The sequence below is a fragment of the Channa argus genome, chromosome 22, assembly GCF_033026475.1.
Source record: "Channa argus isolate prfri chromosome 22, Channa argus male v1.0, whole genome shotgun sequence".
Lineage (NCBI taxonomy): Eukaryota > Metazoa > Chordata > Actinopteri > Anabantiformes > Channidae > Channa > Channa argus.
The window spans coordinates 13,572,826-13,710,853 of record NC_090218.1 but is presented as its reverse complement, the minus strand read 5'-3'; the positions used below and the strand labels follow the sequence as shown (position 1 = coordinate 13,710,853).

Sequence of the window (138,028 nt, the reverse complement as noted above, 5' to 3'; positions counted from 1 at the left end):
TATTAATGATGAATAATATGCTGCTCTGGCATCACCGAGAGCTTTTTTGTACGTTTTTAAACTATTTTTCCAGGCTAAATGAGATTCTTCTAACTTTCTGGAACGCCACTTCCTTTCTAACTTTCGTGTTTCCTGTTTTAAGTTGCGTGTTTGTGAACTATACCATGGAGATCGCCTCTGCTGATTTACTGCCTTCTTTTTTAGAGGGGCAACACTATCGAGTATTGTACGTAGTGAGGCTGCAGAATTGTCAACAAGATAATCTACTTGTGCAGGAGTAACATTAAGGAGACTACTTCCCATTGTATTAACATATGGTGAAGCAAATGATGAAGAAATAATTTCTTTAAATTTGTTGACAGCTTTTTCACTTAAGCATCTGCTATAGTGGAATTTTTCCCTAACTGCTATATAGTCCGTTATTGTAAATTCAAATGTTATTAAAAAATGGTCAGACAGAAGAGAGTTGTGAGGACATATTGTTAAATTATCCGTTTCAATTCCATACGTAAGGACAAGGTCTAACGTGTGACTAAAACAGTGAGTGGGTTTATTTACATTTTGGGAAAAACCAATTGAATCTAATAATGAATTAAACGCAGTGCTCAGGCAGTTACTGTCAGCATCTACATGAATGTTAAAGTCACCCACTATAATGACTTTATCTTTACTAAGCACTAAATCAGCTAGAAAATCAGAAAATTCAATCAAAAACTCTGAATAAGGGACTGGAGGACGGTACATGATAACAAATAGTGGTTTTTGAGTTTTCCAGTTTGGGTGTGAAAGGCTAAGAGTAAGGCTCTCAAATGAGTTATAACTATGTTTAGGTCTAGGGTTTATTGATAAGCTACAATGGAAGATTGCTGCAACTCCTCCACCTCGGCCTGTGCTTCTAGGAACATGATAATTAATATGACTTGGGGGGGTTGACTCATTTAGACTGACATATTCTTCCTGCTGCAACCAAGTTTCAGTGAGACAAAATAAATCGAATTGATGATCGCTTATTAAGTCATTTACTAACAGAGATTTAGAAGAGAGAGATCTGATATTTAATAATCCACATTTAATAGTTTTGGGGTTTTGTTCTGTAAGAGGAGTAGTCTTAACTTTTATTAGGTTATTATGATTAACTCCTCTTGTTGTCATATTTACTTTATGTAATTTAGGTCGGGGAACAGACAGTCTCTATAGGTATGTGGGAGTTGTGGGGGGGTGACGGTTGTAAGGACACTGCAGAGAGGTGTGTAGGACTGGATCTCTGCATCCTAGGCTCAACTCTGGATTGTCATACTTTTGGTTGTCTAATAAAACCAGCCATATTTCTGGATAAGAAAGCTGCACCATCTAAAGTAGGATGGATGCCATCTCTCCTAATCAGCCTAGGTTTTCCCCAAAAGCGTTTCCAATTGTCTATGTAGCCCACATCGTTTGCTGGACACCACCTAGACAGCCAGCGGTTGAATGACGACATGCGGGTGTACATGTCGTCACTGGTCAGATTTGGCAGGGGACCAGAGAAAATTACGGAGTCCGACATTGTTTTTGCAAAGTTACACACCGATTCAACATTCATTTTAGTGACCTCCGATTTACGTAATCGGGCGTCATTAACTCCCACGTGAATAATAATATTACTGTATTTACGTTTATCCTTAGCCAGGAGTTTCAAATATGATTCAACGTCGCCCGCTCTGGCCCCAGGAAGACATTTGACTACGGCCGCTGGAGTCTCTAACTTTACGTTTCTGACTATGGAGCTGCCAATTACCAGAGTTGGTTTCTCAGCGGGTGTGTCGCTGAGTGGGGAAAATCGATTAGAAACATGAACCGACTGGTGGTGAACCTCGGGCGTCTGTTTAGCATTAGATCTCTTACGAACCGTCACCCAGCCGGACTGGCTTCCCGGCTGCTCGGGAACTGCCGGGGGACAGCTAGCAGGGGCTACGCTAGGTCGGCCCGCACCAGCTACCGGGGCCTGACTAGCGGAGTTGTTTTCCATGGTGCGGAGCCGTGCTTCCAATTCTGTGAGCCTCGCCTCCAAAGCTGCAAAAACCTTACACTTATTACATATACCATTATCACTAAAGGAGGCAGAGGACAAACTGAACATGAGACACACCGAGCAAGTGAGAGAAGGAGGGACAGAGGGAGACAGAGAAGCCATTGCTAATGTTTAACTGCTAAGCTAGCGAAGCTAATATAAGTGAAATGTGGAATTTGTAAACTTTAGCTGGTTATGTTTGCAAAAGCAGGTGCTTGTGCAATACAAGCGTATGTTACGACTAAGTATTAATTCTTGTGTGAAGAAATCACTTATTTAAGTAAAAATAACAGCTACAATTAATCAGTAAACAGTCTTTCGGTAGAAACCCAAGAGTGTGCAGAAACAGGAAGTAACGCAATACGCTTACCACAAATCTGGATGGCGCACCAAAACCTCACTGTGTTTTATGTGGCGAAGTCACAGAACAGCTTTGGTGGCTGTGGTGCAGGAATGCACTTCAAAGATTGCACTGCAAGATTTATGAATAACATTGATCAGCAATTCAGCACCCCCAATCTGAACCCACCATCACCCCCGGTTTGATGACATATCCATGTCCAAGGAAGGATGGAGGAACCTTCAAGTTTGAGGCCTTGGTTTGTTGTCAGAAAACAGTGGTTTATTTTCTTTGGGTTGGGAGTGAGTCATTGTCCCAGTTGAGGGAGTATCTCTTGCCTTTATTATTTACAGTGAGTGTTAGATAAAAATGGCATAACTGGAGAGAGATTATATGGATATATTTGGCCTAAAAATGACTCAGATTATCCTGCTTTCCCCATAACATGGCACCAAGTACATGGAAGAAAAATAAAAGATTGAAAAAGCAAACTAATTTTCAATCACAAACCAGTCTATCAGGAGGAATTTATTGGACCCAAAAAGGAGCAAGACAAATTGAGTAGGAGGGCAGTAACAGTATTAATAATTATAAGAGTAACAAATTGGACAGATGGAGTTGCGGTCAAAGTTATTGTGCGTAGCTGATGTGGCCGGGAAGGCAATAAGTAACAGTAATAAGTAACAGAATATTTCTAAGGATAATAGACAGCTTACAAATATAGGTGGAACGTAGCAGTGTTGCGGCTGAGCCAGAATGAGCGGGGTGAATTCAGGAAAATGACTGGCAACACCAGGGAGAACACAATAGCAATCCAACAAAGTAACAACTAAAATGGCAAAGTGACAACCGAACAGAAAGAAATCAGTGAAAATACTCCAAAGCAGAAACACAAACTCTGTCTTCAGTCTTGCGCAAAATCCTCTTCTAATATATAATCCATTAGTTTAGCAGTCAATGCAATAGAGTTTAACTGAAAGTAACTTACAGCCAGGAGGTAGTAGGACTCCTCTGGAATCGGCAGGTGGGCAGGCAGGATACAAAAACAAGATACTATCCAAGGGTAACACAGGTAACTCTGAAGGGAATATATAGGAGAGGCAACAGGTGACCTGAGTGAAAGCTGATTAAGCGACACAGAGGAGCGAGAGAAAGGAGACAAGAGGAAATCAAAGAGGGGAGGAGAGACAGTGCTGATCACCAAGGCAATCACAGCTGTGACAGTCAACAATAATTTTAGCCCCAAATATACTGGTGTCAAAGCAATACTTTTGGTTTCCATTTTTCTTGTCTTTTGTTGCCTTTTTGATCTTGTGTGTCACAGTATCACCTTTGTGTGTTTCTGAGTTTGGCCATTATAGCACATGGATATATGGCTCAGGGTCAGAACTCTCTCGGCTGCTTTTCTACTAGTCTGACAATCTCAGCCACAGATAATGTTTGGTCACAATATAAATGTTCATCACTGACTTACAAAGAATTAATTTACTGTACGTGAACTTGTGGCACTGGGTGTGTGCCTGGTAGGTCCAGTTGGAATTTCTTCCAGACTTTGAAGCTGTGTGTCTTCCAGCGTGCAGCTACTGGTCCTACCAATCTGCCCGATGTTTTGTTATTGCTTTTTGTTGCTCTGTTCTTTTCTCTCTCCCCTTTCCACTCACCCCAACCGGTCGAGGCAGATGGCCGTCCACCCTGAGCCTGGTTCTGCTGGAGGTTTCTTCCGTTAAAGGGAGTTTTTCCTCTCCACTGTTGCCTATGGCTTGCTCCAGGGGGAATTGTTGGGTTCTCTTTATATATCTTTATAATCTTGACTTTATTCTGTAAAGTGCCCTGAGATGACTTTGTTGTGAATTGGCGCTATATAAATAAAGTTGAATTGAATTGAATTGAATTGTTTAACTTTTTTTAGTCTCACAGGCTGATTCCACTATTTAATGACTGAAGATGTTTCAGCTAAACCAGTATCATGCAAATTAAAGCATGTTTGTTGTTGACTGTGGCGCAGGAAGGTAGAGCGGTTGTCCACCAATCTCACAGTTGTTGGTTCAATCCCCGGCTCCTCTGGTCACATGTTGAAGTGTCCTTGAGCAAGACACTGAACCCCAACTTAGTTGCTCCCGGTGAGTGTTGGCCAGCTGCATAGCAGCTCCCCCATTGGTGTATGAGTGTGTGTGTGATTGTGAGTGTGAATGGGTAAATAAGAAGCAGTGTAAAGCGCTTTGAGTGCCAATAGGTAGAAAAGCGCTATATAAGTGCAGACCATTTACCATTTACCATTCCATTTATGCTGATGATCTGTAACACTGACAGAAAACAAGTCTGTGAAAATCTCAGTATTTTTTTGTATGAGCAGCCAAATGATGTGTAACCTATTTGTCACTGTCTCTGTTAGAGCTGCTGCTCCACTTTCCACTGAAACAGTCACATTTCTATCAGCACTCTGCTGCATTAACAACTCATTGAAGACATGTCATTTTGTCTCCTTTGACTCCCTCAGCTTCTTGGAACATCTCACTGAAGAAGCAGCTTCCTCCATCTTCTTCAGCAGCTCTTTGCCTTTAGATGGATCCCGGTCTCAACTTGTCTCCATATGTGAACATGACAATAAAATACTGTGCTGCCGCTGTCAGGTTTCCTGGGGTTTCTGCTTCAACAACTGCCCAAACTTGAAAAAGGCATAGGCCATCCACAGGAGATGCAGGAAGAGCTTAGTTTCTTTTCTGATTTTGCCTTGTTTATTGAAGCTTTCATTAGTAGCAAAAAAGCAGGTTCAAAACAGCCTAAGAACAGGTTAATAACTTTAAAAAGAGAAAGTGAAAAGAAAAATACATAGTAACATTATATTATAGCCACCAACATTATGGGCCCTTTAATCCTACATTAATGTTACAGGTTTAACATAAGTTTAAAAGAAATACAGCGTCTTGTAGCTAGACTTTGTTCAAATGACTCAACATGGCTAATTAACACCATGCTAAACATACAATAAAACACTCTTTTCGTTCCACACTACGTCATACAAATACTGATAACACAAACCCAAAACATGTTGTTAACATAATACTACACACCAGTATTTTCTACAATCTTACATACTAGTGACATCCCTATGGTTAACCACACTGATGAAGCCTCCCCTTCTTATTCCAGTTGAAATAATAAAACATTTTGCGTTAACATTACATTGTTCCAAGTTTAATTTTACAGCCTCTTTCTCAAAAAACTCCTGAAGAATTTCAGAGTTTTACTCGTGTCAAACAGACCTGCAGAATCCACAACAGCTGGTCTCTGACCTTCAAACTCTCCTGTTTATTACTGAGGAACACAAAGTGTTAGGCTGAAAAGCTTTTTTTCTTAAGATCCTGTTACCTGCAGCACAACTCCTCCAGTAAGAACAATCCTGAGCTGTGGTTACTTTGACTCTGTTAGAGAATTTCACAAACAGGAACTAATTGGAACTAAGACAGGAACTAAGAATGAAAACAGGACAGATGTCTGCTTAGAGATATGTCCCTGTTACATCAGCGACACACAGAATGATCCTTAATCCACTGTAGTTACCTTTGAACCTCATAGCTGTGACCATCTTTAAAAACTGTCCACCTGAGATGGAGACAGACTTATTTACAGTCGCATTACCTCATAGGTGCTGCAACATAGGACCGACAGTGGTCCGTCCTATGCAAACATTTAACAAATACATCATCCATCATATATTTTAAATTAAAAATATGGTTCACATGGGGAGGGAGCAGGGGAAAAGTGCAGAGCAAGTTGATAGTGTTACTCTCATATCAAAATGTAAGACCACTCTGCTGCCACTGGCTGCTGATATATTTTAAACCATCATATGTTTAAATCAAAATAAAGCTCTAAGGTGGAGAAGGCAACATGAAAACAGCGGGACCCATGAAGATCAAACTTCTGAACTCTGCTGTCATGGCTGCTTTTATCTTTAGTCTTCTTCTTGTAAAATGTGTTGATTTAAGTTAAAGTTAATCTCAAAGGATTAGGAATGTGACATGTGAAGAGATTAAAAATCACATATCAAAGCCACAAAATGCTTAGTGTGAATAAAACAAGAGAATAATTCAGCTACTCCACCCTGTTATCAACAAGCACACACACTGAGACAAAACTGTGAAACTACCATGAACCAAACCCACTGAAGTGGATTAACTGGAAACTCCCTGAGTGGAGCTGTCACTAAAGTAGGAGGAGATAGAACTGTTGTTCTCATTCACTTTTCATGTGGACTTTTTGACGTAAAGTGTCTCTGCAGCTTCCTGTTGCTATGCCACCAGAGATGTCTTATTTTAATTTTTGTTTTCAGTGCAGTTGTAAAATAAAGAAAGTGACACAACCACATTTAATCTGAAAGAAACAGTTTTTACAACATCATCTAATGGTTGCCATAGGAACTGCAGTTTCTTCAACATCAGTACTGAATATATAACAGTGCTAATTAACACTGTGTATTTTCTATATAAATTCATACTGACAATTTGAAGGAGACATGACAGTTGAGTATAAAACACTACAAACAGGATCACCTGTGGATCATTCATGTGTGCACATTGTTCAGCTCCATATTTCCAGAGTATTGCGGACATTTGTTCAGTATCACTGCATCTGAAACTATCTCTGAGGAGCAGGTGGACACTTAAACATGTCCTCAATATGGAAAAATGTTGGACTGTTACTGAAACAAGTGGCTCAGTGGTGCCTAATATTTTATCTAACAAAAGGTTTCATTAATATTAAATATATTTAATATGAAAGAAACACAATAGTAATTCAATATTAAAATTAAAGAATCTTATTGTTAGCATAGCTCTTCTTCAGATGTGAAAACCGTCTTGCAAACACAGCCTCTCTAACTCTGACATGGTAGCAGCACAAGTTATTTTGAAATGGCAAAAGAATAAAAGAAGTTTTCATCAACATAAAATGTATTCCAAATTCTGTTTTATCGGAAAATAATTTATTAAGGGGGATGCAAATGTTTAGTTTCATTAGTTTGCTATAACTTTTTTCTACAGTCTTTGACCATTTTGTTAATTGTAATGATTAACAAACATTTGTAGCAGCTGGTTTTGAATTTTCTTCACTAGGTTTAGGGTTAAGATTGGTAAATACTCGCTTATATAGCACTTTTATCCAAAGCGCTTTACAATGTTGAGTCCCAACTCAAATCAACAAAAAAACTCACAATTGATTGCTCACATTTGCACATTTCAATATGGATTCTTGCTGTTGACAATTTTAAAGTTCAGACACAACAAACAGGTAAATCCAGGTGAGGTGAACTAGCTCAAAAAAATCTTAACTAGCTCGACCGGTTTTTGTGGTTGGACAATGCTGACATGTTAACAGTTAGCTCTGTAGCTGTTTGAACATAAACACAGCTTATTCAGTAATGATGACACAAAGATGTGTATGTGTTTTACACTGCAGCTATGGTGGCTCAGAGCAGTCAAAACTCAATCTCTTGGAGAAGCTTTTGTTTTCTTCACTTTTATTTTTAAGTTCACTCCTCTGCCTGAGAGGTTAGAGGTCAGACAGGAGAAACAAGCTGTGAAGGAAGTGATGACTAATGCACAGAAGAGGAAGTGATGGAACAGGTGAAGGTCATGCAACGGCGAATGGTGGGAACTGTTGGTATGTGCAGACAGGTTGGGAATGGCTGATGCGAAACAGCTGTTTCATTTAAAAATGAACCATATTTTAATGTTCTTCAAGTTAAAGACATTTAAACAAAATTCTGTTGTTTTGTGATGTTTTCACTGGTTCTGTTGTCTGTCCTCTCAACTTTATTTATATAGCGCCAATTCACAACAAAGTCATCTCAAGGCACTTTACAGATTAAAGTCAAGACTATAAAGATGAAAACCCAATGCTCATTAAGAGGTTTTACTCTGTGGTTTAATGTCACCTGTTCAGCAACATGCTGCCAATCCAATCAAACGTCCATTATGATCATATAAATTCATAAATGATTTAGAAATTATCATTGGTCTGTTGGTTAAAACCAAGTCCGACTGTTTCTGAGAGGTTGAAATCAATCTAGATCACTTATCAGCTTTTTCCTGTTTTAAAGACACAACATGTCTCCAGTCTGCATCTCTGCTTTCCATGGTCAAATAAAGACAAAATGCCAAAGTATAAGCACATGGAGAGAGAATAAGGCCTGACATGGAAAGACGATGCAAAATCTGAAAAGGCTGCACAGGAAATCAATGGATGTTACATGTACTGTACACTACATACTGTTAGTACATCTATCAGTACAGACGAGAGTCCCTCTGACAGGCAGGAAGGACCTCCTGTACCATCACAGTGAAGCTGTAGAAGGCTCTTACTGAAGTAGTACTAATTGAACCCCCCAGTGCGGGTTAGACTTTAACATTACTTTTAAAAAGATTTAATTTAAAATGCACATTCGAAGCTTTGTGGTAATTTTGGATTTCATTGCCGACATCTGAATTCCAGCCTGATGCTCTACCCACTGATCCACCAGGCCAATTGATGGGGTGGGGTGAGCTTTTCTCCAGGATTTTCAGCACCCGGTGCAACTTTATGCAGATGGTGGTGAACCTGACCCTCATGAGATGATTTGTGATATTGTTCTTGTTAAAAAGAGTTTGAGATGTTAAAGTACAGCTGTGCACACACACGCACACACACAGGCACACACAGTGTTATCAGTGTGACTCATCACAAACTCACAAAGGAGCACACCTACATTCCTACTGCAGGTTAAACCAGAAAGATTTACTGTAAAACAATCAGGGTTAAAATTGCTGAGACACAAACTTTAACAGATCATCACGTCACCATCTCACCTGTTTGTGTCAAGTCTTTACGTTCTCTCACCAGTGTTTATTTGACCTTCTGAGTATTTTATTTTGGTCTTTTATATGTTGGATGAAGGAAACTAAAACTGAGAAACTTTCTATTGGTGCTGATAAACTCCTTCTGGTTCCAGTTTTAAACCACAAAGAAGAATTTTAACACACCTGAGCAGCCCAACATGTCGTCACACAGACAACGACCAGCAGATTTAACAGGGAGGAGTTTATGAGTGCAGGTAGAGTCAAGGCAGGGCGTCCAACGCGTGAAGAAGAAACTGACACAAAAGTTCCCGATTCAGAAAAACAGCTGATAGTTTCTGACACAGACAGACAGGTGACCTGCAGGTGTATCACAGACCTTCATACCAACACTGAGGAGCTGACCACAAGGTAGGACTGATTCTTCTTTAGTCTGCTAAATGTAACTCTTTCTCTTTCTCTAAACAGCATGAAGCTTGTGTTTGATCTGAAGCTGAAACCTATGTCTCTGTCTATCTCTGTCTGCTGAAGTTTTAAACTTTGAAAATTATCTGATTCATGTCATCTGTCTGCTCGTGTTAATGTCACTTTGTTCCTGGGTTTGAGCCCAGACTTAAGAACGAGTACTTATATATTATTTTCAGATACAGATTTGACTTGACTCCACAGGTCAAAGGGATTATTAGAGTAACAATAAAGTATTATTGTAGATGAAGCAGCTTTCAGGACAGAAAGTGGTAAAACTGATGTTTACACAGTACTGACTCAGTACTCATTCTGCAAAAGTTAATTTACTTTTTGTACTTTATTTTTTAATAGTAATAATTTTAAATAGTTAGTATTTCAAAAAACACACTATCACACTATGGTAATATTATTTTTAGTTCAGTAAAAGATCCGAAAACCCAGCACTGATTTAATCTTTACTTTGTTTTTCATCATTTCCTAAAGAGTCTGATTATTAATCACTCTGATCATTAATCAGATTAAAAATCACTTACTGTGATGTAATTGTTTGACCACAGCTGATTGGTTGCTGCAACATTCATCAGTGATTGGTTGTCTAAAGGATCAGGTCTTCAGGTCTGACAAGACATAAACACTGCAGATAATTCAGGACATGCAAGAGATCAATACATTGGATTTTAGGTTTCACTCTTTCACCTACAGTCTTCAGACCCCCAGTAAGGTGGGTTCACAGTGTTTGGTTGGTAGGAGACAATGATGCTTTGTGTAATATAGCTGATTCACTTAATGTCTCCTCCTGTTCTTTAGATGCCTCCTCCCATCCCGAAGCCTCGGTATCGTTACATGAGGGAAAGCCTGGGCTCCGTCTCATCTCTGGACAGGTCAGGTCACCTTTAAATAATCCTTTATTTCTGCAGGACATTCAAATATCTGACATGTTATAATTATTTCCTGTTTACATTAAAATCACTGAGGCTCTCTGTGGTCTCAGACTTGAGGACCCCACAGTATTTCTACAATACTCTCTCTGACTCTCTGAAGTGCTAAAACTTGATAAAGTATGTCCCTGTATGTGGCAAAACTATGTGAACCTCTACAAATATGTGAAGGGGAAACTAGACTCATGTGTTTGAATCAGTGAAAAGACAGTCAGCTGTGAGTCTGTGAGGTCCTGAAGAGAAACCTGTGTCTTTATTATCAAAGTCTGATTTCGACAACACAGGTCTGTACAAATGTGTCAGAGCTATCAACATTCATCACCACTGTTACCCTCCCCAGGAGGGGGGCAACTAAGATGTGGAATAGTCCAGGAGGTCCCAAGGAACCTGGGTTAACACTCTAACCAAAGTAGATATGTACAAACAAATTCCACAGGAAAATATCAAAGGGTTCATCTGTGAACAGAACCTTAACTGAAATAGATTGTGCAGCAAGACATTGACCCTAAATACAGACTGTCAAGGCAAAATGAATTTAATTTTTGTAATTAACCAAAGTCCTGACCTTAATCCTGGAGAAATGGCTTTAATGAACATGTTCTGAAAGGAGGAATTGGGTAAAATCCCTGCAAGACAACATGCAGGGCTGATATCAAGAAGTTTAATTGAACTTATTGGTCCAAAAAGGGGCTCTTACCAGTGAGTGCGTAGGTTTACGTACCTTTACCTAACATATGATGTAAGATTCAATTTCAATTATTTTCCACAGTAAAAACATGAATGTGAGTGTGAGGTTTTTGTCCCGTTAGTTTAACTTTTATCTTGATTTAGGTCAACACAAAGATTCAAGCCCTATTGTACTGACTTGATCATTTCAATACCTGGATCTAAAGTGAAAATCTACAGAACAAGTTAGTTCTGCTTTAGCATGTTGAAAATAACATTCTAAAAATATCTTGAGTAAAAATATTTTGTGTTTATTTTGCAGAGAAGGGACTGGTGACAACCTGCAGTCACTAACTCCCGGTGGAATTCACCTGAGTACAGGTAACACAGCCACACTCAGTCATGTTTCCATCACTTCACAGGACATTACACTGAACTCATTCTTTTGCGTCATGTGGACCATGTGACCGTGTGAACAGGTGTCATAGCTTATGTTGGCACGAGTAATACAGATACACACACAGGCAGGTGAACATCAGCTGGGTTATTCCACCTGTACCTGCCGATGTCATCCAAAACCTGATGTCACTGAATTACTAGAAATTATTCAACCAAACAAACTGCTCACCTGTCCGTAAAGAGTCCCAATTATCCAGGTCCTGTTTACACAAAAATTCCTGTTCAGTGGAAACTGTAACTGGCTCATCTGAAACTAATTCGTGAACTGAGGAAACAGGTTCAAACATGAATGTGAAAAGTTGTGACAGAGAAACTCTGAAAGTTTAAAATGTCAGAGCTGAGGGAAGTGCTGTGCATGGGCAGAAAATAGCACAGTAATTACAGTAATAGTAACTATTTAAAAAAAACAACAACTTCTATTTCTTCACTCGTGATGTTTAAACTAAGATTGAGAAACCAGGTCTAAAGATATGAAACCTGCAGTCTTCAGAGGTCTGACTTCGTCTTTCTCAGCGTCTGACTCAGTGCTGACATTTCGCAGCGGTTTTCACCGTGAACAGTTAAACCGGTTTCTTGCTGCAGGTTAGAACTTCTGCTGTAGATGAGCTGAATGTCAAAAAACACCAAAATGTGATTATCTGAAACCAGTTTGTATCAGATGATTTTATCTCCTCTAAAATTATAATCCTGAGCATTATGTAACGTGTTTCAGTTCATTTGTACACATAACATAGAGGTGCACAACAAGAATGTGAATCCTGCTGCTGCTCATACATTCACTATAATAGCCACAAACATGAGTGTAATTCTGCACCATGACTAGATTCTGCTGTTTATCACATTTGTCTAAGACTCATTCAGTTTCTTCCACAATAAAACACACACTTTGATGTTGTAAACTCCAACTGGTGCCTTGGCAAAATTAAGTTTAGCAATGACTTCCTGTTTCTCAGTTTCTTGGAAAAAAACATGATTGTTAATTGTCTCATGGAGTTGGCGTCAGCAGCATCGGCACCTATTGTTTGGAAACTAAATGATTTAGTTTCTGACATTTATTTGTTTATGAAACCATTTATGTTCTCATGACACTAATTACACTGAATTTTAAACCTACAGATAATAAACTAATTCCAGTTTCTTAATGAGTAATTAGTTACATTATTTACCACATACATGTTGAACACATCTTTCAAACTGTCACTATGTTTTTACATGGACGTCTATAGTTTCCGTTTATTTTGTGAAAACCAACCTGTGAAGATTTTATCATACTCAGTTTGTTTAGGTGTTAGTGTTATTGTTTTATAGCTTTATGGGAACCACAGTCAGTAGAAAACTAGTGTTTAGTGTGTCCTGTGTACACACAATACAGACTTCAGCACCCGGAAGTCCTTCAGGGAACAGCTTTCTTTTTCGCTCAGTGACCACAACAGGGCTCTTATTCTCAAAGTTCCATTCAGTGATCATAAAATGACTCTTATTCTGAAAGTGTATAAAAGGAGCTAGGTGGCAGAGAATGCATGCTTATTTGATTTACAGGTGTTGCAACCTATATACTAATGTCTACTTATGATCTCACTGTGACCCCCCCCTCAGGAGAAGATGCCTCCACTCATCCTCCCCCAGTTGGCTCTGTCTACCCGAGTCTGTCTGGCGTCACTGACATGATTGCTACCAACATTCCATCATTGGCTGGAATTGCCACTGACATTGGAGGCTCTACCCCCAGCCCTGCCCCCTCAGCCCCTGTGGCTCCACCTTCCATAGACAGCATGGCTAACAACATCACTCTCCACATACCTAGCTTAGCAGGAGCTGGCAGCACTGCCGTTAACTACGGCCCCACCTACACACATGTAGCAAATGCTGCTAATTTAGATAGCATCGTTAGCTCATTGGCTAACATATCCAGGCTAGCAGGTATTGTTAGCAATGCGGCTATCCCTGCTGTTAGCACCACCCCTTCAGCCTTACCCCTGACAGCTGCTAAACCCAGGTACACAGGTATGTCAATCAATCAATCAGTCCGTGGCTTCATGTAACAATGTGATTTTATGAGTAAAATATAAATCAGAATCCGAGCTGAGACCTCATTCTTGTTTTAGTTAATGGTTAATCTGAGGTTAGTAGAAGGAATCCAGTAACCATTTAAACAGTAAAAAGTTAAATATACAGATAAATACCAGTGGGCTGTGAAGACCAACAGGATAAAACTATCTGAGTCTTTTCTTCATCATAAACTCACAACGATGACTAAGGAATGCAGAAGCTTCAGGTCCCTGGGGCTAATTCCTCGTTTGCCTTGTTGGTGATCCAGACTTGTTTGCACCACATCAGAATAAAAACAAAGTTTGAAGCTGTTGTTTTCACTAAAATATCTGTACATTCATAGAATCGTCGTAGATTTTTGGTCTTTTTTCCTGCTCTGTCCGTAAATCATCACTGTTACCTGTACAGTTTAACTTGCAGGTGAACATATTTCAGAGGTCTTGATGAGTTCAGGAATCAATTCCTGTGTTTACAGGAAACAGTCCAATAGGTGTCAATGTCTACATACTTTTACATTTGTAAAACATACGCCCTGATGAAATAGAAATAACAAAACAACATATGTTTGTTTCTATCTCATCAGGGAAGATGTGTTTGCTGGATTATTAATTATTTGTTTTTAGTTATCTGGATTCGTACCATACAGGATCCCATTCTTACCCGACAATAATCCAGTCAAGGTTGCATTAGCAGGGAGACCTACTGCATCACACCAAGTGCTCCCTATATCAGAATACACAGAATCCTCAGTCACACAGGTCATGGTTCTGTTTGATGTCAGCTGGACCTGTTTGAAGTTCCATCCGTTCTAGCTGTATAGTAACTTAACTTCCTGGGACTCCCAAGAGTCAGAATTTCACCATAAGAGGTAGATTGTCTTAAACAAATCCAGCTGTAATTGAACAACACTGAATAGATGATCAGTATTAGTAAGGTGACTTTAGAGGAACATCAAGCAGCAGGAGACAGGTTTGGAAAAACAAAAGTAAAGGTTATGTAAATGCGGGATGTACCTGTACAGTATGTACAAGCCAAATACTTGGACATCTGGTTTAACTTGGTGATTTAAACACTGTTAAATTATTCTATTAAAATAAGAGGAGCAGACCCCCAGTCAGCTCTCAGATCGGGTTTTAACTATTTCAGAGGGTACTCTATAAGACTCTCTCCTAATTGGTGAACATGTGTCTCTGTATTAAACATGTGTCCAGATGTCGGAGCCTTATCACAGCTGGTGATTTCCACCTTAGACCCAACTGCAGGCGTCACATTACCTTCAGTACTTGGAGCAGCAGAGCCCACAGATGAAGGTAAACAGTCTGTTACCAGTCTGTGTTCAGACCCTGCTATTCTTCAACCACCTGTCACCCTGACTCTGTCTCTGTTCTGGATCCAGTTTTACCTTCTCACACCATCACAGAAGAAAACCCATACGTCACAGTGTTGTCTTGTTGGACAAATCAGGAAGAAGCTGAGACTGAATCATCCAATGAGGAGGAAGATACCGGAGTTAACCCTGCCCCTTCAGGAGCCAATGGACCAATGGAAAAAGATCCAGCTCCTACTATAACTACTAATACTAACAGGTGTGCACAGTATAACAACAGTTACTTATACTGTAGTAATATGTGAATGGGGCTGTTGCAATTTAGAATAGGTCTAGCTGAACTAGACGCTGCAAGTTTAAACTGAACCTGATTGCTGGGTCTAAAGAGGTACAGGTTCATCTAAACCACAGGTAAACTGCAACTAAAGAAAGTATGTCTAAAAACCTCATCATCATAATATACTCTAGCTGTCTGATGACAGACCATCATACAATGGGGCTCAGGAAAAAGATTTTGTATGAAACTTTAAATCATCTGTTATTATACTTAACTTTACAGATTAAACCTCACATCACTTTCTAAGCTCCTCCTGCTGCTAACAGTGTGTGTGTGTGTTGTTTTACAGCATTCCAACAAATGCTTCAGGTCGCATTTTACCAGCTCGACCAGCCCCTCCCCCTCCTCGGCCAGTTGGCAAATCAGCGAAGCCTGTGAGACAGAAGACTCCCAGGTAAGACTCCCAGGGAACCTCAGTCATGGCTCAAGTAACCAGAATGTCCTAAGACAGCAGTAAATTCATTGACCCATTTTACCCAGAATGCTTTGAGGGCCTGCAGCTATCAAATCTGGATTTACTGTATTTACAACATTCATGTCTATAAGAACCAGTTGTTTGATCACCCTTGAACAGACACAGGCCTCATGAAGAACAAAACAATCCAAAGAATACATTCAGTCTGCTCCATGGCGATTGAACGACAAGATGCTGTTTATTTGCAGAGCTCAGTGGGGGAAAGGTATTGTAGAACTGGATGAGGATGAGGATGAGGTTCAGGTAGGAAGGTGCTGTTGGGTCGACCCCTTTGTAGGTGAGATTCAGAGCTTTGAATCTGATAAAGTCAGTGCAAAGATCTGTAGTGTGTTGTGTCTGTACTGCTGCATTCTGGATCATCTTGAGGGTTTGATTGTGCTGCTTGTATCTTTGTCATTAGGACAATGTAGTAGTTAAGACAAGATACACAAATCAAGCATAACATTATGACCACCTTTTCAGTCTAATACATTCCAATATAGCAGCTCTGCCGTGAATTCTGCTTTTACAAGATTTTAGGTTGAAACTGTCAGAAAGGTAATAATTCTACTATGTGTTTATTATCATAGTCATAGTGGAATGGGTCATAGTGGAATGCATTATATTTAGAGGTGGTTCTGATGGTTTGGCCACCATATTTAAAATAAATTAGATGGTAAAATTATCACCTTTCTGATTGTTTAAAACCTAAAAGTGAAAGTTTTCTGTGTAGATTATCTTATACTATCATTGTGAATATAATTTTATTGCATTTGCAGTTTGAAATGCTCAAAAACAAGGCTTTTCCCAATTTACGTTTAGAGGATACTATGTGGTATCAGTTTATCCTAGTGGGCACGAGGGTCTGATATTAATAATAATAGTAATAATAATAATATTTTGTCCGAGTGATGGCAAAGTGAAGCTTCAGTTTAAAAAGAGCTGCTCTGCGGAGCTTTGAACCCTGCAGTGTGTGCTGTAATGGTGGATTTGGATTGATTTGCCTTTCAACAGTATATTAATACCACTGAAGCTCAGGGCAGTGAAAAGGGCCGATTGAGTTGATTATTGTGTGACATAACATATGTACACGTCTAACGTCTTCAATTGAACTTGAGCAGTAGATTTTTCCAATAATGCAGGCCATTAAGTTAAAGTATGTTTGTCCTGCAGAGCCGCTACCATTCGAGTATCAAGGAAGAAGGGGGGCAGTGGGACTCCAGCTCCACAGAGCGCTGTGGTTCGATCAAGCTGGCTCGATGTCTGGAAGGGCTTCAGGTAACAACAGCAGATTTCCATTCAGAGGCAAATGTGCTGAGCTCCCACAAAAACTATAGTCTGTGACAAGGAGGCTAATCATTTAATGTTTGCTGAAATTCTACTGAAGAAAAGTGTCATTTGTTAAGGGGTTTCTCCCATAGTTTTGTCTTACAACTGTAGGCAGATTTAACAGGCTCACTGGTAACACAAACAAGGAAATTGACATTAATGAGTAGACAGGTATCACAAAGAAACAAGTAAAAGATAAAAGAAGCAAAGTAAAAAAAAAAAATAGCAGGAAGCTGGAAACAGGTAAATTAGATTTCATATGATTTAATTTACCTTCAGAGAACCTGAAGATCTTTATGATCTAAAGCAGCTGGTATACGGTGTATATACTGGGAAAGGAAGTGGGGAATGAGAAGCAGGAGTGCAAGGAAGAGTCAGGTGGATGGAAAGAGAGTCCACAGACTGTCTTTTGGTGAATGTTGTGAAAAAAAGGATCATTTCAATGAAAAACAACAGGAGAAGCAGATTTGGTCCATGAGGAACACCAGAGCTCCCAATCAGAGATACAGTATGACAAACAACAGGTTTTTTTTTAAATATTGTGAAAATGATTGGACAGACAGATGCCATGTTTTCTCTCTAACAGACACAATGTTTTATGGGCAACATTTGATGGAAAGCTGATGTCACTGTGGAAAAAACGCACAGTAAGTCAACATGTCACTTTCTATATTTGCCTGTCTCTGTCTTTAAACTTTCTGTCAGTTCACTGTGGTTGTTTTTGTTTTGTTCACTAGGACCAGTTCAGTGAGGTTCTGTTCCATGTCTCCAGTATAACCAATGTGAAAAAGCAAGACAAACGACGATTCTCAGTTTACTTCAGGAAGAAACATTATGACTTCATGGCTCATAATGATGGTAAGAATACTGCACAGCAGTCAACTACTCACTACACATCCAGATATGTACAAGATGAGAGAATTTCAGTTGCTGTCTATGAATGAACATGGGTTAGGGTACCGTTATCCTTTGTGAATTGTGAAGGCTGCAAAAATTCAAAGAGGCTAATGTTAGCTTGTTTAGGCTAATGAGGCTGCCAACATTGCACCATTGCGATGTGTTAGCTCACTGTGTGTGCTACACTCCTTTGTAGGTGTGATAGAAATTTTTCCTCGTGGAAGAATTGTAGACAAAAATCAGTGTGATGAACCATCTCAGTTTAATACATGCCGGCATGGAGAAGAACACATGGATGTTGAGTGTTGTTTCTGACTTGTATCTCTCAAACCCCTTCTATTTATACTTAAACCCAAGAAAGGAACCACCCTCACAAAACATAAATGAAGAAACCAGGTGCATGCAGTTGACAGTCATCACTCTTGTCCCTTTCTAGATTATCTGAAGATATCAGTAACGAAGTCAATAAAACCCTTTTATTACCCTCTTTTAGATCTTGCAACCCCAGGACTCACTATCTGCTACATTGCTTTGGGCCTTGCAACAACAAAGTGCCTGCTGTGATCTCAAACATTCCTCCAAACACGACCCATCCTATGATCTCTTGTCCTCTTTGTGACCTCTTCAATAGCTCATCTTGGTTGATTGTTTGCTAGTTATCTAACCATATGACTAAATTTACTCTATTCCCTCACATTGGTTTCTTTAATACATAACATTAATTATTATTAATTATCTTTTTATTACTTAAAGGCTGCAGTCCACCCTTGTTGCTGAAATTGAAAAGTTTATGGTGAAATATATTCAATTCATTGGTTTATATTTTGGCCAAGGTATCGAAATTGGTATTGGTAATGCAACAACCCTAATTCAGACTCTACCGTACTTTATTGTCTCCATATTGAGTACAACAGCCCATTGAAGTTTTGTAATCATCTCTACTTGAATATAAAGTTGTGTTAAGATCAAACACATATAAATTTTATCAAACACAAAGCAGATTCATAAAGACCCTAGATATGTTTCATGTTTATTATGTATGTGATCGTGTTATCTCTGACCTCTCCTGAACACACATTAAATTTATTATTTTACTGTTCCCTTATTGATTATACTTGACTCCACTCTGTACAACTTCCCAGTTTGTTCCTCTGAACAGCCTTTGGTCAGTACATGGCTCTCCACATTAGTTGCGATACATTAGGGTCTATTACAGGTCCACAGAGACAGATGCTCAAATTCAAAGGGACCAGCATCAGGCCAGATTCTACTGTTTCTGATTTTTGTTCTTGTTTTTTCTTTGCTCAGAGGTTTATGAAGGTTGGGTCACATCTCTGCAGGCATCCCGAGGTCAGTCAAGTCCACCTTACCCAGACCTCCATGGACAAATCACCATGAAGGATACGCGGAGCCGTGCCTATGCTGCCGTTTGGGGTCACGACCTCTGGATTTACCCTAACAAGGAGGGCTTTCAGCTGGGCATTGCCTCCTTCTCTGTCCCCCTGAATGTGGCCTCAGTCAAACCTGCAGGAAAACACTCATTTACTCTCATCACACCTTTCAAGACCTTCAAGTAAAACACCTGTCTATCTAACTACCCGTCACTGATTGTTGTAGTTAATTTGTTAACTGAAATTACTATGAACTTTGTCTTAATGACCCCCTCCTCCGACCTGCAGCCTGTCTGTTGATTCTTCGAGGGATCTGTCCCTCTGGTTGGACAATCTGTCCTCCTCTATCTGCAGTGCTCTCTCCTCCAGCCAGGTGGCGCTGCGTCTCTGGGAAAACCCTTACAACAAGGTCTGCGGTGACTGTGGTGCAGCCAACCCTGAGTGGGCGTCAGTCAACCTCCTGCTGGTGATTTGTCAGGCCTGTGCAGGTACAAGCTAATAGAGGATAACGGCAGCTATCACTGCGTTCCTGTTGAATGTCCTGCACCACAGAAATCACGTTAACTATATAAATATTACTAATTTGTTGCAAGGTCTCCCTGTGTTTGTGTGGGTTTCCTCCAGTTTCCGCCCACAGTCCAAAGACATGCAGGTTAGGTTAATTGGTGAATCGAAATTGCCTGTAGGTGTTTATCTTTATATTTCTCTCTGTGTTGGCCCTGAGACAGACTGGAGACCTGTCCAGGGTGGACCCCACCACTTGCGCAGTGATGCTTATTCTGAACAGGATTTAAAGATAATGAATGGATGTTTTGTCTGTGATAACAACTTAATGCTGTTCTCAGGTCAGCATCGAGGTCTTGGCAGCAAGCTCTCAAAAGTCCGAAGTCTGAAGATGGACAACAAGATCTGGACGGAGCCACTTATACAGGTGAGGACTGAACCAATTATACAGGGAAAAAGGATATCTTAAGTTTAACCGTGTCTCATATTGATATGTAACCCTTTGTCCCCTAGCTATTTGTTATCTACGGTAACCGGTTAGCCAATCAGGTGTGGGCGCCAGCAGTGCCTGCAGCTGAGCAGCTACGTCCTGATTCATCTGATCAGGAGAGGTCAAAGTTCATCCAGGATAAATACAGCAGGGGGCGCTACAGACGAGTCCACCCTCTGACAACATACGAGTCCTTGATGGAGCAGGTCTGACTCAGTTCTGTTCAGTTAAACTGTAATATTCAATGATAAACTCTGACCGATTACAAACATTTATGCTGAAAAAACATAAAAAGACAGCTCGGTGGTTGCGGGTTCACATCCTGGCCAGTCTTGGCCTTTCTGTGTGGAGTTTGCATGTTCCCCCTGTGCTTGCATGGGTTTCCTCTAGTTACTCCGCTTTCCTCCCATAGCTCAAAAACATGCATGTTAGGTTAATTGGTGAATCAAAAATTGCCCATAGGTGTAAATTTGAGTGTGAATGGTTGTCTGTCTATGGCGACCTGGCGACCTGTCCAGGATGGAACCCGCTTCTCACCTGATGACAGCTGCGATTGACTGTCCAGATGGATGGTTAAATACAGAACTTCAATTTCATTGAAAATTTTGAAAATTTGCTCAGTGATGAAATGAAGCTTCTATTCCGTTGTCTCAAATGCTGCCACAGACAGAAGTGCCCTTACATTAGAACCTAGTACAGACAGTCAGGATAGCATCTCATTTATCCACCGGTGTGGTGGATATCTGAATGATTCTGGATATGCTAAAGATAATGGAAGACAGACCTGTTTTTCAATTTTTCATGCACACACTATTTACTTAAAAACATTTTAGTTTCTTTTCTATCCTACCCAGAAACATTTTTTGTCACAGCAGTTTGCCAAACAAATTCCAATTATCCATTATAAAGCTTTATAAAGCATTATAAACAAGTCTTTAAAAACACTGTGAGAGGCAGCTGATCATAAAAATATGCGCAGAAAATCTCATGCCACAATTATATTTGTCAGACAAATTGAACCAATAATATCACCTGTACATGATGATCAAGATGATGATGATGATGATTATTGATGCACGTTTGTATGTTTGTGTTACAGAGGCTGCGTGAGGTGGTGTGTACTATTGACATTGAAGAAACGATGTCTCTGATCTGCTCAGGAGCAAAGGTCAGATCTGATGGTTGTAAACGTGTTTACGATAAGTCGTTTATGACTCAAATGGCCTGTAGCTCAACAATAATTAATGAAACAACGCACGCATCTGTAGAAGTGTTGGTGTGAAGTGAATAATCAAAACCTTAACAAGTGTTTATTTTACACAACTTCTTAACGGGGATGTCAAAAAAATCTGACTGGCTACTGCTGCTGAGTTGTTGTTAAGCTCTGAATATCTGCTGCATGGATGAGCAGTGAGCAGAGCAGCACCAGTTTATTGCACTCTGTACCTGAATGAATGTTCTGACTGTTACCTGTGTATAGGTGTGTCAGTCTGACCCTCACAACCCCTCCCCCACCCTGCTGGCTGAGACAGCAGGTCAGGCACTACAGACGGAACTACTCCGGCTCAACGAGTACACAGGTAACACACACAGAGAACATAGTAACAGTAATGCATGATCTTTACTCTTCTACTTTAATCTACTTTAATCTTTTCTGTTTTCTTTCAGAGGTCCCGCCCCACCTGCCCCATTCAGCCAATAGGGTACCTGACTCCGCCCGCTCAGGTAGGAATACTGGACATTTTTTATAAAGACAGCAGATATTGAAATAATGACAAACAAAAATGTTAAACTTCATAAACCAATTTATTAAATCCTTAAATCATAATAATCATATTAAATCATTCTGTTTGGAAACAATTATATCTGCAGAACATGATTCATTTTTATTCATTCATTAATTAGAAACCTTTTCTAATCTGCAGGATGAAAACTCTTCTTACTTAATAAAAACACAAAATTATTTTTCTGTTTACTTTATGCTTGATTATTTAAGAAAATCTGTTAATGTTATAAAATGTTGTGTGTTACCTGTGTGTTCAGGTGAGGAAGACGAGGAGCTTCATGGCAAACTGGAGGACGATCGATTTCTCTTCTCATTAGAAAACGATGCCGCAGCCTGTGACGTCCTCGACCTGCGAGAAGTTCTGTCCGTCTTTCTCAAAGATGGGTAAATACACTGTTATTACTAATACTACTGCTGATACTTATGCTAGAAATAGATGCTAATGGACAGACTTTGTTAATAGACAGAGTCACTTTTTGGAGACACACATGTAAAATAAAAACATAACAGTGTTGCTCTATAGAACGGGTTTTTTTTTCTTTAGACACAACAGCCCCCTCTAGTGGACACTCAATCAATAAACAGCTCCCTCTATACAACAAAGAGTTTAAATACCAATACATTGACTAATGACTAAAAATAAAAAGTGAGAAGATGCTGCTTTTTCCCTGAATCCCTGTGGTGAGACAAAGTATGAAGTGATGAGCTTTTTTACTTGAATGATTATATCGTGGACAGTTTTACTGCTTCTGCACTGCATTTCTCCTAAATAGCTCTAATACTTGGTCCTGTTTTTTCAGCCCAAGGAACCAGTTTGAGATGGTGACCCTGAGCGATCAGCTGGTCTGTAACGCTGACGATAAAGACGGTCTGCTGAGTCACCTGGTTCATATACTGAAGGTAAACCTGATTAAGTTAATTTAAGTATCAACATAACCAGACTTCTGCTTATTAAGCTTGCCTGTGTTCTCTCCAGGTGATCCTCCCGGGGGGTGTGTCTTATGCAGAGGTGGTTGGAGCTTCAGCTGTCAGCAGAGTGTGTGTGGTTGAAGTGGCTGGAGCCTCGAGCGACTCGGATGCCTGGTTGTTGCTCTGGGGGGATGGAGTCAGTGTTCACCCCATCCAAAAACAGACACAGCCGGCTCTGAAGATGAACCTCAGCGGTATCACACACCACGGTAACATTCATCACACCTTTACTAACGGGAGTTGATTACCTTTATAAAGTTCTGTTGTTCTTTGTTCTAATAATGCTTTGTTCTTGAGTTTATCTCTTTTACGTTAAACATTCAATCCTCATTAGACTCACCTGTTGTTTCCACTGTGCAGAGTGAATTCTAAATTTCCATGCAAAATAAAACCAGAAAATCTCATTGAAATCAAGCAGCTCCAGTCAATACATCAGAAGAGGACAGATAAGCAGCAAACTCCGACTTTGTTAAGAGTTTGAAATAATCTGCAATCACCTCAAACAATGAGCAGATAACTTGATAGGACATGAGAATGGGATGCTAAATGTTATGTGCTTATTTTAAACTAATGAAACATTTGAACAGATTTAATATCTTATATCAAATTTAATATAAGCTGAACAATGGGCCCTGTATAGGATCCCAAAAAGCATTGATAGTCTCACTGAGCTCAGCTCGTGCCCCTAAAGTTCAGTGTTTGTGTAAATTCAGCAGATTGTTTATTTCTATGCAGAAGACACACAGCTATATGCAGCTGTTGATACAGATGATCTGAATCTGTTGACTGCTCTGAAAATGTCTGAAATCAGTGTGAGAATATGAGAACATCGTCCAGCTAAGTGATGTTTTCATTTGTCTAAGAGAAACTAAGCTCAAAGTGTCTTAACACTGTTCTTTGTTACACATCAGGTGAGAGGTTTTATCTGAATTTCGACTAAGAACAGATAAGAAAGCTGTGTAAAAACAGTTTGAACTCTCAACAATTCTAAATATTTAAGTGATGAATAAAACTGTGATGTGTCATTTTATTTTATCTTTCAGAAATGGATCAATCTGAGAACATTATCACCATGGTAACCTCAGACAGGTGTGTACCAATGTGAAAACACATTCAATTTCAATTCAATTGAATTCAACTTTATATACATATAGTGCCAATTCTCAACAAAGTAATTTCAAGGCATTTTACAGAATAAATTTAAGACTATAAAGATGTATAGAGAGAACCCACAATTACCCCTTGTGCAAGCACTAGGCAACAGTGGGGAGGAGAAACTCCCTTTAACGGAAGAAATCTCCAGCATAACCAGGCTCATGGTGGGAGGCAATCTGCTTTGACCGGTTGGGGTGAGTTGAAAGTGAAGAGAGAAAATAAAAGCGCAACAAAAGCAACAACAAAACATCGGGCAGGTTGGTAGGACCAGTAGGTGCACTCTGGAAAACACGTAGCTCAAAAGGCGGGGACACCAACAGAAAGGGACAGAGAGAGGGAGACAGACAAGGACAAAGACAACTATGGAAAAAAACACACAGAGTTAATGTTGTAATGTAATACAGTGGTGACCATTGTTGGGTGAGCGGAGAGGACAAGATGAGGAAAGGAGCTCAGTGCATCAGGTCCCCTAGCAGTCTAAGCCTATAGCAGCATGTCTATAACTAACTATAAGCTTTATCAAAGAGGAAGGTTTTAAGCCTAGACTTAAAAGTAGAGAGGGTGTCTGTTTCCTGAATCTGAACTGGGAGCTGGTTCCACAGGAGATGAGCTTGATAGCTAAAGGCTCTGCCTCCCATTCTACCTTTGGAAATTCTGGGAACCACAAGTAGGCCTGCATTCTGAGATTGAAGTAGTCTACTGGGATGATATGGTACTATGAGGTCTTCTATATATGATGGAGCCTGACCATTCAGAGGTTTCTATGTAAGAAGCAGGGTTTTAAATTCTATTCTAGATTTAATGGGACGCCAATGAAGAGAAGCTAGTGAAGGTGAAATATGATCTCTCTTGCTAGTTCCAGTCAGCACTCTTGCACGAGCATTTTGAATTAAATGCACGCTCTTTAGGGAGTTATTGGGGCATCCTGGAAGTAGGGATTTAAAGTAATCCAACCTAGAAGTAACAAATGCATGGACTAGTTTTTCAGCGTCACTTTGAGACAAGATGCTCCTAATTTTGGCAATGTTCCGTAGGTGGAAGAACGCTGTTCTAGAGGTAAAGAACAAATCCTGGTCAAAAATAACTCCAAGGTTCCTTGCAGTAGTACTGGAGGCCAGACATATGCCATCTAGTGTAACAATATGGTTGGACATCATATTTCTGAGATTTTTGGGCCCAAATACTGTGACTTCAGTTTTGTCTGAGTTTAGAAGTAAAAAATGGTGGGACATCCAAGCCTTAATGTCTTGTAGGCATGCTTGAAGCTTAATTAAGTGAGTTTTTTTTCATCTGGTTCCAAAGATAGATATAGCTGGGTATCATCAGCATAGCAATGGAAATTTATGGAGTGTTTTCTAATAATGTTGCCTAAAGGAGACATTTATAAAGTAAAAAGTATTGGTCCTAACACAGAGCCTTGTGGAACTCCATAGTTAACCTTTGTGTGCATGGAGGATTCATCATTAAGATGAACAAATTGAAATCTGTCTGATAGATAAGATTTAAACCAACCTAGTGCAGTTCTTTTAATCTTTTCATTTCATGTTGCAGTCTCTCTCAATAAAATGTTGTGATCAATGCTATCAAATGCCGTATAGGCCTGTTGTCCATAACCTGTTTCTAAAGATAGATTGATGATATATAATACGAACATATCTATTAAGGGTTAACTTTCTTGGAGCAGTGTAGTTGGAATAGGGTCTAGCAGACAGGTTGTTAGTTTAGATGAGGTAATAATTGAAGTTAGCTCAGCGAGATCTATGGGTAAGCGGCAGTCAGACCCAAGAGGGATTGGATCCTTATTGATGATTCTAGCACTGTTGTCATGTCCTAGCTGTAATATTTGGGGGGAGGATCTGGTGAATTCTTTCTTTAATAGATACAGTTTTATTCATAAAGAAAGTCATGAAGTCATTGCTGCTCAGAGATAAGGGAATACTAAGTTCAACTGAACTATGACTCCTAGTCAGCCTGGCTACTGTGCTGAAAAGAAACTGGGTTTTTTTTTTTTTTTTGTCTTCCTCTGTCAATGATGAATAATATGCTGTTCTGGCATCACGGAGAGCTTTTTTGTACATTTTCATCTGTTTTTCGAGGCTACATGAAATTCTTCTAAATTTCTAGAATGCCACTTCCTCTCTAACTTTAGTGTTGCCTATTTTGAGTTGCGTGTTTCAGGGTTACAGTAATAACCAAAAGAGAAACCAAATGTTTAAATTTGAAGCATTTTATGATTCCTGGTTTTTGATTGGGTGAACTGTTTCTCTTTTCAGGAGTGTGTCGCTGCGTTTTGAGGAGCAGCACAGCTGTCAGTCCTGGTACCAGCACCTGCACAGAGCTCTGGCCAATCAGAGCTCAGCTGCAGTGCGTCCTCCTGCAACTAATTGCAGCACATCTCCTCAGTCTCTTTACCCGGTGATCGATCTGGGGTCCAGAGGTTCAGTACCCCCAGTCATCGAGCGCTGCATCTCCCACATTACAGCCCATGGTCAGAACCGATTTGAAAATATACATAAAGACAAATTCAGTTTTATTGTTGGGTTATTGTCCTCCACATTTTGAAATGTCTTCAGACTGATGAAGGTCATTCATACAGAAAATACTGATGTCACATCTGGACTTTACCCTTTTCATCTGTTTTGGTGGAAATATATATATAAAAAAACTGCACATATTGTTATAAGGGGCAGATCCGGTGAACTAAGAAGCAATATGAAAAGGTGCAAATACAACTGGGGGGTAAGTGAACAAGTAAACTAGGGAGGTGAAAACAAGGTTACTGGGTGTGAGTAGGCTGGACTAGTGACACAAAATAAGTTGAACAAGAATACACATGCACATATATACAAGAGCTGGGAACTTAGGGTGAACTGAGATGAATGATTCTAGATAAACTGAAGAAGACAAAGGGGGAAGCACAAGCACAAGAACTGAGTAGAGAAAACTAAATCATCATGAATACCAACACCTATGGTAGGAAATAAATGTGAACCAGAACTGTCAAAATTGTTCAGTTATTAGCTTATGTGACAAACCAGGCCAAACACTTAGTGTAACATGCAGTTGTAATGATTCAAAAACTTTAGCTCCCATTATTTAGAAGTGTTGATGAGCAGGTACTGATATCGTCATAATTTGGTCTTGTCCACAGCCATAAAACTCACTGTTTTCTTCTTAGTTATTGTTTCAAAGTACTGGCTGTAATCTGTATTCATTCTGAAAACTCCTGGGGCTCATGGGAAATAATTACTAATTAATTGTTATTTGTTATATTTAATTTTCTAAAAGCAATTGTGCTTATTTAATCTCATTACAGGAGACACACAACCTCACTTTCTCTCTGTACAATTATAACTATATCAGTTCTGACAAAGAACTGACGTAGTTCTTAAAAATGATTTCTTTCCCTCAGGTCTGCAGGTAGAGGGCATTTATCGCCGCTGTGGCCTTGCTACCAAAGTCAACCAATTACTGGAGGCTCTGGTGACATCACCCAACTCTGCCCCCCTAGACAGTGATGAACAGGGCGTATTGGATGTTTGCGCCACCCTCAAACGATATGTTCGCCAGCAGGAGAATCTGATACCTGATGGCCAGTCTTGGCTGCAGGCTGCAGGTTAGTATCTGTAGTACTAAGTGGTACTACTGCTGTGGACCAAAGGGTTGGTGGTATGACTTCCTCTCCCTCCTGAAGTTAAAGTCTCTTTGGTTGCTCCTCGTGGGTCGGGTGAGCACCTCATTAGTGAGTGAACGAGAAGCATCAGACCATTTACACTCGTACTTAGTCTTCGGTTGTTGGATTGTAAGAGAATAGAAATCTATCTGTACCTGTTACTGTGCAGTCTTTGTAGATTTCAGGTTGTCTTCGGGTATGTCCCTGCAAAAAGAGTAGTAAGAGCAGTACTGATACTGCAGTAGTACTCAGTCTAACAGTACATTTTGTTTCTCAGGAATTTCAGATGAACGCTCCAGGTTTAAAGCTTACCGACAATTACTGCGGCAACTTCCTGATGACAACAGAGCAACACTGAATGCTCTGTTTGGACATTTCTACATGTAATACATGTGCACACACACACACACACACACACACACACACACACACACACACAATGTGCTGTTTTACATATTCAGTCTGTGTCCACTATGTGTTGTGACTGACGTGAGCAGAAAACATGCTGCACTGAACAACTTGAGCTTGTTGAGTTACACACATTTTCAGTTTGATTCTAATATATATATATTTAGATTTTATGTGTTACAGTGTATTACAGTTTTTGAACAGAGACTTTATGCTTTTCAGCAGTTACATGTCAAGCAGTGAGGAACAACAATGTTTAGTAAAATGTCAGTGCAAACTCTGACTAATTTAAATATAATAATATTAGCACCACTCAAATATCGACATGTCAAGAGAGCAGGTGATGAAGTGAAAAAGCTATGACAGGAAGTCACCTGATGGGTTTATTTAAATAAAGTCAGCTAAAGTTTTTATTAGAACAAAAATAAACCAACAGCTGTTTCACCTGTTCACTGAACCCCCCTCCTCCCCCCTCTCTATCTCCAGAGTTCAAATGTTCTCTCAGGTGAACAAGATGTCGGCTCACAATCTGGCTGTGGTTCTGGTCCCGGCTCTGTTCCAGACCGTGAACCAGAATCTGCTCAGACTCACCAGAGAATTCGTCATCCATCACTCTCTGCTCTTCCTGGTAAATACTCTGCTGTGCACCACACACACTCACTGAGACAAGTTAGTCCACATCGGTAGGAGTATTTTGGATCACTAAATCCTGAAGGTTTGGATGAAGACAGTAGGAGAAGGTGGTCAGTTAGGTTTTGGTAGCTTAGCCTCCATCTTTTACAATGTTTAACCTTAGTGCAGCCCAGCCTGTTACATCCAGCTACTGCTGAGCCACATGTGAAGCATCTCCCAGTTGCTGCTCCAACACACCACCGATGGTACACATCTAAACCTTACTTATCGTTTTAACATGTTTCATACGATAGACAATAACTTTGTGATTCAGAGTCTGAGTCATGTTGTGAATATGCAAGATGGTTTTTTGCCAGAGAGAGACAGGCCTGTAATAAAATTTTTTTTTACTCTTAAACTTTTGTTACATTTTCTATTTTACTATGTGAAAGTAACATGAAACATGAAATGTTTAATGTTTGATTACCTGTAACAAACTGAGACATTTGTATCTAAAAATCACTTAATGTCTTGGTCCTGATCAAACCAACTGTAAATAAGGTTGGGGCTTAAGAACTTGTTATGACAACAGCTCCTTTTAGTTTTTAAACCAGCTTTGACGACCAATAAACTCGGGAGTCTCTAGTGACAGACTCTGATATGTATGAACTCAGTGAATTTGCCGTCTGAATGTGAATATTTGAGCTGACGGAAGTGTTTTTGTTTGTGTTCAGACCCCAGAGAGAGAGGAGAGACCAGAGGAGGAACAGATCACCGTGTTCTAATGGACCTGTGATTCCAGTGTGAACAAACACCAGATCAACTCAAACCAAACTGTTTACTGCTAAACTGTCTTTCAACTCAGTGTTTTACACATTTAATGTCTTTTATTGGACCTCTAGTAGTTTCTCAGTGGACATGAGATCAGCCTTTTCCTAAAGATCAAACTGCTTCATGGTACGATTTGGTGTCTCCAGTGACACCAAAATGATTCATCTTAATATACAGTTATTGTCTCTGTGGTTTGTTTGTTCCTATTTGAGCCAAATATTATTCTGACCAAGGAATAACTGTTTTATTTATGCTCCACAGCTCTGAGTCTTTATGTGAATCCTGCTTTTTTTAATGAAATGTGACAAACTGTGAATTGTCAAAAAATAATTTTATCAACCAGACCAAACATTCCAGATGGAAAATAACTCATAACCAATCAGTAGCTACAGTCTAGTTCTCTTCATATGAATTTATGTTTTTGTAAAAATAAAGTTAATCAAGCCAATAAAATCAGAGTTTATATTTTCTGATATGACATGAGAATTAACTCCTTTGTTTTTTAAAATGTTGTACATTCAGGTAAAACGGTCAGTTTATAGAAGATGTTATAGTATTGTATTGAGTAATAGTATTGAAAATTTTAAAACAATTCACCTTCGCATTAAATTAAATAATACTTTTAATTAGTTTATGATGAAGGAACATTTGTACCAGCTGAGCAGGTGGGTGTGGGAACAATTAGCATGATGTGAAAGAATTACTCGAAGCCCCTGGCTGCAAGGGGCTGTAGGTTTCCCAGGGTGCAGCTACTGGTCCTACCAACCTGAGATTTTGTTGTTGCTTTTCTTTGCTCTTTTCTCTCACTTTCCACTCACTCCAACCAGTCAAGACAGATGGCTGCCGCCCTGAGCCTGGTTCTGCCGGAGATTTCTTCCATTAAAGGGAGTTTTTCCTCTTCACAGTTGCCTAGGGCTTGTTCAAGGGGTAATTGTTGGGTTTTCTCTACATACCTATCAGTAATGACTTTATTCTGTGAAGTGCCTTGACATGACTTTGTTTTGAATTGGTGCTATATAGATAAAGTTGAATTGACTTGAAAATCTACTTTATGGTTACTGTATTGCTGTGAGCCATCTGTGCAAGTCACTAAGGGCAGGTTTTCATATCTTGTGTCCTAATAATCAACATTGTACAAAAATGTTATGACTACATGAGACCTCTGAAATTCCACCTGGAAATAACTAGTCTCAAAAATGTAAAAGTTAACATTTAGACAGGTTGTCCCCTGTAAACTAAGTCTGAACTGTTTCTAGACCAGAACAGAAGTTAATCAGTGTCAGTAACAATGTCTGTGAAAACTGGATCAGTTTTAGCCAAACATCAGGATCAGCCAACAGCATTATAACATTATTCACAGATAGAAAAGCTTCTTCATCACTTTGAATACATTTGTCTGTCTTCAACCATCTGTGCTTTTTATTTTTTTTCTGACACAACACTTTTTTTGGTCAATTCTGTAACTAACAGCTCACATCAAAACTGATAACAGTAAATGAAAGAGTGTCAGTGACACACCTGTGCCAAAAGGTGTCGCCCCATTACTTTGATTTGACCACAACATGTGACCCTTCAATATTTATGAAAATGAAGTCTCGTTATATTTGTTCTCTAATCGTCTGATCACCCGCAATGACTATTGGGATATCTGCTGTGTGGACACTAAACAGCTATATACTGAAATTTGGTGTTGCACCAAATGTTGAGACATGGAGGAGCTGAGAAAAAATTTAATTTAATTATGAGGCTGTAACTTTGACTAATATGAAGTATGATTAATTCTACCAGTTTACACATTTAACATTTTAATTTGAGGTGGAACTACTCCTACTTCAGAAATAAATCCACAGTTTCCGTCGGTTCCCACTTGTTGACAGCACTCAGGTTTTCTTGGTATTTAAAGTCCAACACTGTCACAGAAAGTTTGAATCAATGAGGTGAAATATTAACAACAGATGAAACAAAGCACACTGAAGACCAGGTGAGCTCTGACTGGTCATCAAACGTAGATATCTTCTGTCTCTACTAATGTGTGCCTTGTTATTGGCTTTCCCATGGGATCAGGATGACAGGAAACTGGGGACAGTATGGCATGATAACATCTATTAGAGTTTGTTAGCATTTGGTTATTTCTGTGTATCTAATAAGAGTTTATGTACCATAAACAGAATCTTCCCCTTTCTCCTGCTTCTCTTCACCATCATCTTTCTTCTTGTTGCCATGATGACTGTGCATCATCACATAGACATTTTCCTCCATTGGACCTCAAAACAAAATAACAGATTATAATCTGAAGATGTGACTTTAAGGACCCATCTCTTTATGTCAAGTCTCCAGATAAGGTACCTGCTGTGTTTGTCCTCTGAATCCTCCTCCTCAGGAGGAGGATGATGATTGTGAACAGCAGCAGAAACAGGAGGAGGAGGCAGCAGATCAACACCCCTACACTGCTGCTGCTGGTCTCTGCATGCATAACATGTTAATATTATACGATAAAACCATTGTTTTAAGTATAAATCAACATGATGTCATTGTCATTGATTGACATCGTTTCCTTCATTCAATTCATAGCTGCTGATATAGTTACAAGGCTCAGTGTTGTTATGAACTTACCTCCTCCCTCCACTCTGAGGAAAACGTCTCTTTTCATCAGTAGAGTCCCGTCTTCATCAAACACCTCCAAGCTGTAGTTTCCCAAGTCTTCGGTATGAACTCTGCTAAACCTTAGTGAACCATCACTCAGCAGCTCACAGCGTCCGTGGTGACACCTCGTCATGTTTTTCTTCAGGGACACCACCAAATGACGGTGAGTCCACCTGACATCGTCCCATCTCTGCTTCATCCTCCCTATCATGAGGCCTGCGGACAGCAGTGCGGTCCTATCACCATTTGTGGATACTGTGATGTCTGGAGAGAAGGCTGGGGTCGAAGGTTTTGTAGTAAATGCAGTTGAGAAATGTGATGAGCTGTTTGTCTATAGTCTGTTTGTTTGTTTATTAAACATTGGAAAACTGGGAAAAATGCCTAATTTCTCTGTGAGCAGCAGAAGCTCTGTGATTGGCTGTCAGTGAAGTGCACCCTAAAGCTGTAGTTGACTTCAGTTTTTTTTTTATGTCCACAGTCTTCCTCTAGCATTTATTATTCTGTATCACTCTATATTTAATATGTTATGATCCATAATTTAGAATAATCCTATGTTTAGACACTTCAATATATATATATTTTAAATTCTGCATCTGTACTGTAGTATTGCTAGATTATCTGTAATTTTCTATGTTGTTTATGGGTAAAAACACTGATAAATCATAAGATCATATTGGGTCTTACTATTGTTTCCTTTTTCGCTTTATTTTTGTTGACTAAATATGGCACCGTGATAAAGTTAGATGTTAGTCTGAGGTTTTATTCGCCTGATACTAAGACCTGCTATGATCAGATGATTTTATAATAATTGTGTTTAATTTTTTTAGCACAGTTGACCTCATGTTACATCCATATTACAGACAGTACTATCATACATCAATGTAATTGACCTGGTGTGTGGGGTTACAGGAAAATGGATATTTGACTGAGACAATAATATTACAGACCCATTAGTGCATGGCCTCACAGACACACTGTTAGTTTACTGCACTGGTCACAGCTGTTGTGTAATTACTACTTGTCTTTGTGCAGTTTCTGCTTCCATTTTTGTTGTTACTTTCACATGTACTTATTTCTGTCTTTGTGCGGCTGCACAAAGGAACTTGAATGTGTCACGTTGTCTTGTCCTATTTTAGAATCACATAATTTGAGCTTTAGCACATAAACCACAGTTCACACTTCACTGCTCTGGTTCCTAAAAGGAGCTCAGACTCACCCTCACTCTTCATTACAACCAACTGGAACAGAACCAACATGGCTGCCATCTGAAGTGGAGTCTGCCGACTCAGCCCCATCACCTGTCAATCACTGAGGAGGAAACAGATTCAGTGATGTGTGTATGTGTGTTTGTGTGTAATGATCAGCGCTGTTTGCTTCATTTTGAAATGTTTTAGCAGAATGTTCTGTCTGGATTCTAACAAATCACCTGCTTTTATTAAAAAATACATCATTCATCACATCAATGAAGGTTTCCCCTCACACATCCCATGGACATTATTTTTACCATGTAATAAATATTTATTAATTTATCAAAATCAATCAAATCTCAGAAAACTCAGTCAGATGAAAATGTTTGTAATTATTGGAATAAAGAGTGGAATTAGCTCATCTAGAAGAGGATCTGTCCTCTGTGGTAACACTTTGTGGAACCACCTGCTGAGCCATGTTTGTCCACTCTTCCTGTTCAAGCTTAGTGATGGTGACTGCCCTCTTCAGGTCTTTCCACAGAATTTCATTAGGATTCATGTCTGTGGTCTGACTATACCACATGGGGACATTCACCTTTGTCTCCCTCCAACACTTTGTGCTCCATTTTAAGAACCAGACAAGCTTGTGCCTCCTTCAATTTGTCACAGGAGTCCTGGTGGCATCCCTCACTAGTCTCAGCGATTCATTTCTTTGAAGAAGACCTGCTACAGTCAGATTTACACATGTACCATGTTCCTGTTTTTCTAGTGATGGATTTATCTGGACTCAGACATTTAAAGACAGGAAAATGTTCCCCTGTCTGCACGGTTCCTGTCGCTCTATAGTGTTGATTGTGTCCAGGATACTGATTCAGCAGTAACTGGACCTTCTAGATCCAGGTGTACTTACACTACAGTCCTTTAGATACAGTCACTTAGCTGATGTCCATTTAACCAACTGTGGGACTTTAGAGTCCAACTCACCTGCACCATACATTGTATAAAGACTCACTTTTTTTTCACATTAACATTAGTTTGTAGACATTTTTACTTTGGCATGAGTGAAAACAAAAAAACAAACAAACAAACCAAACATTATTGAAAGTATTAACTAAAGCACCAACTTCTGTGGCAGCTGTAAATCAGACATGGACCACACTGTTAGTTCCTACCTTTCTGAGTGATGCCAATGAAGACCAGGACAAACAGTGAGGCTTCAAATCAGATTCAGCTGAAAACAGACAAATTGTGAAAGATGACAGCGATGAGACAGAGACAAATGTCAGTGATGCAGACACCAACTGAAACACAGAAGTAGGAAATGAGATTAGAAACTTATTACGCCCCCGTCAGACCACAGACTGATTCAGTGGGTTTGTACCAAGTGAAAGACTCAGAGCCACTTCCACAGTCACATTCTTTATCACAGGGTCCCACACGTGGTTACTAAACATCCCAAACTTTAAACACCAGTCCAATTGGCACACGAGTCATAGCTGTTGGTCCCTTCATATGTCCATCCCTGCTGCTCTATGTCCTCGTTGACAAACAAGTGGCATCACACCTGGACAGTTGACACAGAGTCAAACATGTTCATACACGGATCAGAAGCTCATCACAGACAAACAGGTCATGACCAGCAGGAGGCAGTGACAACGAGCTGCAGTTTATATAAATACTGACATCCTGTACATTCTAAAAGTGGTACAATGTCAAATCAGACTTTCCTTAATGAAACATAAGCCATATTAAAACTTCTGAAAGCTGAACTATTTACATCCAAACCCACAGTAAAATTACCACTAGCATGCTAACTAACTCCTGTTGGACGTATTAAAGTAACGCTTGACCTTCAGATGTCATTTTCTCAAATAAAAACCTCCATATCACAAATAGTGTGCATTATCACCCCCAGTATCCACTGCCTATGACAGGAGATCTGTAAATCACTTCTCCTAGTTTAAAACGAATATATCTGATATGCACAATGAGATTCTTGATGTGTGCTGGGCTCTGTGTCAGATATCCACAACCAATTTCAAAAATACATTGTTGCTAGTAACAATATGGACGCCCTCAATTCCAGTTATGCCTAGTTATTATGCATTTAGATCCCAACGGTAAAAGTCCACCTGTGAGGTTGTGCAAATGCACACAACACAGAATGAGCAATTAAACAACCAGTGCTTAAGCTTAAGAAACTCATGCAAGGAGTGTAGGTGATCATCAGGTCGTGGAAAATTCTCAACTGGGATTTGGGACACAGGAGAGGCAAATTAATAACTGATCTACATTCAATAGATAATGAATGAGGATAACTGATGGAGCCTTACTCAGGATGTGTTTCACTTTGTTCCAGAGGTCTTAGCATCCAGGTGAGGAGGAATAATGAGTGGGGAGCCAAGAGGAGAGGAGGCTGGAGTTGTCGTCCGCCACATGGTCTGACAGGTGGAACTAGGCAGGAAGAGCTAGGTCAACATGGAATATTAATAACATTCATTATTGCAAACCCAATCCACAGAATCCAGAATCCAAAACAAGTTCAGATCCAAAAATCCAAAGACACAGAAACACAGAGTAAAAGGTATCCAAAGGGGAGGGACAAAAGCAGATCCGAGAGACAGAGCAGAGGTGCATAACCACAGAGGCGGGGTAGATAAAAATACGTAAGCAGGCAGGAGCAGGGGCAAACAAGGGAGGTCCAAGGTCCAAAAAGTGTTCAATCCAAAATGTCAGAAAAAAAATCAAAGGAACAAGAAGCCTGGAGAGTCAAATTAGGTGACAAGACAATTTGGCAAGGAAACAAAGACTCTTGGCTGCTTAAACAGAGAGGGGGGAGACACAGGTGAAAGCAATCAAACTGATAATGATGGTAAAACTGGAAATACTGCAGAGGGGGAGAACAATAGGTGGCAATGTCAAAATAAAAGCCCAGAACCAGAAGGGGTCATGACATCACCATGCAGAGATGTATGATGTCTGTCATTCAGGCCTGTTATTCACGTGATACTATACCTCTTGTTGTGTTTTAAATTAAATTCATCTGACTTCTTGTTGAAGATGTGTGTGATCCCACAGAACAAACCCTTACAATTTATAAGATCTCAGCAGGAAACATTTTAAAACCCTTCAACCACAGATCCACTGTGATGCAACACCCAGAGTAGCAGGCACATGATTGTCCTTATTCTCAAATACACACACACCCTGAAATATAAGGTCTTTATTTAAACAAGTTTCAGAACATCTGCCCTGTGATATATTAATCGGTTGGTTTACATGTGAAGTAAACTTAAAAAACTAATTATTTAGTTGTGACATTCAGGTTTAGACCAGTTTACTGTGTCCCTCCACAGGACTAGGATCGCATTTTACTTTCAACAAAACAGAACACTGCTGCCAATGCTGCCACTTTTAATTGCCCTGTTTCGGTGTGGGTTTCCTGCCACAGTCCAGAGTGTTGCTTTGCTGCATCCTGCTGGCCTGGTAAGGATCTAACATCCGCATGCTTATGTAGCCCCCCAGTAGGCCTACTACCTTCCTGGGCTATCAGAATCTATAGCCCGGTAAGTATCTGAGGTATCTGCTACTGTGTTCTCTACCAAATCTTAGGTGCATTGTAGTTCAACTCAGGTTCTCCTGGTTTATCAATCACTAGGTTTGGCAAGGAGATTGGAAATAGCAGCTCTACACAGAGAGTAAAAAAAGAGACCTCCATCCCACAAGGAATGCACACATACACAACCTATAAGAAAAGTTCAGCAGAAATGTATTTATAAAATATCACATATAAAACCAACATAAAACTGCATGAAAAAGTTAAATTAAATGACAAGAAAATAATTAACAAACCCAAAATAAAATTGTCATGTCAACCAAAATATTAATTTGCGAGTGTTGACTGTTCTTTGCTTAATGTACTATGACCTTTGTTGAATTGTTCCTTTAATTGTCTCGCCAAGTTGGATCCCTTCCAGTATTTGGCAAAAGCATGTCAAGCAAGATATTAGGGAAAAAAAGGATATAGTAATAATATAGCAACAATTCTCCTAGACCAAATTTCCTTTAATTTGGTTCATACCTCCAGCAATCAGCATCTTGATGAGAAGACTGCACCAATGAATGGCGAGGACAATCCAGCTAGTTGGTGCAGCTGCAAAGGTGCAGAAAAATTGATCCTCATAAAAACAAAAAACAAAAAAACAATCTGCACACAAATGTGCAGAACAATTATCACATAGTCTAAAAGATCACCTTTCTGAGGTTCCCTCAGACAAGTGTTCCCTCTCCCTGGCAGTGTACGTCCAGCAAACACAGTGGAGCAGCTCAGACTGAAGATGTGTTGAAACACATCACATAGCTGAACATGTTACAAATATACTGAGGTCAACTCTATCCAGGCCCACAGACTTGGGTCCAATCCCAATTCAACTCTAAGTGCTGCCTCATTTTTGAGTTTCCTTTCAAAAGGGTTATGGTTAGATTCAAGATTCAAAGATTCAAAGATTCAAGATTAAAAGTGTTTATTGTCATATGCACAGATAGAACGCATGTTTCCCAGTACAATGAAATTCTTACTTTGCCCTCCACTCTAAATGTCATACAGTAAGTAAAATGAGAATAGACAAAAAATAGAAATAAAATAAAATACAATTAAAATAAAAAATAAGAGCAAATACAATAAGAGCAATAAGGCAATAAAGGTGAGGTAGTGCAGTTTTTAAAAAGGCAATAAAATGAGTTAGAGGGTTATGGTTTGGGGTATGAAATGAAATAACCCTTCAAGAATCCTACACATCATCAAAGCCAAATGGGGCATGTCATTTAATGAGGAGTCCCCTGTAAACCTATCGAATGTAAAAAGACTTCTGTAACCACTACTGTTACCAACAGCAAATATGTTGGTATCTAAGGAAATGTTCTCATCTCGTTGCTAAACAAAATAATGTTGGTTGGAAAACATGGATTTTGGGAATATATATTCACAATACAAAATTATTATAGCGCCAGAATCCTATTTAAGTTCTGTACATAGTACACAGTGGATAAGATCTCCTTCTTGTTCACATGTTCTCCTTATCATCTAATGCTAAAAATAGGCAGATAAAGTACCACAAAATTGATTGTCGCTCAGGAAGGTAGAGCGATCGTCCACCAATCCTACAGTTAAGGTTCTATCCCCGGCTCCTCCAGCTACATGTTGAAGTGTCCTTGAGTAAGACACTGACCTCAAACTTAGTTTACTTAGTTTACAATTTGCTTTACAATTTAACATTGTAAAGCACTTTGGATAAATACACTATAGAAGCAGATTATGTATCTGCTTGTGAATTGGCACGGAAACTGGCAGCTTATTGCAAGTGGGAATGCAAAGAAGGTTGTATTTTTGTTAATGTAAATATTAAACTATGGGCTGGATGGCCTATAGTATTGAAAATTAATTGACTTTTGTTGAGAGCTTTTTGTTAGGTCAGCAGTCTGTAGTTTTTAGGGGTACACAAGTGTCTACAGAAACTAATGTAATCTGTGATACAGTCTGTGAGATCACCAGTGTCCTCACCATATAGGAAACACAGTCTGTAATATCAACACATCTCTGCAGGGCAGCACTTGACCCCTCTGAACACCCATTCACAATTTTAATGGTGGCAGGCTGCCTCTGCATTGTACTGTTATCAACATTCATTTATTTCTTCTATTCACTAACTGACTCTAAGATAGTAGCATTAAAAAGCATATATAGGCGGAAACACACCAAAGAAATAAACTACATTATATAATAAAATTAAAATTATCCTTTATGCTTTATATAATATTTTAAAGTGAAAAATCAGACCAAGAAACATTTGTGGTGCTGAATAAAATCTAAGGACAAAGATCAGTGTAACTAGAGGCTTGATGTGGAACAGAACCAGCAGTTTGGAGCAGATTTTTATGTGCTGACATCTGCTTCATCCAGAATTAAAGATTACCATTTAGGTACAGCTATGACCCAGAAGGTAGTTGACTAACTACTTTGGGGTTTATCGCTCAGCTCTAAGCTCCTCCTGTCCACAGGTCAAAGAGTCCATGGGCAGGACACTCAACCCCAGGTTGCTCTCGGTGGGTCAGACCAGCACCTGACATGGCAGACCTGCTGTTATTGGTGTGTGTAAGGGGGGAATAAGAAGCAACTGTAAAGTGCTTTGGGTACTGATAAGGTTCAAAATGGAGATTTATTTATTCATTGCATTGTGTTTTTGCACAGTAACTAAAGCTGCAGATGCATGAAAAGTAATACATGGCCGTCCACCCTGAGCCTGGTTCTGCTGGAGGATTCTTCCGTTAAAGGGATTTTTTCCTCTCCACTGTTGCCAATGGCTTGCTCCAGGGGGAATTGTTGGGTTCTCTCTATACATCTTTATAATCTTGACTTTATTCTGTAAAGAGCCCTGAGATTACTTTATTGTGAATTAGCGCTATATAAATAAAGTTGAATTGAATTGAATACACCATGGAATTACTAAGATAATACTGCATATAGAGGAAATATTCTTAGACACAGTACTTCTAAATAATGACATTTAATAATATTATTGTCTTACAGAACACATTAGGCATGGTTCCAATCCAATCCAACTTTATTTATAAAACATGTAAAAGATTTTAAAAAATAAATAAAATAGATATAAGACACAAAAACAAATATAAAGCAAACAGTAAAAGACAGTAAAACAGAACTGCTGTACTGAGAATCTGACTTTTGAACCCTAAATACAGATCACCTGCAGCATGTTACCTGTGTCTCTGTCTTATAAAACACCACATCAGGTACTGGAGACTGAAAATGAGGATGTGAGTGTTTCTCATAATAAACCTGTCAAAAAAACATTCACTTTACATAGTGGTGACTCTCTGAAAGCTGAGACATGATTTTTCATGGATTAATGTTCATAAGATTCTATTTATAATTGTATATACATTAAAATTAAATTAGATCATTATTAATTAATTATTAGATTAATGTTAGTTGGTCTTTTATTAATATAGAGATAAGACCATGATGACAAATTGGCAATGCTCCCTGCTGGCTGTGTGAATCCAAATACAATATATGAATAGAAATATTTTGTGGAGCTTTACACAATTTTTTAACCTCACATTTGACATGATGGTCTGGTTTCTGGTTTCAGGACTGTTCAATAAAATAAAAATAAGATTTTGTCGTGGCAAAATGCAACAATTAGTGGTCAAAGAAACCTTGAGTGTAATCACTAAAGAAGCTTCCACATCCAGGATGGTTTTATTTTCTTGCAAGAGAGATGTGCACCAACAGAGTTTCAAGCCTCCATCCAGTGCAGTTCTAAGGACTTAACATGTCAAACGTGAATTTATATCCTTCTGTTGCTGGGCAGAATACTCTTTACCTGCCTGAGGTTGCTGCCTCCAGCTTTCTCCTTTTATAGTAACCTCTCCAACATACGTTAAGCACATAGGAATTTGGTCTAACTTGATGTCTCCGTGTGAGCAGTCTACCATATAGCTGAACTTGAGCACCCCTACCGACTCTTCTCAGAACAAAAACATATATATCAAACCAAATGTCTCAACATCCCCATTAAACATCCTGCAATAGCACGATGAGCACATTCCAACACCACAACCAAACAAAACACAAGCACCAAAAGGATTCATACCTGATTTTCCATCACACTTTTATCAGCTGCTGAAGATCAGCATCAAGTCAACTGAGCTGCTGAGGGTCCCCCTACCTTTACCACTATGTAACAAGCAGTACACTAGTACAGCCAGATGGAAAACAACTATTCATGCATTTTAGGCATATGCAGGGTCAAGACATTATTAACTTACTCTTATCTTTGCTTTTAATTAATGCCTCATATGCTTAATATTTTGCTATGTAATACAACATAAAAATAATGTTTATTTTTGCTACCATAAACATCTGACCAATCTGTAGCCTTGCCTATAGCAACAGCTATGGACACACTGCTCTAGTTCAAGCTTAGCCTTTTGTGCTGTTAAATACTGAGCTTTATCTCCATGATGTTTTTAGGTTTGTTAAAATTTTTAATCTTTCTCCTGGATATTGAGCAGTGGTGAAGCTACTCCCATTGTAATATCACACCCGGACATGTGGGGATAAACCCAGAGCCCTTAGATATGATCATACCTTTCTGAAACAACAGCAGCTTGAGATGGGGGTGGATTGGGGAAATGTAAGGTCAAGTAGTATCTTTCAGGTATAGTCCCTGCTATAAAATGTTCATACTTCACTTATTGATTGATTTTAATTAATCTATTACATAGCTGCAGCCGCAGTTTAAGAGAATATGGTTCATTTATTAGGCTGATAAATGAAGCATTTAAGCTTGTGTTTTGTCAACAATATCTTAAAACCTCCTTATTCACTTGCTGGCTTTACAGCTCTGCTTACTGTGACACATTTACAAGGCTCTGTGTTAGGACCAATACTTTTTAACATTATTAGAAAACACTCCATAAATTTCCATTGCTATGCTGATGATACCCAGCTATGAAAATAATCAGTTAATTAAGCTTCAAACATGCCTACAAGACATAAAGGCCTGGATGTCCAACAATTTTTTACTTCTAAACTAAAACAAAACTGAAGTGTTAGTATTTGGGCCCAAAAATCTCAGAAATATGATGATGACAATTGCAGGGTGAGAAGAGAGGAGTGAACAATAACATGGTTTCAGCAGTCATCACCCTGAACCAGAACTTTCCACCACACAATATCCAGTTGTCTCTAAAATAAACATGTCCTGTACAAAGTGCTTCATTTGATGATTATAAAACACCTTTTGTCTTAATTTCTAAATAACTCATTTATCATCAATTTGTAATCTTTCTACTTATTGTCCTTTTATCTTATCATGGGTTAGTTAAACAGAACATGATTAGTTTCTGATGATTCTCTCACATAAATTAGTTTTTAATAAATAATTCAGGAACAATCTGAATTGCTGTTGTTAAACATGAATTTGTTTGACTAAACTGAATTCATATAAGTGTTTTTGATTTCCTGAATTAAATTGAATATTTCGACATTTGAAAAATGTCCGACATGTTGTGATTCCTTTTCTCCCTCAAACTCTGTAACCAAGTTCTCCAGCCTGAACAACAAACTGCGTGTTGCTCCATAAAACCCAGTTTTTACTGCAGTGACGACTTGATGTGGGAGTTGATTGCTTAGAGGAAGTTTCCTGTGAGCTTTATTTCGAAAGGTTTTGTGTTTCCGGAAGACGACTTCCTGTTTCCATTTTTGACAAAAACGCATTAGCAGAAATGTTCTTTGGTTCAGTTTGAGGCGAAAACAACACTTCGGTAAGTTTAAATAAATTAAGATTTTCTAGCAGTTCTTTAATCGGAACATCTGAAGATAAACTGACGTTTCTTACGTCCACACTGTTTTTCTCTCCGTACTTTCACTTTTGGTTCGGCTCCGTTTCTCATCGGTCGGTCTGGGTCAGCATGTTTGTCTGGTTCTTCATTAAACACAGTTAAAGTCACGTGTTGAACGGAGGTCTTGACACGGGTGTGATCGGATGTTTGTGTATGTGTATCTTCAGAGATTGATTTTAGTGATTCTGAATACGTCTGGCCACATTTTAGATGTGAGATCAGCGAAAGTGACATAGGTACAAATAAGTAAAGGTGCTGTACTCAAGTACATATCCAGGGTACTTATTGTGTATTTAGTTATTTAAAATACCAGAAATTACTTTTGATGGTAACTAGAAATCAGGTTTTTAAAATAGTTTTTTTCTTGAATCTGTGCATGAGTTAAAATTTCAGATTTTGGCAGAAACTTTGTTTATGAGCGACAAATCTGGATCTTTTTTTGTAGTTTTTGGAAAATCTGATTATTATCTCAAATAAAGAAAATTCCCAAACTTACCAGCACCACTGATAATTATTCCTATATGTGTCTCTATTTATTAAATGTTGTTTAATGTTTATTAAATGTGTATTAAATATTATATGACTTTTTTTCATCTTCCAACATGAAAAAACTTAATTTACTTAAAGTGTGAAACGATCGGCTTCAGACAGGGATGTGATCCAGAATCACCAGCAGATCCAGGAGCTCTGACATCTGGATCATACAGTTTAATCCTGACCAGATGTAACTGTAGATTGATTTCTATTCACATCTGTACGGACCACTGGTTTCCAGAGGACACAGATTAGCTGTTTTTCCCCTGACCTGTCTCTCCCATCAGACCACAATGGAGGACAATGGAGAAATCTATGCTCTGCTGAGGGAGATGGCTTCCACCCTGGCTCAGCAGAAAGTCGACATCATGTTCTTAAAGAGAGAGAATCAAGGTGCCGCATGATGTCTGCCAAAGGTTTTCATGTCAGAATATCCTGGGTTTCTTCTTTTTTACAATATGCTGGAAAAATTTAAACTGGTTTTTGCTCCTTTTTTTTTCAGCACAAGCAGCAAAACTGAAAAAACTGGAGCAACAGAAGACTGAGCGTGAAAAGCAAGCTCTGAACATCTGATTGGTTCTAGAGAGACCAGCATTAATGCTGATCTTTATTTAAACACACTGACAGAAATGTCATTGTTTGTCCTAATTTAGTTTAGTTTTCTGCAGCAGAATTTTGTCTTAAACATCCACAATGGACAGATTACCAACCTTTCAGTTTATTAAACTCAGAGGATTCTGTGTCTCTCAGGGACACAGGTGGCCTTCTCAGCCTCTCTGCTGCCAGACGGTGAAGACACCATTGGGCCCTTTCCCATACACACACCTTTGGTCTACAAACGTGTCGTCACAAACATTGGAAATTCCTACAACCCAAACACAGGTACTGAGCCGGAGATGTTTACCTACATGCACATAACGTGCACACTGCTGCTCAAAGGTGGAGGGTCACCAAGGTCATTAGTTTTAAATTGTCACTGACGACGTTACAAATGATGATTGTTTCAGACTTTACTTTCATCAAGGAATCTTCGATTTGCAGTATTTACAGCTATGTGGGGGCAGTGGGGTCTGCTAGTCATCCGTTTGTTGTTTTGCAGGGATCCAGCCACTGCACTGGTCCCTCTCCATCACAGACAGATCACAAGCTGACTGCTTCTTCCCTGAACACTTCTTACAGAGTTTAGATCTGTGGGTCTGTGCTAGGAAGTCCGGTTCTTTTTTGATCCAATACATCAAAATAAATCAAATTTTCCAGTGGAAATTAAACAACATGCACCATTATCTTCATAAATAACTAATTTTGTACAGAGAAGAGCAGGGTTATTGTTTCTTACAGAAGAGATTTCCAATGATCAATCAGCCTTTGAAATTGATTCAAACATCATAATCAGCAAACATATCAAACCTCTGGATCACAGGACTAAGGTTTGCTGATTTTAGGCCTTTGTATGTAGATAATATGTATACAAACAGCTGTTTTGTGTAGTGATGATCATTCACAACATGACTCTTGTCTGCACTGTTTATCTGATCAGTAATATTTTCTTAATGTCAGAAACCTGCTAAGTGACCCAAAACTTCTGAACAGTCGTGTGTTTGCTGTGTAGACATCATTCTAGCAACAGATGTTTCAACAGCTGCTTTCCCACTCTTTTCCACAGGTGTTTTCACTGCTCCAGTGCGAGGACTCTACCACTTTGAGTGGCACATCGCTCAGTACGGAGATCCCAAACATTCCACAGGTGTTGAGTTGATGAGGAACTCTGAACGTGTTTTTATGGCCTGGGAGCACAACTCTTCTGGTTTTGGGAGTTCATCTAATGGGGTCAACCTGGTTCTGGAGGTTGGAGACACTACATTCCTGCGTCTGTGGAATGGAACCACTCTGTTTGACAACACAAGTCACCACACCACCTTCAGTGGTCACTTGTTGTTCCCCATGTGAGAGGACAACAGATTTTTCTCAAAGTATACATGGGAACAGTCCCAGTACGCAGGTATCTGCATACAGTGAGTACTTTAAATAAACATATGACTCCAGTTTTGTCTGAGTACATTTCTTTTACAGTTGAACACACTGAAAGCAGTAAGATAAGAAGTGTTGATACTGTATACCGTCCCCTGATGGACAGGAGATAAAAGTTCAGATTTTAAGCTTTTATTTGATTTTTACACCTTTAAATAACAAAGACGATACTGTAACAACTTTTGTAACAAAGTAACTTAAAGGATCAAAAAAATAAATAAAACATATCTTAATATGATACTGGTGATATGATATGAATACTGGCTGAATATCCAGTTTACAGTAACTAAGACTCACTTACATTACCACCCTTTTCTTATGATTTTCCTTACCCAGGCTTTTACCCCAGCCTCCTTCATTTGTTAGTGTGCTCTGATGACATTTACGTGTGCATTTGATAAACGTATGCCATTATTTCACCCTGTGGTTAAGAAGGTAGAGCCTTGTCTTCAGAGAGGTCCACTGTGTCATATAGAAAATTATGATGAGTGAAGCACTGTAATAAACGGGGTTCAGCTCCTGAAGTACTGTTGAAGCAGCTTGACACTCCAGAACATCTCAATAATCAAGTTCTGGCATAAAGGTTCACTGTATAGTTTTAAGATTCTGAAATGACAAACAGCTTTTCTTTCCAAAAAGGCAGAATAATTTATTCTTAAAACTATTCTTAAAAATTGATGCTTAAAACTATATTTGATGTACACCAGGTACTGCTCATCATCTGCCTCCCTATGGGAGGGATGACAGCAGGGACGGGGACTGATTGGAACTTAGAGAACAATGAATGCTGGAGCTGAAGAGGATCTGTAAGAAATAATCCAGTAGAGAATTAACCAAGAAAATTTTAAATTGGAATTACTGTCAAAAGTGGTCAATGAAGGACTGAATAACTGGTGTGAATCTGTCTATAAATTAGAATTGTCAGTTGTAGATTCTTGTCGGCCCTGTGATAGACTGGATCTGTCCAGGACTGATTCCTCCGCTCTTGTAAAAGCATTTTTAAAAGCTGGTCCTTTTTAAGACTATAAAGATATATAGAGAGATTTGTAGGCCCAAGTACACTCACAGCAGCTTCTCTTGGAAAAGGTCAGTGCTGAAGTATTTTACAGTTCCTGACAGTTGCAAAGTATCAGTAGCTCCTATTGTTTCACACAGCTGTTCTGTGTGCTAAAATGTCCAGTACCTGAGTGAATCCAAATGGACCTGAGCACACATGATGAGAGCTCACAGACTTTTGGATCAGATCTAATCATCTCTGGGTCTGTTGGGTCAGGCTCTGCTGTCCTCGGGTCCCTCTCAAATTGAGGCTTTATGCTTGTTTTTTGTTTGTTTAAAGAAAAATAATTTTTGCTCCTCAGGTGTGGACCCATCAAGTCTGTTTCAGGACTTTAAGCCAGGTTGTAATGTTCTCTTTTCAGGCGGTGCTACTAGGCAGAAACACTGCACTGAAATTTAGTCACATGATGGCACCTGGTATATGGACAGGGACGTCTTTGCCAATCGACCAATCTGGTCGCAGCAGCCCCAACCAGGTCAGGTGTGCATGCACCAGCAGAAGTGTCAGCATTTTTTTCAAACTGCATTGACCTCTGATAGGTTAATATGCTCTTTCCTGAGTAACAGCCCAAGGACTTTACTAAACATTTACTATAAAATATCAGCTTATTGTCAATCAGTTTTATTTCTGTAGCAATTCTAAGACTCATTGTCAGTTTCACGTCAGCATCCAAGCAAAATCAATATTGATCAATATTATAAACTCATGTAAAACTTGTGAATTATGAGCTATAAGATGAGAATGACAAATGTTCAGTGTTGTTTACCCATTTCTTTTTTTTAAATTCCCAGTCTGATGTTACACTGTGTATGTGAATTTCTACATTATCATAACAGCAGATTTGTAAAGACTCTTTCCTCTCCATATGATTTTCATCTTTGGAAATGTAGTCAGATAAGCTGCAGATCTACCATTAAAGTCTGTATAAAGCATTAATTAAAGGTTACCAAATTTTCCTCTTGAAAGACTAAGACAGCAGCCAATTCAAACAGAGGTCAACTGCTGTCCTGATAGGACATGAGACCTAGAGATAAACTTAGCAAGTGGACTTAAAGGTTAACAACCCCTTTGAGTCACTGTGTAGTAAAAAAGATGGAGGAAAACCTTACTACATATAAAATACAGTGATTTAGAATTTTATTTTATTTATTTTTTTAATTTATTTAATTTCGTATAAATTCCTAAAGAAAGATGGTTTGCCTGTAACGTAACAAAAAGAGTGGTCCACCTGTTGTAACAGAAGAAAATATGGCTCACACTGAAAATGTATGTACACATACATGTGATGGACTTATTATTACGAGCCTTCTCTGTGTGAAAGACACGAGGAACAGACCAGGATGAAGAGAAATAATGTCATTGTTGGGAGCGAAGTGACTGCAGCAGTCTGGGTGAGTGACTGATGGTCGCTAACGTTAACCACAGCTGACCTGATGCACTCACGTCACAGGGTTGTAAACCTTGGTGTCACTACCAGGATAAAAATCAGTGTTCAGACTTCTGATACAGGCAGGAGGACTCACACTAACCCATGACAAAAACTAATGCACAAGGATCAACTTGTGTGTGTTTCCCATATTATTTAATATGAATCCAGTAACTACGTTTTGCAGACTAAGAGAGAACAGAGAAAGAACTTACTGCTGTAATTACAATAAAAACCTCAGTATAATGGACATATTAAAGTCTCTGCACTGGAGGAGCTGCAGTCAGGCTGACTCGGTCCTGGCTTCAGCATCTCATCAAAAACTGAAATGAAATTAGGAACATAATGCTAGTCTTAAATGGACAGTGGAAAGGTTGGTGAGCCTGAGCTTGTGTTGTTGTTCCAACACTGTTTCAAAGGACAGAGATGATAAGACTTCATTTTTTTCATGTTTGCTCAAATCTGTACCCTCCTCCATGTCAGCAGTATGTCCACTCTGTGCAGAGAGAGCCGACTGCTGCAGATAAAGACAAGGTACAGCATGAAGTCAGGTCATTATAGAAAAAAACACTGTGGTCAGTACAGGATCAGAACAGTCCATTAACAACTGAAATACAGACATAATAAAATAATTACCTGATCTTTCATGCATGAAATAAAATTAGTAATAATAATTTTTCCTTCCATCCATAATCTGTAACCTCTTAACCTGTTCAGGGTCTAGGGGGTACTATCCTATAATACCTGTTCCTCACTATAAATGAGTTACTTAGCAAAGTACTTCAGAACTCTCCCTGTACTGTTGATAGTACAGCTGAGTACATGTCCAGGAGGATCATATGTACCGCATTGTTTTCACTGTGTACATCGTTGACATTCACAACTGGCCCCAGTTTATTTCATTTCATCATCTCAACATAAAAAAAACTAAACAAAACCAGATTCAGAGTCCCCCTATGGCCTTCAAATCAAACACTCCCAGACTCTGGTGGGGTGTCAGATGAACATATGGCTAAATGTAACACATGATTAACTTTGGTCAAATGTAGCTAGTTCAAAATCCCACACTTACACAATAATGGTCATATTTGTGTGACAGTTTCCATGAACTGATGTCTGTCTCTCAGCCCAGCAGCTCAGCATCTCTGTTGGCTGAAGGTGAAAACACCATGGGACCCTTTTGAGAAAACACACCTCTGATCTACAAACACATCGTCACCAACATTGGAAAAGCCTACAACCCAAACACAGGTACTGACCTGGAGACATTTGAACAATATTTATGCTGATTTTATATTTAAATTGACATGAACAAATGTCCCACAGGTGTTTTCACTACACCGCTTAGAGGAGTTTACCACTTTGACTGGCCCATCGCTCAGTATGCAAATGCTTCACACGCTACAGGTGTTGCTTTGATGAACTTTGATTGTGTTTTTACGGCCTGGGAACAGAACTCGTCTGGTTTTGGGAGTTCTTCTAATGGTGTCAACCTGTTTCTGGAGGTCGGAGAGACTGTGTACCTGTCGAAAGGCACCACGCTGTTTGACAATCCGAGCCACCACACCACCTTCATTGGTCACCTGCTGTTCGTCATCTGTGAGGAAAGGGTCATGTTTATAAGGTCATCCTAAAGCTTCTTGATTGCTAAAACTAAAGATCTTAAAGTAAGTTTCCTGTAAATCTGCAACAGTCTCTTAAAGTGATTATTTTTCTGATGAATAAAGAGTAAAAATATAACTGCAGTTCTATCTGTGGACATTATTATTGTTTTTAATTAGAAACCATACTGAAAGCTGAACCTCAAGTACATTGTAAGCATATACAAGATACAGAGAGTTAAAAAAGGTACTGATCTAATGTATTACTTATAGGTCCATAAATAATAATATATAAATAAAACAAAACATGTGTCATTCTGTTAGGTTTAAGTTGGCTTAGCAGCTCCAAAATAGTTTCTGTAAATCACTGAACTTAGCTAATTGTTACCTGTGAAATATAGCATATATGGATGTATCATCATGTTTTGCTGCCATACTGCCTGTCACGATCCCTTTACACACACACTTTTTAGATCCTTCACTTAGCCTCATTCCTGTTCAGATCCTCGTCAGCCCTGTAACTTGGGCACTGGACTGAGGGTTCTCTATTGCTCGAGACTAGCTCTCCACTCTATAACATATTCCATATTTACATGAAATGACGTGAATACTTCTTAAGGACACACCGGCTTGCCCGGCCACGCCTCATAGGTAATCTATAAAAGCACCCGTGCAGGCAAGCAATCAGTGTTTTTTTTTATCTACTACGAGTCAGGGTCTATTATGCCCCTGTCTAGGGGCATACCATACAAAGATAAATAAGGCTGTTCTCTCCCTGGTCCCCAAACCAAAGTCCAGAATCTAAATGTTTTGCAATTAAGTGCGAAATGTATTTTTTACAACTAAGATAATGTCATACTGTCATGGTTTTGGTTAGGGATGGACCCAAGAGAGGAGACAATGCGAGGGATGAACTAAAGGGCTTTTATTGACAGACTGAAAAGGGTAAACGGAACTCGCTCCTAACAGGAGGGTACAGAAAACAGGTTCAGAACAGATAAGACAGACAAAACTATCCACAGGACCGGAACACGAGGGGCGTTAACATTATAGAAAATAGGAAGACAACAGAAACTAACGTCAACAACAAGAGAAGAACATAGTTAACCAAAAATAAACTCTAGACTCAGCAACAACAAGGCTGGAAAATCTAATAGTCTAAATGACCACACAGGGGAAAAACTAGGAGTGTAACAAACTGAAATAAAACTCCAAAATGAAAACAGGGCACGGGGAAAAACATAGGCTACTAAATAAACAAGACAGGGATAAACATGAACTGACTAGTAACAGGTAATACACAGAGGGGGACTAAGGAAAACTGATAACCAGAGGTAAACCAGATAAATTAGGCACAGACAAACATAAAAGTCACTACACAGGTAAACACACGGGGAAGTCTAAGGAAATTAACAAACAGATAAACTAAATTAACGAGACACGGAAAAACATAACGGCATACAGGAATATCACCAAACCTCAGACCAAAGGGGAAAGCTGCACTGGGTCCAAAATACAAAAGTCCAAGAGAAACAAGAGTCCCGAATGCAAGACTATTTCTCAAAGAAAGTGCTAGCTAGCCTCTAGGAAGAAACAAACACACAAAAAGACAGACACTAACCCTAACTCCCTAATGTGAAAACAAGAGAAAATGATCAAAAGAAGATGGCAGGTCACCCCTACAGCTTCAATACTATTTACAGTTATGTACAAGGTAGCAATAGTAAGGAGTAACACTATTTACTGAATATACTATAACTACAAAAAAACTGTGGCAAGAGGCCTAACAATCCGAAAATCCAAATAACACTCAAAAATGGTTTGGAGGCCAAGGACAGAGAAGAGGTACTGCTACCAGAGAAGCAAATCTGGAGGGCGGGAACCATACTTTTTAAACTTCAAGAAGTATAAGATGGACCAATCAATTTCCGGTACTGCCCCCCCAGTCCAGCCAATCAGACAGGGCACCTATAACTCAGACACACAGATCCGCTTTTTCAATTCAATTCAACTTTATTCATATAGCGCCAATTCACAACAAAGTCATCTCAAGGCACTTTACAAAATAAAGTCAAGACTATAAAGATGTATAGAGAGAACCTAACAATTCCCCCTGGAGCAAGCCATAGGCAACAGTGAAGAGGAAATACTCTCTTTAACGCAAGAAACCTCCAGGGTGAGTGGAAAGTGAAGAGAAAAAAGAAAAGAGCAACAAAAAGTAACAACAAACTTCGGGCAGGTTGATAGGACCAGTAACTTCACGCTGGAAGACATACACCTTCAAAGCCGGGGACACCTGCAGAAAGGGACAGAGAAGAGGGGGACGGAGAAGGACAAAGACAACTATGAGGGAAAACACATAGAGTTAATGTCATACAGGGGTGACAACTGTGGGGTGAGAAGAGAGGAGAGAGGGTCAAGAGGAGGAAAGGAGCTCAGTGCATCGGAGGTGGGTCCCCTAGCAGTCTAATCCTATAGCAGCATAACTATAACTAACTATATGCTTTATCAAAGAGGAATGTTTTAAGTCTAGAGTTAAAATTAGAGAGGGTGTCTGCTTCCCAAATCTGAACTGCGAGCTGGTTCCATAGGAGAGGAGCTTGATAGCTAAAGGCTCTGCCTCCCATTCTACCTTTGGAAATTCTGGGAACCACCAGAAGACCTGCATTCTGAGATCGAAGTGGTCTACTAGGATGATATGGAACTATGAGGCCTTCTATATATGATGGAGCCTGACCATTCAGAGCTTTATATCAGCAGGGTTTTAAATTCTATTCTAGATTTAATGGGAAGCCAATGGAGAGAAGATAGTGAAGGTGAAATATGACCTCTCTTGCTAGTTCCAGTCAACACGCTTGTTGCAGCATTTTGGATTAATTGGAGGCTCTTTAGGGAGTTACTGGGTCATCCTGAAAGTAGGGAATTACAGTAGTCCAACGTTGAGGTAACAAATGCATGGACCAGTTTTTCAGCATCACTTTGAGACAGGATGCTCCTAATTTTGGCAATGTTCCGTAGGTAGAAGAAGGCTGTTCTAGAGATTTGTTTTATATGTAAGGTAAAGGACAAATCCTGGTCAAAAATAACTTAAAGGTTCCTTGCAGTAGTACTGGAGGCCAGACTTCAGCCATCTAGAGTAACGATATAGTTGGACATCATATTTTGGAGATTTCTGGGCCCAAATACTATGACTTCAGTTTTGTCTGAGTTTAGAAGTAAACAATTGTTGGAAATCCAGGCCTTTATGACTTATAGGCATGCCTAACTGATTATTTTCATCTGGTTCCATAGATAAATATAGCTTGGTATCATCAGCATAGCAGTGGAAATTTGTGGAGTGTTTTCTAATAATGTTGCCTAAAGGAGACATATATAAAGTAAAAAGTATTGGTCCTAACACAGAGCCTTGTGGAACTCCATAGCTAACCTTTTTGTGCATGGTGATTCATCATTAACATGAATAATTTGAAGTCTATCAGATAAATACGATTTAAACCAACCTAGTGCCGTTCCTTTAATCCCAATTTCATTTTCCAGTCTCTGTAATAAAATGTTGGTATCAATGGTATCGAATGCAGCACTAAGATCTAACAGAACAAGTATAGATACTAGCCCATTATCTGAGATTAGATATTGGTCTGTAAAACACCTAGGAAGACAGGGTTTTCTAAGTAGTGGTTTAATTACAGCTACCTTATAGGCCTGTGGTACATAGCCTGCTTCTAAAGATAGATTAATGATATCTAATACAAGCATATCTATTAAGGGTAAAGCTTCCTTGAGCAGTCTAGTTGGAATAGGGTTTAGCAGACAGGTTGTTGGTTTAGATGAGGTAATAATTCAAGTTAGCTCAGAGAGATCTATGGGTAACAAGCAGTCTAAGAGGGATTTTAGTGATGATTCTACTACTGCTGTACGTGAAGATCTATCTGTAATATTTGGGGGGAAGATCTTGTGAATTCTTTCTGTAATAGCTACAATTTTATTCATAAAGAAAGTCATGAAGTCATTGTTGCTTAGAGTTAAGGGAAAACTAGGCTCAACAGAATTAGTCAGCCTGGCTACAGTGCTGAACAGAAACCAAGGGGTTGTTCTTGTTTTCTTCTATAAATGATGAATAATATGCTGTCCTGGCATCACAGAGAGCTCTGTTGTACATTTTTAAAATATTTTTCCAGGCTAAATGAGATTCCTCTAAATTTCTGGAACGCCACTTCCTTTCTAACTTTCGTGTTGCCTGTTTTAAGTTGCATGTTTGTGAACTATACCATGGAGATCACCTCTTCTGCTTTACTGCCTTCTTTTTCAGAGGGGCAACACTATCGAGTACGTAGTGAGGCTGCAGAATTGTCAACAATCCAAAAACTGTAGCACAAACCCTACCTTACCTCAAACCAAACAAATACAAAAATAAATGACAGGATGTACAACCTGAACTCCTAACCCAAAACAGGAGAAAAATTTGTAAAATAAAAGGGCTTCTCACTCCTACTGTGGCTACCTGGTGCTCAATATTTACAGTGAGTTATATATGTACTTATTTAATGGTAAATGGTTACTTATATAGCGCTTTTATACAAAGCGCTTTACAATGTTGATTCCCATTCACCAATGGTAGTGGCTGGTATGCAAGGGGCTAACCTGACCCACCAGGAGCAACTTGGGGGTTCAGTGTCTTGCCCAAGGACACTTCGACATGCCATATAATTTATACTTATTTACAGATATGTCTATACAATATTCGCTGAGCTTTCTAGCTGAGTCCAAACAGGATGCTGGGTTGGTTGGGAGGGACTGAAATGGAGCGCGAGAGAGCTGCTGACACATATGAAGAAAGATGCTCCATCCTGTCCAATCAGGTTGTGACAATCAATTCAAATGGCCCAATCCGTGAACACCACCTGTGGCTCACCGCTGACACAGCAGAACAGAATTGCATTTCAAGAGTGGGCCAATCAGATTGACCAGGTTTTACAAGTTATGGGTGCCTTTTAACCACACAGCACAGCAGCTGAATTCACACAAAAGGACAAAGGAATGACTCAGTGCAAATCAACCTTACAGAAGATACATACAGGTGAATACACAGTAATTAGAAAGTCTCTGAGACTACTCATCTCCTATGTGTTCCCTGCTGTGACAGCTTCCTGACGAAGCTCTGGTCTAAAGACAGTATAGACAGGTCTGCTGAGGAGTTCAAAGAATGCATTTGGTCACCAAGAACAGGCATTTTGCATTTGTAGGAAATTTCTCTCAAGGATCTGAAAGATTAAATATTTCAGATTTAGTTGTTCAAGCATTAAAGGGCTACAGCCATCCACTGTGGCAAGCTCGTCTTTGTAGGGAAGTGATTTCTGGAGGTTTACATTGTTGTGTCAGCATTAGCATTCATGAAAGGCTGTGAATTAAAATACACTTAAGTATTATACTGTGTACTGACAAGGACTTGTATAGCAATTACTGTAATATCCACGATAGTGTGTGACCATGTCACACACACAATGCAGAAATGGATGTTGATATGAAGCTTTAGAGTCATTTAGAATCAAACTCCTTTTTTCCTAGGACGGTGTTTCTTTCTGAGTTCTTCCCTGTCTTCTGCTGACCCACTCTTCAGCACCACTCTCAGCTCTCAGCTTAACTTTATTTTGCCATTTTATTTTGCCAATGGTTGTACATTTGAAATAGTCATTTGTCAGACACTGTTATTTAAAGTGACATACAAGTGAGATACGTGTCGTAAGAAGAAATTATTTTAGTTTTGAGGAGAAACGGTTAGTAAAACTCAGTTGGTCACTAATAATGACCCCCAGATTTCTAGTAAAATGTGGACAATCAGTAAAGCTCCCTAATTGTTGCTGATGCTGTGTTGTATTGTGTTGAAGGTCTGGCTGGAAAGACTAGAACTTTAGTCTTTGAAAGGTTGAGCTGAAGATTTCTCTCTCCCATCCATCAAAGATGTCAGAGAGACAGCCAGAAATGTGTGATGAGACAGTGGAGTCAGCCAGTGGAAAGGACAGGAAGAGCTCTGTGTCATTGAAAATGAAAGTAAAAACCATGTCACTGGTTGATAGAACCCATGGATGTAGATGGAAAAAAGAATAGAACGAAGACCTAAGCCCTGTGGCACCAATGGAGAGGCTGTGAGAGTTGCCCCTGCAAGATACATGTAAGGTTTGTCCAGATAAGTAAGACCTGAATCAGGCCAGAGCTGTTCCAGAGATGCCCAAGTCAAAGAGACACTGAGGACACACATAATGGATGGATGGAATAAGAGAGTGATTAAACCTTATCATATAACTTAGAGAGTCAAAGATCAACAGCTTTCAGGTTGTCCCTTCAGGGGTCACCACAACGGAAGGTGTTCCACAATCGTTGATTTGGCCTGTATTTGTGTATTCATGCCTGATGCCCATCCTCCCACAACCCTCCCATTTTACCTTTTGCCCCCCATATAACTTTAGAGAGTAATCATGTCGAATATAGCAGCATAATTCTTACAGCTTACAGTAAGTAACTGTACATAAGCAAAATGTAACCTTCATGTGGCTGTTGGAGATGTTTATGTGTTGATTGACATGCATTGCAACTAATTGTTCCACTTCTTTTGGCCTGACATAACCATGCAGATTGAAAATCAGGGCTGAAATTTGTGACTTTACAGAAAAGCAGTTGTGGCTTGTCTATTTTCTCATCTTTATGTTGTCTTCTGCTGGTTTTGTGATGTTCCTGCAAAGATCCAGATCTCAGCATCTTCCTTCTGGAAAAATCACACTGTAACAAGTTGCCTGTAGAATTTACAGTAATTACCTGTCAAAAAACTTGCCAATAAAGTCTTGCAGTTAATTACTGTAAAAAGAATTACAGTATACAACTGGATATATTTTACAGGGTTTTATTGTATTTAAAATTACAGCAATGTATTGTTTTCTTAAACAAAAAAAAAATTAACTTTAATCTGGTTTACAACTTTATCTTGTATTCTATTACAATTAAAGAAATTACCACAGTTAATCAAGGAAAATATTCCGAGCCTTCAATCTTTTACACATTTTGTTATGTTACACCCTTATTCCAAAATGGATTAACTTTATGTTCCTCATAATTCTACAAACAGTAACCCATAACGACAATATGAAAGAAGTTTGTTTAAAATCCTAGCAAATTTATTAAAACTAAAAAAACGAAAGGATCACATGTACATAAGTATTCACAGTCTTCCACTGATCATTCTTGAGATGTTTCTGAAACTCGATTGAAGTCCACCTATGGGAAATTCAGTTGATTGGACATGATTTGGATAAGCATACACCTGTCTATATAAGGTCACACAGTTAACAGTGCATTTCAGAGCACAAACCAAACTCTTGATAAAGGTTATAGTTATGCTGCTATAGGCTTATACTGCTGGTGGACCCCTCTCCTCCTGTTACTGTCTCCTCTCCTCTCACCCCACAATTGTCAACATTGTATGACATTAACTGTATGTATTTTCTCCTGTAGTTGTCTTTGACCTTCTCTGTCCCCCTCTCTCTGTCCCTTTCTGCAGGTGTCCCCGGCTTTGGAGCTGTGTGTTTTCCAGTGTGCAGTTACTGGTCCTACCGCCCTGCCAGATGATTTGTTGTTGCTTTTGTTGCTCTTTTTCTTTTCTCTCTTCACTTTCCACTCACCGCAACCGGTCAAGGCATATGGCCACCCACCATGAGCCTGGTTCTGCTGGAGGTTTCTTCTGTTAAACGGAGTTTTTCCTCTCCACTGTTGCCTAGGGCTTGGTCAAAGGGAAATGTTGGGTTCTCTCTGTACATCTTTATAGTCTTGACTTTATTCTGTAAAGTGCCTTGAGATGACTTTGTTGTAAATTGGCAAAAAAGTAAGTAACGCTGAATTGAATTGAATTGAAACCAAGCCATGAAGTCCAAGGTTTTGTCTGTAGACCTCTGAAACAAGATTGTACATCTTTGCAGTATTTTGATTGTACATCTTTGCAGTATTTTGATTAAGTTAAAGTGAAGTTTTGCCGAGTATGGTAGAGTGTTTGTGTGTGAGCACAGTTCCCGCTCGGTAATACAGACAGATCTGTACCCACGTTGAGTACAGATATCATTTTGGGTAAACAGTGATTTCATATATCATTGTATATAATTTTATATACCTTGTACTTTGCTTGTAGTATGTTTTGTGCAGTTTCATGAGCATTTTTGGAGATTTTAGTGTTTTGTTTAAATACTTTGAGTAGTAATGCTGAACTAAAAAATCATGAGAAATGCAGCATGTGTTGTGTGTTATTTATTGGATAGAGTACATGAGGGTTACAAACTGGGGTCCTCAGTTCCACCTGTAGATGATTAATTTTGTGTTAAGATTTTACAAGCAGTTATGATGTATGTAAAGGCTGTAGCTACAAAAGTGGACTGACCAAGAAATGATTAAGACATGATTGAACTTTAGTGTTGTTACAGTTTGTGTACTGAACAGAAATATATTTAGTGTTCATTTTTTGAGACAGGTGGTGTAATTCTATGTAGAGGTTCTTACAGATTATTCTCAAATCATATGTATAACGTTATTGCTATATATATAGATATATAGATATATAGATATATGTATGTTTCCTACATGTGTAAAATAGTAAGCGCCTACCAAGTTTTAATGAATTTCTGCTCATGTTTAATGCCCTCTATTACACCTGTAGATGGTTTTGTCACAGCCAGGATCGGGTAAAATGTAGGCAAACTCTGTAGCCACAAAACTGAATAAGAAGTAATAGTAACATCTAGTGTCCTTGTGTTATTTATTTTAGTGTGTCTGCATGTCTTACTTAAAATATAGAACTCAACAGTGCATTGATATTCTGTATTATTATAACAGTTTATAAATATCAGGAAATAAAGCAACACATATACTGTAATTTAGCCCTGCAATCCTGCCCCAAGATGACATTTTACAGAGGTTTCTAATGACTTTATGTGACACCCTCCAAAGGTTTGTCACAAATGTTGAGTGAAGATTATACTTTGTGTATTTTTGTGTAAAGAAAGACCAAATTTCTTTCTTTACAATTTTAGAATGGTTTTAAGTGCCATGCTCTATATTGTAAATGCCAAATTACCGCACCGGGTGGAGTATTCACCAAAGTGAACACTGTAGCCTCAGGCCTTTGTTTCTCAGACAGAGATCAGCCTGATTGAATGGACACAACTAATTTCTCCCGTATCTACTTTTTCATGTCAGAAACAGGACATATAATCTGTCTACAGGTCATTGTTGCTTGAGGCCTGTAACATTTACATGTTCTCCCAGTGTCTGTGGTGGTCTCCGGGTGCTTGGAGATTCAAAGATCTGCAGGCCAGATGGATTGGAAACTACATATTGCTAATTGGAGAGTATGAGTGCATATGTTTGTCTCTGCCCTGTGATAGAATTGTTACCTGTAATAGTTGTACATGGTCTCTTATCTAATGTGAGCTGGAATAGAACCTGGCTGCCTTTAAACTTAGTTTTCTAGTTTTTTCCACCTTAGACGGCTGGCAAAAGTAAAGGTCTTTCTCGCACAGCAGCATCTCGGCTGAATTGCATTGATGCACTGTATTTTGGAGGATTTTTTCCAGTCTTCCCTTGCATGTCTCCAATTGGTTCAGAATGCTGCTGCTCGTTTGATTTGCACCCTCAAGATGGCGCACATAATTCCTATTCTCGCATCTCTCTACTCGCTTCCCATGCATTTTAGAGTCCACTTTTGTATTTTCCATTCTTTTGTTTGTTTTTAAATCTTTAAACAGTCTGGCCACCACCTACATTGTTGAGCTGCTTTTTCCCTTTAAACCTTCCAGGCCCCTCAGGTAGGCTAATCAACTTCTCCTGGAGGTATTGAGATCCAAGCAGAAGCCCAGAGTGACAAAGCTTTTGCTTTTGCTGCATCTAAATTTTGCAATGATCTACCTCTGCACATTAGACAGGCTCATCATTGTTTTTAAAACTCCTCTGAAAACCCATTTTTATGCCCTGGCTTTCAACCCAGCATGAAACTATGTTCCTGTTCTCTTGTTCTATTGTTTGTTTTTATTGTTATTTTTAGGTATTGTTTTACATGTTGTTTATATTTGACTGGCTATTTACAGCACTTTGGTCAGCTGTGGTTGTGTTAAGTGCTCTATAATAAAAGTTGAGTTGAGAAACAGCAGTGACCTTTTGCTGAAGGAAAAAGGACACTTGAGGATGACTACATTTTGGCAGACAAGATAGATGGTGTGAGAGGGCTAAATACACAAAGCCATATGTTTACATGAAGAATCCTTCCATCAACAGAGGAGTAGGTCTGACAAGGAATGTTTACATACACTAGTAACCAGTTCACTCAGAGAAATCTGGTTAAATAGTCTGGTTACATTTTCTACCTATTGATACCCAAAGTGCTTTACACTGCTTCTCACACACACACAAACACACAAACATACACACACACTCATATCGATGGGGGAGCTGCTTTGTAGCAGGCCAACACTTGCCAGGAGCTAATAAGCTAGGGTTCAGTGTCCTGGTCAAGGCACTTTGACATGTGACAGGAGATGGCAGGGATTGAACTAACGACTGCTGGTGGATGACTGCTCTACCTCCTCCCTAAACACACTGACAATCTAGCTTTCATTTTCCATGCTTCCCCTTTTTCCATTCCCAGAAAGATCAAGACCACTTCACACATCCACCAGGGAGGTGTGATAGAAATTTCCCTTCTTGGAAGAATTATTATAGAACTCAGCGTGATGAACCATCTCAGTTTAATACATGCCGGCATGGAGAAGAACACATTGATGTTGGTGTCTTCTTCTGACTTGTTTCTCTCAAACCCCTTCTATTCATACTTAAACCCAAGAAAGGAACCACCCTCACAAAACATGAATGAAGAAACCAAGTGCACGCAGTTGACAGTCATCCCTTTTGTCCCTTTCTAGGTTATCTGAATATATCAGTTGAGAAGCAATAAACCCTTTTATTGCACCTTTTTGTAGATCTTGTGACCCCAGGACCCACTATCTACTACGTTGCTTTGGGCCTTGTACCAACAAAGTGCCTACCGTGATCTTAAGCAGTCCCCTAAACATGACCCAACCTGTGACTTCTTGTCCTCTTTGTGACCTCTTCAATAAGCCCATCTTGGTTGACTGTTTGCCAATTATCTAACCATATGACTAAATTAATTTAGTCATTTACCAGGTCCAGTTGATATTACTCAACCTTTGATTGACTATATCTGATTGACTATTCTTCAATTTCTTTGTTAAGGTTATCAAAGTGACTCTTCTGTCAAACTAAGACCTTCAATTATCAAAGCTCTAAATTCAGACCCAAAACAAGAAGCATGGACATTTTTTCTGATGCTCAATATTTATTGCTTCTAGGCAGTTGTCACTGCGGAAAACACTCCAGCTGCATCTCTTCATGTTGAATTAATAGAGTCTCACTTGACACATGTAAGGTCTCTCTGACCAACATGCTTCGTCGTTCCACAAGCCCCAGGCTGGAAAACAAAGAACATCAGATTTTGACTGACTGAGATACTGTTTCCTGGAAAAGATGAGTTATTGTGGATCCATCCTGGGTCTGGTGAAGGTTCAGTCACCACCAGGTTGAAGGTGGGTGGGGTTTCTATGGGTCTCTTACTATGGATCATACAATAAAATAGTTCCTGTATTTTCTTCAGTTTGTTGAAAACGTATCTTTCTCTGTGTGTTTACAGCCTGATGACCGTTTGGATTATTCAATGTCAGGAGTTTCCTTCATATTCAAAGGGTAATAATAATTATTTTTCCTCAATTTTGTTAAGTTAAAGTACTAACTAAAGTACTTCAAGTCCAAAGGTAGGAGTACTGCAGTAAAGTGATTTCTTTGTGCATCAATTATCATTCCAATTCCTGATAGGAACACAATTGAACCTGATGCTGTTGATAACATCAGTTTAGACCAGATTTGTTCCCCACGTTCCTCAAAGTTTATGCAAAAATGTGAAAGTTTAATTCATGTACAGATTCAAGGAGAGAACCACTTCATAGGCCTGATTTTTGACTAGTTACTGTGAACAATTATTTGTTTTACAATTTACCCACTAGTTAGTGGCAATAAACAAACAGATGTTGGATGCAACTTGGATACCCGGATGAAACCTGGCAGGACCCAACTGTACCCAGTGGTTTGGGTCGGGTTTGGTCTCATAGGTTTGGATAAATGTGGATAACTGCAAATATAAATATTGTGCGAGCTATTAAATATAGAAATCACTCAACAAGCGGACTGGACACTTACAGTATGAAATGCTAGGCACAACAGAGCTATGCTGGATAAATATGACACAAACTCAGACATTAGATTATATATGGTTGTCAGGTTCAGGTTGCATTGAGCTGCCAGAACCACGTGGCCAGGTCAAAGCTCTAAGCTGCACACCAGTGATGGACAAATATTTACTGTCAACTCACTTGCAAGTTTCAAAGGAGAAAATTTCTGACAAAGAAACATTGGGAGTGATGAATAAAAATGAGGACTTTTGATAGATTTTTGTGATTAGTTGCACACTGTCTATAGTTAAACACGATTAATTACATATCATGTTTTATCTACTCAGAATTTTCAGTAAGGTGATTTTTCAAGTTTTAATACTTTTTAAGGATATAGTGTTGATGGTACTGACTAGGTGAAGCTTGATGAATTAACTCATTCATTCAATTCAACAGCAAATTTACATTTATGTTCCTTATCTGTTTATCTACACATAAAAAATGTCCGGATATTGATTAATGGGCAAACTTTAAAATAATTACAGACATCAGTAACTAACACACTAAGACTCTTTTCTGCGCCATTTGATGCTGGTTCAGATGGTAGATGGAGAGGGGCAAGTTACGTGTAGAGCTGCTAATAGACTCACCCAGAAGTTGATCAGTTACTTAATAATGTGACAGATACAGACAGCTGTTGTTTTAGCATTTTCATAGCAGTTAGACAAACTCACTACAGTTAAAACATATACGTGATCGCACACTTTACTATTACTCGTTTATAAATGTTTGATGTTTTACAGAACAATTTTTATTATCTTTAAACTCAGTTCTATTCACATGTTAAGATACAGTAAAAGTTATCCACCTGAGTATGTATCCTCAGCTGGGCTGTGTCTCCCTGGAGCTGCTGCTACTCTGCATTTTAAGTGTGTGTTTGTGTGTGGAGGAGCTCGCCCACCCTCTGTTAAGCATCTTTCACAAATCATCTGTGTTTATTGTACAGAGTTGCATTTTACACATGCACACAGTGGGAGATCAGTCGATTCAGAGGTGTTCTCAAAAGAGAAACTCGGGTCGATTTAAAACGAAGGAGGTGGTCAAATCATTAGAACCACCTCCTCTCACAATGCACTCCCGTACGACTCCACCAGTAAAATAATTACCTTTCTGATAGTTTCGACTTAAACACAGAGAAATTATAACATTTTAAAAATAGAATTCCTAGCAGAGCTGCTGTATTGGATTGGATTATATTACACAGGTGCTCATCATGTTATGCCTGATTGGTGTATAACATGCTGTGGTAGTTGTCAGTGGACAATGATCTAATAAAAGCTGAGATCTTAAATAAATCAAAAATGTTTTTCTTTTGTTACTTACACCAGTAGTTCATTTCCGTACAGGACTCTCTTTGCAAATAATTGTTGGGCTGCCCACCAGCCCAGTTGCGAAAGTCGTAGACGTGACCATCAGTCCAAATCCGTTGAGGAGGCTGAAAAGGAAACTGAAAAGAAAAACACAACAGTTGCACACAACAGTGTTGTGTTCTTGTTCATCAGGACGTTTGTTGCAACTTTATCATAATGTACAGCTACAAAATATTGGGTCACTGTCAGCCACCCATGTATAGTCATGAGAACACACCATCTGATCTAGACGTTTGAGCCCGATCCAGTAGTGTGGTTTTCCAGGGTGAACTTTGTACATGGCACACATCACTTTGTCTAGCTCTTTTTTGTTATTGATGGACACCAGCTGTCCTTTAAAACCAGCAGCATTGTACTTGTTACAGGCAATCTGAAATTAGTAAAGAGAAGAAGAGCTGTCACGTCATATTGCAGCTACATATCTAAAAGTAGTACAGTTATGCAAAAATACTGTATTACAAGTAAAGAACTGTATTTAAAAACATATTTAGTACTAAAATATATATGTATACATTATGTAAACTATTAGCAGTACTTAGTTCTGATACCGTGGCCTCATCTGTTTAAGGTCACATTTCCTGTGCGTGTCTCACCTCTGCATTTTCAAAGTTGAGATGCTGTGTGTAGAAGAAGGCCCTCATGCAGCGATTGTCACCGAGCTGATACCAGGGTCCGTCCTTCAGATCCTTTCTGCACGGCACCACTGGATCATTTTTACACATCTCCTCAATACCTGATTAAAGACACAAGTGCTATTAGTGTTGGGGTACTGCTCTCTGAGGAGAACGTCACCGACTGTGGTTCATACCCTGTGCAGAGATCTTCATCATCATCACCGTCATCATCATCAGGATGGCAATAGCAGAACACATCTTTGACAGAACACTGGTTCCACAACTGGAACACAAACTGGAAACAGCAGTCACATTTTAGAATCCACAATGGTTCTCAGCTAAGCTAAGGGAGGTACCATTCTGAGGAGAATATGCAGATTTAAATTTTTAGGATGCAAACTCTTAGGGTGTCTCCCTAAGGGGAGAGGAAGGTTTTCAAATTTTGGCAGATTTAAAAATGTGGCAGACCAGACATAACAACAGATTTTACTATATTAATCTTACCAATGCATACACTTAAAAAACAAACGGCAAACTTTGTGTTTATAATAATCAATTTCAGAGCAGTAATTCAAGGGACCTGGGATTTCACAAAAACCTGTAGGATCAAATGTGACTTCAGAGCAAAACATCCATGGAGGCAGCTTCTTGTTTAACTAGATCACATGATATACTTGATTTTCAGGGTAGGTGAAGACCGGTTTACATTTACATTTAGAATTAGTCATTTAGCAGACGCTTTTATCCAAAGCAACTTACAAGTGGGTACAAGGCAGCAAAAATATAAGTCAAGAAGAAAAACATCAAAGCAAAGTCCTATAGGAAAAGTGTTAACATTTCACGAGATACAAGTGCGAGAAAGAATAGAAAGGAAGTTAGTTTTTTCTTTTTTTAATATAGATTTAAGTGCATAGGAAGATGCGGAAGAGTTCTCTTTTTAGCAGTTTTTTGAATATTGGGAGAGAGTCTGCTGAGCTTGGTTGGCTTGGAAATAGCGTTTTGTCTTTGTTTCTTAGTAACTTTTCATGTTGTTACCAGGTACCTACAACTATGTAATTATACGTACTACAAAAATATCTCCTGTAAATATGCTTTAATCACACGTTAAGTCTGTAAACTAATTCACATTGCTGTCATTATAAAAATCATGTGTTCAGGATGCACCCAGTACCTTATACAACCAAAAACTGTAACATCAGATCATTTCCACTTGGCTTCTCTAACACAGCTTCATGTAATTTTCAGATAAACTAAAAAAATACAAACAAACAATGATTTCTGAAATGAACCTTTCCTTTAAGCCTCAGCACTTTAAAGCTTATATATGAGCTTGAACACAAAAAATCCATATTTATCACTGAACTTTGTATGGACCTACACAGCTATCTAATTGTTTCTCACCTCAGATGTGTTGATCTGGATCCTCTTCTGTCTGGATGTTGGTCTGATCTCTGTCACACTTTAATACCTTTGCCTTATGCCCTGGAAACATGTTGATTTTACTGTTCAAACTAAAGGAAAAATTCTGATAAACAAGATCACGATGTCTTGGGGGAAAAAAAAACAGAATTTAAACAAGCTTTCAGCACAGCCTTGAGGTACTTTATGAGCATTAACTTCTTCTACCAAGTTATGCTATGAGGAGTATAAAGATTCAACATTAAAGATTAAACCCGATTAAGCCAAGCCTTAAACATTGTCTGGAGTTGCGTTTCACGCATGAAACACACAGCAGGAGTTCAGACTTATGCAGTCTGCATGCATAGGAGGCACATTATGATAGAAAACTTCAGCTGGGTTTTGTTTACAGCTTTGGAATGTAAACTGACTTTAACATCAATTTGTACCTGCAGTCATTTTCTTAATTAATTGTAACTAAATTAATTAAAGATTTATTTATTTAAAGCCATCAATGGACCTTCTCTACTTACCTTTGGTTAATTGTCAGTCTGCAGTCTGGATTCTTTTGTACGTTGATGCCATAGACCTCTGTTGTCCAAAAACTATTAAATACACAGCTACTGCATGTGTTTGTGTTGTCTGGAGGAGCATTGTAGTTTGACATGTGTTGACACATACAGCAGTTGGAGTCTGTTGCATTTAACAATCCAGCTGTCTTATCTTCGCAGGCATTGCACTAAGTGTATCAAGTTACCCAGCTGACGGAGAAAGATGGTGCTTGAGTTGGGCTTTGCTGTCACTCCTCTGCTTTTTCGGACATTTGTCATTGTTCATGTTGCTGTGTTAGCCCTTTCAGCTAACAATTTTGTGTTGCCTGCTATTAAGTATTGTCACCACATGTTATTTCACATCTAGGAGCTTATGTAGTACTTTGTTACCTTGACCAGAAACAAACCCCTCTCGACTTTTAGTGCTCCTTGACATTGCTGGAGTGCCTGTTGCTGTCTAAGGGCCATGGCAGGAGAAAAAAGCGAGGCTCAAGAGCTGGTGTTCAGACAAGTTGAGGAGATACCAGGTGAGTGAGGCCTGGCCGCCTGAGTTGGAATATATTCACTGAATGAACTCCACCCCCTGGACTGCTCAATGTTTAGTACAGCCCACAGGACAGGTCGGCCTGTTTCTCAAGGTGACCAAGACTATGTAATGTCATGGCTTCAGAGATCCGCTGGAATGATTCTAAAATTATGCCATTTTGCTGCTGGTGGATGAGGTTACCTTTTTGCCCCTAAATTAAACTACAACTTTACCTTAATTTTGATGTTCATAGAGCTCCTTGTTTGTCTAAAGTCACTGTTATGTTGCCTATCTTTGAGATTTTTGCTAGGTTTTTCCAAGTGGATAAACATGGATTCGGACGAAGATATCCATACTGCCATGCGTAATTATGCCAGGAAATCTTTGCAACCCAGGTTTAATGAGAGAGAAGCAGAGTTTGCTTCGTTACCTGAAACTCCTGATTCCCACCCTGTCAAAAAGGCTTTCAACTCATACTGATGCCACCAAAGCCTGAAAAAAACCTAATTCTGTTGTTTTGGCACTTTTCTAGAGTTCTTGTTCAATTACTTCTAAACTAAGACAAAACTGAAGTCATAGTGTTTGGGACTAAAAATCTCAGAAATCTGCTGTCCAACCATATTGTTACTCTAGATGGCATAAGTCTGGCCTCCAGTACTACAGCAAGGAGACTCTGAGCTATTTTTGACCAGAATTTGTCCTTTACCTCACATATAAAACAAATCTCTAGAACAGCTTTCTTCCACCTACGGAACTGTCACAGCACCCGCTCTCCCATCCTCCACACCCCTGTTTCTCTCTCTCTCTGTCTGTTTTGTGTGTTTGTTTCTCCCCAGTGCACCTGGACTGGGGCAGCGGCCACACCTGCATGCAATCATCCACCTTAATGACAGCAGCTCTTATACCAGTCTCCTTCACACCACAAGTCGCCAGATCGTCTCAGTAACTGCCATGGTACTCGAGTGCACTAGGCTCCTAAGAATCAAGCTGTATAGTTCTACTAACCTTCTCTCTGTGTCTCCCTGCTCCCAGAACCTCCGGCCGCCCTGCCGCGTCCAAACTATTCCCTTCAACTCCTTTTCTCCACGGCACCTAATTCCATGGTCACCATTTGTCTTCCTTTACGCCTCTTCCCCGCACTGGGTTCAAGCTCCTCCGATCAGGCTCTCCTCCCCCGGACATCGCTCCCCATCGGCCCTCTCCTTATCCCTGTCTCTACCCGTGCTACCCTCCCCCCAATAAACCATTCTCACCTTCCTAAATAACCTGGTTCTGTCTCTCTTTCTGGGTCCACTACCATCGACTGCACTTCGCAAGTGTGACAGGAACATTTCAAAAATTAGGAGCATCCTGTCTCAAAGTGATGCTGGAAAACTTGTCCATGCATTTATTACTTCTAGGTTGGACTACTGTAATTCCCTACTTTCACGATGCCCCAGTAACTCCCTAAAGAGCCTGCAATTAATCCAAAAGGCTGCAGCAAGAGTGCTGACTGGAATTAGCAAGAGGGGTCATATTTCACCTTCACTAACTTCTCTCCATTGGCTTCCCATAAAATCTAGAATACAATTCTCTCCCGGCTTGCTTCCCAACAAAGAAAAACCTTGCCCATGCTAGAGAGGAGGAAGGACGAATAATGCCTGCCTTGAGTGAACAGTCAATATATTCGTGCATAGCTTCTTTCCCAGGCTGGAAAAGTATAGGAACATGACCCCAGGGAGGCATGGTGCCAGGCAATAGTTCAACAGCACAATCGTAAGATGTGGCATGTGCCTTGCTAAACACTTTAGCTAGGTCATGATAGTCAAAGGAAATTCTAGACAGGTCAATGGTTCCTCAGCAGCACGTAAACAGTTAGCCAGACAAAAGGGACTCCAGCCCATAATTTTGCAGAAGGGCCAACTAATATGTGGGTTGTAATTAGACAGCCAAGGGAACGGTGTGTTTGTGCAATTATATACAAATAACAAGCACAGTTTGTGATGGTTGCCAGATACTGTTACTTTAACAGGCCTTGTAACAAACTAAAGGGGGTTAGTGACATGATCATCAAGGGCTTTTACCTGAAGCTTGGCAGAAAGTTCCTCTACCTCCAGCCCCAACAGACGAACTAAAGCCTCATCCGATGAAGTTGGCATCAGAGCCGGGGTCAATAAAGGCAGTACACTCTTTTGAGTGTAGAGTGCCTGTGATGTGGCCTGTCAGTGATGTGGGATGGAATGGTAGGTCGTTTTGGGGAGTTTAGATGAGTGGAACGGCTGGTCAGCACCTCCCTGCTAGCTGAAGAGCCTTGCTGTTTAACAGGCACTGATGAGCTCTTTGTCCAGTCTCCCCACAATAAAGACACATGCCCTCAATTAGATGTCGTTCGCTGGCAGGCAGCCTTGACCTCGCCACCTGCATGGGTTCCTCAGGAGGGGGTTTGACTTGCTCGACTGGTTGGAGAACAGACAGTGCGAGGTGAACAGAAGGTGGATCCGTAACCCGACGATGCTAACTCAGTTGTCCTTCATGGGCTCTTATGGTTGCATCTTTTTTGTAGTTGTGTTTAATTTAGATTTTAGATCATTTAGAGTTTTATTGTCTGTATTATTTTCTCTTTTTTATCTTTTGTAAAGCACTTCGTGATTTTATCTGTAAAAGGTGATAGTAAAACACAAGTAAAACACTTGATTCTATGGAAGTCCACTAACTGCAAATGTCCAAAATAAGCTGCGGTAAGCTTGGACAGTACAGTAGTTCTCCAATAAACTGACACAAACAAGGTTATCTTAGAGACTACAGGCCAATATATAACACAGCTGTGAGTCAGCATGTAGAGCTGTCATTCACCAGTCCCAGGGCCGGAAATTTGATCCCCAGCTTGTCCTGTCAAGATGTATTATATAAGCAGATATTTTATCTATTTCACTGACATGTGACATTGAGGATGTGAATATGAGGTTTTTATATTTGTATGGTGTCAATAGCAAACCAGTTTGACTGATCAGATTCTGGTTTCCTCCCTGTCCTGCAGTGTTGTCACAGCAAACACAGGAGATGTGTTAGTTAATTATTATATTCGTATGTGCTCAGCCAGTCAAACAGGGGTGTGATAAGGTTAAAATGGGAATACAGGGTTTATCACACACTTTGGCCTGGTGCATGTTAGAAGATTTTCTGAAGGTTATCATGCCAACTGAACTAGTGTCTTTATGGTTGGAAATGTTTTGCTTTAAATCTAAGCAGCTTCTTCAGTCTGTGGGACAATTGGCTCAGGGACTCCAAGGCAGCGCCTTTGTTTCTCACCTGGCCAGAATAGGATCACTAGTTGAATAATAGAGGATGTGAGAACAGGGCAGAGTCAAAGGGATGTGATGATCTTGACCCTTATTCCTCCTAAGAAGTGGTCTGTTAGCTTTAGACATGCAATTCAAACTTTTAAAAATAACAGTCTATACTATAGACTATAGTATATACTGTAGATTATAGACTATACTATAACAGTCAAACCAGAAAATCTAAAACTTTGTTTTTGCAGCTGCAGTAATCTTCCCTGCTTGTTTCACACAGTGTCAAGCAATTCTAATCTTTGAACCACTGATATTGAACTTACATTACTCATTGTAAAGACTCAGTCCCCTGTCTCTTTCAGTTTTCCTCGGCAGAGCAATTGATGAGATTTTGAAACATCCCTGCTGCACTCGAACATTGCCTCAGGGATTTGGTGTTGTGGTTTGCAGGGGGAGGGCACACTTGTCAAATGATAGCAACAATTAGAGATTGAAGCTCAGACTTCTCAGCTGAGGCCCCAGTGGAGGTAAAGAAGCTGAAGTGGTACGTTTATCACTTTTAGTCTGTTTGCTTTTAAAAGTTCTGATATTTATTTTATGATTCTGTTTTTACATTAACAAATTGTGCATGTACCTATGGACAGCAGAGTTTTGCCATTAAGTCATGATACATGCACCTGTTGTCAAATGGCCCTGCAAGTAGCAGTTAGTAGGAGAGGGTGACCGCTTGTTAAAAATTAAGTTTTAGGAAAAAAGACATGAACCTGGAGTGCACGCTATGGTTCTAGACATTGTCCTCCATCCTTAAATGAAGTAATGTAATGTTTCTTAAATGACAGATAAGTGAGATCATTAGGTAATTCTATTTGGAAATATACTATTCATTTTCATTGGATTTATTTCTCATTAGAGGACCAGCTATAGACCAACTTCTGTCTCAAAATGTCAAATCGCCAGTCTTTGAGTCGAGGTTCCAATGGTGGAATTACTGCAGGGTGGGCCTTTAGTTTCCTGGATATTACCCTGGGGTTCCTTGGTCTTGGAATGATCTTTGTTGGCCAATTACTCTTTATAGAGTTACAATGGTTTTCATTAAACACAATTGCATAATTCAAACAATGATTTTTGTAATTATTAGTTCTAGTTATCTAGTTAATTATCTAGTTCTAGGACTTAAAATCTGATCGTGTTTTAGGTCAAATTTATGCAGAAACTATTATTCAATTCTCCATTGTCCATGCCTATGCTGGCATGGACAATGCAAGAGGCTGGTGCTCAATTTTGTCAGACTTCAGGTCGGTCACATTCTGGACCAGCTGCAGTTTGCATCCTGGTAGAAGATGGGTTTGGATGACACCATTCTCTATCAACTGCACAGTGCTTACAACCACCTGTACAATGGTGGTACTGTTGTTAAGATCATGTTTTTGGATTTTTCCCGTGCCTTTTAACAACATCCAGCCCGTCCTGCTGAGAGATAAGCTACCAAAGATAGGGGTGGACTCGCACTCGGTCAGCAGCAGTGGTTCACCACAGCACACTATGCTCCATTCTGTTTAACCTTTACACTTTGGATTTTGGCTACAATTCTAAGTTATGCCACAGGCAGAAATTCTCAGGTGACCCTGTGGTTGTAGGGTGTATCAAGGATTGACAGGAGGTGGAATAGAGGAGCCTAGTGGAAGACTTTGTGCTGTGATGCAGGTCTAACCATCTGCAGCTGAACATTCCTAGACCAACAAAGTGCTGCTGGACTTCCAGAGTCCAAGGTTCCCCCTGCAACCAATCTCCAGTGAGGGGGTCAAGGTGTAGGTGGTCAGGACCTTCAAGTACCTGGGACTCCAGTTGGATGACAGACTGGACTAAACAGCAATCACAGATGCCCTCAACAGGAAGGGACAGAGAAGACTCTATTTCCTGAGAAGGATTTGGTCCTTCAAGATTAATTGCAAACTTATTCCGATGTTCTACCAGTCAGTGGTAGTGTGTTCTCTTCTTTGCTGTGTTGTGCTGGGGAGGCAGCATTAAGAAGAGGGATGCTGCATGTCTGAAAGTGCTTACATTGGGCATGTGAGTATCAGAACTGGACCACAGAGCAATTGAATATGAATCAGGTTTTCTTTCATATCCTGTGGATGGCCAGGTGAGTGTGTTTTATTTACATGGGAAGGAGATGGCACCAGGATGCATTGTGGAAAGAAGGGACACAAGTGGTGGCAGTGTGTCCATGTGTTCATGCTTTGGAGAGTGTTCAGCTAAAAACACTTGGATGTAACTTTGACATCTATCAATCACCTAAACATTGTTGCTGACCAAGTATGCACCTGACAGTATTCCCTGATGGCAGTGACATCTTTCAGCAGCATATTTCACTCTGTCAGACTGCAAAAACGGTTCAAAAATGGTTTGATTATAGGCTGAGGAGAAAGAAACTGAAACACATCTGACTCACTTCAAAATAAGCTGCAGTTATGATCCAGTTTTATAATCACCAGAGTTAACTGTAACTCATCAGACTAACAGTGACTGTCAAAATCCAGTCACTGCAACTAGATCTGCTACTGACGGCTTGGTGCCAAATATCACAGAAAACCCTCAGACGTCTAGTGAAGTGCATGCCTCAATGGGTCAGGGCCGTTTTGGGGGCAAAAGGGGGACCTACTAATTATTATGCAGGTATTCATAATGTTATGGCTGATTGATGTATAGCACCAATTGACAATGTGACCTGGGAGCAACTTTAGATTCAGTATCTTGCCAAGGGACATTGCAACATTCGGACAGTATAACATGGGGATCGAATCGCCAACCACAGGAATAATGGGTGACCTCCGGATCAACGGCTGCCTCAAACTTTTAAGGACCACAGTAAGTACATTTTGAAAGCCCACTCCCACCATGACTGGATTGCAGTTGAGGCAAGTACTTCCAAATATGATGAACTATTCCTTTGAGAATGTGAATGTTTTAACTTGTTTGTCCATCGTTCCTCCAGTAGGTGGAGCTGCCGTTTTGTACATACTCGGATAGACTCAGTCATGAGCTCAGAAGCAGAGGCAGGTGGATGTTGTTACTTTCAGTAATCAATCAGTAAAGAGTGACATAGGAGACACCATCTGGATTTCTACAGTCACTGTAAGTCTGATGAGTTACAGTTAACTCTGCTGATTTTAAAATAGGATCATAACTGCAGCTTATTTTGAAGTGAGTCAGATGTGTTTGAACTTACAGCTGCAGTTTCTTTCTCCTCAGCCTATAATTAGAAACTTAAACACATGTTTACATCTGCAGATGAGGACTCACAGCTCTGTATCTGTCCTTTAGAAAACACAGATCTGAATCTGCTCATGAGCTCAGAGTGGCAGCAGTTTCCAGCATTGTATATTTACAGTTTTTTTCTCAGCTGCTGAAGTTCAAACTGAATCAAAACACTGGAGATTTAACAGTGAACATTCAATGAGGACACACTCAGGTGAGATAAAGACAAACAAACACTAATTACCATCAACTTACTTTCTCCACCTTGTGGACAACAGCAGATACTACATTGTGTATTGCATCTACAGTACATTGTGAGGAACAGATTGAGTTCTCTACCATCCATGTAAGGACATTTTGTGGATGTGAGCTAAAACCAGGACTGTTGATGTAGAATCACTGACAGAGAAAGTACAGATGTAATACTACAAAAAGAGTGGTGTACTATACATGGCAGTATACAACTAGTGTACTGCCATGTTGTCCAAACAGAGACAGATGAGAGTGTGCAGTGAGGGGGAGGAGGGACAGACAGACAGACAGAGGGAGGAGACACTGAGATAGAGCGGAGGAGTGTGGTCTCAGAGTTCAGTCTGCGCTGCAGCTCTCAGTTACACTCTGTCTCTGTCTTTCAGTATGTCTCAGTCTCTTAGGATGGAGTACTTTGGTTATGGATCATTGATATTTGTCTTTCTGCTGCAGATCAACTGTTCACTCTCAGTTTACCTCACTGAAAACACAGGTGAGACATACTGCTACTGTAATATTGCTACTACTATCTTACTCCTACTGCTACCGCTAGTATGTGTAGTACTACACTGACTTAGAACTACTTGTAGTTTTAACGTATGTTATTGGATGGTTTGTCTCTGAGCAGATGGAGCTGCTGTTCTTCTATTTGTCTGGCAGAGTTTAGAGTAGATAAACACTATGTACTGTATATGTGTAAAGTAAATTTATACAGTACACGTTTTGGAATCCTTGGCATAGTCAGTCTGTTTTAGTTTGACTGAAAACTACTAAAACCAAAATCCAACTCAGTTATTAATCCTCTTTTAGCCTAAGTAGAGTAGAATACAGTTTACTAAAGTACAGCTTTATTATTTCATCTAAAGTCATCTAGAGTCTATGGAAGATGGACTCTCAGTCAGAGGACAGCATCCAGAGAAAGAAATTAATTTATCTAGATGTTGGATCTAAACCTCTACGGAGCCCATGATCATGGTCGCATGTTCGAATCACATGATTGGGTCAATGGTAAACATCTTTTTATTTGGTACATAAAGGTAAAAACATTTTCAAATGCAACTGCAGACTCCAAAGGGGTTAAACTTGAAACTTTACAGATGTGATTGAGCTGCCAGATGTTGTAGATCACAGATTATCTCTGACATGTCACAGTATGTCTCGTATGTTTACAGTAACATTACCATGGTGATGTTTGTTTAACATGTCCAGTTTCTATATGACATCATGTGTGTGACACGTGTTCACAGCAACAAGTTTCCTCTGTGAGTACTTTTACACCACTGCTACTGCTACTGCTACTTAGTTAGTATTCCTCTTGTCAGGATTACTTCTGGCCTCATCAGGAGTACTGTTACTATTGGTACTGTAATTAATACTACTTCTACTCTTGCTTTTAGTACTTATGACTACTAGCTTTTTTTGACATTTACTATGTACTATATGCTAGTGCTACTACTGACATACAGTTGATGGACCTCTACTACCGTTACTATATTGTTACTGCTGCTGTTGCAGTTGCTGCTGTCAGTACGACTATAGTTATTGTTAATACTTCTACAATTACTGTTTCTACTACTATCATCATCGTACTGTATGCTACACTGTGTTAAAGTTACTTTTGGTGCTTCAGTTATTTGTACATTGTAATGCAATATTATGTTTGTTAGTACTGTTGTAATGTTGTATCTACTACTGCTAGAGTTCTCTTTCATTATAGTACTTTTATAATTAATACTACTTTTAAAATATGTACTATTAATGCTTCTACTGCTACGATTACTTTTACCACAAGTACTGTGTGCCGCTTATTTTTTCTACCCCTGTATTGCTACTTCTACTCCCTATACAACACTTATTACTGTTAACATTAAAACTAGTCAGTAGCTATTGGTACTGTTATTCATGCTATAATTACTGGTTTTAAAGTAATTTGATACTTTATTACTTTATTATTTATTTATCAGAATTACTCTCAATTCTTCTAACACAGCTTCTATTGACATTGCTGTTACTTCTACTGTTACTACTATTTTTATAAGCCTCTGTATCTTTGTTTTATTATTTATTTATTTGGATATTAGTACTGATACTGATGCCCTGCCAGATATTGACTCTGGATCAATACATTTTTGTTTCCAATTTCATAAAATCAATTTTACCAAAAACAAAATTCCATTGTACTTTTTAGCTACTTGGCCTTTTTCCACACTCAGAGTTACAATGTTTAACTAAGGTTGTCTGATTAAACTCGATTCAGTAAGTTTTAGCTTGGTGTACCTAATAAATTGACAACTGAGCAAAAATGAACTCACTATTTCTACAACAGAAGAATCACACAGACTCAGTGTCTCCCTTAAATATAAAATCTAAATGAAACCACTGTTCCTTATGTAAATCCCTTGGTAAAGTTCAGCATATAAATCAGTCACTGTCAGTCGTCCTCTGTCCTCCTCCCTTATGGGATTCACTGCCGAACCTGCTCAGTTTTAAGATGCTATGTGGTAAATTAGCATAAATGTTAGCAAAAAAGCTTTCTTCTTTTTCTTCCAAACACATACAGACGGGGGACAAACAGCCACCAGGAATGTTCAAATTCTCTCTTTTATGCAGGTTTGTGCTATTTTGTGGCTTGTACTTGCTGATTTTATTGTGTTTTTTTTTCTTTAGTGTACAGAGACAAGAATAACGTCAAATGTTGTCAACCTGAATGTCTCACCTCAGCTGGGCTCTGTGTTCCTCCTCCCCATTGTTGACCTACAACACCACGACTTTATTTTCAGATCTGCTATCACAAGCAAGTCACAAACTGCTTTCTTCAAGTGCTAATGAAATGTGAAGAAGCAGCAGCAGTCCAGTATTATGTTCTGATGGTTCCAGCTGTGAATGAGGGAATGTCCCTCTGTACTCTGTCTGTGGTGTCTAGGAATCTGTGGAACATTCCTTCTCTCCTGTACCTATTTGTCCCATAAATCTTGATGGTTCTGTGTTGGGGTTTTAGGATAATGAAAGATTCAGTTCTGAATTCATTATTTCCTGTGTCGTAGCTGGAAATGTCCTCACAGTTTAGAAATGCGCTTACAATGTGGAAATGTCCTCACATAGCGAAAATGTCCTCAGTGTAATCTCTCTCTTTTTGTCTCTTAGATTCTCTCCATCAGGTTCTCTCAGACTTTGGATTAGTTCGTCCAATCAGAACTGACTCAGAAGGCCGTTTCCTGTCAACCTCAGTCTCCGTCCACCCTTTGCACCGCAGTAAAAGACACACCCACTCACATGAAAACCCACCTCTTGAAGCATCATCATCCAACTACAGCTGGAGTTACATGTCAGAGGAGACGGAGCTTTTCTACAATGTGACTGTGTTTGGCCAGGAGCTCCACCTGCGGCTGCGTCCCAACTCTCGTCTTGTGGCCCCCACCGCCACCATGGAGTGGGAGGAGGGGTTGCACCTTCACTCTCAGCCAATAGGAGACACCAACTGCTTATATACAGGGCAGGTGTCCAACATGAAAGACACATCTGTCGCCATTAGCAACTGTGATGGACTGGTAGGTTTTAGCTAAAATCACACAGATGTTTAATAAGAGCAGAGGTTCCCGACACCTGGGCTGTGGACCACAACTGGGTCAGAGGACCCACAGAAACAACATGATTCTTGATGATCCTTTACTGAAGTAAAAGTACCACACTATATAAGTAGTCCATTACAATTTCTGCGTTTCAAAAGCATTAAGTAAAGCACCACAAAATAAATAGTCTGCACTTATATAGCGCTTTTCTATCTGTTGGTACACAAAGCACTTTACACTGCAACTGCGACAACAATACTATGAATATAAACAGTAGTCAAGTGTCTTATTGAGAGAAAGTCAATCAGAGCTGCCACCAACATGTAGAACCCTCAATCGACTGTTTAGAACCTTGAGTTATCAGATAAAATGAGCTGCAAGTCTTAAGAAAGCAGACTCTGTCCTCTCAGTCCAGGGTGAGACAATCCAGTCTGTGCAGAGCACAAAGAGTCAAACTCACGTGTGTCAGGTCCTGTGCTGTTTCAGTGTGAGTGTGATGGTTTAATGGACAGAAATGGTGATGGAGGATGTTGATGAATGAAGGAGTTGTCCTGCTAGGCTATTCTGGGGCACCTTAATAGCTGGAGAGGAGGAGACTCAGTGTCGGGGGGTTCCATCTCTGGGATTTCTTCTCTGCCTGAGCTGAGTATGGTGGTAAAGGGAGGAAGTATTAAGGATGACAAACTGCCAGGGGAGGAGCTGAAGAAACACAACGAAAAGTCCTGCTTCTGAAGCTTAGTTAAAAATGTAACTTCCTGTTCAACAAACTGATAAAAGTTTGCAGCTTCTTTTGTCTTTTAAACACAATTTCTGTCTGTCTGCTTACATCTTGATCCTTTTGAAAAACATGATTTGGCTTCATTGTTTGCTGTGTTATCTGTGATCAGTGGACCCTGCAGAGCTACATGAACTCCTATGTGGATGTGTCTAGAACAGTCAGTGTGTTCATAAGTGTGTGAGCCTCATTTAGAGTTTGTGAAAGGAATCAAGCTCCATTGGCATTTTCCTGTACTCTGTGGAAATACATGGGTTGTCTATAAAGAGCTGAGCTGAGCTGAGTGAGGTCAGGGACTTTGTAAACTGAGAGGCTGCAGTCATGTGACTGGAGGTTTGAATGCATTTGTGGGCATCTGTGCAGCCTGCAGCTTCTTCTTCTGCTCACAGGAACCTGGAAGTGAGCTGGGTTTACTACAGTTTGTTTTAACTCTCCATGATGTCTCTGTTGTTTTATGTTTCACTGAATCTTTGCTTTGTAGTTTAGAAAACCAGATTCTGAGTCCTGAATTAGAACCAGCTCTGTGACATTTTTAATAGGTTTAACTGATTTTATGCTTATATATCCTAAATCCAGTTACTTCCACAAAAATGATTAAGAAATTATGATTAAAAAACAGAAAACGAAATCATGTTTGGAAGAGCAGCTGTTGGAAAACATCCCAAACCATCTCATTAAAGGGGATGATACTGTTTAAGGTGTCGTCATTATCATCATCTGTGATGAAGCTGAGCGGCAGATGGACGCAGATGTGTGACCAGCTGCAGCAATTCTTTGAGCCTAGGGACTTCCCCTACATGCAGCAGAGAGAGCGGCTGAAACCAGAGAGAGTGCTCAGTCACACTGGAAATATTTAAAGATCAGTAAAACAGAAAGGGATTTATTCACTTTAACTAATAAAATGTCAGAAAGGTTGAGGAAGTCTACTTTAATGCAGCAGAAACTTGAGCCTGTGAACAGACATGAGCTCTGCAGAGACAGAAGCCAAACACTCTAAAAAGTACTGATACTGTTGTGACTTCAGCTCAGAGGAATCAGCTTGGTTCAGTCTGAATTTAGTTTCACTTCTCACAGCAGCAGCAGAGCAGCTGATGTGAACCAGATGTGCAGGAAAGATGAGACAGGAGGACAGAAAGAGAGGATTTTCCTGCTGCAATGGCTAAGGAAACAGTTTAAAGACACAGCTGCTAATTCTTGCTGAAGGTGGACACAATAACAGAAACACTGGTTTTTGTTGTTTATCATCAATGAGGCTGCAGCGGAGCTTTTCCAATGGCCGAATATCTCTGAGTTGGAGTTTAATACTGCTGAGTCCGTCTTCAATGTGGACTTATATAGACTGAAGACTACAGACTGATTCACCTTTGCCACACAAATATTTTAGATTGGATATCAAGCTTTAAAATTTTTTTTAAATCAATCAATGAATGTAATGTTGTTTGTGGGTTCTCTAGTGCCCAGACCTGCATCAAACTCTGATCTTGCTTTAAATCATCAGAAAATTCTGAAGGCTTTTCAGACATCCAAATTAATAACTATCTGCGACCCAGAGTGGACCAGTGCTCAGACATGTAGGGATTTCCTAAAAGTGAACGTGAAAAAACAAGTTCACTATCTCAGTGAAAAATTAAGTTTTGAGAAATGCTGAATTTATTGGTCCCATATAAAATCTGGAATAGCAGTTCTCTACAGACAAGTGTGCAGAACGTTTAATAATTAAAGGAATAATTATTTTTTTACTTTTATGTTCTGCATGTTTACATTTGTTATTATTATTCACTCGAGTTTAGAATCCTACAGGAGTAGATCTAAGACAGTTTGACAGAAACAAATACAGACTTATGTGGAAAAAAAGTTTTGTGCTGCAGTGACGGGAATGAACAGTTTGGTGAAAAGTCTCTATTCATGAAACAAACCTGTGTGTCTCCAGGCAGGGATGATCCGGACGAGTCAGGACGAGTTTTTCATTGAGCCATTAGAACAACGGAGGACACGAGGAGAGGAAGAGCAAGAGGAAGAAGGAGGTCGACAACACATCATTTATCGCTCCTCTGCTGTCATCAAGAAACAAACAGCTGCCAATCAAACTGCTGAGAATGACTTCCTCCGAGGTGAGACAAACTCAGACTCAGCAGGAAACTGAACTGAAAAGTTAAATTAGAGAGTTGGATTAAAACTTGACTTTAACTGAAACCATCCTGACTGACAGACAGACTTGACTCTGTGCAAGGGACCAGATTTTGAGACTTGACTTGATGCTGTGGAACAGAATAAACCTGGCTTCAGAAACAAGCAACAGTTCAGAATCTGCAGCTGTAACTCAAACATGACAACCTGGACTTGACAGAACTTGACCTTTAGACTCAGCCCAGCCTGTCAGGGGGTCACAGGTGTGTCTCAGTGCCTCACTTCCACATACAGGGTTAGTTAGAGTGTGGTGTGTTACAGTCCTGTAGAATACCTGGTGTTTCTGCAGAAGGAAAGAAACAAAGTGCAAACAGTGAAATTGTTCCAGGGAACTTGGCAGCTTTACACTCTCACTGTGAGCCAGCTGCGACGTGGCAGTCCCAGCTCCCAGCTCCCCGGCTTCAGATTTTTGGAGGTTTTGGAGGTTTGGGCTGAGGGTTGACAGATGGTTCAGCTTCTAACTTGCTCTGACTCTGTGTTCAACATATCAAGGAGGCAGTTTGGTTGCACCTTAGTTCAACTAAGCCGAGCCTTTCAGCTCCATGGACATCGAGCTCTGTCTGTTTCTGAGCTGTCATTTCCATCACTGCACAAAAAACAAATGCTGTTCGAAACATCTGGAACAACCCGGATTTGAGTGTCAGAAACCAAACAATTAGTGGATAATTGCACAACACACGCCTGTCAGCTGTTAGCACTCTGATGACATCTGCTGATGACAAACTTCACCTCTTCACCATAACATCAAAACAGGACAGTAAATGTGACACTCTTCCTGTGGCAACTGTCCAATTGTGTAACCGCTGGGTGACATCTGACAGCTGCAGGGAACATTAGTCTGTTACGTGAGGAGGTGGATGGATCACAAAACACAAAACTTTTACACTGGAGTTGGTTTTTATTTTCAGTGTGTAACAACTGTTCCAACATAATGCATTGAGGAAGTACTGATTTTTACTCTGTTTCATGCCTAACTAAACCTTCCAACCTCAAACCGTAACCTTACCTGTATCTGTACAGTTTAAACCTCAGGTTAAACAAATGTGAGACTGAAAAGGTTCATGCAGGTTTTTGTATCACATTGTCACCACAGGTACTATTTGGCATCATGTTCCAGCAGCGTCACCATTTGAGGCCATGGGAAATGACTTGGCATACACGTAAAACTGTGTTAGGGTTAGAGAAAACAACCTTACTTCATAGTAAGGTTACATTAAAAGTCAAATTAGATAAAAACAAAACACTATAAACAGTGACAACTTCACACGTACTTCTTAACTATAGTAACCACATGTGTAACAACATCATTAAAGCGAACAATGTCTCGCACTAGAGTTGAACCCTGGTCTCCTGTGGAAAAGTCCTGTATCGGTCCAACTCCTTAGGGGCCTTTTTCACTTTATATTCTTTGTCATTGTCAAATATTGGTTGTGTCAGGGTTTCCATTGAGCTACACTGGATCTCAGAGTGTTGATCACCAACACATACCGGCCCCTCAAGTTTTAGCATGTAACGCAAAAGAACAAAAGAACAAGGACACAGCGACATTTTTTGACGCCGCAGGAATGGGAATGGGCTGACATAACAGATGACCCCCATGTTAGAGTTCCCGTGAATGCTCCAGAGCTGTTAATTGAAAAAAAATTGAAAAAATTGAAAAAAAAAAAATTGCCGTTGAACCAGATGATGTAGTTGTCGATTCATGGATCCCACAGAATCACATTGTGATTTTTGCTGTTAATCACCTTGTTAGAGAATAGCATGTTATGCAGTAAGTACCGATACATTGGACAGTTGGACATGTGCATTCAAAAGTTTAGAGAAGGTCAAATTAACGTCACCTGTAAAGGTTATAGTGCATTTTAGGTATCTTCTAAACTTTCACCCAAAACTCGAATATCCGTAACTTTTTGTGAGTAGTGTATGTGCAGCCCATGAAGTGTCACAGTAAAACCAAAAAACTGTGTGCAGACAAATTTCTAGTGCAGTGCCTGTTGTTGTTGGTTTGAGACTGAAGCTGTGGAGCTCTGAGTCTTGTTTTCCTGCAGCTCAAACATGCTCTCTGCATAAACACAAAGCACAGAGGAGCAGTAAAGGTTAATTTCTGCTTTAGCTCAGACAAAAATGCCTGAACAGCCTTTTTCCACATTCCATCTTAACTCTGCTCCATAAACACGAATAGGAGCGGGCGCACAGTTTTATTTTCTCCAGGATCCTTCCTATGATCTGGGGAGAAGATGTACTACTACTACTACTTTTAGAAAGGGGAAAACATACGACAGATGATGGATGTTGGTTTTTACACACACAGTTCCCTTTCCACAATGTTTAAGGTGCAGAAAAACATCCTGTCAGTAAACACAGATACAGCAAGAGTGTTTGCTCTCACAGTGATGTCTGCTGAAAACAGAAAGGTTAGAAAACTCTTATCTCAGTCATTCTATCTCAGGCTGCAAGAGTTTCGTGTCTGTCCATTATTATTCAGTGTTTTAGATTCGGTAGCTGAAACTACAGGATCTGCTGAGTTCACCAAAGCTACTGAAGTACCATCTCCATTTGTCTAACAAAGTTTTCCTTCATCGGCCAATAACATCACAGCTCATGCCCCGACTGACCTCAGGTCTGTCAACACGTCCATGGGAAATAAGTGTGACACATGATTCATGTGTCTCTGTCTGTTCTCTGATCAGATGATCTGCTGTGCAGGATACACCATGCTCACACAAGGAGAAACAAACTACTGACTCGGATCACTGAGATTTTTCTTGTTTCTCCCCAGCTCCTCTTTTAGGTTCTGTTGACTTGAAGCAGAATATGTTCTGGTCAGGATCAGGATCAGCTCGAAGACGGCGCTACATTGAGGAGGCTGAACTTTTTAACATCGAGGTTATTGACCTTTTTAGCATGGCCACTGATGAGCTGTTTAATGAACTTTTAACCTTTGCTCTGACTCTGTTTTCCCCCTCCAGGTTTTGTTGGCAGTGGATTATTCTGTTCTCCTTTTCCACGGACAAGACCACATTCAGAAATATCTTTTGACCCTGATGAACATAGTAGGTGAAAACATAAATTCTTTATTAATTAAAAAATGTTGAATTCACCGTTTGAATCCATGTGGGCCTGTAGCAATATTCAGAATGTGACTCCCAACCATTCTTACGCCAGCCCTGAGCCACAGAGTTGCCCAGAGCGTGGTTCTGCCGGAGGTTTCTTCTGGTAAAGGGAGTTTTTCCTTTGCACTATAGCCCAGGGGAATTTGTTTTGTTTTTCCAAAAAAGTTAGTCACTGCTTCTGTTTCAGTCCCTGCTTCTGCCACGACCCATGATGCTTGAGCTTCCCTCCCAAGTCTGGATCCAATAGGTCTTACTTTACTTCATTTGGATAAGGTCTGTCCACGGTGCCTAGTCTCTCACCTGGAACCAGTTTACCAGATCGACTCTACAAGAACTAGAGCTGAAAACTACAGAAAACTCCTTTACTGTAAAACTGAGACTTCTGAGAAGGAAACAGGAGTCTTAATCATAAATGTCTGGAGTAGATTTGATGTTTTTTCCACCCACATATACTAGCCATCAATTTCTGTCTGTGTCAGGTTAATGAGATCTACCAGGATCATTCTCTGGGTGCCAACATCAACATTGTCCTGGTCAGAATCGTCATATTGTCTCCAACAAAGGTACTGAACTGAGGCCGGTGTTTCCTGGTCCAGTTGTCTTTCAGAAAAGACATTTGTCAAAGGTTGTAGATAAATAGAGTAAATGCTGGTCTCATTTTTCGCCCTGTCAAACATCCCAGACTTCAAGTTAATTCTGATTTCACATGACTAGCTGAGTAAAGTTTTCATTTTGAAGTCTAGATCCATTGGTACATCTGTGAGCAGAAACCCTGTGCTAGCACTCCATTTATCTGCATAAATGTTAAGATCTTTCTGAATTTTTTTTTTTAAGGTCTACACTCCCTTGAATAAAACCATTTTTGTCCCTCCATCAGTCCCAGCAGCTGATCTCAGTGTGGAATCCCCAGAGAAGTCTGCAGAATGTTTGTGGCTGGTCGTATCTACAGCACAGAAACCAGAGTCACGCTGAGCAGCACGACCACACCATCTACCTGACCAGACAGGAGTTTGGTTCCAATGGCATGCAGGGTACCATTGCTAATACAACTAGTACTACTACTACCACTACTACCACTAGTGCTGCTAATCACTACTGACCTCTCTGTCTGCAGGTTACGCTCCAGTCACAGGAATGTGTCAGTTACATCGGAGTTGCGTGCTTGTCTTTGACGACGGCTTTTCCTCGGCCTTCGTAGCTGCCCACGAAACAGGACACGTGTGAGATACACAAATATACACACTTCAAATAATACAAATATGTTGTTAGTTCTAGTAAAAGCAGATTTACATTTTAATTAAATGTATTTTCAAAAACAAGTAACATGATGATCTAAGAGACTCCCAGGTGTAGAGACGATTGCCAGATGTCCTCACACACAGACAACAATGGACTTAAATGTATTGTTACCATAATGTGTGGAGCTTTCCCATGAGTCTGTACGTTGATAATATTTCTGTCTCAGTCAGAACTCTGCTCCTGCTTGTTTCCAGTACCTGTGTGCACGTGTCTTTCTCTGTCCATCCTCAGGTTAGGGATGGAGCATGATGGTGAGGCCAACAATTGTGAGGACGATGTGATGTTGGGAAGCATCATGTCTCCGCGGGTTCAGGCAACGTTCCATCGTTACCACTGGTCTCGTTGCAGCTGGAGGGAACTGCACAAGTACCTGCAGTCAGTACTTAGTACTACCTTTGAACTTTACTGTAATCAATGGAAGCTCTGAAGACTACCTAAAACTTTATGATTATTTTGCTCTAATGGTGCATCCAACATCGCCTGCACAAAAACATATGTCAAACAAAACCTCTGCCTGTCACTTCAGAACATATGACTGTCTTCGTGATGATCCGTTCCACCACAACTGGCCGGCTCAGCCTCCGTTACCAGGGTTCCATTACTCAATGGATCAACAGTGTCGCTTCGACTTCGGAATAAATTACAGTCTCTGTACTGCAGTATGTCTTTTTGTGACCGATTACCTTTTTAACATTTATAAAAAGCTTCATACTTTCAAAGTTTCTGCATCCTGAAGAGTGTTGGAGACAATGGAAAACCTAAAAATCTCTACTTGTTTTTTGTCTAATTTCCCATCTTTGCATAGTTCGTTTCAGATATAAGTAATCCTTCATAGTTTAATTTAGTGTTACATTTTCCAGGATGAAAAACAACCCAAACAGGAACAAGAGTTTTCAGGCTGGAGACACACATCACATCTGTTCAGGATGTTACCAGACAAACTACATCAATCAAAGGATCATTTCCACCAACCAAACAGATCACATTTATTCAGAGCCTTTAATCTGAATCTGATCGTTCTTTGTTCAGGGAGTTTCCAACATTTCTACATGATGGAATTATTAGTTTCACGCTCCTCTCGTATTAAATTGCTTGTTTGCAGTTTTGTTCAGATTGTTTTTGGTTAAGATTTGGTGTTTATTACAATGTGTCCTTACACTGGTTTTTAACTTTAATTCTTGCTGTTTGAATGAGGATTGGTTTGGTGTCATCTGTCTCTGTCTCACTCTGATGTTGTATGTCTGTATGTTGTAAATTATCTCTCATATTCTAAATGTCTGTGTTTGTTTTTAGTACACGAACCATGACCCCTGTAAACAGCTGTGGTGCAGCAGCTACGATAACCCATTCTTCTGTAAGACCAAGAAAGGTCCACCACTTGATGGAACAAAGTGTGGACCGGGGAAGGTGAGGAATTTAAGGATCAGACGTCAGCATGTTGACATCATCAGAAATAAAGAGATTTTCTTGTCTTATGAGCAGTTAAAGGATAAAATTTCACTTTGGCAAAAGGAAAGTTAGACTTCGTTCAAATAAATGTTTTACTGTGGGTGTCTGGTTAGTCTCAGTATAATGAGGTTTGACATTTCCATCTGTGAAAATCAACATGAAATGAACTTAACTTTAGTCAAGAGTAGAAAACAAGGGTTTTATTGGTGTGTCTCTGAGCCAGTGTTACAGAACATGTTTATGTCACTGTTCAGTGGTACATAATACAATCCTGTCTCTTTTTAATCTAAATGTGTCTATTTTTTCTGTTTTCCTAAAACTAAAAGGACTAATGAAATATTTGTTTCATGGTTCATGAGGATATGAAAGATGGTGCCTGTGAGGTTGGCTGCCGTGATAACTGCTCCGACTTCACTTTCTTGTTTATTTGTGTTTTTAAGTATCTTGCTATCTAAACCTCAGTCCCTATATCATGGCTTACATTAGGTATGGAAAGAAACACTCTTATCATTGGTCTACAACAGACTCACAATACAACAGCTTTAAACTTCAGGCTGGCCAAGTGAGATCCTGAGATGCGACCAAAGTGGTGCCCCCCGGGGAAACAAGCAGGTGTCAGGCACAGACTGAGAGCTCGGGCATACAGTATGACCTCAGGGCCAGGATTAAAACCCAGCGTGACATTTGGACTGGAATTTCCTCTGCTTCACTGATACATGGCTGAACCCAGGGGTACCAAACTACACCATTCAGTCGGTTGAGTTTTTGCTGGTTCACCGCATGGACAGAACTATGGAATGTCACATGCGTTTAATAGAGAACAATAAGTGGTGCAACAGCGTGACCACTGTAGATCAGGGGCACTGTGGAGCAGGATGGTAGAGCAGTTGTCCACCAATCCCGCAGTTGTTGGATGGATCCCTGGTTCCTCCAGTAACATGTCGAAGTGTCCTTAAATAAGACACTGTACCCCAACTTACTTTATCCCGGTGAGTGTTGGCCAGCTGCACAGCACCTCCCCCATCGGTGTGTGAGTGTGTCTGATAATGAGTGTGAATGGGTAAATGAGAAGCAGTGTAAAGCACATTTGAGCGCCAAAAGGTAGAAAGCCGCTATAAAAGTGCAGACCATTTTGTAGTGCTTTACTTATTGCTTTTCAAACTCAGAAATTGTAATGGACTACTTATATATTGTGGTACTTTTACTTTAGTAAAAGATCGTCAAGAATTAGTGCAGACCTTGTACTTATCACTTGCTCCTCCACACTCACTACCAAGCTAGGGCATGTGGGACGCATCTTTTTGTCAGTGGATTTCCAACTTCCTAACTTGTAGACCACAGACAGTAAGAATGGGCAGACATATCTCAGCCTCCCTCACCCTCAACACTGGAGCCCCTCCCAGGGTAGTGTCCTGAGTCCCCTGCCATACTCATTGTACACATACGACTGCATGGTGGTAACTAACTCCACCACCATTAAGTTTGCTGATGACACCGTTGTGGTGGGCCTGATCAGTGACGGCCTACCTAGAGGAGATTAGAAACCTGGAGATCTGGAGCCAGAAGAACAACCTTCTCCTGAACGTCAGCAAGACTAAGGAGTTTATAGTGGAATTCAGTACAAAGCAGGAGAGAAACTACCAGACCCCCCATCATCAACAAGAACCCAGTGGCCCGTCAGCATCTTTACAGCCCCAGGCACTTGAGATACTACAGATTGCCCTCCAGGGTGCTTAGGAACTTTCACTCCTACCTCACAGAGAGGCTTCTGATGGGTAACATCACAACCTGGTTTGGAAACAGCACAATGCAGGAATGCCAAGCTTTTCAAAGGTTGGTGTGGCTGAACGCGTCATTCGCTGCCAGCTCCCTGACCTGCACTCAATCTACATCAAGCTGTGCTGTACTAGGGCCAGGAAGATAGTAGAGGACCTAAGCCACCCCAACAATATACTGTTCTCTCTGATGCGGTCAGAAAGTTTTCTCCCTGAATGTAAGACAAACAGACTGAGGAGAAGCTTCTTTCTGTGTGTGGGACATTGAAATTTGAATTTAAATTTGTGATAGTATTAAGGTCAAATCTGTTGTTGTCAGAATGACCTTATTTCATGTTCTTTCAGCTTGTAAATTTATTTTTGAAAGGATGCTTATGCTAAGCTAGGCTAACCACAGCCTGAGCCCAGTACTAAACCAATGCTTTCTCCTCAGCACTGTTTTAAGGGATACTGCATGAAGTTGACCCCTAACCTCCTGAAACAAGATGGGGGCTGGGGAACGTGGAGTTCTTACGGCAGTTGCTCCAGGACCTGCGGGGGTGGCGTTAGGTTTCGGTCGAGATTCTGCAACAATCCAGCGTGAGTGAGCTGTCAGTTCTGTGTGATGTCATAGCTCAGAGGAACCAATCAGACAGGCTATCCTCTTTTTGTTCTCAGTCCTGTTAACGGGGGGCGCACTTGCTTCGGAAACAGCTACGAGTTCCAGCTATGCAACCAAGAAGAGTGTGCTCCACTGACTGACTTCAGGTCAGCAGATCTACTGTCCTTTCTGTTCTCTTATGTTGTATTTTACCCCACTGTATTCAACTCAACTCAACTGGATAAATTTGTACTGTTTGTCTTTTGTTGACTTGATATAAACTAGGCCTTCCTTTTCAGTTTTACACTCCATCTCAATCTGTTTGATTCCACTTGACTATTTTCCTTTCACTTATCTTGACTGTACTCCACATACAGTAATCAATATGGAGTCTGGATGGCAGTGCACATGAATTTGGACCCCAAACCACATTTCTGGAGAATTTGACTTAGACCACTTACAAGAAACAAACTGCTGTGAATTAATCTCTCACACGTTTCAGCTGACTGTAGCTGGAGCAGTAAAACAATCTATAATGTAATAAAAGGGAGGGTAAAAGCAGGGTGAGTATAGAGGAGCGTCAGAGGAAAAAGTCTGAATTGGAGGCAGAAAATGATGAAACACAACAGACTTCCTCAGCTCAACAGGTATATCAACTACCATTAAGCTGCTGACAGAATCCACCTGTACATACATATCTTTAGCTTATCGAGAGTCAGGTCGCAGTCTCTGCAGGTTTATTACAGCTTTCCAAACATCCTTATCCCAAGCAAAGGTTTCTGGCTTCGATGTCCAAGCTCTGCACCCTATCTCTAAGGCTGACCCTTCAGAAGAAACTCATCTCAGCCACTTGTATTCAGCATCCTATTGTTTCAGTCATTACCCAGAGCTCATGACTATAGGTGAGGGAATGTAGACTGACTGGTAAACTGAGAGACAATGTTGCAATGTTGAAAAACACATGTAGAATTTAAATCATTACAGAAAAGTCAGAAACTGTATTTCATCTTATATCTATTTTATTTTCATGTGTCACAGCGTCAGAAGAGTAATCTGTTTTGATCCTGCTGAACTGTTTTGGTTTTTTTAGAGGACACAGACTTTATTCTGAACTCAACCTTACAAAACTCAACTCTGGTTTGCCCTATGTTTCTTAACTCAGTTCATCTGCAGCCTTGTGTTGTTTCTCTGTTTTAGGGAGGATCAGTGTAAATTCTGGAATCCAGCCTTTGAACACGATGGAATGAAACATCACTGGCTGCCATACGAACACCCTGACTGTAAATCACTTTATACTAACACTTGAATGTATATAAATGCGTATTAGATATGCGCACGTCTTCACTCTTACACACAGACACACACACACACACACACACACACACACACACACACACACACAGACTTTTAGCTGCTGAAGATAACAAACTAGATGAAAGTTTCCTCTCCACTGTTAAACTCATCACTCAGGAATCTGTAAGTGGAAGGAAACTCTCCTCCCTTTAACAATTTCAACTCTGAAAATATTTGAGTCTCTATCTTTTTGAACTTGGAAAGCTCCAAAGAAGTTTCCATAAGCTGAAGTACTCAGATCGTCTGTGTACCAAATTTCTATTTCAAAATGAAAGTCCTGTACTCAGTTTTATTATTATCACAATGAAAATTTTTGAGAATCAAATATCTAAGTCCTGATTCAACAGTAAAATGTTACCTCTGATATGTCTTCTTTTCCTTTGGGCTGTTCCCTTTCAGGGGTCTCCCCAGCAAATCATGTCCCTCCATCTAACTCTATCCTCTGCATCCTTTCTCTCACACCAACTAACTTCATGTCCTCTCTCACTACATCCATAAATCTCCTCTTTGGTGTTCCTCTAGAACTCCTGTCTGGCAGCTCCAACCTCAGCATCCTTCTAATGATATATTCAACATCTCTCTTCTGAACATGTCCAAACCACTTCAATCTGGCCTCTCTGACTTTATCTCCAAAACATATAACATGAGTTGTCCCTCTGATGTATTGAGTCCTGATCCTGTCCATCTTCGTCACTCCCAAAGAGAACCTCAACATCTTATGCTCTGCTACCTCCAGCTCTGCTTGTCTCTAAGCCGAACAACATCTCTGGTCTCAACACGGTCAACAACTTTCCTTTCATTTTCGCTGATACTCTTTTATCACACAACACACCTGACACTTTTCTCAACCCGTTCCAACCTGCTTGCACTCGCCTCTTCACCTCTTTTCCACACTCTCTGTTCCTCTGAACCATTGACCCTAAGTACTTAAAATCCTGTACCTTGTTCGCCTCTGCTCCCTTTAACCTCACCAATCCACCTGGCTCCCTCTCATTGAGCACATGTATTCTGACTTGCTGCGGCTAAGCTTCATTCCTCTGTTTTCCAGAGCAGACCTCAACATCTCTAGATTTTCCTCCACCTGCTTTCTGCTCTCACTACAAATCACAATGTCATCTGCAAACATTATAGTCCATGGAAATTCCTGTCTAACCTCATCTGTCAGCCTGTCCATCACCAGAGCAAAAAAGAAGGGGCTCAGAGCTAATCCTTGATGCAGACCCACCTCCACCTTGAACTCCTCTGTCACACCTACAGCTCACCTCACCACGGTCTTACAGCTCTCATACATGTCCTGCACCAATCTAACGTACTTCTTTGCCACTCCAGACTTCCTCATACAATACCACAGTTCCTCTTTCGGCACCTTGTCATACGCTTTCTCTAAATCTTCACTCTTACTAATCTTTGCTACTTACTGTTCCAGATGACACACAGAGACACTCCTTGTCCACTTTCCTCTTTCCAGATGACACACCACTAACAACATCACACCTTCAGTTTCTAGCTTCAGACACATCAGCCTGTCTGATACTCTTTTACCTCTAGAACATTCCTCACAAACTCCTCTTTCAGGATAACTTCTACTCCATTTCTCTTCCTATCTGACCCATGGTAGAACAACTTGAACCCTGCTCCTAAGCTTCTAACCTTGCTACCTTTTCACCTGGTCTCTTGGACACACAGTGTGTCTGGCTTGCGGTTACATTGTTACCTGTGATATATAATATACTGTATTCATGCACAAATGTGCATACAGTGTCTTACTGTTGTAGATGGTGATAGTGGAGCCAGTTTTAACAGATTCCTTTACAGTAACATAGTTTAGTCCTGTGGGTTTCTAGTCTAGAGGTCTACAGTCAAGGCTTGTAAAGAATGGTGGACCCAAATGCAAAACAGTAAGAAGAGTATGTTAGGGAAAAACAGTTCACTGGGGATCTCAGAACACAACAAAGGTACATAGGCTAACTATCTACCTATAAGAAATGGAAAATCTGAAAACTAACAAAACCACAGTCCAAGACTAGCTTACATCAAACATGAAACAAGGAAGATGTTTGTTATTTAAAAAAAAGAGCTGAAGGTCGGTAGAACAAAAGGACAAGGAGTTGAGGGCTTTAATGTATTGAGACTTGAATGCAACTGAAATCGGGTGTGTTGAGGCAGGGAGAGAGCAGTTAATGGGGCAGAGCCAGGTGTGTGTGAGGCAGAATGAACAGAGTGGGCAAGAACATTTCTGCTGCTGCACATATTTCTATTAATACTACGTGAATACAGTATTTAGATACTTTCATCCACTGAGGTTTCCCAACTGTAGCCTCCAACACATTCTCCATGTTTCTGTGTGTTTCAGCCGACAAGCGCTGTCATTTGTATTGTCAGTCTAAGGAGACGGGGGCAGCCGTATCCATGAACACAATGGTACATGATGGGACACCGTGTTCCTACAGTGACATCTACAGTGTCTGCGTCCGAGGAGAGTGTGAGGTCTTTATTTTGTTTCTCTCTATGTTTCCTAATTAATTTTTCTCTCATTGGAGTGTTGACTGTAATTGATGGTTTGTTATCCTAAAAACATCTGGAGCATCCATACGTAGTGATTTATAATAACATTTTATTTTATAGGTTCAAATTTATGGAAGTACTATGTAATTTGGTATTACCTACAGAAAGAGACAAAGCTCTGAGACTGTTTACTATTACTACATTGTGACAGTGACTATTACTACAATATTAACTTGAACTTGACATTACATTACAATAGTAAACTGTATATGTATTAATACAGTGCGTGTTGGTAAAAGCCTTTCACATTTTGCACATGTCACTCACCTTGTATCCTCTTATATAGTATGAGCCTGTTCAGAAAATTCCTTGGGAGATTATTTGGAAATAGATTTTTATTTATGAAGCTGTTAAATAAACATGATATATTTTATTTATATAATTTTATACATTCAATTCAATTCAACTTTATTTATATAGCGCCAATTCACAACAAAGTCATCTCAAGGCACTTTACAGAATAAAGTCAAGACTTTAAAGATGTATAGAGAGAACCCAACAATTCCCCCTTGAGCAAGCCCTAGGCAACAGTGGAGAGGAAAAACTCCCTGTAACAGAAGGAACCTCCAGCAGAACCAGGCTCAGGGTGGGCAGCCATCTGCCTTGACCGGTTGGGGTGAGTGGAAACGGAAGAGAGAAAAGAAAAAGATCAACAAAAGCAACAACAAAACATCGCGCAGGTTGGTAGGACAGGTAGTTGCACACTGGAAAACAAACAGCTTCAAAGCCCGAGGACACCCGCAAAAAGGGACAGCGAGAGGGAGACAAAGAAGGAGAACAGTAGTTCTCACAGTAGTTACAATATACAGTAGTTACAATTTGAAGTAAGAGGAGAGGAGAGAGTGACAGGAGGGGGGGTCCCCAGCAGTCTAATCTTATAACTATAACTAACTATAAGCTTTATCAAAGAGGAAGGTTTTGACCCTAGACTTAAAAGTAGATAGGGTGTCTGCTTCCTGAATCAGAACTATGAGCTGGTTCCACAGGAGAGGAGCTTGATAGTAGGCTCTACCTCCCATTCTACAAATCTGGGAACCACAAGTAGGCCTGCATTCTGAGATCAAAGTGGTCTACTGGGATATGGTGCTATGAGGTCTTCTATATATGATGGAGCCTGTCCATTCACAGCTTTATATGTAAGAAGCAGGGTTTTAGATCATATTCTAAATTTAATGGGAAGCCAATGGAGAAAAGCTAGTGAAGATGAAATATGATCTCTCTTGCTAGTTCCAGTCAGCACTCTCACTGCAGCATTTTGGATTAATTGCAGGGTCTTCAGGGACTTACTGGGGCATCCTAAAAGTAGGGTATTACAGTAGTCCAATCTAGAAGTAACAAAAACATGGACTAGTTTTTTGTAATAATGTTGCCTAAAGGAGACATTTATAAAGTAAAAAGTATTGGTCCTAACACAGAGGCTTGTGGAACTCCATAGCTAACCTTTGTATGCATGGAGGATTCATCATTCACATGAACAAATTGAAATCTATCAGATAGATAAGATTTAAACCAACCTAGTCCAGTTCCTTTAATCCCAATTTCATGTTCCAGTCTCGGTAATAAAATGTTGTGATCAATGGTATCGAAGGCAGCAAGATCTAACAGAACAACTATAGAGACTAATCCATTATCTGATGCCAAGAGAAGATCGTTGGCGACTTTTACCAGTGCCGTTTCTGTACTATGATGAACTCTAAATCCTGACTGAAAGTCTTCATACAAATTATTCCTGTACAGATGGTCACATAATTGTTTTGTGACTACTTTTTCAAGGATTTTAGAAATAAAGGTTAGATAAGATATCGGTCTGTTATTGGCTAAAACACCTGGGTCAAGACAGGGTTTTTTAAGTAGTGGTTTAATTACAGCTACCTTATAGGCCTGTGGTACATAGCCTGTTTCTAAAGATAGATTGATGATATCTAATACGAACATATCTATTAAAGGTAAAGCTTCCTTGAGCAGTCTAGTTGGAATAGGGTCAAATCAGGCTGGTTGTTGGTTTAGATGAGGTAATAATTGAAGTTAGCTCAGAGAGATCTATGGGTAACAAGCAGTCTAAGAGAGATTGGGGCCTTAGTGATGATTCCAGCACTGCTGTATGTGAACATCTATCTGTAATATTTGGGGGGAGGATCTGCTGAATTCTTTCTTTAATAGCCACAATTTTATTCATAAAGAAAGTCATGAAGTCATTGCTGCTCATAGTTAAGGGAATACTAGGCTCAACAGAACTATGGCTCAGCCTGTCTACAGTGCTGAACAGAAACTGGGGGTTGTTCTTGTTTTCTCTTTATTAATGATGGATAATATGCTGTTCTGGCATCACTGAGAGCATTTTTGTACATTTTTAAACAGTTTTTCCAGGCTAAATGAGATTCTTCTAAATTTCTGGAACGCCACTTCCTTTCTAACTTTCGTGTTGCATGTTTTAAGTTGCGTATTTGCGAACTACATGTATCTGTAGGTAAAACCTACAGACAAGAAGACATAAGTAATAAGCTTTGTCTCGTTTCCTCTCTCATACAGCATGTGGGCTGTGATGGACAGATCGCTTCAGAACAGCAGGATGATCGGTGTGGAGTCTGTGGTGGAGATAACTCCAGCTGTAAGATCATCAAGGGAAACTTCACCCGCAGCACCAAGAAACAAGGTCTGAACAGGTCCTTCAACTAAAACAGGATCCAGTCAAAGTGATGGGGACGGGTGGTGCACTTACTATTGAGTTCCTCTGCGATCCTTAAAGAACCAACAGTTGACTGGTTATGGTTTCTATGGCCCAGGTTACCTGAAGATCCTGGAGATCCCCAAAGGAGCCAGACACCTTCAGATCCAGGAGTTCAAAGGAACTCCTCACGTCCTGGGTAAGAGGAGCGAGGTGCAGGTCCAGTATGAAGAAATTTTGTCTAGCAACATTTTGTAGAAAACATTCTTTTTCTGTTCCCTGCTACAGCTTTGAAGAACCTGGACTTGGGTCAAATCTTCCTAAATGATGAACATGAGCTCCCAGAGTCTCGAGTGGTAATAGAGAAGGGTGTATTGTGGGAGTACAGCAAGACTGTAGAGCAGGAGTTCATCCAGACTAAAGGACCACTGAAGTATGCAGTCCTGCTCCTGGTAAGTCCATCATCACCAGAGACGCTACATGCTCACATTGTGTTAGTAACCATCATATTGTTTCTGTCCATCAGATACGTCCTTATGGTGACTCCAAGGTGACTGTGTCCTACAAGTACATCATCGAAGATCGTCTCCGGTTTTCGTTGGAGTCCAACATGGTTCAGGAGGACACCATCTTCTACGAGTGGGCACTAAAAAAGTGGTCACACTGTTCCAAACCCTGCGGAGGAGGTATGCTCCTCTCCTGCTGAATAACAGTCTGCTTTTTGGTTACCAGGGTAACAATAACATGTTTGTTAACAGCGAACTATGGTTGCCAGGGAAACAGTACACCAGGTTTGGGTGCAGGAGGAAGGCTGATGGGAAAATGGTGCATAGGATGTTCTGCTCCAGCATTAATAAACCAAGAGCCATCAGCCGCATCTGCAATACGGACACCTGCAGCTTGCCGCGGTAAGACACTATAGCCCACCATGGTAATGCAAAACAAGTTGCCAGGGTAGCATACAGCTGATATGGGTAGAGCAAAAAAGTCATCCAAGACCAGTCTCCAGATGAATGACACACCAGGACAACAACCTCATGTCTAATCACATGTTTCTGTTTCTGCCCAATTAGCTGGGTGACTGGGGACTGGGAGGACTGCAGCGCCACCTGTGGTCAGACTGGGTGGCAGCGTCGCTGGGTGAGCTGCCAGCAGGAGCCCGGCAAGGGGCGGCAGCAGCAGCGTTCGGTGCACAGCAAGCTCTGCGGCGGTAACCGACCAGATGGGAAACAAGCCTGCAACCGTGTCCCATGCCCTGCTGCTTGGCGAGCTGGGCCTTGGACCCCAGTATGAGGACTAAGACAACAGCATAGTTTACAAATATTCTTGTGTTTCTACTAGCAATCTGAGACTTCTGGACTCCCCCTTCTTGTCTTTATTTTGTGTATTATATAACTTTCTTATTTGTGTTTTCTGTCCGCATCCCTTCTTTGTGCACCACCTTCTTCACCTCCTTACTACTTCTCATATTTTGTTTGTGGACTCCATTTATTTTCTTTCTTCCTCTCCACTATGTTACTTCTTCTTCTGGACTGACATAATAGTGAATTTGTCACGCAACAGTCATACATGGAGGATATTTGGAGTTTAAACATCTGTATCGAATATAACCCCAAAAATAAGTGTGAATAAGCTTACATATTAAGTTTAAATTCTGATTAACACCTTTGTGTTTCAAGTGTTCAGTCTCATGTGGAAACGGGACTCAGGAGCGTCAAGTTGCATGTTTGAGAGCTGAAAGTTCATCTGGAAACTGCAGCAAACCTCAACCAATCACAAGCCGGACTTGCCAGGCCCCGCCCTGCAGTGGTATGCATCAGCCAACCACATTCTGGTCATTTCAGGCCATGTCATACTCTTTGCATGTCTGTATCTGTGTCCACACAAACTTTTGGCAGGTATAGCACACCACCTGCATGTTTTAATATATCAAAGGTATACAACTAGATTTTCATATTGTGTCAAGTCAGACACAAAAAATAAAGTAGCCTCTTTCCAATTCTTGTTATTCTCCAGACTTCCCATTTTTGCATTGAGAATGGGTTTCTGTGTCCGTATTACCAATTGTAGTAATGAATGGGAGGGTATGCGTTAAATTGTGAAGACCTTTATGTACTGGCAGGGATTAAGGGATGCTGGGAGTTGTAGTCCATGTGTAGCTGACTGTGTCTCTGCCTGCAGGTGACCAGAAGAACATCATCCAGTGGCTGTCCAGGTCCAACCCAGATTTCCCAGCTCCAAAGATCTCCCCCAGTAAAACGCACAGACTCTTCTTCATCCTGCCACCCTATCTCCCCTTTATCCTTTTCTTTTTCCCTGATTTCTTTGCATGCTCGCTTCTTTCCTGAACTTCTTAATCATGTCTTTTCCTCTCGCAGGACAAAAGGCTGTCTGTAGACACAGACCCTGATATCTTTGAGGCTCATATAAGCTAATTTTTGTTTTGGGTAACAGAAAGTCAAAACACATGATCTACTGTTAACATGAGATGGGATATCGGTGTGCATGAAACAGGTTCCACTGACCCCTTCCATTGATAATTTAAAAAAAAGGTAAAAGCACGTCTTACCAGACAAAGTGCTTTACACCGTTGTTTTTCATTCAACCATTCACACACAATGATGGCTGGTCTGAAGTGTTGACATATGGATTATGTTCATATGCACATTCATTTTTTCAGAACAGCACTACCTCAGTTTTTATTGCCTTTATTAAGAACTGCACTACCTCACCTTTATTGCTCTTGTTTTTTTGTTCTTTTTTTTTTTTTTTCTATTTTACTTTACTGCATAACATTTAGTGTGGACGGCAAAGTAAGAATTTCATTGTGCAGGGAAACATGCTTTCTGTCTGTGCATATGACAATAAACACTTTGAATCATTGAATCTTTGAATGCACCAGCCTGAAGTGGAAAAGTTATTTCAATAAATGGCCCTCTCTTCCTTCTAGGCACCAACTTCAGAATTAAGTCCAGCAGTTTTTTGTGCCCATCAAGAAACTTCTAATACTCAAATAGCAGCAATAGATGGAGAGGATGGATTCACATTAATTCAAATTTTCTTTTGCCAAAATTTTTAGATACAATTAAAATATTTAAATTTTCTTTAAATTCAGCTGGAATCCACCTAAAGAGGTTTGTCTAGCTCATGTGTTTAATCCTTAACAAATTATATCCACCTTCTGAGATGAAACATACATGTAAATGCTACTGACAAATAGGTAAAGTCAGTCCATCCATCCATGTAGCAGTGCAATTACCTTTATCTCTATGTTTTACTTTACTACCACTGGAATCTGATGCTGATAGATAGGGCTGACTGACAGCTGTTATTGCTTTGTCTCCAGGGCAGCGTTGTCGGGGCGACCGTTCAGTGTTTTGTCGTATGGATGCGCTGAGTCGGTACTGCTCCATTTCTGGATACTGGCAGATGTGCTGCAAGTCCTGCAGTGAAGCAAACCTCAGCAGCACAAACAACGTTAGCAGCATGATCTCACCGAACAACAACAGCAGGTCAGAGAGTGTTTTATCAGCTGGAGGGCTGGGGGATAGTTCAGGTATTTCTTTACAAACATATTCTCCCACCCAGGAACAGTTCTGCCTGTGTTTAGGTCAGATTAGTTGTTTTGGATGTATTTCAGACGTACAGAATTTCAGCTAATTGTACATTGTTTGACCCAGAAGACCTAAAGTTTTAATCTGTGCCGAGCATCTTAGGGCCTATATCACTGGAACAGATGATTTTAATTCTAGTCAACACACAACCTTACCTTTTTAGTGGATTTGTGAGGAAGGAAACATGACCAAGTGGGAAAAGCTCCACAGCTTTTTCTCCAGTGAACAAAATGTACCAAAAAACATGTTGTCATTGTGTAAAAGTGCATCAGCCCTTTGTTGCTTTCTTCTTTAACAGATAGCAGGTTTTTGGCTGACAATGGTTCAAGAACAATAAAATTTAATTTGGAAACATTATTTTTGCGCTTGTGCACAGAAATTACAGTTTCTGACAACAAGATAATGTTCTTATTATTTTGAAAATCTCCCCACAGTGTGACCTGAGAAGAAGGTCAGAAAACAGACAGCTTAAATTGCTTAAATTGTTTTCATTTTCAAGTTATTAAAATGAATAAACAACGAAACTTCTACTCATCTTTGTGCTGTCAGAGTTTCCATCAAATTTTGTAGTGCCAACAAATTCTCCCACAAATTCCATTTAGATGATCTGGTCCTTCATATTCACTTTTTGTTCTGGAGCTTTATTTTGTACCCCTTTCTTCTCTTCCTGTCCCCAATTCATTCCTCCAGCTTGATCATTAATTACTTCACAATTGTTTACACCTAGTCCCGGCTTTCAAACCCAGCTCTCCTCTCATATCCCTGTCAGATCATTGTCTTTGCTATCACATGAAACTCCCTGCCTTCTTGTTTACCTGTCTTGGTTCATTTGGATATAAATCTGTGGAAGTAGAATAGTAGCAAAATTATTTATGTGTGTATGTACTTAGACTTGTTTGTCTCAATATGTGTGTATGTACAGAGATTTGTGTGTGCATACTAAGTTTAATTCTTACGCTTGTATTTTGACTTTTACTTTCACTAGCCCTGGTATATCTCCACTAATCTTGTTTGTATCCCTAACCTTGCTAATCCTGGCTTTGTTTATGTTCAGTTCCATTGCCCAAGTCTTAATCTTGGTTCCTATAGTTCATGTATTGTGTTTATTTCCTGAATCTACAGTTTGTCAGCCTACCCTTCTTAAACTGACTTTGTTATTCCTTTTGTCGTGTCGTTTCATAATAAAGTTCTCTTTTATACCACAATTTATCTCACGTTGTTTACAGTTGGGTCCATACATACACAAAACCCTGACATTAACACCCATTTCCTGTAAATTGTCTTTACCCTCTTGTTAAAACAGCGCCACCCCCACTCAGTGGGGTGACAAAGAGGTTTAAGACGTTTGTCTACAGAAGCCTTTCTTCTCACAGTGACCTGAAAGACAGTGATGGTGAATTAAAAACTGAACAAGGCTGTAAAACAGATCAGTGAGGAGACGAGTCTCTTTGTCCAACGTAATGATGTTTAAAGTACAACCTTTGCAGTCTTATTGAGCCACTTGTTAGCAACTGAAATTTTTAAGACTCATAAAAGCTAAAAAATAAGCATGAGTGGGGTATTTACTAATGAATTTTATATCTGAGAATAAAATTTGAAGATCTTTAGAACTTGTGTTCACTACAGACCCCTTTTCAAGCATTTACCCAAAAACACTTTCAGAAAATAGGAGCTCCTGTGTCAAAGATACAATGCTGAGTGCCAGCAGATACAATGACTTGGCCTTTACATTCGTCAGGAGGATGGGGGATTGTACCAAGGGTCAAGTTAAAACAATTATTGTGGGTCTTTACATGTGAATCGTTCTGCTGTGTTTGGGCCACGTTCTTATCTGATGGTGCTGATCTATTTTCTTGTTTCTCAGATCTTGGGATTTACCCACAGACATGATTACTTCAGTGTCCACCTCCACCTGGTCCAACGGCAGCTACATCATCAGTGATGTCATCAGTGACACAATCAGCTCACCACCTCCCAGCTTTACAGTGACTCCACCCACTACCAGCAGGACAAGCCATGAATTTGTCTATGTGGAGTACGACGATTATGACGACTACTCGTCCTACGAGGATCCTTTAATCTCCTCTGAGACTCATGATAGTGTTCCAATTACTACTACTACTACTACTACTACTACAAGGCGTTCAAGAAAAACCGCTCCACCACACTTATTCAAGAAGAAAAACACCACTCCCACAAGGCCTTCTGCAACAGTTCCCATGGCAACAACTGATGGTCAAACTTCAACACAAACACTAATTTGGATGTCTCCCATCTCACAAATCCTCACCACAACATCAGCTGATCCTGATGACATCACCACCACATCGTCTGGAGGGGGAAGCCTTCAAAGCCCCATCACTCTGACAGAAACTAAACCACCGCTGACGTCACCTGCTCCTTCCTACATTCCACTCCTGAAGAAGGAGAACAACTCAGTGGATGAGGTGCTGTATAGGATCCTGGGGTTGGACACTGATTTCACCAGAGAACAGCAGAACTACTTTGTGGCACGGATGCCTCCGATCCGGGAGCGAACACAAAACAAACGTATCCAGCAGCTTCTGAATGAAAAGCGGCGACAAGATCTTCTTCTAAAGAAGTCCAGCAGAGGCAGAGTACACAGGACTGACAGGAAACAAAGTAGATTATAAAAACTCCTGCAGAGGGTTCGGTTTTATTGCTCACTCATGATGTTGCATGTGCAGCTTGCTCACTTTTTGCTAATGCTCATGAACTCTTAAGGAGAAACTTCAGAGCAACACAAACAGATGCTGATGATTTTCTCTCAGCTTTAAGCTTTATGTCTCCGAATGTTTACAGTAGTGGTTGTCATGAGGCATGGTTAAAAGTGTAGTATCATGAAGTGTAGACCTGTTCCTGGAAGAGGCTCGGCTTCTTCAGAAAACTCCTGTTAACAGTTTTCTAGTTTCATGTTCACATTGTTTGTAACAAATAACCTTGTTCTAAATAAAGCAAAGTCTCATCCAGCTGCTGATGGTATATGACTCATAAACATCTGTTAAGCCTTAAACACAGTCCCGAGAATGTATTGCGTCTCATTTAACTCCTTCGATTTATTACATTGAACCCTAAAGTCCTTTGTGTTCTTAAAACGATGTTCTGCTCTCTTGTTTTTGTGTATAGTTTGGGAATATTCTCTAGTTCTTAAACTAGCCTCAGGTTTGCTTTGCACATGTAAACATCATTAACTACATATACCTATGCTGCATATGGTCAGCTGTCCACCTACTTAACATGTAAATACATCACAGCATTTTTTGAGCTGCTGAACATAAATAAGAGAGCTTTGTTTCATAGTTATGAACTATGACCTGGCTTAGAATAATCAGGAGTATCACAACAGTTTTCAATACTTCAGATACTCAGAACAGGTACTCAAAACAGAATTGATAACAACAGTGGACTAAGTTGTCCATAATGTCAGCAAAAATGTAACACTGTATGTGTGTTGTAGGCAACAACAAGTTGTAGGCTACACATTGGCTACTCATCACAATTTTGTTTTACTTTAGAGTATCAGAAGTATTGAAAACTGACACTAAACTACTGTGATACAAAAGACGTCTTAAAAAACATCCAGAAGCGAGAACAGGGGACCTCTTAGGAATTGTTGTGTTTGATTATGCTAGATTTAATCTCACAAATTGAGTTATAACATGTATCAAAATGTATCCTACATTAAATCCAGCATGAAATTCCCACATGACTCAGAGAGGACAGGACACTGACTGTCTCAGGTCAGTGTCACCTCAGGTCTCACGCTGCAAGCTGCTGAGATGACAAGTGGTTCCCACGTCACCAAAAATATTGAAAAATATTTACATAAACTTCTCACATTTTCTAAATCAAATTCTGGTCATTTTCTCATTTATCAAAACTACACTGTTTCCCCCCCAAAATTTTGGAAACACCTTCACACTTTTGCATTTTTATTAACTTTTGTTGGTTTTATTCAAATGCTTGTAAATGGATTAAAAAACACACGAAAAATGAACAATTACTTTTAAGCATATTTGAGAACATAATAATAATTAAATCAGATTTGCTGCACGTTTTTGATGACACTGCATAACAAGTCCATGACATTCTACTGATCAGTTTTTGCAAATATTCAGGTGTTCTTTGCTGCTTGGGCAGTGTTCCAGAACTCATCAATTCACCTCCCTGCACAATGGGATTCAGATCTGGTGATTGAGCTGACCAAGCCATCACTGAGAGTTTTCCAGCAGCTAGGCTTACACAACCAAGGAGAATGCTAGGGGTCATTATCTTGCTGAAAAATGAAATCATCCCCAGTGAGTTTTTATCCATGCTGATTGAGGAAGCCTTTCTCATGATGGAGATCATCCACTCTCTCATTGCCAAAACATCCCTAGATCATCATGTTTCCATCTCCATGCTTCACTGATGGTGCTAGGCGGGCATTTATCATCTTTTCATGAGCTCTGCATCTGACACATTCTTTGCTTGGATCCAAACACCTCAAACTTTGACTCATCACTCCGCAAGAATTTTTTCCAGTCACCTAAAGTCATCTGAAGTTCAAACATTTCTTCTGATTTACCAGCCTTAGTAGTTTGGAAATTCCAGCTGGCCTGAATCTCCTTCTCATAATGTCTGTGCATAATGATTTCTCTCTTATGATCCAGCCAATTCAGTGGCAGTGACGTGTATGTTTCTTAAGGAGGACACTTCTAAAGACTTGTCTTTCTAGACAGATGTGCAGTTGGGCCAGTTGCAGCAGAACTCTGGAGACTATAGTGCACAACTTTGAAGAACCCCTTTAATTCCTTGGCTTTCTCAGATAGAATAACCTTCCTCTCTCTAGACAAGTATAAACTGATTTCTAAAGTAAAGCTGTTTTTGTTTGGCCATTTTATTTCTAATTGACACTGGAAATGACAGGTCACTCTTACTAAAGAGGAAATAAAAATAAAAATTCATAATGACTAATTTACTGGACATGAGACATAAGATGTTGGAACACCTAGTAGGACATGCATGGTGAATTTATAAGCATCCAAACATGAATTTCTGGAAAAAACTATCAGTAGAACCCCACACATTCGACAGGCCGTTTTTGATTAAATTTGTTTTGTGTGTGTGTGTTTTTACAACCATTTGATTGAATAAAACCAGAAAAACAAAACAAAATACAGAAGTGTTGAAGGTTTTTAAACAAGTTTTTGTCAGTGTATATATAGTTACTTAATAGCAGTTCTAGGATAACATTTATAGCAGCTTTGAGCCTGGCTCAACTCTCTGCCTCCATAACTGGTTGGCACACACTTATTACTGCTGTTTGTTACATTGAACACTTCAGGTTTGGGAAATTATATTTCTAGCATCTTTTTATTTTGCAGGTGCTCTTCATTCGCTGCATATCTATGTTGTGTGTTTTCATAACGTTTGAAAAGCATAACGTGCTTTTCTTTTGTATGTTTTTGTCCCTAGGAGCCACTGTAGTGACAGATTAAATGGTGTGAAAATCTGAGATTAAATTGAGAACGTTCTGAAAATTAAATGGGAATATTGGGACTTTATTCTGTATAATTCTGACCTTTGTTATTCTACAGCAGACAGTGAGTCAGTCATATTTGTGGATCCTGTTTCTGTCAGTGTGATGGAGAGCAGCTGCTCATCTGTTCTACATGAAACTGAATTCAGATCGGATGAGTCATGTTTGAATGTTGTGTCGGATCAGGGAAGACAGCTGATTGCATTAAAAACTGTTTGTCTACAGCTGCACATTTCCCTCCAGAGAAGACAAAGAGTCAGTCTGCAGCTGCAGGACAAATGTGTTCCGATTTGCTCTGTTAGTCACCGAAATAAAGCTCAAAAGAACAAAAGGCACAAACATTTCAGCTGAATGACCAAGAACAGACTAACATAAATATTTAAACCAGAAAGAGTCAAAGATTTATAACCAGAGGTCTGTGATGCCATAGTTTTTTTCTGTCTGTTTGTTGTATTTACACAATACTTGTTTAGGTTTGCTTTTTAATTTTTTAACCTTGATCTCCGAATTAAGAGCAGCTGTCAGGCTGCATCATCATATTATTATTATTATTTTTTTATATATATATAATATGTTACACAATCAAATTTCAGCAACTGTGGAACAAAAAAATCTTTGTTGAACAAATGCATTATAGAAACATAAACATGAATTCAGTAGTACAAAGTACTTAAAACGTAAAATGTTAATGAGACTAATGTTAATTAACAATATATTTAAAGCTAGATTTTTAGGTATAAATACATATAATTTGTATTCTTCCACAAAGCTATATTGTGTGAAAAAATATTTATTTTAAAGTTCGACTCAGTTTCTGCGTACGAGACGATGCCTGTAAGGACAGATTCAGGCTTTCAACACACTCTGCCAGTGCCTGTCAGTATAAACTCAGGGTTACCTTTACTCTCAACTCGTCCTTCACGGGCAGCAAGGAAGCAAAGATGGCGTCGGCCGTTGTGAGAAGTCTCGGCTCCTGTTTGGGTAAAAACCTCCGAGAGATCCGCGTCCACCTCTGCCAGACTTCTGGGGCCAGTAAAGGGGCCAGGTGAGGTCCGAGCCGGGCCCAGGAGGCTAAAATGGCCGGTACTTGATTTACAGAGAAATGCATGATCGTTAAAAAGATTCGAGCATCAACACAGCTAACTGCTAATGTCTGAATGACCCGAGTCTTAGCGGCTAGTTAGCAGTTAGTTTAGCAACAGACTGGCCTGAGTGTTGTTTACATTTTATGAGGTTTAAGAGAGTAGTGTTAACTTGTTTTTATTTTCCTTAATTTCTCTAAAACTTTAATGCCAATAGTTTTCTGATAACATTGTTAAACCTACATTTGTCAGGTTTTGTTACACATATCATGAAAACATTTCAACATATGATGATAAAGTAAGGACATAGATTTGAAGAGAAAAAATAGGGTGATAAAAATAACTATTTGACATTGAATAGAGTTGTACTAAACAACTCATATCTATTGAATTATGAATCATGTCTGAATCATTTACCTCTTCATCTGTTAAAACTACAGTTGATAGGCTTAATTCGGCACAGAAAAGACCTGTCTCTGAAAACCAAACCATCATTGTCTCTAAAAAGTTATTAACTAAAATGCAATTGCAAACTTTCTCTCAAAAATATCAGCTTATTTATGGATTTAAGCCTCGCGTATTAAACTTTGAACCGACCTTTGTTCCGCTGTCACACCTGATGTTCAGGGATCAGAGGTCTCAGTCTGACTGTGTTTCTGTGTATTTGCAGAGAGTTTGTGGAGCAGCACTATGTGACCCTGAAGAAGTCCAACCCTGATTTTCCCATCCTTGTCAGAGAATGTTCTGGAGTCCAGGCCCGACTCTGGGCCAGATATGGTGAGTCGGACCTTGACTGGTCTCACTGGGATTTCTTCCACCTCCTGCAGGAGATGATCCCCTATTTAAGGTCAATGACATGCCAAGCAACCGTTAACCAACCAACAGCGATTAACAACAGCTACTGTTAGCTCAGGTTGCCTTTTGTTTGGGACAACAAGTTGCACCTCAACACACCACTGAGAAGAGACTCGAAAAACATGTAGCGTATATGTTTTACACTTGCGTGAGATTAAGAAAAGGAGGAAGATCTAGTCCTGCACATATACAAAATGAAAATAAAGCAGCGTTAGCATAACATTTTCACACCTTACCTAAATAGGGTGGTCAAAGTGAGTACTAAATTCTCAGTTACGTAGTATGTCTAAGCTCCAGAAAAGCAGCTAAAAAACAAAGTACGGTCCATCCTATCTGACAGCTCCCATCCAAAGACTATAAACGGCCCGTAAGTGTTTATGTGATGCCAGTGCTGACCGATGCTAAACCAACCACCTAACTACTGACAGTGCAGGACATACCGCAAAATCTAGGCCAACTGACAGCAGACTGACAGCTTGGTATAACATGTACATTAGATTTGAGCCATCTTTGGAGTGCTCGGTCTGCATATACAAAAAAAACAAAAGAATTTTCCCAGCTGATTGATTATTTTGCAAAGTCTCAGACATTGCAGTCATGTTTATCTTTTTTGTTTACAGATTTTGGGAAGGAGTGCAGTGTCTCAGTGGAAAACATGTCTGCTGATCAGGTGGCCATAGCTCTGCAGACTCTGGTTCAGCCCAAACCTTAACCCTCCTGCTGGAATTTGTTCAGTTGGTCTCACCTGCTTCCAGTTTACCTGTAAATGTTGATGTGAATAAAAGTATTGTCTCTGATATTATTGTGTTTCCTTGTCCTTTATTCTGCTAGTTTAGGGGGTTTCATGGGGGTTAAAGTTTTTTTCTAGAATTTGGGTCGTTTTCACTGCATTTTAGAAGGAATTTACTAAACGGCTTAACTATAAACACATTTTACACAGTTTCGTGTGGTAGTGTTTTTAAGGAAAGAAGTCGATTAACTGACATTTAAAAGCTTTGTAAAGGTATTTTTTATTTATTCAATTGGATTATTAAAAGATTTTTGTGTCACTCAGATTATGTTCACACTGAATTTATGTTATTTTTTTTCATAAATTGTCATTTTTTATAACTTATTTAGTTTACATCAAAAGTTTTTTGAGGGTTGATAAAGGACCAGAAACACCAGCTGTTCCTGGAGGTCCTCCATCAGTAACTGTGGCTAAGCTGCAGGGGGCGCTGCTGCGCTTTACAGTTACACTGAAATACACAGCATTTGCCTTTTGTTTTATTTACTGGGTGTTTATGATATGCCATTAGTAGAAGAAAGTTAAAGTTATTCGGTGAGACCTAAAAACTTGCGGTTCCATCTGATAATGTGAGGTTTTAGTAAATTATTGATGAACATGCAGACATTTGTCCTGCAGGACGCGCTGTTGGTTTTAGTTACAGAGGAAATGATGTAAAATCGCAACATCTGCTACGGAAGCTAACACATCTATGAAGCTAATCTAACTGACGAACCACAAAGACTGAAAACAAACACTGCGATCATAGGTTTCTGTCTTGTTGGCGGGTACAGAGTCCTTTGTTTTGTACAGCAGAGAGCCAACACTCTAAGGAAATGCCTGAAAGTAAGTCCGAGCCTCTAAAGTCTGTTAGTTGAAGAATTGTTAGAACGATAACAACCAGGTAGCTTCGTTAGCGTAGTTGTTAGCTATACCTATAGCTACTTAATTCTGACATAACTAAATATAACTAAACACGTTTATTAATTTAAAAACAATCGCAGTGATGTTTTAGTTTAATAATACACACGATGAATCATTAACATAGACTCGTTCTGTTCATTATTCTACGGATTTAAATGTATCTGTTACCGAACTCGTAATACAAGAGAGGAACCCTTTTTTTAAATCAGCCCAACTGTATTTAAGCAAAAACCGGATAAAAATGAAATGACTGAGTTTGTGTTGAACTCTGTCTATAAAACATACGTAGAGTTGTATACGTCAGTAATAAAACACATCAGAACTGCAAGGAGTCAATCAGTCATTTAATCATTAAAACTTAATTGGCAGATATTTTGATCTCTGACTAATTGTTATTTTCAAATATTCTGTTTTATGGAGTAAATCTATTCAAGACAATACAGGTTAAGAACGTATTATTGTTGGATTGGACTTTTGCAGACACACACAATCTCTACACCATCAGCGGTGAACATCCAGGAGTGGACTGGATGCCCTTTTTAACTAAAATCCAGTGGAACCAATTGTCTTCAGAAGTCACCTAATTAGTAAATTATAAATAGTCCACCTCTGTGTAATTTAATCTCAATACAGTTGTTCTGTGAAGCTCTCTGAGGTTTGTTAGAGAACATTAATGAAAAAACAGCATCATGAAGTCCAAGGAACACACCAAACTGGTCAGGGATAAAGGTGTGTGGTAGTTAGGCTATAAAAAATGGAGCACTGTACAATCTATCTTCTGAAAATAGAAAAAGTTAGGCACAACTGCAAACCTACCAAGACTTGGCCGTCCACCTAAACTAACAAGCTGGATAAGTAATCGGAGAAGCAGCCAAGAGGCACATGGTTTGGAGGAGCTGCAGAGATCCACAGCTCAGGTGGGAGAATTGGTCCACAGGACAACTATTAGTCGAGTAGCCCAGTCAAAGTCCAGACCTAAATCTAAATGAGAATCTGTAACAAGACTTAAAAATTACTGTTCACAAACGCTCTCCATGCAATCTGACAGAGCTTGAGCTATTTTGCAAAAAAGAATGGACAAACATTTCACTCTTTAGATGGCCAAAGCTGGTAGACTCTAAAAAGAATTCTAGCTGTAATTGCAGCCTAAGGTGGTTCTACAAAGTATTGACTTGTTTACCTAGTTCGGTGTCAGGGAAATATTGTTTTGTCTACAGCTATTGGAACTACAGTGTTCACCTAAACAACAAACTGGACTGGACAGATAGCAGAAAGAGTCTGTTCTTTCCTTTCCTATAAAGGGAGTCTGTTAAGGCCACTAAGCTCTTTTGGAGTGCAAGGAGGACTACTGAAGTCCTGGGTATGCCCCTGGACACAGTAAAGGACGTTGGAGAAAGGAGAATAGTAGGCAAGCTTTCATCCTTGCTGGAAAATCAGTCCCCGCCACTGAACGACACAGTGACATCTCTGAGCAGACAGTTGCCATCCTAAGTGTCTGAGGGGAACAATATTTTAGGTCTTTTCTCCCTGCTGCTGTCAGACTTTACAGCCAGAGCTGCTGCCAGTGAACCAAAACTCACTCTAATATACAACCCTACGACTGATTGTAACACTGAGCAACAACACCAACCTTGGTGCAATTGTTTGTTTGTTGATTGTATATTTAGTTATACTGTATACTGACTTTTAGTGTTTTTACCTTGTACAGAAATTCTTGCTGTACATTTGCGCATTTTCTTCTGCTGGTGTAACACAGACATTTCTTATCGATAATGATAATTAGTCTGTTAGTTTGCAGTCGAAACAGACTGTTGTGTGTTTAATGTGTTAAAACTAAAAATGAGTTTCAGTTTCACACAAAAACTCCTTGTTTTTCAGCTCCAACAAATGTGTTGAATATGTCAACTTGAGCATTAACATTTTCAGATCAAGAGTATTTAAAGTCCTATAGAAAGTATAATCTGTAGCTTAGTAAAAGCATTTTCAAAAAGAGAATTTTCAAGCAAAGCTGAAAAAAGCTTAACCATTTTTGCTTAAATTGCTGAAATAAAATGTCACTTCTTTATATATACTGGTTAGTCAAACTTCAAAACCAGTTAGTCCCAAAAACTTCAAAGGTAATTATGTGAGGTCATTGATTGCACCATCTATTTTTTGAACGTATATTAATGTATATTAAAATCTTAAGAAATTTAAAAGAATAAAAAGCTGTATACAAGCCATAATGTCATTTATAAGCTGAACGCTTTGATGTTGTCTAGTTGAAAGTATGCCGAAGTAGTTTTGCTCCAAAAAATGTACGGAAGATGGAAGTAGATGAATAGTTGTAACAGAAGTTCTAGCTGACTCAAGTGTTGATTAACACGAAGTGTGTTCACTAATATTTTGTGTTTTACTCTCTCTGCAGCTGAGAGTTATTCCAACCCTTTGGCTCCTGAGGGTCATGAGGTGGATGACCACCGAACTGCAGCTCAGTAAGTAGTGACCACAATGATCAGTTTAATATAGTAAAGCAATTTAGGGTTTTGTATCATGGTTTCTGCAGTTCTTGAAAACAGTGCATTAAGTTTTTTCCAAATGCATTAGAAGACAATAAAAACTCTTTTATTCTCTTATAAACTTCTATATTTCCAAAACCCTAAATGTTTTGTCACCTGCTGTTTTTCTTGTCCTGTCCACTCATCATTTATTTCATTTATGACCAAACATGTTAACACATTTTAGCTGAAACCAGTATATATTTAACTTTTTACCTTTTTTAAAAAGTAACTGAAGTAATTAATAAATTACATCCTCAGGTCTAAACTGACCAACGATGACTTCAGGAAGCTGCTGATGACCCCCAGGGCAACACCATCCTCAGCCCCACCTTCCAAATCCAGACACCATGAGTGAGTGAAGGAAGTGGGAAATCACTATTTACTTAATATTTGTTGTCAAGATTAAACTAATCATCATTGCTGCTGCTGACATTAGTCACTTTATTTTTATTTTAGAATGCCAAGGGACTACAATGAGGATGAGGATCCAGCAGCAAGGAGAAGGAAAAAGAAAAGGTGAGACTTTTGTATAGATTAAACATGTTCTCTAATGATCTTCAGCCAGGATAGCTGTTTCCAGTCTTTATGCTAAGCTAAATTAACCAGATTACACCTTAGAGTGGGATCAACCTGAATTCCCTGTTTACGATTGATTGTTTTGTTGCAGCTACTATGCTAAGCTACGTCAACAGGAAATGGAGCGAGAGAGAGAGCTGGCTGAGAAGTACAGGGACAGAGCGAGAGAGAGACGAGATGGAGTCAACAAGGATTATGAAGAGACGGAGCTAATCAGCACCACAGCTAACTACAGAGCTGTGGGACCCACAGCTGAGGCGTGAGTTCTGCTAATGCTAACACTGGTAGCAGTAGAGCTAACTACAGAGCTGTGAGACCCAGCACTGGTTTGACTCCTGACATCCTGTATATTTACTGTGTATATTTTAGAGATAAATCTGCTGCAGAGAAACGTCGTCAGTTGATCCAGGAGTCCAAGTTCTTGGGAGGTGACATGGAGCACACTCACTTGGTGAAAGGTCTGGACTTCGCTCTGCTTCAGAAGGTTAGACACAAACATTCATCATATTGGAGGATTAGTTTAATTTACCATTCAAAACATGTTTTTCAGTCTTATGCTAAGGTAGCAGCATGAGTTTTTCCTTTAAACTGTGAGAATCTCATCAATTTCTTATCATAAAAAAATCATATCCAAATTTTACCAGTCATCATAATATCATTATTATTATTATTATTATTATTATTATTATTATTATTATTGTAAAGACGGTTCCACAAACTGCATTTAAAAATTGTGGAACAAATTTAACAAAGATGTTCCTCGGTGTAAAATTGTGAAGAACACACCATCTACAAAATATAATATCAAAAGATTTAGAAAATTAGGAGAAATCTGTGCATAAGAGACAAAGGTCAAAACTGGATGCATGTGATCTTTGGGGCAGCACTGTATTAAAAACAGGCATAATTCTATACTGGACATCACTGCATGGGCTTCCCACACTTCCAGAAATCACTGGATGCTATACAATGGTTAACATCACCCTGTTCCAACTTTGAGATGTGTTAATGACATAAAATTCAAAATTAGCTAGTGTTTTCCATTAAATGTTAAAATTTCTAAGTTTCAACATCTGATATTTTGCGTTTATGTTCCATTGTGAATAAAATATGGGTTGATGAGATTTGCAAATTATTGCATTCTTCTGTTATTGAGATTTTACACGTCATCCCAACAAAGAGCTAGCATTAGCTATTTTTTCTTTTTGCAGTCTTCAATATAGTGTGTTTGCCTATATTTCTGTTACAGGTGAGAGCTGAGATCACCAGTAAGGAGAAAGAGGAAGAAGACATGATGGAGAAAGTCCAGAAAGAGGCCAAGTATGAACCAGCATCTTGCACTGCACTTCTGAATTTAAATAGTCCAGTTAGAATATAGAAAATGACACTGTATTTGTTATGGTCCCTTTAATAAATGGAGGAATATGCAAGGTAATCTCTTTATTGAGAGTCACTATTGACATTTACTAAATGGTCTGTCTGTCTTTTGACCTCTATGTGTTTGTCAGGAAAGACGTCGAGCCAGAGGAGAAGATTGAGTTTAAGACCCGTCTGGGTGAGTCTCTCCAGACATGTTTCCAGGCATACTAGTTTGGATTGACCATCTGAAAACTGTTTCGTTTCTTTAGTTTCAGATTCACTCATCATGGCTGTTTCCCCACTTCCTCTAGATTTACTTTTTCACTACATCCTATATAATGTCCACTAAGTAGTTCCTTCAGTAGTGAGCAGTCAGTTGAGATTTCCCACACATCTATAAAACAGAGAACGTTGCATTGTGGGATTGTTAGTAGAAAGTAGCATACATGCCATGTTCACTACTTTTAGTGTTGTGTTATGGGATATTTCACTATATAGTGGATATATTTACAGCCTCAATATTAAGACACTATTTCAAAATTGTCAAACACTATAGTGAGATTTCTGACAGACTTTTAGATAGATTTTTTTTGTAATTTCCCACTCACACCTTCTTTTGGGGCGGTCTTATTTCTTCCTTCCTTGGGTACACTACCAGAGGCCTGGTAGAGTTTCTATTACCACAGAGACCCCTTGTGCCTTTACCTTCTACATCTTCTCTCTTGGTATTTCTCAAGCTTCTCGTGTTCCTTCTTCCTGCTGTTGCTCTTGGGATTGCTACATCTACCACTATAGCCTTGTTCTTCTGTTTGTACACAACTACTATGTCGGGTTGGTTTGACATTACCAGTTTGTTAGTCTGTATCTGAATGTCCCAAAGGCTCTTAGCTCTGTCATTTTCAACCACCTTTGGAGGCGTGCCCCATTTTAACTTTGGGACTTCATTTTTCAGTACGTGCCACTTGGTTATGGTATAACCTGGTGGTGTGAATCAGTGAGTCAATGTCTTGTTCATTCCTGGCTAAATTGACCACTCTGTAAGTCTGATTTAGAGCTTTGAACCTGATGAAGCCAGAGCAGATATCTAAACAGTGGTGTGACCTGTCTGTACTCTTGCATTTTGGATCATCTGGATAGATTTGACTGCATGCTAGAAGCCCCATCAGCACGGCATTGGAATATCAAGGTGAAATATCACCAGTGTCTGCAGAATTAGTTGGGTTGCATATTCAGAAAAGAAGGGTCTGATATTTCTGATGTTCTAAAAGGAAAATCAGCTGCCAGAGAGACCAAGGAGATGTGGTCAGTAAAGCTCTGTTGTTTGTCAGTGATTACCCCCATATTAGAGAGAGAGATATTTTATTGATCCTGCGGGAAATGTAAGACTTAATGGGGACAATCCCTGATGACCCTAAGTTGATGCTTTGTTATGTTTGGAAAGTCTGGCTAGCGAGATTGGAACTTATTTTTTTAGAGAGGGTAACTTGAAGATTTGTCTTTTGTCCAGTCAGAGAGACAGGTTGAAATGTGCCATGAAACAGTGGATACATCCAGTGCAAAGGACAGAAAGAGCCGTGTGTCATCTGCATAACAATTATAGGTAAAGCCTTGCCAGGATACATTTAAGGTTTTCCAGATAAGACCTGAGCCAGGCCAGAGCTGTACATGAGATGCAGATCATTGAGCCAGGATTAGGAGTTGAGGGACAGACAGGTCTGTAGGATGGGGCAGAGACTATCCAGACAGGTTGAGTGATGTGCAGAAGCTGTTGGTATCTGAGTCAGTGGTGGAGAGTACCTGTGGTGGGGTAGTGTTATAGAGACCGGGGAAGAAAACTGGTCAGGACCTGAGGTTGCAGTGGAAATTTACAAGTAGGGTAGGAGTATGTGACGGTCTAGAGAGAAAGACAGTGAGATGAAGAAGAGATCTGATAAATGCAGAGGAGTGACTGAGATATTTTACGTGGTGCAGCTTCAAGTGAGAATGAGTTACAGGTGAGGTTGAAACTGGCAAAATTAAGTTTGCCAGTTTTGTGGTTTGGGGGAATGGGGACCAGTTTCAGATCAACTGGGTGTCATCAGGCTGTGAGTGAGAGATCTGTCTAGGGGCGGCTGCAGCTCAGATGGTAAGGGGAGTTATTTAAGGCAAGGCAGTTGACCATGGACCACAGGGTCAGTAGTTCGATCCCTACTCCTGGCTTCATATTGAAGTGTCCTTGGGCAAGACACTGAAACCCAAGTTGCTCCCTGTGGGTCAGGTGAGCACCTTGCATGGCAGCCACCGGTGTGTGAGTGTGTGTGAATGGGAATCAACATTGTAAAGCGCTTTGGATAAAAGTGCTATATAAGAGACTATTTACCATATTTACCATCTGTCTGACAATTACATGGGAGAGAGGGTTCTCCCGAAGGTACATGATGGAATGAACATGATGGTTGGATTTGCTGAGAAAGAGAAAGCTGTTTTAGTGTATCTCCTGCCCTGGTTAGATACTAGCTTACCAAGTACAAGATATGGGTTTTAAATAGTTACTCCACATAAATAACTTCCCTCCCTCCCTCCTCAGGGAGGAACATCTACCGTGTGGTGTTCAGGTCGGGTCAGGCTGAGAGGAACGAACTCTTCCTGCCCGGCAGGATGGCATACGTAGTCGACCTGGACGACGAGTTCATCGACACAGACATACCGACAACTCTGATCCGTAGCAAAGCTGACTGCCCCAGCATGGAGGTACTGATGCACAGACTAGAGAAGTCTGTTTGATAACAGTTTGTAGGATTTGGTGATTCGACTTGAGCTGAACTTAGAATTTTTGTTTTATGCTGGAGCAAACACTGGTTTCTCTTCAAATTACATTTCTGCTGCATTTTAACAGTCCTCAGTTTCCAATCAACACATTAATACTGTGTTATCTCCCTGTCAGGCTCAGACAACTCTGACCACCAATGACATCGTGATCTCCAAACTCACTCAGATCCTGTCCTACCTCAGACAGGGAACACGACACAAGAAGATAAAGAAGAAGGACAAAGGTAACAGCCACAGACTGCTGTTTGATGATCTGTGGCTGCTGTAGCGTTACTTACTGTTGGTTAATTTCTAGTGTTTGCATGAGTCCAGAATATGTGCTGTAAGTTTTAAAAGTAGCTCATAGAGAGACTGGGTTTACTAACTCCGATGGTCAATTTCTAGAAAGTTCAATGTCATGATGAGTTGGTGAACATTCTGATCAGAATGCAGCAGTTGTACAGTAGTTTATCACCGATGAATACAGTGGACTGATGAACTTGTTTGTGATTTTTAGGTAAACTGGACGATAAGAGAGCTCCTGAAGCTGATCTAAGGTCAGTTCACAACAACTTAACACGCACCTCTGATTCTTCATAAAAGTGTTTTTAAGCTTAAAGTCTTGTGTTTCAGTATCTTTGATGACATTGGGGACTACATCCCATCCTCCACCTCCAAACCTCCCAGAGAAAAAGACAGACACAGGGACAGGGACAGGGACAGAGACAGAGACAGAGAGGACGACACCACCAAGAGCCGCAGACACAGCTACTTTGAGAAACCACAAGTAGATGAACATCAGGTCAGACGGGTGGAGACAAATGTGTGCATCTGCTGCTGCTTATGGTCTGGAACTAACCGTTTATCTGTCTCTGTCTTTTTAGGTGTTGGAGGTGGATGCTGGTAAGTTTTCTATACAGTGTTTATGTCAATGTTTCCGCACTGTTGAGGAAGATATTGTATGAAATCTTTACATTTCAAAGTTGAAAAGATGAAACAAACATTAGATATGAATAAATAACTCTGCGTGTTTCCAGGTCCTGCATCAGTCAGAGACCAGATTAAGATCATCAATGAGAAGTTTGCAGGAGCAGCAGGCAGCCAATGGCAGAGCCAGGAACCATATCCTTCTTCATCATTGGTCATGAGGGGAGGGGGGTAGAACTGTGTTTACTGTTCTGTACTGTTCCTTAACTCTTGTGTACTGGTTCTCAGAGGAGAGAAGGCAAAGAACAGCTAGGAGATTTCTTTGGAGGATCCAATTCATACGCTGAGTGTTACCCTGCAACGTAAGATACACAAATACATGAACCTATATACAAAATAAAGTAAGACAAGTGCACATAAAATGTACAAAAAAGTAACAAAGCATACACAAACTACATACAAAGAAAAAAAAACACTGAAAAATATACCCAATGACACAAAATTGCCTATCATAGTTCACATATGTAAATATGTGAGATACTTATAAAAGCATAAATGAAAACACAAAAATGCACATAAAATGACACACCATAAGACACATTAAAACTGTATATACGGTACACAACAAAAAAAAACACATTTAAAGTATGTGTACTTTAAATGTGTGTGTGCAGGATGGACGACCTGGCTGTGGACAGTGATGAGGAGGTCGACTACAGTAAGATGGACCAGGTAACTACAACTCCCAGCATGCACCACTGCTTTATGAAAGACAACTGAGCTTCTGCAGTGATGTTTATGATGTTGTGTTTCAGGGTAATAAGAAGGGTCCCCTTGGCCGGTGGGACTTTGATACTCAGGAGGAATATTCAGACTATATGAACAACAAGGAGGCCCTACCAAAGTATGTAGCTTCATTTCTCCCTCAGCTGTGACTCACAGGCAGCACAGCGAGCCTTTCTTTGTGTTAACATTCATGCTTGGCCTTGTAGAGCTGCTTTCCAGTATGGTATCAAGATGTCTGAGGGCAGGAAGACTCGACGCTTTAAAGAGACCAATGAGAAGGCAGAACTGGACCGTCAGTGGAAGAAGATCAGCGCGGTGAGACGCTCAAACATGACAAAACGCAGTAATGTTTTGAAACAAGTGAATAAATATAAGAACTGATGTGAGGAACATAATCTGTGTGTTTTAGATCATAGAGAAGAGGAAGAAAATGGAGGCAGATGGGTGAGTCCTGTCTGTAGCTTGTCTTTACTGTCACCAATCTGAAGAGAACAGGCAGTTATCGCTTTTTTGCTTAACATTAACAAAATAGACAAAAATAGTTCTCTTGATGTGTGACTCAAATGGTGAACAGCCAGTCTCACTGAATAAGAGTCAGCGAATTCCATGGTGAACATCTAAAAATCATAAGTGGCCACTGTCCAGTCAGCAGAGACTGCAAATGTTCAGCAAGTCTTTAAGTAAATGTTGAGTGAGTTAATTGTGTGTTTTTATTTTTTAGGGTGGACGTGAAGAGGCCTAAATACTGAGGACTTCCTTCCTTTATTTGTTACTTCTCTCTGTCTTCACCCACTTCCCTACTAATAGGATTAATATTGATCGCTTATTAGGCTCATAATATCCATGTGTTGGTCTGTGAACTTTCCCATAGTTTGAACATTAAAGTGACAGGTTGAGCTTCACACAGGGGATTGAGCAGCTTTAGACTTTGACTTTTTTGAAGCTCAGTAACTTTATACATGTTAGTATCCAAACATGTGATGGTGTTGATAGGGTTATTAGTTCTTCTGAAAAAATATAGACATGGCTTAAACATTAGAGTATCAATAAAACACTTTCATCTCTGTTTGTTTCACTGCTGTTTGGATTTCTGTTGTTCGTCAAGTGTCACTGGGAGTCTGAGGGGTTTTAAAGTGTTTCTGGTGTTTGTTTTGTATTGATGACCTGTGGACATTCATGTCCTTTTATAGGATTTTAACAGGGTTTAGGTCTGAGTGTGTACATCTGCAGCAGTTTGCTAAATGTTTCTTAACCATCTGCAGTGAAACACCATCACAACAATCAGCAGGTAGATTTGTATATTTACAGTAATATTATAAACTGGATCAAAGTTCTGAATCAGCTCCTGATGTTCTACACAAAATAACTCAGTCTGACTTTCTTTCTGCATTCAGACGTGATGTTTGTTTTCAGGTCAGACTGAATAATGAGGTGTGTCGTCGCTAATGAAACTGGAGGTAATCAGTTTGTCAACCTGCTGTGTTCATTCTCAGTGTGTTTGTGCTAATTAGTGTTTGTTGATCTCATTAAGTGCCGGCTTTTGTTACAGGAGTCATTAAGCTTGTTAAGATGCAGCAGCTTGTTAAGAGATCAAACTGTGTTTGTTGTTGTTGATCGAAACATGTTTAGAGCTTTGACGGACAACTGGACTAAATAAACCTCCAAATTACCATCAACCCACTAACGAGTGTTTGTTAATTATCCTGAGAGTGTGTGTTGACAGACAGCTGGACTGATGAATATGCGTTTGCGTGTTTCTAAAGATGCTAACAAGATGTTTACTAGGCCTCGGAGCTCCGCCCCCAGCAGCTCCAATAGGAAGTTGATTTTTAAACCGAGCAAACATCAAAGAAAATTGTGTTTTTTGTTTTTTTATTTTTTATTTGATGTTTATATTTACCACCTGATTTATTCAATTTTTTTTGTTTTTTCTCGTGTTAAATATTCAGGTGAAAAAGTTTAGATCTTTCGTTTTGACTTCAAATTCAGTGCAGGTTCAATTTAAAAGGCATTCTTCCTAAACCCATTACACCTTCAGTATGAAAAGTTAATTAAGCAAAGCGTGCATTTGAAATGATAACGCTTTAGAGGAACAGTGATGTTTGAAAGCAGGACCCAGTTAAAGCTGCTGTTCTCTGGACGAATTAGTCACAGTGACAGACAGAATGGACCAATCCTATCACACCATCTGATTTCCCCCCCCAACATTACGGCTGAGCAGTTACTGGATGCCAGACAAATCTCATCACAACAGTTGCTTAAACTAAATTTTGTCTGCACAGGTGAATACATACATACACACAGTGACCCAGTTAGTTAATCAGGACGCTAGGTCACCTTTTGGCTTCATTGCTAACACACCCCTCTAATTCTCTGTGTGTGGAAAACTGGGCTAAAACACAGTAGGTTAATGTCATGGCACAATTCACCTCTCTCTCTCTCTCTCACTCACTCACTCACTCACTCACTCACACACACACACACACACACACACACACACACACACACACACACACACACACACACACACACACACACACACACACACACACACACACAGAGACAGACAGACAGCTGTGTTGGATTTAGACCTGACCTTTCTACAGTGATTGATTGGTTTCCAGTTTACCCACTTTGTGTTTTGACCAATCAAAGGGCAGATCTGACTGTGAGAGAACAAAGAGAAACGTCAGCATCATTTCAAATTGGAGCAGAAACTGAAGTCAAATTTGGTCTTTTTACAGCTCCTTTTCTTTTGTTTGGTTGCAGTGTATTTATCAGCTCCTGACGACAGGACAACCAGAATGTGTATCAGTAAGGGTACCAGTTAAACGAGTGCATGTAGTAGTTTTACCACTATATCAACGGTTAGAGGTTGTAAAACAACCCAATACAAACACAAGCTTAAGCAGAGAAAACAGTTTGGACACAAAATTTTCTAGTACTGGTATCACTTAATTAAACTGTTGGTTCCTGTAGAAACCACTTAGGTACTATGTGACAATCATAAAGTCTATACTACTACCAATTTTACCAGTATAATTATCATATATTGCAGCAGTACAGTGACTGGTAGGAGGTGAGGAAGAAATAGAGGAAATGAGATGAGTGACTAAATATTAAAGGTTTATTGACCAATGAGCAAGTTTCTTCTGTTTCATGTTTAAAATTTTAAATGTACTGTGAACAAACTGGGAATTTACAACATATTTTATGTGTTACATAACAGTTTCTAATGAAAACCAGTTCATAAGGTTACATGAAAATAACATGAGAAGTGGACTTGAGTTCTGGGTCTGAAATATCTCTGGGATAAAAAGGATTTTTGTCTTGATTTGTTTTTCATGACCAAATATGACAAAGATCTACTTAGTTTTTGGACAAAAGGTGTACCAAATCAACCTGACAGCTGGCCAATCAGGTAACAGCAGCAGCAGAAAGCAGTGTGATTGGTCATTTTTTAATGCAGCTAATGTTTGTCAGTCGTATGGAGGCAGGGTCCTTCAGTGGAAACGGGTCATATAAACCAATGACCCACCAACTCAGACTCAAACATTGCACAAAAATCTGGTAGGTATTTACAGTTAAAACTACAACAAAACAAAAACAACTAATCTGCCGTGGAACAGGGAAGACTTTGTTTAGGACCACAGCTCAATGAGCAGGTTGCTACAGTGTGTGGTGATGTCACCGTTAGGACGGTGCATTTTTAAGCTTTAATTGGCAGCTTTGCGCTGTGATTAACTGCTAGAGCTCGGAGCATTAATAATCAAACTTCCGTTTGACATGGAACTCTTTTAGTATGTTGCTTCCAATCAAACCCAGCTTAATGTAACACTATTGTATATGTTGACATCACATCTGGAATCTGAGCAGACTGATGTCAGGATGGTGGGACATTACAGGTATAGAGAGTGTTAGACAGGTGAGATCAGTTGTAGACAGTGATTCAGTCCTAATTAGGCTCGTTATGGTCTCAGTTCATTAGGCATGTTAATAATGCCCTGAACTTTGACCATATCTAAACTGAGATGTCATACTGCACTGCAGTCCAAGATGTCACTGAGGTCTGATATTTGAACCTGTGTGTGGCTGCAGGATTGTGTCTGATCAATAAATGTTACAACAGGTTAAGGCCTGTTGAATAAATTCCAAATACATGAACAATTACAATACTATTACTACTAAATCAGGAACTACTACAGGTAGTACCAATAGTACCAGTAATACAACATCTACAAGTTAACAGTAAATAAGGTTTTACAGCAGTAACGAAACATTAAACACGTTGATAAAAAAAGAGTTCAGGTTTGATTCCGACCCCTACAGGTGGGACAGTCACCTTTTTTTTTTTTAAATGAGGATTCAGTTTCTGATTGTTTTCCAGAACCAGTTGAGTCTCATCCCCCCAGTTCAGATCCAGCAGAGGCCGAGACAGGTCCTCACCGGTCCTCTACAGTACACTGCTGTGTACACAGCCTTGCTTCAACAGTAAGAATATTCATAGTTTTAACAGCAAGAAATACTTATTAAAAAGAGGAAGCAGAGAAAGGTGGATGATGGGAGTAGTTTTTGATGTTTCACATGTCCATGTTGTTCTTTTTTCTTTTCTACTTTACAGCTCTTGCTCCTCTTCATCCTTTCATCCAATGAGCTCAAATTGATCTGACCATCCTGTAGGTCACAATGGATGCAGGTCTCAGAATAGCAGTGGAGGTTTGCTGAACGGTCTGTTCTCTATTGAAACAGAAAGTTGATTTAATTCAGCTTCTTCTTAGTGTCAACCTGAGACTTTATTGTGATTGTGAAAAGCTAAAAATCAAAGATTTCACGTGATTTAATTCATTCAGCTGAACAGAATAAGTGGTTACAGTTTGTAAACAAATAAAGTAAAAAATAAAAGTGCACACAATAGAAAAGCGTCTGTATGACACATGGCTACTCTGCGTCAGCTGTGATAAATGAATCTTATTATCATGTCAGTGTGGAGGAAACGCACAGAAAACACTGTTTAGTTCTGCTGTGTCAACTCGGATTGTTTACGGATTCAATTTCACAGTCCACACACACACTTTGTTTCAGCTTAGACATGAGGTTTCTCCTTCTTTGAGTTTGCAGCAGTTTGTTCTCATATTTCCAGCTTAGGTGATGCTGTAATTGTCTTGATTATATGTTTTTTTTTCAGTGTGTGACTGTTGTTACCGTGAGCTGCAGAGTTTTCCTGCTGTTTGTTTTCCCGTTCGCTCTCTGGAGTCACAGAGTCTGGAAACCAGCAGAGACACAGCGTTACCTGCTAAATCAAACCCTTCGCTCTGTGTCACTGCGTTCAGCAAAGAGAATGCTGTTTTCACTTCATTGTCACTCCTTAGCGAGTACCTGGTGGTGAAGACATCTGCTCAGGAAATCAGTAAATGTTTAAACTAATAAAGAGTAATCACCAAGTAACAAAGGTATCTGTTAGATATATATACTCAGTGTGTATTAAGGTTGACGGAAAAAACTTTACTGGATTTGTGCCGTGAACTGAATGTGTGTCTAACACAGTTACACAGACAATCCAGACACCTGAATTTGATCCATTGTTTTTTGTTACTTGAATAATCTTATTTTTTGTTAAACAGGTTGACAACTTGCAAAATTGAGAGTTAATATTTTATCAGACGAGACAATGGGGCAAATGTAGCTCAACTGTTACAAAGAGTTGTCCACTAACTGCAGGGTCAGATGTTCGATCCTGTATTTATTTACTGAGATAGCAGAAATACTACAGTATTACCGTGAAGCATAAATACTTATCACAGGTTGGGCTTAAAACCAGAGACTGAGATGATAAGCAGAAAAAAATAACATGCTGAATAAATGTGTATGTGACAGATTAATAAAACATCTGTTTTTTGACTTTACACTGTTGTATTTAACAAGCTAATTAATTCATGTACTGAGGGGCTTGAGTCACAAATATGTTTTGCAGCTTAAAATGCTGACATGAAATCAGTGAGTGAGGGGCCTTTGAATAGTTATTTTACCTTTTTGTTAGATCTAAATTAAATAGAATGGGACAAATTTAAAAGGAAAAGAAAATACACCTTGTTTAAATCAATTTGCTGATTTATCTGCTGATGTTTCATGCTATCAGCTACCAACCGGTGCAGAGACCTGTGTTTTGAATGTGTATTCCTAGTAAAATAACCTACTTTATACTGAAGTTTTAACAGTTTTTTAGCCAACTGGTTAAAATGCGACTCGAGTCCTCACCTCTGACGTACATTACAATTTATTTAGTCAAGATAAAAACAGACTTCGAGCAACAGGTCTTAAGTGTTCAGCTGAATTTTTCTAATCTCTGAAGCATTATCCCAGTACACCAGAGAGCAGTATTTGTAGTATCTTATCACCTGTCAGGGAGTCACAGTGTTTGAGCGCTCGTTCCACCTGCTCCCTCCTCCTAGACTCAAAGTCCAACGCCTCCTGCAGCTTCCTCTTCGCCTTCTTCTCCTTCTTCAGCCTCCTCTGGATTGACACTGTCCAGCACAAACAAAGTCAATGATGATGTTTGTGTTTCATTATTCTTATTTTAAAATAAGAATCAGCTTTACAGTGTTGTCTCTCTTTACTTTATAGAACCTGTCTCACCTCTAGTCTGCAGTTCGGAGCTCAGCTGTCTCTGCAGGGTCTGTCGGGCATCTCTCTCTCTCTCCAGCTCATGTTTTAACTCCTTCCTCTCCAGTTGGTTCTGTTTGTCCTGGGAACGAGCGCTCTCCACTGCCACCTTCAGGAGACCCTGAGACACACAAAGACATTTCTAAATTATCATCAGCACGTCATCATTTCTGTATTAATGTCTCCACATTAACGTTTTTATATTATTTCACCTGTATGTTGGTGAGCAGCGTCTCCATGGACGACAGACCCTCAGCCAATAGAAATGGAGTCAAGGCGGCGTTTGGGCAGTTGATTGACAACGACTGAGAGGTGAGCGGCATCTTCTCATAGGTTGGTTTGTGGAGGGGGAGGGGCAAAATGCTGTCATCTGCAGGTTAATTAAGCAGTCCAGTAATAAACTCCATCAATGCCTGTGACTGTTAGAGTCTTCAGAAATCACAGACTAAATATTTGTAATAAATGAAGAAACGTAAAAGATGTATTTCATTTTTCTCCCACAATGGAAGAAGTCCTCGATCTTACAAACAGGAATGAGAACAGTGGATCAGGACAAAGAGGCATGAATAAGGAAGTTAATGCACAGAGAGACAGAATTCATAAATAAAAAATCACAAGACCTCAGGAAATGTTACTGTACCATCTGGTCCTCTGTCCCCATAAACACAAACACACTCTTACCTTTTTCTTTCAACGCCCTTTTCATGTTTTCTCTCTCGGCGATCTCTCCATCTAATAGGTTTACATCAGAATAAAACATGTTGATCAGAGGAGTGTGTAGCTGCTGTTACAGTCAATAATAAGTGTGTGTGTCTTTATCTCTCTCATCTATAACCTTACACATCAGATCACTAACATTTCACTTCATAAAAACTCATCCCAGATCTCAAGGTCACGGTTTTAATTTGGTAACCAATACATGAGAGGGACAACCGGATGTGAAATAAAACTAAATAAACATGCATTTTTTTAAATGTATCATGCAAAAATGGGTCCATGTGCTTCTGTGTGCTGACCCAGCTCTGGTGTTTGTGCGGCAGGAGGAGGAGATAATGAGGATGATGAAGATGCTTTGGAAGGTGATTGGCTGGTTGGTTCCTGGGGCTGGAGCTCATCGCTAGGTGAGGGGCAGGGAGAGGGACTTCCTGTCAGACACTCCTCCTGGACACACTGTACAAAATTAGCATTAGCTCTGTTAGTATTCTCTCAGTTAGCATTAGCGATGTTACTTCTTACCTTGCTGTCGTCTGACTCCACCTGTGACATAGCCGCCATGTTCGCCATACTGCTCAGCTGACTCATCTGGTTCATCGCCATGGCAACGCTAGCGGGAGGAAGGCCGACAGGAAGCAGAGGGTGTGGCATAACCATAAAAGGAAGGTCAGACATACCTGAGGAGGTAATGGGAAAATATTAAGCAGTGAGGTGCTGCAATGCTATACTAAAAAGAATCAGGTGTCTAACCAGAAGACAGCTGTGACTCACGATTGGCCAATAGAGAGCTCTGTTGCTGCAGAGTGTTGAGATGGAGAGATGCTGAGCCAGAAGGTGGTGTTATGCCCGAGGCGGAAGAAGAAAGGAGACGCTGCTCCTTCTCCCAAGATCCTTCACTGGCTCCTGCAGGATGCAAGGACAGAGGGAGACAAGTGAGTTTTAAGGAGCCACTCCTATCTCCAACCCGATGAAGATGTCATACCTGTGTCCTCATTCTCTGACTCAGCTCCACTGTGATGTCGCTGATGCTCGCTGTTTCTATGGAAACCCATCATCAACCTCATCTTCTGCAGCTTCAGAGCCTCAGCCATCGCTGCTGCCGTCAGACCTGTAGATAGGAGCAGACGTCAACACACCTGATACAGGTGAGACAGGCTGCAGGTCTTCATGTTCCAGTATATTTCATTTGAGTTGAGCTCAAGCTGAATGGAGTAGATGTAGTAGCAATATAATCACAATCATATATTTATGTTTCAGAAACAGTCTCAATCAGCCTCATCAACAAAATTATAACATTCTGTAGATGAGTGATAAAAGACTGTTTTCCTCCAAATTACTGACTAAACTGTAATTTTATTACAACCATGCTGGTTTTCCATTGTTTTGAATAAGATGGATTGGGCCTAGACATAAAAATCAGTCAGAAGACCCCCTGGCCTTTCATGGCCCCAATTATTTGACCTTTGTATGTTATGTGTAAAGGTAGTTACAGTACAACTGTGTCTAAAAATTTATGTAAATTTTATATTTTGTAATGTTACATATGTACACAAATGCAACTGAAAGGCACAACACAAATTGTGATTCGAAACCTTACGACACAGGATCATATATTTATCAGTCCCTAATGAACAAGATGCATCACGATGTATGTACAGCACAGGTCAATGTCAGGATGTGTACAGGATTATTAATGTTCAAAGTTAATGCTCGTTCTAAATCAAATTTTTGTATATTTTATGGGTTTTTGTTTTCTATACATTTAAACTAAATGAGAAGTTGTGTTAAATTTGTCTTAGACACTAACAACAGCTTTTATTCTCGTTAAATAAATAATGTTTAATAAATGAAGCCCAGGACATTTATTCTGACGATTTCCTTTGATTTTTGTACATAAATGTTGTTTCTGTTAATCGAAGAGAACATGAAGAAGGTGATATCTGTTTTAAATGTCTGTTTCTTTATTCGAGAGAACACAAAGATGTTTTTCAGAAGTTGGTGATTGATCAATAATTAATAACTGGCTGGGTCAGTGTCTCTAGTGGCTGTCAGTGTCTCTCGACCACCTCTCTCTCCCTGCAGCCACTTGGCCCAATTAATCGCCTCTCCTCTAATTAATTCAATTAGAATTAACGAGGGAGTCTTCCTCCAAACGGACAGGGACATCCCCCTCATCCCTGCGGCTCGTTAAAAACCTCCTGATGAACAAAAACACGCGTTTTTTTCTTTTTGGTTCCTCAGTTTCCCTGCAGCCTTTTTACTTTTCATTTCTCAGCTTCAGAAACGGGAACATTTATCGTCAGGAGACTTTAGAACTGGCTTCAGATCAGTTTGATGTTTCTTCTCTGGGGGTGTCAGGTAACGAGGAATCCAGGACATGTTTAGCTTAACATAGTGCAAACACTGTTAGCAGGGGGCAGCTTGAAGCATCGAGACTGCTGCTCCTATAAGGTTGTAGGAATTCAAATCAACATATAATTTGTTCTCTTTAGTTGTGCCTCAGTTTCATTGATTCGGATCAATTCCTGATTCAGGGCTGCTTGTTGACATCAGCAACACAAGTGGTTTCAAATTGCAGGAGGCACAAAAGAGTGTTTTTATTTTCTGCAGTAAAGGTGGATCCGAAAACCTCATCCAGTCCTGTAATCATGCTTCAGTGGGTGCATGTCATCATTACACTTTTTATCAATGTTTTGTATTTTTACTGTGATTGTGTTTAAAAGTACCGGAGTACAGCTCCATCTCCTCAACAGTCTCACTCTGATCACACAAATGAAGAATTAACCTTCTTTCCTTGACTTTATTAAAAATCTGTGTCTGAAACCACACTCAAAATCATCATGACCTCATAAATATCACAGTATTTGTAATTGTGCAGTGAAGATATGGACCTGATCTAAACACAACTTAGGTGGTTTAACACTACATCAGCCTCTAACGTCCTGTAGTTGACCCAGTCTGAGGACAGAGCTGTTTTAAAGTGAGGACACAGAGATTTCAGTGTTTGCTGTATTAGGTAAAATATAATAGAACAATTTATTTGCTTGTGTGAGTGATTTTATTCATAGAGCTTTACTCAACACACACAATGCTTAAACACCGACCCAGAGTCGATCTGGTCAGTGATAGTTTAAACCAGATTAAAGCAGGTAGACTGGGTCCAACCTGTGACACACTGAACCATCAGTGTTTCTTTATTTCCAACATAGTGAGACACGCTCTAATAAAACCATCAGCTGATCCCACATCAGACTCAGGGTCACATTCTGTTCATTCAGTGAATCTGTCAGATCACCAGTTTAATAAACGCCATCACTGTGAAACACGACAGAGGGGAAACCAGCTTTAAGACAGACGTTAGAGTATCAGGACTAAAAAGGTCTTTTACTCGGAAGAAGTCGTGTTTCCATCACACAAGTTGCACACAAATATGTTACTATCGGAATAATTTCTCAGGCCACAGATTTTAATACAGAATCTGTGAGCTGGTGAAAACACAAACAAGAAATGTTATGCTACACTGCTCTGACACACACACACACACGTCAGTTTGATAAATCCATCATGTTTCTGTTTAAATTACTATCAGTGAAACTGGAACTAAACTGTTTAGTGTTTGTTCATCGGAATAAAAACATGTAAATTCACACATTTATCAAACACAATAAATTAATTTGTCATTCCCACAATTTTAGTGTTGAAAATGTTAAATATGTAAGAGTGTAGACGTGATTTCTGTCTGGGATAGACAAACAGCTACGTATCAGTCAAAAGGGATGATTTTAGATGAATAACTGCTTATTTTATTATTTTATATAATCAATCATTATTTTCAGGCAGGTTTGATGTTTGTCATATATCACAGGAAACTGAAACTGTAACTTTGATCTGTGAGAAAAACCTTTATAGGCAGATGAATTAACTGATCATAAAAATAAATCATGAGTTTTACCTGAAATCAACTTTAGAAATAAACAGAAAAGAATGTGTGGAGCATAGAGCTCAAATATGTAAATTTTTACAATAAAATATCAGCTTCAAAATTTATTAATGCTCTACTGACCTGTAATAAGGTTAATAGCGCACTTTCATGGTGACAGCAGGTCTGTATGTTTAGATACTGCAGTACAGAACTTTGGAGTCCAATCCTGGAGACTTAGACAGTGTAGATCTGTAGTTTTACAATCCATTCATCCATGCAGTAGGTCCACAGGCTTTCTTAGCATTATTAATACCCAAAAATTCACAAATTATTTAAGACTGTAATTTAATGAGAAAGCGAGGATGAGAAAGTGGAGACATAGTAAATATCAGATCGTCACACAGAAGCTGAGCTGCTGTTCTTGCTGTTAGAACAAGAAGTGAGAACTTATTAGCTGCTCACTATGTTCTATGGTGTTAGTGAAGGTTTAGATAATCCACACATGCTGGCAGAGGTTAAGCAAATGTAGCAAAGCTTCTGTTTATCACACTAACAGGAAACAGGAAGTGGTAAGCGGTGCTCTGTGTTGGTCACTGTATGACGTCAGCTGTTTGTCAGGGTAAATTAAGGTTTGTACGGTTATTTTAGATGGACAGCTGCACAGCTACAAAACTGAACATGAACATTTACTTCACGCTGAGTTTGACTTATCACATTACATTGGACAAAGGCTGTTACAGACCTGGGATTAAGTCAAAGTATAACCATTGCATTGCTCTTACCTTTAATGTGACAATAATTAGAACTAAAAACATTGTCGCTTCAGTAAACAAATGCACATGTGCTTCTGCTCATGAGGAGAATCAAACTACGGCTGCCAGTTACACCACATGTGTGAATGTGAATCACACGCGGCAACAGTAGGAGGAAAAATTGCACCAAAGAAATTTCTCTCCTACCGTAGTTGGACACTCTGGACGTTGATACAAAGATATTTATCTCCCTTTTATTCCTCCTGTGACTAAAATCTTAAAACAACGTGTGATGAAAATGTGCAAAATTAGTTCAACACCTGTCATTATTAGGAAGCAACAGCATCATCTCACATTAAAGTCACAATTGTGTCAACGGGAATATGCTGGGATCTCTGAATAAAAAGGTCTGTTTGTTCTGAGACTCCACGACTGAAAAACAACAAGACTCTATCTTCAGTTTATTCTCAAGCTTCACAACGTGTGTGTTAATAATTCTTGTGTTCGTTTGATCTCTTTGTCTCTGACCTTGGTCAAGAAATGTGGCAGTTTAAGTATTTTTTAATAAAACCCAGAGTGTATTTGATTCACTCTGTGTGTGTGTGTGTTTTCATTAAGCTGTCACAGCTGTCAGGAGGTGACAGAGGTGAGACCATTGGTATGTGGTTCCTCCTCCGTGAGTAGTCAAGTGTCTCGCTGGGTTAAAACACAAACATTAAAGACTCGACCGTTTCATGTTTAAAGGTTGATTAAAAACCTTTCCTCAGTCTGTCCTAAACTATCCTCACTGAGGAAACCTGAACTGTTTCTGGTGAGATGTTGACAACATGGACACACAAAACAAACGATGTAAAGTCACCATCGTGGACCATCAAGGACCAAAAAGATAAAAAACACGTAAATAAAAATTTAAAGTGGCCACAAACACACAAACTAAGTACAATAGATCAAAAGGAAGTCGAAATAGACACAAAATACAAAACATGCAAAGCATGATTTGGTGTGGGTCTGTTTATCTGTCATTACAGATGTGATGCTATCAGTGCGTGGAAACCGTCCAATCAGAGGCAGCTGTGTGTGTGATGTCACTAAAGAAGATTTTCTGTCTTTGCTTTTCGAAAACCATCGAGCTTTCTAAAGCTCATCATCACGTTGCCTGAAGAAATGCGTGCACACACACGCACACAGCTCGGGGTGAGACTCCAATCTGTCAGTCATCCTGACATCTGCTAATTAAGCTGCTAATTTTAGCTCTATTCACTGTCAGTGGGAGCGGTAACACACTGCAATGGTTCAGTTCTTCACTGAGCATTCAGGAGTCAGAGCTGCCTGACAGACTACACTCAGGGTAAAAACCATCAGTTTACTGAGCAAACACTAAAAAATGGATTAATACATGTTGCTGCTGCACACCTTTTTATCCTCTTTACTCGACATCAACTGATGTCAAAGAAATCAATCCTTCATCAGGATATTTGTTTGTTTCAGTGGTCTGATGTACAACTTTCACGCACACTGCTAAATAAGAAGAAATGTACTTTGAGAAATTTTAACATAACAAACATTTGACAGGTACTGGCACTGGTTTTTGTACCAGAATAATAGGGGACATTTGTTCCACTACATCTCCAGGGGAAACTCAGGTGACATCACTCACCAACTACCAATTTAGAACGGACTGACCAACCTAGACTAGAAGAGATTTGGAAGAGATCCATTCCAGACACGGTCCTGATGTGGGTCCACTGTTCAATTGGTGGTTTAACTCACCTGTCTGAGACAACAGGGCAGGACCTAGTAGACCATGTGGAAGGAGCCTGGATCCATCAGTCATTGTGGTCAAGGCCAGTGTCCGTTTAGGGGGACGACCTGGTCGAGAGCTGAGAGAAAACATGAAAAACACTTGTAAAACATGTTAGCCACCTTAAAAGACTGGACTCTACCTTATATAATAAGATAATATAATATTTTATTGATCCCACAATGGGGAATTGTGGGGAATTCCACTGTTCCAGCAGCAAAAAGATGAGCACCAGATATTGCACCACACTTTAAATCAAAGATATTTCCCCTCACCTAAAATAATGTTCCGCAAGAGCTTAAAAAAACAGACACAAAAGTTACTCCCATTATAACCATAAACATAACAAACACACAAAAAGTTGCTCCCATTTGTGTCTCACTCTATTGATGTGTTTTACAGTCTGATAGCTGCGATTGTGCTGAAGGAGCTGCTCAGAGCCTCCACAATGTGGTTCAGGGGGTGGGAGTTGTTATCCATGATGGATGTCAGTTTGGCCAACATCCTTCTGTCTGCCCCCTCTTCGACGGATTCTATTTGACAGCCCAGGACAATGCTAGCTCTCTTAACCGGATTATTTCTTCCTGTTTCTGTCCATACTGCCACCACCCCCCCCAACACACAACGCTGTAGACAATTGCAGAGGCCACCACAGTAAAATAGAAAGTTTGGAGAAATGCCCTCCCACCAAAGGACCTCATTCTCCTCTGCATGTGGAGAAGACTCTGGCCCCTCCTCTACAGGTCATCAGTGTTGTTGGGGTTCAGATGTTGTTGTTTTTTTTCACACCAGTCAACAAAGTCAGTGATGGCTTCCCTGTATTCCTGCTCATTTCCCTCAGACACACAGACAACGATGGCAAAGTCATCTGCAAACTTTGGCAGGTGACAGTGGGTCGTTCCTGGGTGAACAGAAAAGATGTCCCCGGGGGGCCCCCATGCTACAGACCACCACATCTGACAAAACAGTTGTATAGTCTCATGTACTGTGGTCTGTCAGTGAGGTAGTGATGCTCAGTTTGAATATTTTAAGTTCATTTTCCGCATCTCTCTGCAGAGGTTTTTAAGTGTCAGTGTCGATTGTCGGGAACAAATACAGTGACCTAAAATATCACATTGATATATTCAATGCTTTTTTTAAATGTAGATGTTCAGTTTGACTTTGCAGAGGACAGTGACACACTGCAAAAACAAAGTTAAATTTCAAATTTCTGAATAAAACAAAACTTTTAGCACTATTTTTTTTATAACAGATTAAATAAAACATTTATTTATGATCTGTAAATGAGTGAATCTGCATTTTGACTAAAGTGAAAACCTTTAAATAAATCAAAATAAAATCAATATTATACAAATTAGAGTTAAATAAATCTAATGAAAAATAACAAGAGTCAGTTCAGATTTGTTTCTAAAATGTTTCAGCTTTACAGCTCTTTTATTGTTTGTAAGAGCAAAGTAATTAATAATAAAACGAGGCAAAGGATGGGAAAACATTGTTGTTCATAAAATAAATAAAAACGTTTTAATAAGATAAAAATGTAAATAAAAATTTAAAAGTCTAGTTTTTACTGAAAACTGTAGCTATATCAATGGAGTGTGGTATGAGCAGTGATGAAAGAAGTACTCAGATCCAAGTGTAGAAGCACTACATACAAATAAAATACTCCATGTAAAACGCAAGTAAAAGTACAAGAGCACTAGGATGAAAATTTTAAATTATCAAACGTAGTATTTCCTATCTGCAGTAATCACATTTTTTAAAGGCTTTCATGTTTCTGTCCACACCTGCTGGTTGCCACAGTTACCACACCTGCTAAAAGCTGCTGCCTCAGCTGTTTCACACAGTCTCTGGGGTGAGACACAGGTCAAACTTTGACTGACAGGTCTACACACAGTAAATTAAATTCTTCAGTTCAGAAACAGAGTTTAGTATAATACTTTTTGGAGGGGGGGGAGTTCAACAGAGACCACCAGAGTCTGACAGCTTCTGGCGCCTGTTTGCTCGGACACTTTGTCCACATTAAACCAGGTTCTTTCTAAAACCCCAGCTGTCTCAGGATGGTTCTGAATTTCCCTCTCATCACATTAAAACTGCTGACTCTGCCCCTGCAGACCAGGCCCTGGAGCACAGTCTCCCCTCGTTTTCCCATGACTCTCCTCATGTCACTACAGACCCACGAATCCTCCTACAGTTGAAAGCCAGCTTCTGGGATTTTCTTAGTGGTTCTGTGAACCTATTACTTTCAACAGCCTCAGCTCCTGATTGGGGAACTGTCCTGCAGAGGCTCAGGTGCCCTCGGTAGGCTCACGTGCCGCTCTTCATCCACAAAACCAGGGTTTGTTTTTTCTCCATCCAGTCTTCCCAGTGAATTCGAACAGGACTACCCAGATGTTAGCATCATGCCTGAGTATGGTTGTGGATCTCTGGGAGCTGCCTCCCTACATTGACTTTCAGCTGCCAGTCCTGTACAGGGGTCTGAGCTAGAACCTAAGGTGGGACTGGGGTTTCCTGCAGTGATACAGTGCCTGGAAGTTGGTTATGGATTCCTGCCTAGATGGCGTTTGCTACTTCCCTCAGTGTCATGTTGCTGACGGTTATGGTAAATGATCTGCCCTTATATAGCACTTTTCTACCTATTGGCCCTCAAAGCACCTTACCCTGCTTCTTATTCATTCATTCACACTCACAATCAAACACACTCTCACACCGATGGGAGAGCTACTATGCAGCTGGCCAATGCTCACGGGGAGCAGAATGATACCTTCAGTCACAGTTTTAAGTCTCTGCACTAGTGATGTCTGTGGCAGCTGGAGACACTATGTCCTCTGTGCTGGTTTTTATCACAGCACAGGAACAACTTTGTGAACTTGTCTTCATCCACTTGAATTCATGGATGAACTGATTAGACTGAGCCTGGACAGACATGCAGGTAACCTGCAACATGCCTGAGGTGGTGAAATTTTATTTTCAAAGTGATGAATTCAGAGCTTTAGATGGTTCAGTGCAGAGCAGAGCTGGGAAATAAGGCAAATAATCCATAACTGTAATTTCTCCATATGAGCATGTGTTGATAATAATCACCATATAATTCAAGTCATTTTTCTTTATTTAAAGATGCTGATGAACCTTTGGAACAAAAGTAATTTGTTATTGTTGCTGCTACAACATCTGCTGTATCCTTTGCATTTCAGCTGGTGGAACTGAGTCAGTGTGTTTCCTCCCTTTGTTTTTCACTCTGTGTGTTTCCATTTTCCTCATGGGGCGGTGAATTAATGGTCCACTAAAGGCACACAGATTGGCAAGGGCAGAGCCAGAGAAGAGGCTATTTGATTGGCGACCCCAGCTGCCACCTTGCCAGAGTGATAAGGTGGAAGGTTCCTGCTGTAGAAATTCCAGTGCAAGAACTGGCCAGATCTGAAGCTGAAATAAATCAGTATCATTAAATAGATAAAATGCAAGTATTATCTCCATTTAGGATGGTTTAATATCTTCTGTCACAATAGAATTTTATAGGATTTGTAACTAGGCAGATTGTCCCTGCAAAGGATGGATTTTTACCTGTTTATTATTATTTGTTTATGACCATTTGGAGCTAAAAAGTTAAGTGACCCCCAAATAAATAAATTCTCCATGGGCTTCTGATCATGGGGAGGAATTTGTTATATTTCCTATATACAATATGACGATACGGTGTCAAACATATGTACTGCAAACTTCTGCTGAAACTACAGTTTATTTTATACATTTTCAGTAAACAACACACATGTATCACACACATGCTTATCATAATCAGTTTAATAAGAATCAGACGATTAAAGCTGATTAACACAAACAGCCTGTTCACATTAAAGCTGTGATTTCCTCACTGTCAGTCCTGATTTAACACTTGTCACACACACACACACTCAGCCTGTTTAATCCATAATTACATGAAGCTCATTTGCATAATTTGATCATTGGCAGAAACATTTAGATTCACATTCAGCTGTAATCGAGCTCAGTGTGATTAAACACCTAGAGGCCACACGCACACACACATACACACACTAATCTGAGTTTAACAAACTCTTCACCAGCTGCAATAATCCAATAATTAAATAAACATTATTCTGCATAATCACTTCTAACAACATTTCACTAATGACACTTTTTTACATTTAATGAAGTAACATGGTGAATGCAAGACTTTTACCACTAATAAAGAACTGAGACCCTGGAGGATTTACCTGGGACCTCAGCTTCCCTTAGAGCCATGATGCTACGTAGAGGAGAAGCACAAAGATTTTTGACACATATTTTAATATTATTATTTCATGTCCATGTGACCAAAAAACTAAGCTGGAAATAGTTCTCCTCAATAAATTTGAAATAGTTTTAAATTTGATTTAAGAAAAATGCAGTCAATCTCAGATAGATTTAAAAAAATAGATGGTTTAGTGACAAATGTCCCTAATCATTAAATATTTTCTTTGATTTCTCCCTGTTTTAAAGTTTGTGCAGATTTAAATCAGATAAGATGAGTTTAGGATCAACATTAAATGATTTATTCTATTGTTGTGGTTTTTCACACTGAGGCAGAAATAAGCGTTTTTTTAATAACCATCTTTGTGCATGTTTACATTTTTTTCTTAGTTTCCTTCCACACCAGCAACTCGATCCAAACCCAAACTTTCCTTTTAATTTTTTACATATGTTTATAGTTCTTGGAAAAATTGAACCATAGACTGACAATAAACCAATACATGATATTTGTTCAAACATCATCAATCAGAAACTGTTCTGATAATCAATTAGTTATAATGACAAGTTTAATATACAAACTGCATCTCCATGTGTCGCATTTCTTGTTTTCTTCAAAATAATTTCTTTGGCTTTAGGACAAAACTGCATATTATATTAAATATATATATTTAATATTTTATGCTATGTTATGTTAATATTTTAACATAAAATGTGTAATTTAGTTAATCTTTCTTTGGTCTGTTTACTGATTTGATTTGTTGCTGATTAGTATTAGCAGATAGTCTCTGAGTGAACAAGATGTTTTTATTTAAACATGCTGCGCCACATGTTTGTATTACAGGCTGATTTCAGTGTTTTACTCTTCAAGATAATAATGTTTGACTTAATTCTGTCCATGTTTCACGAGAAAGTGAGCAAGAATGAAAGGAAAGATGTTGGTCAGACCAGCGATGTTGTTCGCCTTAGAGACAGTGGCACTGAAGAAAAGACAGGAGGCAGAGCTGGAGGTAGCAGAGCTTAAGATGTTGAGGTTGTCTTTGCGAGTAACGAGGATGGACAGGATCAGGAATGAGGACATCAGAGGGACAGCTCATGTTAGATGTTTTGGAGATAAAGTCAGAGAGGCCAGATTGAGGTGGTTTGGACATGTTCAGAGGAGAAACTGTGAATATATCGGTAGAAGGATGCTGAGGTCGGAGCTGCCAGGCAAGAGGTCTAGAGGAAGACCAAAGAGGAGATTTATGGATGTAGTGAGGGAGGACATGAAGTTAGTTGGTGTGAGTGAAGAGGATGCAGAGGACATGGTTAGATGGAGGCACATGAGTCACTGTAGTGACCCCTGAAAGGGAAAAGCCCAAAAGACAAGTAGAAGGTTCATGAAAAAGTGAATGATTCTTTTTTCATAATGGGAAATGAAAGACGTGTTGTGTGTTGGACACACTCTGGTTCCAATGCTCCTCAGTTAAATATGATTTAAATATTTCAATGAGAAATTAAGAGAAATTGACTCTTATTGTCTAAATAATTTAAACTTTAATTTTAACTAATTTTAAAATTGATCATCATCACAAATCACATTAAATGATTTTCTGTGCTTGAGGAAACTAATTAAAAATCACTTGTTCTTGATAAAACAAACCAGAAATTTTCTGCATTCCTTATATTCTCCCTCACTGTCCTAAAAACCAGAGTCGCCCCCCCAGCGGACTGTCCCGGCTCACCTGGCGTTGGTGCAGTCCCGGTACAGGGTCTCGAAGTCGGCTCTGGTGATGAGTTTGCAGCGGTTCACTCCGGGCTGTATGGCACCGAGCCCCCGCAGGACACGGACCTGCTCCACGGTGCAGACAACCGGGCTAATGTCCAGCCGCTTCAGCTTGGTGTAGACGGTGTGGAGCCCACCCACCAAGTGCTTCAGGAACAGCTCAAACACCTGCGGCAGGCAGATCAGCTCCACGCCGTTCACCGTAAACGACGCCACCTTCACCCCGTGGACCTCCACCATCCTACAGTCGGTGTGCGGAGGAGCGCCGCCGCCGCCGCCGCCGCCGCCGCCTCCACCGCCGCAAGCGCCTCCGCTCGTCCCGTTTACACAAACCGGGACTCTGCCGCTCCCGCCGCTCAGGAAGGTTCCGGACAGGCGACCTACGGGGAGGCGCGGAGAACTATCCGGGTTCGGAGCGCCGTAAGACGTGTCGGAGTGAAAGAGCGGATCGGTAGGTGGAGTTGAAGTCCGGGACAGAGGGGCGCTGGAGGAGCCCGCCATGTTGGAAGAAGAAAAGTGACTTTATTTCCTCTTTCTTCTTCTGTCTCCGTCTGGGGGTTTCCCGCGTCTGCGTCTGTTCCCGCCACGGACCCCCCCCTCGACTACACCTGCCTTCCTTCACCTCCCTCTCTCTCTCTCTCTCTCTCTCTGTTGTCCACCTGCCACTCTCCACCCCCCTCCCCTCTCTCTTTCTTTCTTTCTCTCTCTGTTCTCCACCTGCCTCTCTCTCTCTCTCTCTCTCTCTCTCTCTCTCTTTCTGATCAACACCTGCCTCTCTCCACCTCAGAAGAATTCTTGTGGACTAATAAACTGTCCTCCATGTCTCCGCCGTTGTAGTTTTTGTCAAACACTGTATCGTTTCATAGTTTCAGCCGTTAAACAGTAACTTAATTGAGACCATGTAAAACCAGTTGTGGAGTAAATGTACTGAGTTACTTTCTGCCTCTGTACCTTTTGCTTGTAATCAATAGATCAGTGTGTATTTAAATCATTGACATTCATCATGATGACTGAACTGGTTCACGTTCATTCTATGGTTTTTGCTGTTTCCAATTATGATTATAAATTCATGTAATTTTAATCTGCTGCACAGAGACTGAAGGAAACTCCAGCTCATACATCAGCTGAGTTTCAAATAAAAGCATCAAATTAACCTTTACAGAGCAGATTGAATGTCAGCAGAGACCTGAATATATCACATCCTGCTGAAACATCTGCTTAATCTGTACATGGCAACAGGTAGAGCTCTTCTTCATATCAGGGTTTGAGCGGTAATAAAGAGGTCCACATACCACACAGTACTACGGAACAAACATCGACCTGATCTTAAATGCTTCTTCTCCCTTCAGATTAAACTCATAATCTGTTACATAGAAAATTTGTTTAGTCAGCACCAAACTCCACTCTGAATTTCCCCTCGTTCAAGGTTGTTTCTCTCTCCGTCCCCAGGGTTTTCTGAACGAGCTGTAAACGGTTTGGCAGTTGATCAGTGGCGTCCTATCAGCACATGGCTCTCGTTAACACCTCGCACTAACGAGCTACAAAAGTCTGTTTAATGTCAGGAACAGAAGAGACGCCAGGAAAGATTTCACAGAAGAACACTTTCTTTGCTGTTTGAACACTCTTCAAACATTTTCAGCATCAGAGCGATC

The 138,028-nt window shown here is 39.8% G+C and overlaps 8 protein-coding genes across 27 annotated transcripts; 5 read left to right on the top strand and 3 right to left on the bottom strand.

The window, feature by feature from the left end:
• The first annotated feature begins 9,232 nt into the window (after nucleotides 1-9,232).
• LOC137107939 (arf-GAP with Rho-GAP domain, ANK repeat and PH domain-containing protein 1) lies at nucleotides 9,233-30,384 on the top strand. Of its 2 annotated transcripts, XM_067492120.1 has the most exons (27): nucleotides 9,233-9,631; nucleotides 10,246-10,409; nucleotides 10,496-10,569; nucleotides 11,615-11,673; nucleotides 13,348-13,755; nucleotides 15,012-15,110; nucleotides 15,197-15,386; nucleotides 15,754-15,858; nucleotides 17,092-17,196; nucleotides 17,834-17,894; nucleotides 17,985-18,105; nucleotides 19,453-19,717; nucleotides 19,824-20,023; nucleotides 20,381-20,466; nucleotides 20,553-20,735; nucleotides 21,629-21,697; nucleotides 22,010-22,109; nucleotides 22,198-22,254; nucleotides 22,573-22,699; nucleotides 23,116-23,215; nucleotides 23,292-23,493; nucleotides 24,328-24,373; nucleotides 26,713-26,927; nucleotides 27,852-28,055; nucleotides 28,390-28,495; nucleotides 29,007-29,148; nucleotides 29,867-30,384. In XM_067492120.1, exons 2-27 carry the CDS (start codon nucleotides 10,341-10,343, stop codon nucleotides 29,915-29,917), a joined length of 3,444 nt encoding a protein of 1,147 aa, XP_067348221.1. In that variant the 5' UTR covers nucleotides 9,233-9,631; nucleotides 10,246-10,340; the 3' UTR covers nucleotides 29,918-30,384. The 2 variants fall into 2 exon arrangements, with proteins under 2 accessions (XP_067348221.1, XP_067348222.1); XM_067492121.1 differs by lacking the exon at nucleotides 10,246-10,409 and having other exon boundaries at nucleotides 9,234-9,631.
• Nucleotides 30,385-30,653: 269 nt separating this feature from the next.
• LOC137107940 (uncharacterized) lies at nucleotides 30,654-36,387 on the bottom strand. 6 transcript variants are annotated; one of them, XM_067492123.1, is made up of 7 exons: nucleotides 36,127-36,387; nucleotides 34,966-35,024; nucleotides 33,823-33,914; nucleotides 32,577-32,882; nucleotides 32,310-32,426; nucleotides 32,123-32,227; nucleotides 30,655-32,039 (listed from the first exon to the last, which is right to left on the bottom strand). In XM_067492123.1, exons 3-7 carry the CDS (start codon nucleotides 33,899-33,901, stop codon nucleotides 31,963-31,965), a joined length of 684 nt encoding a protein of 227 aa, XP_067348224.1. In that variant the 5' UTR covers nucleotides 33,902-33,914; nucleotides 34,966-35,024; nucleotides 36,127-36,387; the 3' UTR covers nucleotides 30,655-31,962. The 6 variants fall into 6 exon arrangements, with proteins under 6 accessions (XP_067348225.1, XP_067348224.1, XP_067348223.1 ...); XM_067492124.1 differs by lacking the exon at nucleotides 36,127-36,387 and having other exon boundaries at nucleotides 30,654-32,039; nucleotides 32,577-32,870; nucleotides 34,966-35,119; XM_067492122.1 differs by lacking the exon at nucleotides 36,127-36,387 and having other exon boundaries at nucleotides 34,966-35,119.
• Nucleotides 36,388-43,039: 6,652 nt separating this feature from the next.
• On the top strand, nucleotides 43,040-50,006 carry LOC137108040 (complement C1q-like protein 4). 10 transcript variants are annotated; one of them, XR_010912136.1, is made up of 7 exons: nucleotides 43,040-43,144; nucleotides 44,044-44,149; nucleotides 44,507-44,638; nucleotides 45,420-45,755; nucleotides 47,203-47,316; nucleotides 49,395-49,518; nucleotides 49,594-50,006. XR_010912136.1 is itself a non-coding variant. In XM_067492315.1 (4 exons), exons 2-4 carry the CDS (start codon nucleotides 44,050-44,052, stop codon nucleotides 45,701-45,703), a joined length of 516 nt encoding a protein of 171 aa, XP_067348416.1. In that variant the 5' UTR covers nucleotides 43,040-43,144; nucleotides 44,044-44,049; the 3' UTR covers nucleotides 45,704-45,798. The 10 variants fall into 10 exon arrangements, 1 of the variants encoding a protein (XP_067348416.1); XR_010912133.1 differs by having other exon boundaries at nucleotides 45,420-45,768; XR_010912134.1 differs by lacking the exon at nucleotides 47,203-47,316.
• Nucleotides 50,007-61,229: 11,223 nt separating this feature from the next.
• Nucleotides 61,230-65,647, bottom strand: LOC137108237 (C-type lectin Cal-like). Its single transcript, XM_067492598.1, has 6 exons — nucleotides 65,583-65,647; nucleotides 64,376-64,476; nucleotides 64,161-64,300; nucleotides 63,785-63,937; nucleotides 63,521-63,644; nucleotides 61,230-61,383 (listed from the first exon to the last, which is right to left on the bottom strand). Exons 2-6 carry the CDS (start codon nucleotides 64,437-64,439, stop codon nucleotides 61,313-61,315), a joined length of 552 nt encoding a protein of 183 aa, XP_067348699.1. The 5' UTR covers nucleotides 64,440-64,476; nucleotides 65,583-65,647; the 3' UTR covers nucleotides 61,230-61,312.
• An 8,120-nt stretch (nucleotides 65,648-73,767) lies between these two features.
• LOC137107863 (A disintegrin and metalloproteinase with thrombospondin motifs 2-like) lies at nucleotides 73,768-101,369 on the top strand. 2 transcript variants are annotated; one of them, XM_067491953.1, is made up of 25 exons: nucleotides 73,768-73,928; nucleotides 76,580-76,983; nucleotides 79,710-79,890; nucleotides 82,746-82,852; nucleotides 82,936-83,019; nucleotides 83,559-83,642; nucleotides 83,957-84,110; nucleotides 84,194-84,299; nucleotides 84,610-84,753; nucleotides 84,905-85,037; nucleotides 85,672-85,785; nucleotides 88,036-88,181; nucleotides 88,260-88,349; nucleotides 89,380-89,462; nucleotides 91,889-92,022; nucleotides 94,630-94,753; nucleotides 94,884-94,964; nucleotides 95,054-95,217; nucleotides 95,292-95,451; nucleotides 95,541-95,673; nucleotides 95,839-96,052; nucleotides 96,445-96,574; nucleotides 96,947-97,018; nucleotides 98,112-98,277; nucleotides 100,244-101,369. In XM_067491953.1, the coding sequence occupies exons 1-25, from the start codon at nucleotides 73,823-73,825 to the stop codon at nucleotides 101,031-101,033; spliced, it is 4,104 nt and encodes a 1,367-aa protein (XP_067348054.1). In that variant the 5' UTR covers nucleotides 73,768-73,822; the 3' UTR covers nucleotides 101,034-101,369. The 2 variants fall into 2 exon arrangements, with proteins under 2 accessions (XP_067348054.1, XP_067348055.1); XM_067491954.1 differs by lacking the exon at nucleotides 83,559-83,642.
• A 3,438-nt stretch (nucleotides 101,370-104,807) lies between these two features.
• ndufa2 (NADH:ubiquinone oxidoreductase subunit A2) lies at nucleotides 104,808-106,655 on the top strand. Its single transcript, XM_067492529.1, has 3 exons — nucleotides 104,808-104,966; nucleotides 105,674-105,780; nucleotides 106,479-106,655. The coding sequence occupies exons 1-3, from the start codon at nucleotides 104,863-104,865 to the stop codon at nucleotides 106,568-106,570; spliced, it is 303 nt and encodes a 100-aa protein (XP_067348630.1). The 5' UTR covers nucleotides 104,808-104,862; the 3' UTR covers nucleotides 106,571-106,655.
• A 647-nt stretch (nucleotides 106,656-107,302) lies between these two features.
• On the top strand, nucleotides 107,303-118,199 carry ik (IK cytokine). The gene is made up of 20 exons (XM_067491965.1): nucleotides 107,303-107,470; nucleotides 109,956-110,022; nucleotides 110,347-110,439; nucleotides 110,545-110,604; nucleotides 110,756-110,923; nucleotides 111,034-111,148; nucleotides 111,914-111,984; nucleotides 112,173-112,219; nucleotides 114,590-114,753; nucleotides 114,947-115,055; nucleotides 115,328-115,367; nucleotides 115,444-115,612; nucleotides 115,695-115,713; nucleotides 115,848-115,932; nucleotides 116,016-116,099; nucleotides 116,412-116,469; nucleotides 116,553-116,641; nucleotides 116,730-116,838; nucleotides 116,933-116,967; nucleotides 117,245-118,199. The coding sequence occupies exons 1-20, from the start codon at nucleotides 107,461-107,463 to the stop codon at nucleotides 117,270-117,272; spliced, it is 1,620 nt and encodes a 539-aa protein (XP_067348066.1). The 5' UTR covers nucleotides 107,303-107,460; the 3' UTR covers nucleotides 117,273-118,199.
• A 1,253-nt stretch (nucleotides 118,200-119,452) lies between these two features.
• On the bottom strand, nucleotides 119,453-137,052 carry LOC137107869 (dachshund homolog 2-like). Of its 4 annotated transcripts, none has more exons than XM_067491961.1 (12): nucleotides 136,336-137,052; nucleotides 130,342-130,451; nucleotides 124,880-125,005; nucleotides 124,669-124,800; nucleotides 124,420-124,574; nucleotides 124,200-124,353; nucleotides 123,865-123,915; nucleotides 123,396-123,553; nucleotides 123,157-123,304; nucleotides 122,919-123,044; nucleotides 121,726-121,785; nucleotides 119,453-121,260 (listed from the first exon to the last, which is right to left on the bottom strand). In XM_067491961.1, exons 1-12 carry the CDS (start codon nucleotides 136,875-136,877, stop codon nucleotides 121,223-121,225), a joined length of 1,800 nt encoding a protein of 599 aa, XP_067348062.1. In that variant the 5' UTR covers nucleotides 136,878-137,052; the 3' UTR covers nucleotides 119,453-121,222. The 4 variants fall into 4 exon arrangements, with proteins under 4 accessions (XP_067348062.1, XP_067348063.1, XP_067348064.1 ...); XM_067491962.1 differs by having other exon boundaries at nucleotides 124,200-124,344; XM_067491963.1 differs by lacking the exon at nucleotides 121,726-121,785.
• Between the last annotated feature and the right edge of the window lie 976 nt (nucleotides 137,053-138,028).

Excerpts from the sequence above, each read along its gene's own strand:
- LOC137107939 (XM_067492120.1), top strand. The coding sequence starts at position 10,341 with ATGCAAGAGATCAATACATTGGATTTTAGGTTTCACTCTTTCACCTAC. Across the intron at positions 20,024-20,380 it reads GATTTGTCAGGCCTGTGCAG|GTCAGCATCGAGGTCTTGGC; the intron begins GTACAAGCTAAT and ends TGCTGTTCTCAG. Across the intron at positions 22,700-23,115 it reads TCCGTCTTTCTCAAAGATGG|CCCAAGGAACCAGTTTGAGA; the intron begins GTAAATACACTG and ends CTGTTTTTTCAG.
- LOC137107940 (XM_067492123.1), bottom strand. The coding sequence starts at position 33,901 with ATGGGGCTGAGTCGGCAGACTCCACTTCAGATGGCAGCCATGTTGGTT. Across the intron at positions 32,427-32,576 it reads CCTCAGAGTGGAGGGAGGAG|AGACCAGCAGCAGCAGTGTA; the intron begins GTAAGTTCATAA and ends TTATGCATGCAG. Across the intron at positions 32,228-32,309 it reads TCAGAGGACAAACACAGCAG|GTCCAATGGAGGAAAATGTC; the intron begins GTACCTTATCTG and ends TTTTGTTTTGAG.
- LOC137108040 (XM_067492315.1), top strand. The coding sequence starts at position 44,050 with ATGGAGGACAATGGAGAAATCTATGCTCTGCTGAGGGAGATGGCTTCC. Across the intron at positions 44,150-44,506 it reads CTTAAAGAGAGAGAATCAAG|GGACACAGGTGGCCTTCTCA; the intron begins GTGCCGCATGAT and ends TGTGTCTCTCAG. Across the intron at positions 44,639-45,419 it reads TTCCTACAACCCAAACACAG|GTGTTTTCACTGCTCCAGTG; the intron begins GTACTGAGCCGG and ends TCTTTTCCACAG.
- LOC137108237 (XM_067492598.1), bottom strand. The coding sequence starts at position 64,439 with ATGTGTTCTGCTATTGCCATCCTGATGATGATGACGGTGATGATGATG. Across the intron at positions 63,938-64,160 it reads TCAACTTTGAAAATGCAGAG|ATTGCCTGTAACAAGTACAA; the intron begins GTGAGACACGCA and ends TACTAATTTCAG. Across the intron at positions 63,645-63,784 it reads TCAAACGTCTAGATCAGATG|TTTCCTTTTCAGCCTCCTCA; the intron begins GTGTGTTCTCAT and ends TTTTCTTTTCAG.
- LOC137107863 (XM_067491953.1), top strand. The coding sequence starts at position 73,823 with ATGTCTCAGTCTCTTAGGATGGAGTACTTTGGTTATGGATCATTGATA. Across the intron at positions 88,350-89,379 it reads GCTCCACTGACTGACTTCAG|GGAGGATCAGTGTAAATTCT; the intron begins GTCAGCAGATCT and ends TCTCTGTTTTAG. Across the intron at positions 94,965-95,053 it reads AGGAACTCCTCACGTCCTGG|CTTTGAAGAACCTGGACTTG; the intron begins GTAAGAGGAGCG and ends TCCCTGCTACAG.
- ndufa2 (XM_067492529.1), top strand. The coding sequence starts at position 104,863 with ATGGCGTCGGCCGTTGTGAGAAGTCTCGGCTCCTGTTTGGGTAAAAAC. Across the intron at positions 104,967-105,673 it reads GGGGCCAGTAAAGGGGCCAG|AGAGTTTGTGGAGCAGCACT; the intron begins GTGAGGTCCGAG and ends GTGTATTTGCAG. Across the intron at positions 105,781-106,478 it reads CCGACTCTGGGCCAGATATG|ATTTTGGGAAGGAGTGCAGT; the intron begins GTGAGTCGGACC and ends TTTTGTTTACAG.
- ik (XM_067491965.1), top strand. Across the intron at positions 116,642-116,729 it reads AACAAGGAGGCCCTACCAAA|AGCTGCTTTCCAGTATGGTA; the intron begins GTATGTAGCTTC and ends TTGGCCTTGTAG. Across the intron at positions 116,839-116,932 it reads AGTGGAAGAAGATCAGCGCG|ATCATAGAGAAGAGGAAGAA; the intron begins GTGAGACGCTCA and ends TGTGTGTTTTAG.
- LOC137107869 (XM_067491961.1), bottom strand. The coding sequence starts at position 136,877 with ATGGCGGGCTCCTCCAGCGCCCCTCTGTCCCGGACTTCAACTCCACCT. Across the intron at positions 125,006-130,341 it reads TGCCCTGTTGTCTCAGACAG|GTCTGACGGCAGCAGCGATG; the intron begins GTGAGTTAAACC and ends TCCTATCTACAG. Across the intron at positions 123,916-124,199 it reads CGCACAAACACCAGAGCTGG|ATGGAGAGATCGCCGAGAGA; the intron begins GTCAGCACACAG and ends TAAACCTATTAG.